Below are 114,369 nucleotides of genomic sequence, written 5' to 3'. Positions count from 1 at the left end.
TAGATCAATGGTCAGGCTCGATTGTTGTACGGTCATATATCCGTATGAGATATTTATATTATCACGGATTCACGGTGCCTTGTTAGTTGGTTGTAACTATAGCAATTAATGTCTAATTATAGACTAATTAGACTTCAAAAAAATTATATGGCAAAATACATGTAACGTGTAATTAGTTATTTTTAATCTATATTTAATGCTCTACATACATATCCAGATATTCAATGTGACAAGATAAAATTTTTGGGTGGAAACTGGAAACCAAACAAGGCCAATGAATAAATATGTCAACAGTTGTGATCGATCTCCTGAATCTGAAGCTCACCGGTCACCACTAGCATCAAGGCTAGACAAATCACAAGGTGCGGTGCACACGGATCCTGTGGTGTCAGGCTACCTGTTTTCGGTTGCCGACTCGACCTGTCTTTGATCGTGTAAGAGCAGGTATAATAATAGGTTTATAGCCAAGCTAATGATGATGTTGAGGAGAGAAGAGAGGAGAAAGATGATAGCTTAACTCTTATATAAACACCAAGCTGGACATGGATGCATAGGTAGTAGTGGGTCCAAATAGCAAGAGTTGTGAGAAGAAAGAGGAAAGAGAATATGTTTTAGAGACAAATATAAAACAACTTATTGTATAAGGCCTTGTTTAGTTTGAGAAAAATTTTGGATTTCGCTACTGTAGCACTTTCGTTTGTTTGTGGCAAATATTATCTAATCATAGACTAACTAGGATCAAAAGATTCGTCTCGCGATTTACAGGTAAACTGCGTAATTAGTTTTTATTTTCGTCTATATTTAATGCTTCATGCATGTGCCGCAAGATTCGATGTGACGGGGAATCTTGAAAAATTTTGGGAACTAAACAAGGCCTAACTTAGCTCTAATAATTTGGCTTATAGCCAAGCACTTAGCTCTATTATTAGCCTTGTTTAGTTCCGAAAACTTTTCGATTTTTGAAACTGTAGCACTTTCGTTTTTATTTGACTAATATTAGCATGGAGTAACTAGTCTTAAAAGATTCATCTTGTGATTTACAGGTAAACTGTGTAATTAGTTTTTATTTTTGTCTATATTTAATGCTCTATGCATGTGCCGTAAGATTCGATATGACGGGGAATCTTGAAAAGATTTTGGTACTAAGGTCTTGTTTAGATGCGAATTTTTTTTAGATTTCTCTACTGTAGCACTTTTGTTTGTTTGTGGTAAATATTGTCCAACCATAGACTAATTAGGGTCAAAAGATTTGTCTCGTAATTTACAGACAAACTGTGTTATTAGTTTTTGTTTTCATCTATATTTAATGCTTCATACATATGCTGCAAGATTTGATGTGACAGAAAATTTTAAAATTTTTTTGTTTTTTAGGGTGAACTAAACAAGCCATGGTTTCACAAAAGCGAAGCGTTGGTGCGGTGCATCTCTGCAACAGCTAAACGCCAGTCGGCATGCAGGGGGGCAGCGGACTGCGGCGCGACCCCACCGCGCATCCACTGGCCCGAAAAGCGGCGCCCGGAGCATGAGCATCCTCTCGCCGCCGTCCATTGCCATACGCTCCAAAACCCAAAATTTTACAAGATTCTCCATCACATCGAATTTTACGCCATATACATAGAACATTAAATATAAATAAAAAAGATAACTAATTGCACAGTTTATATGTAAGTTACGAGACGAATCTTTTAAACCTAGTTGCTCCATGACTGGATAATATTTGTCAAATAAAAACGAAATTGCTACATAAACAAAGCCAGAACGTTGTTTTTTCGCAGTGCGCCGTAAGAACGTGGAGGTACAGCAGTGCGCCAGAACGTTGTTTTTTTTTTCGCGCGGCGAGGGGTGATGCACTGATGCGTGATGCCGGGCGTGGGGGCGTGTCAGATAAAAGCATCGGTTACTGCCAACGTTAATGCGATGGACTTAATAAAAATCTAAAAGTTTATAAGATTTTCCATCACATCGAATCTTATGTCATTATTAAATATAGATAAAAAATAATTAATTATATAATTTACTTGTAAATCATAAGACGAATCTTGTAAACTTAGTTATTTTATGATTGGACAATGTTTGTCAAATACAAACGAAATTGCTGTAGTGTTAAAATCCAAAATGATTTTTAGATCTAAACACTAAGGGCAGCCGTAGCGGGTTAGAGCAGCTTTGGGCCTTGTTTAGTTCCTAAAAGATTTTGTAAAATTTTTCAAATTCTTCATCACATCGAATCTTGTGGCACATGCATCAAACATTAATTATAGATAAAAACAATAACTAATTATATAGTTTACGTGTAATTTGCTATACGAATCTTTCTTTTGAGTGCGCCAAACACTAATTGTAGCATTGGGGTACTCGTAGCTGCCTTGCCTTTCATTTCATCCGTCCAAATCTGGTCGTGGGAGAAGTGTCGTCCGTCCAAAGATCCACCTGCTGAGCTTGTGGTAGCCAACCTGTAATGTACGTATAACACGAATGTTGCTACTAGCACATGAGAAAACAAGGCTAGCAAAGGAGGAAAAACAACACATTCTCTCCTTCATCCTAAAATAAAAGATCTTATAACATTGAAAATCAATAACACAAAAAGGCACCAATAGTCCTATTAGCGAGAACCTATAACTATAGTTTTCCAAACGGGCCGCCCGACACGGCACGGGCACGGACACGACATGGCACGGCACGGCTAGGCACGGGCACGGCAGGCACGGCGGCACGCCTGCCGTGCCTGATAGTGCCAACGTGCCGTGGTGATGGCCCAGGCACGGCACTATCAAGCAGAAACCGTGCCGTGCCGTGCCAACAGGCCCGATGGCACGGCAGTGCCCGTGCCAGCTCAGGCACGGCCACATTTTTGATAAAATACTTCATTAGACTCTGAATTAAATCAACAAACAGATTATGGTATCTAAATTGCCAGAAAAGAACCAGAGAAAGAAAACCAAAGGAAACACACAAGCTAAGAAAATAGGAGCATGTGCAATGGCTGCCTCATTAAAACCTGCTAGGTAAAACTCACCCTTGTGAGAAACCCTAGTCAGAAAAAAGAGTACAGCCTAGCCCCATAAAAGTTCAATACTTCAATGTTCTTACTTGTCCAAATTCTCATATTACAAACCCTTCAAGCCAAAATAAAGATTAAACATGAAGACTATGACTAATGCTCTAATGCAGGCCCAAGTCTTCAAATGCTTCAAGCTCCCAGACTCTTCATGCTTCAAGCTTTAGGTCCCAGCTGCAAAAGAACAGAGTTAGAATAGGAATAGGTGAAGAGACATCAGTTAGCAACAAAAGAAGTTTGAGGTGTTATTTACCTTGGCGACCGGAGCACTAATCAAGATAGAGTTGTTCAAACTCTTCTTCAAGCTCCTTGTCCTCCACATTGTGTTGTAGCCGTGCCTCCGCCAACTCCCAATCCTTGATGCAGGTAAGCCACTCCACCGTCTCCGGCTTTAGCCTCCTCCGCCGCTCCTCGATGATCCTGCCAGTCATACTAAACGTAGATTCTGAAGATATGGTAGACACAGGAACAGTTAAAACATCTTTAGCCATGATGGACAGCACTGGATATGTCAGTTTGTGCTCATGCCACCATCTCAAGATGTCAAATGCATCATCCAACTGGCTCACAGTGTCACAGTCCAAGTATGAGACAAGTTTAGAAGAATTTGAAGCTGTAGTAGTTGCAGCATGCAGCAAAGCAGTAGCAGATATATCTCTAGACAGGTTAAGAGTAGAATGCAGTATTGAAGTACCTCCACCAGAAGAACCAGAATCATCATCATATATTTCATCCCAAGCAGATCTTTTCTTACCAGATAGGTTTTGAGGGACAGTCCTCCTCAACCTAACAGCACCAAACTTCTCTTCATACTTATTGTAAACATCAGTAAGCCTAGCTCTAGTGCCAACCTGGTAAGCACTGTAATCTGTACTGGTAAGGTTCCTCAACAACCTTAACACTTTTGCAAAACCCTTCATTTTAGCTCTAGGGTCCAAGATGAATGCAAAAGAATAGAGCAAAGGTATGTCCCTCCAATATTTATTATATTTGTCTACCATAGGTTGAACAACATCTCTTAGGTGAATGTCATTAGCATAACTGTTCAAGTGTTTAGCAATCTTAACCAAATAATGCAGCATAAGTGGAGATGTAGGATAGTAAACACCAGACAATGCAACAGTAGCATCATAGAACAGTTCAAGAAACTTAAGTATTTTTTCAGCAACAGACCAATGTTCTTCAGTTAAAAGCAATTCACCTTGCTCACTTCTAGGATAGTTTGCATGCATGAAAGTAGTGAAAGGTTCTTTGTGAGGAAACAAAGTCTTAAGCATTAGATATGTAGAGTTCCACCTTACATCCATGTCCAACTGAAACTTTCTAGGCCTATAACTAGCAGCAATGCAATAGTTCTTATATGCTGCTATTCTTTGGTTAGATGAGTTTAAAAATGATATTGCAGTTCTAAAGACTTCAATCAAAGGTTTAAGATATTCAAGTGCCTCCTTAACAATCAGGTTTATTATATGGCATGCACAACGCTGATGCAAGAACATAGTACTAACAGCAGATTCAGGATGTCTTGGATCCTCTGAAGGAACATCAAGATTAAGATAGGTAGACAAAATTGGTCTAAGCAAACGCATGGCAGACACATTAGATGAAGCATTGTCCAAAGTAACAGCAAACACCTTTTGAAGCACACCATACTCAGCAAGAACAGATGCAACTCTATCAGCAATGTTTTGTCCATTATGAGAACAGTCAATAAGCACAAGACCAAGAACCCTCTTTTCAAGTTGCCAATCAGGTTTATGTAATGAGCAACAACACTAAGGTAATCCTCCTTAGCTTTGCCAGACCATATATCAGAAGTAAGGCACACACAATTAATTGCATCAGAAGATAACACCTCAACAAGCTTACTTTTTCTATCAGAAAACATTTTGGCCAAGTCTCTAGTAGTGGTTTGTGTAGAGACAGCCTTGAATCTAGGATTGTGAGCATTAACAATGTATTCCTCAAATGCAGCAGATTCACCCAAGCTGATAGCAACATCTACCTTAGAAAGGAACCTACACAGTTCAGTACGAGCACGCAACGGACAGTACTCCCAATTACGCATAGAACCATCAGGATTAAAAGAGATGTGGGTCTGACTATACCCCCTTATTTTCTCTTTTCTCTTAGCACACTTATCCCTATGCCGACGGAGGTGGCCAGTGCCACTAGCAGATCTACCAGAGTACTGCTTCTTACAGTGGATGCAGATGGCGCCATACCTTATTTCCTTACCTTTGGGACCCATTTTGAAGAGCTTCTTGAAATCATTCCATACATCAGAGGTAGACGGACGGGATAGATGGTCGTCGTCGTCGCCGTCGCCGGCTTCGGCACCATTTCCTTCACCTTCAAGGTCGATGGGGTCCACTGCGTCAGCGCCTCTACCGGGTACAGCGTCAGGGCCGAAGAGCTCTTCAAGCTCTTCGTCGCCCATGTCGTCCTCATCGGAATCACCAGGGAGGTCGCGCTGCCTCTCCATCTCTTCGGCCATGGCAGTCACACTAGCCTCTGTCTCAGAGACAGAGGTAGACGGAGCCCCGGCCGGCAGCGTCCTGACGGATCCGCTGCCTCCTATCCTCAACCTTGAAACGGGTGGCGATGGCGACGGAGCAGCAGCTCCGAGCAGCAGCGGATCGGCAGATCTGCACAAACAAGGTGAACGAATCAAAACATGAGCAGCAGCAAAGGAAGAGAAGATAGTAGAGGAGTGGGGACTGGGGAAGCTTGCTGACCTGCTTCGTCGGAGCTCCGGCGAAGTATCTGCCGTTGCTGCTGCCGGAGGCTGAGATGTAGGCGTGGGCGCGACGGCGATCCGCCGTCGTGCACGCCCTTGCTGGTCGCCCTTCGCCACGGTTGACGCCTGACAGAGACGACGGGGGAGGGGAGGGGATTGGAGTCTTCGTGGCAGCCGAAAGCGCTTAGCGGCGGCCGGAAGCGGAGCAACGGAGAAAGAGGAATGGAACTAGGGTTAGGGTTTGGAGTGAGGAAGGAAGCCGGAAGCGGAACGGGCGAACGGGGTCACGGGTCACCGGTGGCGGACTGGAGTGGGGGCGTGGGCGTGGCACTGGGAGCGGGCGAGTGGCCGGGAGGTTTATATAACGCGGCGTCTCCAACCCTAATGCCAACGGCTGAGATCACTCGCGGCGGGGATCCGACGGCTGCTGCGTCTCCCACCCCGTGCCTGATGCGGGCCAGGCCGTTTAGCCGGGCTGTTGAAGGGTCGAGATGGCGGACTAGAGGGGGGGTGAATAGTCCTTTCTAAAACTTATCGCGTCGGCTAACCGAAACAAATGCGGAATTAAAACTATCGGTCTAGCCAAGACTACACCCCTCTATCTAAGTTCTCTAGCACCTTGAAAAGATCCTAAACAAGCAAGCAAGGTGCCACCTTAGCAAGAGCTCACCTAACCAAATCTAGAAGCAAGGTCACACAAACCTATGCAACTAGTACTTTGCAAACCGGGGGAGCTCCTACACAAACTAGTGAGGCAAAGCGCACAAAGCCTAAGCTCACTAGCAAGCTCAATAACAAGGCAACTAATGCCAAATTAGAGAGCGCAACTTACTTAGCTACACAAACTAAGCAATGTGACTAACAAGGTTACACAAACCAAATTAGTCACGCAAGGGAACTACTTCTAGCTACACAAGCAAGAAGGTAACTAGCAAGCTACACAAGCTAACTAATTACAAGAGCAACTACACAAGCACAAGTATATGAATGTAAGAACAAGCTTGTATTAGGGATTTTGCAAACCAACGGGAAGAACAATGTTGACACGATGATTTTCTCCCGAGGTTCACTTGGTTGCCACCAAGCTACGTCCCCGTTGAGACAAGCTCCAAGGTTGCCGCCGGTCCTCTTGCTAGTGGTGACCCGCAAGTCACACTCTCCCACGTGGAGTGCTTACCACAAGCTCTAGCACTTGACCCGGCCGGACCACTTGTCGCTCTTCACGTCTCGCTCAACTAGAGTTGCTCTTCGCGATCCCCGCGGGGTGAGCACCGTACCCCTCACAATCTCTTCTCCGGAGCACCGCACAATCTCCTTGCGTGCTTCGACGGAGTCACTAGCCACAAAGCCGTCTAGGAGGTGGCAACCTCCAAGAGTAACAAGCACCACCGGCTTGCAACACGAACACCTAGTGCCACTTGATGCAATCTCTCAATGCAACGCACTAGAATCACTCACTCGCTATTGATTCGCACTCTTGCAAGCACAAGTGAGTTAGAGGCTTTCCTAGCACTCCCCAAGCATGGACACTAAGTCCCAAGGGTGCTCAGCACCAGCCAAGGCCGGCCACCACTTCTATTTATAGCCCTAAGGGCTAAACTAGCCGTTGCCCCTTCACTGGGCAAAAGTCGTGAGCACCGGACTCACTATAGGTAGCACCGGACGCTGGAACAGTGCGTTCTGTGCTCCAAAAACAGCCACGTGTCACTAGCCGTTTGAACTTGACCGTTGCCGCCAACGGCTAGCACACGCACGCGCGTCTGGAACAGTAGCACCGGACGCTCTGTTGCTTCACACCGGACGGTCCGGTGCTCACCGGACTCACACGCAGAGAGCAACGCAAACTTGCAGCAACACTGGACTCTCAGCGTCCTGTGCCACCGGACGCTGGAACAGTGCGTCCTGTGCCACCGGACGCTGGAACAGTGCGTCCTGTGCCTGCAGTTCAACTTGTTAGGTTGCTAACTTCTAGCTCCGAACTCCAAATTCGATGATCTTGGACATTTTCGAAAGCTTAATTAGAGTACTATCCAATAAAAATGAATACTCAATCCAAATCAAAATGGATCAAAGCAGTATTCAAACTAAAAGCCATCCTAATGTCCGGAGAACACCGAAAGACTTCTCTCTCTTCTCCAAGTTGAACAAAATCAACTTCAACACCTTCTCCTTTGCAAATGTGCCAACACCACCAAGTGTACACCACCATGTGCAAGTGTGTTAGCATTTTCACAAATATTTTCCCAAAGGAGTTAGCCTCTCAACTTGCCACGCCACTCGATCCTAACACGTATGCAAAGTTAGATCGCTCAAGTGGCACTAGATGACCGATATGCAAACAAGTTTGCCCCTCTTGATAGTACGGCCATCTATCCTAAACCCGGTCATAAACTTCTCTACACACCTATGACCGGTGAAATGGAAAAGCCCTAGGTTATACCTTTGCCTTGCGCTTTCCATTCCATCTCCTCCAATATTGATGCAACACATGCACCAACCAATCACCAAATGATATGATCCACTTCATATCATCACGCGACCGTATTGGTTCATTGATCTTGACCTCACTTGCTCTTCACCGTTGTCTCGGTCCATCGGCGCCAAGTCTTGCTCAAGCTTCACCGTCACACGCGGTCCCTCGCTTCAAAGCCTCCGACTTGCCCTTCACTCTTGCAACCGGTCCATCAAGCCAAGCCTCATCTTGATCTTCTCCACCTTGGTCACATGACTCCATGTCATGTCTCATATGCAATGAGCTCCTCCATCATCACATCATCACCTGTGGACTAATCTCCTGTGTATCTCACATAAACACTATTAGTCCACCTAAGTTGTCACTCAATTACCAAAACCAAACAAGGACCTTTCAGCCGTGCCCGTGCTGGCCCATGGGCTGAAGTGGCGGCCCAGGCACGGGCATGAGTGCGGGCCGTGCCTGGCACGGGCACGCAGGCTGCCGGGCCGGGTCGTGCTTGGGCCGGGCTTTTCCGTGTCGTGCCTGGACCGGCCCAGCGTGCCTGGCCCGTTTGGAAAAGTTTACCTATAACTCCACCGACCATTTTATCCTCATCTATTCGGCTTGCCACTACATACAGTGCTTTGATAGTGACACATATAGCACTTTTACAGTGGATAACAGTATTCGCACAACACTTTCACTTAGGGTACGGGGGTAATTTAGCTTCATCACTAATCTCATATAGGGATCCTAAAGCGTCCAACTTTCTAGGACAGGAGTACTTTTTTAGATAAGGCCAGTCTCAATGGGGTTTCATTGGGGTTTCATGCACATTAAATATGCTGATGTGGCACTATATTAATGAAGAGAGAGATGATAAGAGTTTTATGGGAGTAGAGAGAGTTTCATCTCCGTGAAACTCATATGCACTGTTTCCAAAATATAAATGTGTTGGAAACTGTGTCATGAAACTCCCATTGAGGATGGCCTAATGGATACAAAATATCCAGCTTCGGGTGTACACAGCCCATTATTACAAAGATTTGAAGATAAGTAAAGAGAAAGCCATAGTCTCAAAGATCGACCAGGGACACTAATTCAAACAATACAAATTTTTTCATCCTTTATTGAATATCTCTAAAGCAATGATTTCTAATTTCTTGCTCATCGCGGAGAGCGCGTCCTTGGCTGTCTCATCACGCTGCAGCTGGGCTCAATAACATAACCAGTACGCTCCTCTGAAAATTACCTACATAATAGAGTTATATTTCATATGATTAAAAACAACGTCATTACGGCATCTCCAGATAGCCCAACATATGGCAGCAACCCCCACCAAAATCAAATTCCTAATCCGTTTGTTCTGATTAGTTAGCCAACTACCAAACATGTGACTGATTGATCTTGGTTGGGTTAGGTATATGTATGTAGAGCAGCAGAGGTCTTTTGCTTCAGAGGCTGGCTCCACCTAGACGGCACTCGGAACTAAGATTTAACAGTAAAATCAGTACTTTTATGTCGAATATCCGTTCATGAATTTTACTCATATAGAAGAATGACAATAATTGGAGTTCTTATTTTTAGCGACTTAACTAACTAGGCTTAAAAAATTCGTCTCGTAAATTAGTTATTTTTTTTTATCTATATTCAGTGCTCTATGCATATGCGACAAGATTCGATGTGACGAGAAATCTGAAAAAAATTTGTATTTTTTTTTTGAACTAAACAAGGAAGCGCAAGCGCTGCAAGTCGATCTGTAGACTGTAGTTAGTTACATCTGCACCACATCTTTGTTTGGGACCTGCACTGCTACAGGAGCTCTCTCTCGATGGAATGCCAACATATTCACATAAACAAACTGGTTTTGCTTGTTCTTTTGCCTACTAGTACGTGCCAATCTTTGGAAGACACACGTCCCGCCTCCCATCCCACTAAGTGCACATAAACTATATGGTTCCATATAACATAGGTTTTGTTTTGGGACATGCACAATATATATAGCAAAGCAATCTGAGGTCGTCAGTCAATTAGATTCCCTCCCTTGCCACAAACGTACTGTATGCGCTTGTGTAAGCAGACTCGAATCCAAACATGCACAGATGCCACAGAGCAGTCGTTTGGGGTACAGCTAGCTCCAAAGACGCATAGTTTAGCATGAACGCAGCAACAGACATCCCCTACCAACCGGTTGCGTGGGTATAATGTCATCTGATGAGTGTACGTTGACGCACTGCGAAAACTAGAAAGATTTTCATGGCCGGGTTGCTGATTACAGAAATATAATGCGAGGCGGTCGTCTGGTAGCGGCCGCGGCGGGAGCAGGTCGAGCGAGCCCATGTGCCGCCCCCGCCAATCGGCTTCGGCGGCGTGGCAGTGGCCGTGCGTGATCGGTTGCCCCGTCCCGTCGCCCAGGAATATTATTTGCGCTTTTTCCTCGGTCCATCGCTTTGCTTTCTCGCCGAGACGCCGACGCCGACGGTGCCGCCGGCGCCCGGCGGTGCGTGTGCGTTTTACTAGACTAGACTTAGATAGACAAACAGGGGTAGGGTGGTGGGTGCGGTGCGTTGAGGTGCATCATCGTCTCGTCTGGATAAGCAGGCAGGCAGGCGCGGCCGGAGAGCACGGGAAGGCGCCAAGGACGACGGCGACTTTTCTTGTGTTGCATTGCATGAGCCATGCATATTGTCGCTTCCAGGAACCGTTGCATCATCCGTTGCGCAAGCTGTATGTTGCTCTTCTGGGTTCCATTCCATTCATGCGTTGCCAAGAGGAAGGGTACGCGCGCTGTATTATGAAACTAGTCCATAAACTTGCTTCTATACACTGACTACAATTGTATGGGACGTAAGTATTAATAAGTTCGTGTTTCATACATGTGACTACCCAAAATTATTACCCATTTTCTCGGCGCATTCATTTTCATTGTTTATTAATTGTTACATGTAATTTGATATAATGAATTGTTGGGTACGCATTCAAGTTCGTTGTTCATTAATTGTTTATTAGTACATCGCACTACTGGAAACAGCAACGTTGCCGAGGGTTTTTTGTTTTGCCGAGGACCGGATTTCGAACACTCGGCAAAGGACATCTTTGCCGAGGGCCAACCCTCGGCAAAGAGTGACCTTCGGCAAAGGCTTCTTCGCCGAGGGCCGGGCCCTCGGCATAGAAACGCCCTCGGCTAAGGCCCATCTTTGCCGAGAGCCGGGCCCTCGGCAAAGAAGGGGCGCTCGGAGGTGTGGGCCCAGAGTAACGATGGCTCTGGACGTTAGGCTTTGCCGAGTGCCCGTAGTTAAGCCCTCGGCAAAGCTCTGCCGGAGGTCAGACTTTGCCGAGGGCCCGCCAGCCTGCCTTCGGCAACTCCCCTCTTTGCCGAGGGTCTGGAGTAGGCCCTCGACAAATTTTTTTTTTGTTTTTTTGGATCCATGTTTTTTTTCTTTCTGTGGCACACCTACACTATTTTTAAGTACATGCTAAAGTTTGGTTCATTTTGAAATAACGTTGGTATATTTTTTGGATTTTTTGAATTTGTTGAATTTTTCGACAAATTTCAAATTCAAACTACAGGTGCATTAAATAATAGTATTTAATTATTTCAATCTTGACATTCATGATTGTTAGTGCATTTCCAGGCCGTATGCAGAAAGCCACATGAAATATCGAACGTTTACCCCCCGAAACATGTGGACCAAGTTGCGTGAAATCTTTTTTTTTGAATATATAAAATGAAAACAAACTCAGAAAATCACGAAACTTGGCGACATAACATGTTATCACATGTGGATGCTATGATAAAAATTTCAAAAAATTCTGAGTCTGTGGTAACGTCTGGTGCACAAAACCCAAACATCTCACATGTGCTGCCGAAATTCTGTCTCGGATCGTAGCGGAGCATGGAAACTGACCTCATCTACGCATACGCGGGTGGGATTAGGACCTATCCTCACCTATTAGACAGTAGGAATACCGGCTAGGTGGTTACGTTACTTGGTGTCGTATTTGTCAAAGGATGGAGGACCGTCAGTGGATGTACACCGGGCGAAGAAGCCGAAATGATTACGACATGGATTGGGTGAAGAGGACAGATGCTTTCTTGAACCACGCATTTGGCGCGGTTGTAGCTAGAGGGCATTTGCTAGTTTGGTGTCCGTGCAGCCACTGTGACAACAAGAGGAGGGTGAACAAGGAGACCATGGGTAAACATTTGGTGTACCATGGTTATACGCCGGGCTACTACTGGTGGATCTACCATGGTGAAGACCGTATCAGAGAGGAGGTGGTGAGACCACGTCTTGAGCCGTTTAATGATGATGCTGGGGTAGCCGACATGCTAGACGACACTCACCAAGCTCAGTTCGCTGAAGGACGTGACAAGGAGGACATGGAGGCAAACGTAGAAGCCTTCTACAAAATGTTGGAGTCGGCGTCTAAACCCCTTCACGAGCATACAACTATTTCTCAGCTAGATGGCATTGGGCGTGTGATTGGGCTGAAGGCCGAGTTGAACCTGAGTCGAGAAGGCTTCGATAAGATGTTGACTGTGTTTGCCACCATGCTACCGAAGGATCATATTCTGCCCCCCAACTTGTACGAGTCAGAAAAACTACTTCGTGCGCTCAAGACGCCATATGATAAGATACATTGTTGTCCGAAAGGTTGCGTCCTATTTTGGAAAGAACACGAGAATGCAAAGTACTGTCCGAAGTGTGGAGCCTCAAGATACCTCGAGGCAGTATCCGGTGATGGCCAGAAGGTGCAGCTTACCATCCCCGCTAGAGTGTTACGTCACCTTCCTTTCATGGCGAGGATCCAACGACTTTTCATGACCGAGGAAACTGCGAAACAGATGACTTGGCATAAGAATGGCAAGCGGTACCATCCGGACAAGATGGTCCATCCATCCGATGCTGAAGCATGGCAATACTTTAATGATCGACATCCTGAGAAAGCAGCTGAGGCTCGGAATGTACGTGTGGCCTTTGCAACAGATGGATTCAATCCTTATGGAATGATGTCTTCCCCATACACATGTTGGCCTGTGTTCACTATCCCTCTCAACCTTCCCCCTGGCATTGCCTTCCAACGACAAAACGTTTTTCTGTCCTTGATAATTCCTGGACACCCAGGGAGCAACATGGGGGTCTTCATGGAGCCTCTGATTGACGAATTGATTGAAGCTTGGGAAGGGGTATGGACATACGACCGAGCTACAGGGTCAAGCTTCAAACTGTATGTTTGGTATCACTACTCTCTACATGATTTCCTGGCGTACGGGTTATTCTGCGCCTGGTGTGTTCACGGGAAGTTTCCGTGTCCCGTATGCATGGAAGCTGTGAGGTTTATTTGGTTGAAAAAGGGTGGCAAGTATTCGTCATTTGACCAGCATCGTCAGTTTCTTCCTGGTGGCCATCCATTCAGAAGGGACGTGAAGAACTTTAGAAAAGGTGTGGTAGTGACAGACCCTAAACCCCACATCAAGAGTGGTGCCGAGATTCGTGCTCAGATTGATGCTCTTGTGCCCGCCGAAGGAGGTGGTTTTGTGGGTTATGGTGTGCAACATATGTGGACTCATAAGTCCGGGTTGACCAGGCTGCCCTATTTTGATGACCTTCTTTTGCCGCATAACATTGATGTAATGCACACTGAAAAGAATATCGTCGAGGCCCTTTGGGGCACTCTTATGAACATAGAGAAATCGAAGGACAATGTTAAGGCTAGAGTGGACTTGTCGACGTTATGCGATAGAAATAAACAAGAGATGCAACCTCCTAGTGGTCAAAACAAGAAGTGGAAAAAGCCTAAGGTGGATTTCGTCTTGAAAATAGATGCGAGAAGGGAAGTGCTTGAATGGATCAAGAACTTGATGTTTCCAGATGGCTATGCCGCTAATCGGAGCAGAGGAGTGAACTTAACCACTTTGCGAGTCAACGGGATGAAGAGTCATGACTACCATGTATGGATTGAGCGGCTTCTCCCTGCAATGGTCCGTGGGTATGTCCCTGAGCATGTTTGGAAAGTGTTGGCTGAGTTGAGCTATTTCTTCCGCCTGTTGTGTGCTAAGGAGGTATCTCGAAACGTCGCTATAGAGTTAGAAAAACAGGCACCTGTGTTGGTCTGTAAGCTGGAGAAGATCTTCCCACCGGGCTTTTTCTTGTCGATGCAGCATTTGATCGTGCACCTTCCCACTGAAGTACGTTTGGGGGGGCCTGTGCAGTTTCGCTGGTGTTTTACAGTGGAGAGGGTACTGAAGACTCTTCGCAAGAAATGTACAAATAAAGCCAGAATTGAGGCTTCCGTTGCAGAGGCATACCTGAGGGAGGAGGTGGCAAACTTCACTACACAATACTACAAGCCCAATCTGCCGAGCAATCACAACCCACTTCCACGTTACAATGTCGACGAAAATGAATCGACTCTAAGTCTTTTCCATGGACAACTCGGTAGCGCAAGTGCATCCACCGTGAGATTCTGACAAATAACGAATGGCGCAGTATCATGCTATACTTGTTCAACAACCTTACTGAGGTGCAACCGTTTATCGGGGAATTTGTTCGTGAATCTTGGAATGAACTAAGAGATCCAACCCCGCAAGAACAAGACATCCTTCTATCCCGGGGCCCGGGAGCGGATAGGCCTGATTTCATTTCTTGGTTCAACGAAAGGCCCGGACCGACTCGTCCATGAGTGTCGAGTTGAAACAGGTTGCAAACGGCTACCAAGTTAGGGTGAAGTCATTTACCGGATATGATGTGAACGGTTATCGCTTCCACACAACAAGACACGAGAATATCCGGCCCAATCAGAAAACCACAAATAGTGGAGTTTGTACTCCCGGCACTGATGGCCTCGACTACCATGGAAGAGTTGAGGACATCTACCAACTTGAATTTGATGGTGACAAACCTCTGAAACCTGTCATGTTTAAATGCCACTGGTTTAATCCGCGCGAAACGAGACTCACCCCTAGTCTTGGGCTAGTCGAGGTGCGAGAAGATTCTGTATATCCGGGAAAGGATATCTACATTGTGGCTCAACAGGCCGTGCAGGTGTATTACACGAGATATGCGAATCAAGCTAAACAAGAGCTTCAGGGGTGGGCTATTGTGCACCAGGTTTCTCCACACGAAAACTCCCAGCCCCAAACGATGACGATTACAACTTTAACACAAACACATATGATGGAGAGCTCTATCAAGAAGATGGGCTATCGGGGACACTTCAGATACTCCTACCTCAGGCCCTCGAAATGGAAGAAGACAACGAAACGGTTGATGACGAGGATGATGGAGACGTGGTGCAAAATTCCAAGGACATACAAATGCTTGAGCGATTACTTGTCGCTGGTGATGAAGACGAAGACGATGACGTAGGACCCTCGGATAGTGTCGCTTATTTGGATAATATTGACAATGATGACGAGACCTATAATCCCAACCACGAGGACTATTCGTAATACATGTAATACTATGTCTTTTTTAAATTGTTGACATTTTTGTTTTGTTTATTTATTTTCAAGTCTCTAATATGCTTACTAATAAGTCTTGTTTCATTCTTTGTGTGTGCAGGTGTTTGATCAAAGATGGCGAGCAGGCGGCCACGACGTGACACACCCTCGGCCTACGCGAGACGCCCTTCCCTCACTGGCGAGGCAGAGTCGCCAGGGGCAGCCGCCGTAGGACGCCGCAGCAGGGGGAGGCCTTCCATGACGAGTACCAGCCAGGGGCGTAGGAGGCCGCGGAGTCCCACCCCAGACCCCGTGGCTCCGACGCTGGAGGAGGAGTACCAGGAGGACGAGGGCCATGACAAGGAGCACGGCGCGGCGCCCGAGGACGAGGGAGGCGCGGCGTCAGGTGTCTACCAGCGAGGTCCCGCGAAGCTCCCTCCATACCCACTACCTCAGAGTCGGGCACTGCTTCGCCCTGTACCGCCCAAGTAAGTAAATCTAAATGATATCACAACTACCTCATGTAATAGGTTTGGGGGTTTAGAGAGAAACTGACTATTTTTTTTCTAAATGGTGCAGGTCTTGGGATCTGGTGTCGGGTACTCCCGTGCGCGCTCCCCCGACCATCTAGGTACCCTGTGCCGGAAGTACTTCCCCGGCCTCGTGGAGTTGGCGTCGGGGGCCCGCGAGCCGGCCACCACCTGGGACAGGTACGCTTTAGGGGAGGACGACACGTACCGCAACCCCCAGGAGAGGATACTGGCCGAGTTTTGGGTAAGTTCCTTTCGCACAACAATAATTCATCCATTACATTAAAATCTATTTTTTTAAATAATGATTGGATGTATTATCTTTTGTGCAGAGGTACTTCAGGGTGGAGGACGAAGACGTGGCCCTAGCTGAGTCTGTGGCGCACGCCTCCTGTACGAAGTATGTCACCGACATGCACCACGAGGCGCGCGTCCAGGCAGTGATAGACTTCTACGCGTCGGCGCGTAGTATGACTATCACGAAGGCTCAGGCGCGGACGATGACGATGACCGAGGAGCGGTACCTGGAGGTAGATGAATAACATTCAGATTGTCTCTTTTTTGAATTTAATATATTCAATTATATCTTCATATCTATCAAACACTCATTGTCTTGTAGGTGATTCCCTGGTGGTGTCGGGCGCATGCCGATGCCTGGGCCGCGATCGTGGGTAGGTGGTTCACGCAGGACTACCTAGACAGGCACGAGTCTCAGCAGGCACTGCGTCTACAAAGACCAGCTGCCACTCACCACCAAGGCAGCAAGAGCCTCCCTGCCTTCAAAAAATCATATGTAAGTGATTTGTCTTCTATTTAGTTTCGCGTTTAATGTATGCTTGATTACTCACCCTCTGTCGCTTTTCTCGTAGGAGGCTACGCACCCGGACGAGGAGGTATCCATGTTCACGGCTTGGGCTGCGTCTCACCAGACTGCAGGCCAACGCACCTAGGACGCAGCTGCCCCTCGCGAGGCGTACTCCGACCCCAACGTGTACGATAAGGTCCAGGAGTACACGTCGGCGGTACGGGAGCGGCACGGGCCAGAGTACGACGTCCGCACCGAGCCACTAGATGCCGAGGCCGTCATGAGGCTCGGTGGCGGTAGGAAGCACGGCCGGGTCTGGATCGCAAACGCCGCCATCGACCCCAACACCACCCCCACTCTCAGCCAGCTCAGAGCACAGAGCACGAGCTCCAGCCAGCCCATCCGTGCACAGCCGACTCCGACAGTGAGCATGTTAGCTTCGCTCCAGGTAATTCTAGGTTCACTCATAGTAAATTAATATTCTCGCAACTGAATTACATTTGCATTACTGAAACATTGGAGTGTAATCTTGCAGGCCGACAACGCCCAGAAGACGGAGCAGATCACGGCCCTCACTGCTCGGCTGAGGCTAAGCGTCTCGCGCGAGAGGCCCAGGACCAGAGGATGGCTGAGATGATGAGGGTCCTGGCCGCTCTGGGGCAGCATACAGGTGTGGACGTTACAATGTCAGCTCCAGCGCCTCAGCTTCCGCCGCCGTTTACTTCTACTGTAAGTGTCAAAGTTAACTTCTTCTTTGTAACTGTAGTGCAGAAATAATTACTGCAATCTCACATAAACATCTAACTGTTTGTGCAGCCTCAGTCGACAGCGGGATCTAATAACCCGCCTCGTACGTCACCGGATCCTAGAGCCTTCGACACACCACCCTCGACGTAGAGGCAGGACGGTTGGGGAGGATGGTGAGTTCTCGCAGCCCTACGGTGCGTACGTGTCGGCGGTTTGGAACTTTGGTTCGATTTGGTGAACTTGTGGACTACTGGATGTACATACATGATGTTCGTGATATATATATATGTGATGTTCGTGAGATGTATGTGCTCGTTGTGGACTCTGTGTGTGTGATGGTATATATATATATATATATATTTGTCTATTGTCTGGATGCAAATAAATAAACAAAAAAATTAAAATTTCTCTGGTCTTTGCCGAGGGCCTTGACCATAGCCCTCGGCAAAGAATTTCTCAGAAAAAATAGAAAACAGGTCTTTGCCGAGGGCTATAGTCAAGGCCCTCGGCAAAGAATTCTCCAGAAAAAATAAAAAAAGATACTTTGCCGAGGGCCTGCATGGTAGCCCTCGGCAAAGAAATTACCCAAATAAAAATTTAAAAATTCTTTGCCGAGGACCAGCATGGGAACCCTCGGCAAAGAAATTACCCAAATAAAAATTTAAAAAATTCTTTGCCGAGGGTCCGACGTTGGGCCCTCGGCAAAGACGCCGTCAATTGCAGCCCGTGGCCTACCGGCAACTTTTGTTTGCCGAAGGCCGGCGTCAGCCCTCGGCAAAATTTTTACCGAGTGCCCGAGAAATGGCCCTCGGCAAAGATCCCTTTGCCGACGGAAAATTTCCAGAGGGCTCTTTGCCGAGGGCAGCCCTCGGCAAAGATCTTGTCTGCAGTAGTGTCGGTAAGTCATTGGCCACTTATGATTATTTATAGCTGCCTGCTTCAGAAGGAGAGGGTGAAGATATGCATAATCCTAATTAAGGTGTCTTCCGTTTTTCACGCAAACCTAGCCACCATCCTCGAGATTCACTGTGATCGCTACTAGACCCCATGGTCAAGCGCCGCCCCACACCTGTCCTCTTTGCCACGAGCTCAATCACATGTTACCGTTGATCTTCGAAGAACACCGGCCACCGCATCCTTCCTCCACTCGCCTCCTTCACGCCTAGACAACGGGCTCAAGGGATTGGTGGAGGAGGGAGAGAGAGAGGATTTGTGAAATTTGAATCTGCCCCCGTGTGCACGTGAGAAACACGTGATGTTAGTGTTAGGTTGATCTCTACCGGCCCAAGTCCAAAGACTGGGCCGGACCCTTGACCACGTCCTGATCGGGGACGTCCAGCCTTCTATGGGCTGGTGGGCCCCCGTCGCGCAGTGTATAAAGAGAGGGTGGGGGCTAGAGCACAAGACACGAGGTTCATCGCTACAGTGCCGTGAGTTCCCCACCCTAACCCCAGACCGATCGAGAGGGTACACTGATAGCGACAGGAAGTCCGCCGCCGCCACTGCCTCGACCCCGACGCGACCACCGTCTCGACTACGTGCTGCAGTGACAACCACGAAGGTATGGATCACTGTCCCATTCTCTTTTCCTCCCCGGATCTGTGCGATTCCAAGTTGTTTATCATAAATAGAAAGTAAATACCCACTGATTTACACCTAGAACGATCCAAAGAATCTTACAATGGTATCAGAGCAGAGGTTCCTTACATCTAGTTGTGTAGATCCAGTCGGGAAAGTAAATAATAAAGAATGAATGAAGACGAATTTCGATTCGGACAGAAACCCTAACCCTAGAAACCAAGAACTGGGGAAGGTAAGGTTGGGGCTACCCACCTGGGGTTTGGCCGTGCTGCCTCGCCTCCGGCCGTATCTATGGCCGCGACGCGGGACAGAGAGCACAGCCACACCGGCTCGGTCACCGACGCCTGAGATCCGCCCACAAAGGGCACCACTGCGGTGCCCTTCGACGGCGCCGCGCTCAACCAACCATGAGCGCGAGCTCCGGTGAAGGGGCCCACGGTGGCACCGGTCCTTCTCCTCTGGACAGGTCACCATGGACGGCTGCGAGCTCTCTGCTGTGCTGCTTGCTACGGCGCAAAGAAAGAAAGCGAGGGAGCAGAGAGAAAACAGAAAAAGGGATAGAGGCGGAGCGCGGCCAGACTTGGTCCGGCCACCTTGCCGCTGCCGGCGACAGGCCGTGCGCCCGCGGCACCACTCACGCTGCTACTGCGGTGCTGAGAGAAAGGAGGTGGAGAAAGAAAAGAAAAGGAGATAGGAAGGGAGGCCAGGCCATGGATCTGGTAGCGCCGGTCTTCTCTCAGGCCGCCATGGCCGGTGCCCTGTTCTGCCTCCCTCGGCGGCGCAGTGGACAGGAGAGAGAAAGGATGAGAAAGAATGAAGTTAGGGTTTCGGGGGAGGAGGCTGGCTGCCGGTTTTGTTTCCCCGAAACTAAAGCTCGGCCGTGAGATCAAGATGGACGGCCAAGATCGCCTGCCACCACACCGGGCTAGATTAGGCCCAGGCGGGTGGGGGATTTCCCGGCCCAGGCCCAGGTTGCGGCCTGGGCGCCGGGTGGCTTGCGCGTGAGGCTCGGCCGTGGGCCGTTTCTGGACGCTGGGCCGAAAGATTGTTCCGTCTGGGCCGAGAGAAAGAAAAAAAAGGTCGTCGTGCTCCTGCTGGGCTCGCTGGGCTGCCGCGCGAGCTACGCACAGCGTGGGCCGTGCGAAAGGCCGGGCCAAAATTGGCCGAATTGCACAGTGAACACAATTTTGTTTTTCTTTTTCCAGAAATAATTTTGATTCATTTTAAATGAATTTTAAAGTCCATTTTGATACTATCTTGTGTACTTTTTTGTCCAAAGATAACTTGTTGAGAGAATAGTAAAGTTTTTAAGGAGTTTCTGGAAAAAGGAGTTAAGAGTTGATTAAAGTTTCCGCTGCGTACTTACAGTTATTTATTTATTTTTCATTGTTGAATTCGAACTAAAGGGAGAGTTTAATTTTGAAAAAATAGATAAAATTACAGATTATTATAATATTGTCATTATTCTGACCAAAGTTGATTAATAGCAATATTATGATGATTATGGCTTTGTCATACATTAATTCTATTTCTGCCCAAAGGTGATGTAGAATTAGTATAAAAGAATTAATTGTATGTCAATAAATTATAATATTGTTATTTTCTGACCAAAGTTGATGATAATAATATTATAAGTTATGTTTAGAGTTTAAATTTCTGATGAATTTTGCATCAAAGTGACCAATTTGTCGGAGAATAGATAAAGATCTAGAAATGTCCCTGAAAATGGAAAATAGGATTTTCACGTTTCCGCTGTAAAGATGATTATGATATTGTCCTTTTCTGAACAAAGTTTTTAACAGTAATGACATAACATTGTTTATCAATTACATGCATCAATTTTATTTCTGCCCAAAGGTGATTTAGAATTGATGTAGAAGAATCATGACATTGCTTATCAGTTACATGCATTAATTCTATTTCTACCCAAAGGTGATTTAGAATTGATGTAGAATGATGATCTATTCTATTTCTGCCCAAAGGTGATTTAGAATATAAAAGGAAAGATTTAAAATTTTAATGTGCATGTCTTTAACCAGACCAATGTAGGGTTATTTTCATGCTCATTATTATTGATCATTTGTTGAACGTGTTTTCAGAAAAGGATCTCCATGCTTTCATTCTTGAAGGTAGCAAAGGAAAGAACTGGGTACTTGTGACTCAAAAGTGAAAAGTGCAAGTCTGCATGAAAGAAGGCCATTATATAAGGGACATTGTTCTCCTTAAAGAATGGCTTGAAAAGAAAGGAATTTAGGGACATTGGTCCAAGAAAGCAGATAGAGCAATAAAAGTTTAGTTTAACTTTTATGTACCCTCTATGTAAAAGAGTTTTGCCTTTAGTTTCACTGATGAAAGTTGTAAAACTTATATGCATGTTTAATTTTTGACCAAAGTTGGATTAAACATGTGTGTTAAAAGAGTTCTCGGATTTATTTCTGATTGAAAATGTTGAAAGCCAGTTATGGCATTTATGTCCCTTATAGGGAGTCATCTCGCAAGGCGGGAAAAGTTTTGGCATAGTACTCATCCTGCATGGCAGGAAAAAGAAAGTTGCATATGAACCAAAAGATAAGAGTGATGTGCAAGTATGACTTGCAAAAGTACTGAAGGACTATGTTGAAGTTCTTGAAATGAAATGAGGAAAGTATACTCCCAAAAAGATTTAAGAAATAACTCAGTTTTACATGACACAATCATGTGAATGAGTAAGCATTCAAAGTTTTCTCATTCTCAAGAGTAACAGATTGTTTCGAAATTATGGCAATAAAGTTCATGCCACATTTCGAGGGGGAGGATTGAAAGATACTCTTGAAAGATACTCCCCAATTCCCTAATGTATGGTATGCATTGAGGGTAAAAATGATAAAGGTGATCTATAAATGATGAACATGATTGTTGAGGGAGTACAACAATCATAATAACGATACCCCTAAGCAGACAAAGTACAAAGATGGTGCTTAAAGTGACCATATAAAGTTTCAACAGATTAAACCCAAATAAGAAAGCTTAAAACATTGAAATCTGGGGGAGCATGGTATGTATAGATCTAAAGACCTGAAGAGAAGTGGGACTACGTGCTCACTCCAATGATTCAAGATCGATAAATTGCTTAATACAATGTTGATGTTGTATGACTTATACAACACCCGTTGTTGGCTCTTCAAAGGTGTACAATGTAAACAAGGATCTTGTGATACAAGAGCCTATAGAATCAATTGCCTCTTGGCAATAAAAGAGCAACAACAGTCCCACATGAAAGAAGTGCCCGTTAGAAAAGTCAGTATTGACTATAAAGTATACGCTAGTAAAGAAACTCAAATAGAGAATGATCCCATCTCATTTGAATAAGTCATGAGAAGCACTCACTCATCCAAATAGCAAAAAGCTATGGAGGACGAGATGAAAGAAATAAGTACCAACAGTGTTTTGGGACTTAGAAGTTCCTAATGGAGCCAAAATAGTAGACTGTAATGGGTCTACAAGATAAAGCGTGACTCCAAAGGGAATATAGAAACATATAGCGTGACTTATGGCAAAAGAAATGAATAGGTTACAATGAGTATTAGTGACACACTACGATTCAGAGTTACCATAGATGAATGTAAAGATGGCATTCCTTGATGGGGATTTATACGAAAAGCATACATGGCACAAACTATTAGTTTTGTCATGGATGTAAAGAACATAAGAGATGCCACCTAAAGTAATCTATTTATGATTTAGAGCAAGGCTCTAGATAATAGTATTGAAAGTTAAAAAGTCAATGAGAAAAGTTTGGGTTTTAAAGATAATGAGAAGGACAATAGCAGTTATGCAAAGTCTAAGAATGGAAATTTTCCTGATCCCATCTGTGGACGACATCTTACTTACTAGTAGTAATGTTGGTCTAAAGTAAAGAAGAAGTTATTGTCCTCAAGTTTCAATAAGTATAATCTCGGTAAAGTGTCTTCCATTCTAGAAACTGGAACTTGCTGAGATAAAAGAAAGGGGTATTAAAGATGTTGCAATGCATGCTTGGAAAAGGTTCTAAAGAAATATAGCATGCATATATATATATATATATAAACGTATGCCTGATCCTATGGTCAAGGGTAAGAGTTTTGAAAAGTGTAAGAAAGAACAGATGGACGTCCAATGTGCTTCAGCTGTTGGAAGCTTTACAAGTGTATGGATAAAATCTTACCCTGACATAGTATTTATATCCGGGATGTTTTGGCAAAAGTCCAATCTAGACATAGATCACTGGAATGGAATTGAGAATGTCTTGCAATGACGCAAGGACTTATAGGCCTCATGGTGACTAAGAAAGAACAAGTACTCTCAAATAGTTGTGAGTACAAATGTTTAAATTTAGGCGAGATGTTTGGTGAAACCCACATAGTAGCTAACGCTCGAAATTGGAGTTTTATTGTGGAAAAGCTCCAAAGAAACAGTTATGGTGTCATCACGAATGCATACCTATAGTATAGTTCATTGTGAGGCTTAAAAGGCAGGCGAAATGGTTAAGGAAACCTATACCCGGAATCGATAATGGTTGTCAACAGCAATAACCATTTAAGTATTTCACTCCTATGACAACGGGTCAAGTGTGCTGCCAAACACATTGACGTAAAGTTACACGTTGTAATGGAGATAGTGTGGAATCATATTAAAAGTATTGAGCGAGTGCTCACGGATCCACTTACCAAAGGCTTACCACCCAGTGTGTTCATAGAACACATAGTCGACATGGGTTTATGGGAAAGCCTATGATTTCCGGACAACAAAGGGCCCAAAGTTAAAGTTACTGTTTCAGATCAGAGACATGCATTGTAGCTGTCAAGTCTATCGGCGAAGGACCGTGATGATGAAACATGCTCTATGCACTCATCTGTGATGGAACGAGTAAAAAGAAAAGTGTTAAAGTCAAAGTTTAAAAGTTAAAGTAAAAGTTGAGATCAAGGGGGAGAATGTTAGGTTGATCTCTACCGGCCCAAGTCCAAAGACTGGGCCGGACCCTTGACCACGTCCTGATCGGGGACGTCCATCCTTCTATGGGCTGGTGGGCCCCCGTCGCGCAGTGTATAAAGAGAGGGTGGGGGCTAGAGCACAAGACACGAGGTTCATCGCTACAGTGCCGTGAGTTCCCCACCCTAACCCCAGACCGATCGAGAGGGTACACTGATAGCGACAGGAAGTCCGCCGCCGCCACTGCCTCGACCCCGACGCGACCACCGTCTCGACTACGTGCTGCAGTGACAACCACGAAGGTATGGATCACTGTCCCATTCTCTTTTCCTCCCCGGATCTGTGCGATTCCAAGTTGTTTATCCTAAATAGAAAGTAAATACCCACTGATTTACACCTAGAACGATCCAAAGAATCTTACAGTTAGATGCCACCATGGACATGCCATGTTGGATCTAACCTCCTAAACCGGTATGGACTTATAGTGCACTACATAAAAAAAAATTAATTAAGGACCCCAAACTGCACTTTGAAAGGTAGTCGACCTAGATTCTTAGAAACGTGTCAAATATTTATTTATACTAATAGAGTTATAGTGGACTTGTGTTGTAATTAACAGTAGAGGGTTAGATAAGCTAGGTGTCGGCTCTTGTAACTCGGTCTCTCTATAAAAGGAGGAGGGGGGTGCACTTGTAACCCAACAAAGTCAGACAATGAGAAGCCACTCAGAGCGACAGGCTCGTGGGGCGTGCTAGTGGTTTTTGGCCGGCGCCTTGGGTGGCTGGTGTCGTGGTTAAGTTTCAAAGAGGAGGGCCAATAAGCATGCCTCGGGGACATAGGCTTCGGCCGAATCTCATTACCAATCATTGAGTCTCCTCTATGATGTGTGCGATCTTTCGTGAGCATCTCACCTAGGTAGATCCAAGCAACCACTTCCATGTTAAGCATCATTATCACAAAATAGATGACACAAAAGGTAAAAGTTAAGGGACTTGTGCTGCATTTTGCTCATTCAAAAAATAGGAATGCATGAAGTATAATATTGAAGAAGGACACACCCAATTACGCATGTGCATTTTCAACACGATACAATGGGAATATTGTTTCCATCAATCAGAGGATGTTATTGAACGCTAGCTTCCTTCGATCCGCTTGAGATCAGCTGGTTGGTTCCGTGTGGTGCAACCTGCTCATTCGGGTTAAGTCCTTGACTTTGCATATGGATGCTCATATTTTTCTAGATTTATTTTAAGATTTTAATGATGTTATGCTTTCAGTGGTAGATGATGTTCTCGTCGACAGCGAGACGTCTGTAGTGACTTCATGAATTTCAAGATCTGACAGCTCAGTCCTTCGAAGGTGCTCATAGGGGTAGGGTAGGGATGAGTGTACGTACGTGTTGTGAGCATCTATATTGTACTGTATAATTTAAAAAAAACAGCTAGCAACTTGTTTGGAACTTTTGATCAACTTTAGATCGTCGAGTTCTTAGAACTTTCGTCTATCACAAACAAGTCGTTAAAAGCTACGGAGTAAAAAGGGCCAGCTTGTGAGATTATTGTTACAATCCGAACAATCAGATTGTGTAAAAAGCTATATAGAGCTTTTGGAAGCCAAATCCACATGGTACGTATAACGTAGACAACCCACGGTACACGTCCAGGTCAGCGCACTCAGCAGTCACGGTAGCTTTTGCGTAGTGCGATATATAATACATATACATACTCTCGAGTTAGTAGCGTGCACATTTTTTCTTTCAAAGACAATAATGCGCGTGGACACTTGGCCACCGCTGACATATATCGATTCGGCTGATTTGCCGGGAGCCGGACACTCCCGGCTACTTTGCACTCGGCAAAGCCTTTGCCGGGAGCTGCACCCGGCAAAGAGCCTCCAGCAAAAATCCAGCCGGCAAAGAATTCTTTGCCGAGAGCTTTTTATCGGGCACCCGGCAAAGACTTTGCCGAGAGTAAACACGGTCACGGCGTCGGTTCCGTCGGTCCTTTCTTTACCGAGAGCTGTGTCAGAGACACCCGGCAAAAATTTTTAATTTTTTTTTACAGATTTTCTTTGCCGGGAGCTTACTGGTCAAGCTCTCGGCAAAGCTTTTTTTATTTTCTTTTTCAATAATTTCTTTGCCGGGAGTTTACTGGGCAGGCTCCCGGCAAAGCTTTTTTTATTTTTTTTTAATAATTTCTTTGCCAGGAGTCTTCTCCTTGGCTCCCGGTAAAGATTTTTTTATTTTTTTTCCAGATTTTCTTTGCCGGGTGCTCTAGCCCTGGCACCCGGCAAATCTGGGAACCTGAAGCTGGCCTATTTCCAGCTTTGCCGGGTGTCAGGGCTAGGGCACCCGGCAAAGCCTTTATTTTTTTTGGATTCTGTATTTACAAACATAATAAAACACATATTTATATCACCAACAGAACATATCACACATCCATTTCATCACAAACTCAATCCGGCATATATATCACATCACAAACACATGATCTCACATGCATACATGACATCGCAAACATAATAGTTCAAATATCCATCATCACAAGTCGATAGTCGTTCATAGTGCATCACATGTCCATAAAGTCGTGAGAAAGAGAAACAAACTAGAGGTGGGGCGAAATAGAGTGCCCGGTGAAGGAAAAGCGCCGTCGCCTGCTTGCGCCTGAGATGGGTTATTTGAACCCGCCGACAGAGACTACATAAAGGACAAGAGATTGCATGTGTGAGAGTGGTCAATTTAGTCTTCTATGTCATGAAAGAATATGAAAGAATATGATATCATATGCGGAGATGTCTGGATTTTAAACATCCGACGTCACAACTTGCTCCAAACTTTCTAATTTTTTTACCTCGGCCCCCACATGCAATAACAAGACACATCGACAAGTTTCATGATTTTCGGACTTTGTTTTAATTTTATATAATTTAAATACACTTTCCTCGCGAGTATAATCTCATGCTATGATAATATGATGCGCTAAAATTCATGCGACTTCCTAGATATGGCCTTGACATACCCTAAATATTATGAATCTCATTTTTCGAATAACCGAATTATATTATTTTATGTACCTGTAGTTCAAATTTACATTACTCGTAAAAATTCAACGAAATGAAAATAAATTAAGTAAATATATTTTATAAACTTAAAATTGTGCCAAATTTTCAAATAAGGAATTATTTACTCTATCAAGGCCCCACAAAAAAATTGGATAAAAAAAACAAAAAAAGACAAAAAAAATTTGCCGGGAGCTTAATTTGGCTCCCAGCAAAGAAGTCTTTGCGGGAGCCAGGTCGGAGACATCCGGCAAAGAGTTTTTATAATAAAAAATAAAAAAATCTTTGCCGGGTGTCTAACGGCGTGGCTCTCGGCAAAGGGTGACGACCGTTGGTCATCACCCCGCTGACCACCTTTGCCGACGGCTTAGATTTGCCGGATGTCGGCCTTCGGCAAACAAGGTTGTTTTGCCGACGGCTAGACTTTGCCGGGAGCTTGTTCCCCAGCAAAGGCTTATTTGCCGGGAGTAATACTTTGCCGGCTAGTGATATGTTTTATACTACGAAACTGTATATCAGACACCCTCCTAGTGATATGTTTTAAGTTATTTGGAACTGACTTATCTTGTTCTTGCTTGGTACAAAAAAAAAATCTTGTTCCTACTTAGTGTTCTAAATAATGAACACTCTCTTGAGAAAACAGAAGAAAGAGTTGCCATAAAAAATCTCGAGGTTACGTATACTTCACATGGAGGAGGATCGCCATGTCATGAAGCCGGGCTGTAGGGTTATTGAGACAACCACGATGGAGGTGTTTGCAAGATATGGCTGCAAATTTAGCAACATAATTGATCTTAAGTCTTCCTTTTTTTCCAAAATTTTGACCTTTTAATGACTCTAAACTTTGTGTTTGAGATTCCTTACATTTTGTTTTTCTTGCTTATAATAATGAATAGTTATATGCATTAGTCGATACATAAGCTGTGATATTAATATATTTCTTTTTTTCTTGGATTAGTCGATACAGAAGCTGTGATATTAATATAAAGTTTGTGTTTGAGGTTCTTTGGATTTTATTTTTCTCACTTATATTCCTTTTCCTAAAAAATAGTATTTAAAAATAATAGTAGTTTCATAATAATTTTCCAAAGTACTTATGATATTTTAAGTACTAAAATAGTTTTATGTTAATTTTGAAAAATAAAAAAGTAACTTCAAACTCCATTAGAAAACAAATTTGACAGATTTGAGTAGTCGAAATATATTTGGTACCCAATTTCATCGTTTCTGTGATTTAAAAATAGGACTACGGCGCAAGGTTAGAAAATGCACTTTACCTACTACTACTAATCACTCGTGACCGTCGCGCAGTAAGGTTTTCCAGGTCTCCATGGCCCCCAGCAAAGCGACTGCAACCAGAAGCCGATTTCTGACTCCAGCGTGCACCGCCCCCCAGCGGCCCGGCATTATATAAACCGCTCCACCGTGGTTGCTTGGCCTTCATCCACACACCACCACACCAACCTGCACAACCACTCCGATCCATTTGCGTCTCCCATGATGAGCAGGATGTCCTTCCTCAACCTCAAGGCCACGGCGGTTGCTACCGTCGTGGCCGTCGTGTCCGTCCTCGCGGCCACGGCGGAGGCAGCCGGCTCCTACTACATCCCGACGCCAGCCACCCCCGACTTCCTCTTGTCGCCCATCTTCCTGTGGGTCACAGCCAACGTCATCATCGTCTGGCTCGTCTCCTCCTCCCGCCGCCGTGGCAGGGCGACCAACGACACCGACACCGCCGCCGGCCCGTCGTCGTCGGACGGCGGCGAGGTCGTCGTTCCGGCCGCCGTGGACGGCAGCTTCGTCTACTCCTCGTCGGAGTACGAGGCTTCCTCCGACGCGCCGCCGGTGTCCGAGAGGCTGCAGGAGGCCCGGGAGGCGAGAGCGGCCAGGAGAAGCGACCGCCCCCGCGTGCGCAGGAAACCGGCGGAACCGGCCGGCCTGGACGCGCCGCGGACACCGTCGGCCACCGCCGTCGTGGCGGACGGACAACGTGATGATGAGCCGCCCCGCGACGAGAGACGTCGTGGCCAGGCCCAGGAGGAGAGGGCGCCTGCTGTATCCGTCGACGACGACGAAGACGACGTCTCGATGGACTCGCTGTGGGCGTCCATCGTGCAGCGCCGCGCGGCGCGTCCGGTGGTGGTGCAGAAGAGCGAGTCGTGGGGCAACGAGGAGCTGCCGAGGCTGCAGCGCGTGGCCGAGACGGCCGCGGCCCGCCGGCAGGGGGTACGCAAGTCCGTCTCGGCGGTCGCCAAGGCGGCAGCGACGGCGACGGCGGCGGCCCCGACGACGCAGCCACCGCCGGAACCGCAGACGGGGTGGCGCACCCGGGACGTGCTGGTGAGCATCTCGCCGGACGAGCTGCTCCGGCGCGCGGAGAGCTTCATCCGGCGGCAGCGCGAGCACCTGCGCCTGCAGCGGCAGGAGTCCGAGCAGCGCCAGCAGCTGCTGCTGCAGCGTCGTCGCGTCCCCGCGCCGCCGGCATCTCTCATCCGCGTCTAGACCCGCGCCGCCGCCGTGTGCCGGCCGGCGCCTAGCAGATCGACAGTCGACACCCACCCGTGCATGCTTCGTCAGCCGACGATCGATGCTCGTGCCCGTGCAAGGCGATGTGTACATATATAAGCCGCCTACGTGCGATCTAGAGGCCGCTGCCCCGGCACCAGCATCGATCGACAGAGAGGGCCGGCCAAGACGAGATGGAACAACAACACTATAGCTATCAATTTACGTTCACGTAGGTCGTCGGATCACACGCTGTCCATGCTTGTATATGTGTGCACACCAGGAGCACCATGGATCATGTGAACTATTTACATCTATCTTCTTCCCTTCATATTTAATGTAGATTATTACTTATTACTGTAATATATTAAGAGATCACTGCATGTGTGAGAAGGCATGTAGAATTGGGCCTTCTATTGTAAATTACGTATCCAGTACCCTCTAAATAGATGGAGAGGCGGTGTGCGTGTGTACACTGCACAAGAAAGAGTATGTTACTTTGTTCTTCCGTATATGCATGTATATATTGTTTTTTAATGATATATAATGGCATATATATGCATATACACATGTTGTTCTTTTTGTTATCATGTTTGCTAAGGCCATGGTTGGCTTAATTATCTTACTAATAGTTAGCTGGCTAATAGCTCATATCTAATATTATCTAGTTAACTACTGCTTCGTTCTAAATTATAAATCGCTTTGATCTTTTTTTGTACATCTAGTTTGCTATGTATTTAGATATATTAATATGCTAGATACATAGCAAAATGGATAAACTAAAAAAGTCAAAGCGACTTACAATTTGGAATGGAGAGATTATTAGCTAGAGTGTGTTTGGGTGCAGAGCTAATGAAAAATGCTACTAGGATAACGATTAGCTGCTATTATTATCTGATATGGTCCGACTAGTGAGGTAGTTATTATCTAAAGGTCCAGCTAATAATTAGCTATTTTATTAGCTGCACCTATTTGGATCCAAAAGAAAAACTATTAGCAGATACTCCGTCTCAAAAAACATGTAAATCTCGATTCCCTAAGAGTCAAAGATTCTTAACTTTGACTAAATACAAATCAAAACATATTGATGTTTATGACGTGTAATGAGTATAATTAGATTAGTTATTAAATATAGTTTCCTAATAAACCTGATTAGAGATTCAAATGTAAAAAACATGATTTATAAACCTGGTCAATTTAATGATTCTTTGATTCTTTGGAAACCGAGATTTACATGTTTTTTTGAGACGGAGAGAGTAGCTATTATGTATAATAGAGATCAAACATGACCTAAATTATAGCGGTTAATAGCATACTCAAAATCTACCATAATAAGATACTTATTCTCTAGCTAATAACTACTGCGTTAACCACTTCAACTTAGGTGTTGTTGAGTTCTTAAACAACACTGCAAACATAAAAGGGTATGAGATCCTAGGGGCAATGTGAGATTACAAGATAATCAGTCCTCCTTCATTGTTTGGTTCTAGATTTACTCCCTCTGTCTCAAAAAGACCGTTGTTGTTGACTTTCAGATATCTTGTTTGACCATCCGTCTTATTACAACTTTTTATATAAATATCGTCTATTTTGATATGACTTATTTGATCACTAGAGGTGCTTTAATAATAATTTATCTATTTTAAAATTTACATAAATTTTTTAAATAAGACGTGCGGTCATATGATTGGTCAAAGTAAAAAACATTGGTGTTTTTGATACGGAGGGAGTAATCATTACCACGACAGATAATGATTCCGCTGGATTTGCATGCATGGCCTCGTTCCTGATTTAACTACACGGGATCTGATTACATGCATCCAAGTGAATCAAACAAATTTAATGGATTCAGCCGTAGAAAGAAGAAATGGCTCGCTCAATGCTACAGTACTAGATAGACCAGAAGCATCGATCGTATATGCAAACTGGACTATATATGACAGCAACAGCAATTTATCTGGGTTTGCAGAGCAATCAACCAGCTGGATTTGCACGAAAAACAACCTTTTCCTTGAAGATGAGGCCATATATATATATATATATATATATATATATATATATATATTGCGTTTCTTTTACACGCGCGTGTAGTTACTCTCATCTATGTATCTCTAGATTTAAGGTGTATATGACCGGACGAAATGTATATAGACAAAGTATATGATCATACTAGACCATCTAGAGTGATATGTATGTTAAGTATGCATACATACATAGAGTATATGGTTATACTTATTGTATATAATATAGTAGTGGCATTTTAGTAATATATTTAAAATATAACTTTTTTTGAAAAATTTTCGCGTGGTAAGATCCTGAGTATCTTAATATGAGTATATAAACATACTCAAACTGATAAACAAGTATGAATACATACACAATGTAGTTTATGAAGATGAGAGTAACTACACGTACGTGTACAAAGGAATTTCCATATATATATATATATATATATATATATATATATATGCTGTCGGGTGTGGAAAGATGGAGCAGGATTAGATTGCAGGGTTTGGTGCTGATCATAATCGTAGGCTCTCGTAGGGGACACAGCAAGGGACACACGCACGAGTGACAAGATGCATGCCCTGTCCAAGCACCCCTTTAATCTGCACTGCTGGCTGGCTATCTATAGCTAGCTTGTGTCACAATAACTCACAACAGTGCTGCACCGTACCAGAGATTGTTCTGTGTGTGCTACGATCATTGAGCACGCCGCACTGCTGGCAACAACGAATATAATGCTTTCCGGAGGAGGCGACAAAAACTTGTGCTCTCGCTCCTTTTTTTGAAGCCTAGCGGGCTGCTTTAAACAGTAACAAGGCATGCATGGTCACGCACCATGCACGAGTCTCTCCTACAAAACTAAATTTGATTGTTGTGTCCTCTATCCTTTAATTGAATGCTTACATGTGTGTTGATCCATTGCACAAACTAAATTTGATTGTTGTCCTGTATCCTTTAATTGCTCTATGTATAAACTTTGATTGAGTCCAAAACTTGGTACATATACTGGACGCTACAGCTATATATATATATGGAAATTCCTTTGTACACGTACGTGTAGTTACTCTCATCTTCAATAAACTACATTGTGTATATATATATATATATATATATATATATATGTGCTATTCTACACCCTAGGTGTAGAATACTATTCTACACCAAACTATTGTACTGAACAAAATTCAGTATTGTTCAGTACTTGCGTTTCAATATTTCAGTGTCTTAGGTGTACTCATGAATGATACTGAACGTTGTTCAGTACTGCTCAGTATTTTTTCTTCTCAATTTTGACTTGCGGTGTAGAATAATATTCTACACCTAGGGTGTAGAATAGCGCTACCGAGAGAGAGAGAGAGAGAGAGAGAGAGAGAGCCTGGTTGGTGGAGCTCCTGTGGCCTTGTTCGTTTGGCTCATAAATTATAGTAGAAAATATTGTTTATTGATTTGTTGTGAAAGAAAAACACTGTTGAATGAGTGACAAATTCGGCTCAAATGAGCAGGCTAGCTGCATTGTGGAGCCGCCGCCAGAGCCTTCAAATCGCAGCTCCTCTGGCTCTCTCCCCTTCCCAGTGTATTTCGGCGGGAGCCGAAGCCCTTTGGTGAGCAGCTACACAGTAGAAAACAGGTACATAGTTGCACGTGCTCAGAACATACGTGTGTCACGATTGACACTGTTGCTTTTAGTATATGTATGATTTAAGTGTCACTTGCATGTGAACGCAACGTGAAAGACTGGTCAGATTGTCAAAGATGCAACCTCGGTTGCTCATTAACCAATTACTAATTACTGGAGAGGAGCAAACAGTTCCATTGTGGCTAGGACTACGTCAGATTCCTTCTGCCAAGAAACCGTGTAGTTTCTTTGGAAGTTAATTAGCAGAGATCATTAGCTGTCAGATACATTATTTATTTATAATTCCTACATCATATTGATATGGGTGATAACTATTGTATGAAAACTGTATAACTAAAACTGAAAAAACACTTCTTATAGTTATCGCAGCGGACTGATGCTATCGAACTAAGAGGGGGTAACTTAAGTGGAGCTCCATACTGAATTGCTTTGCAGCCAAGTAACAAGTAGTCAAGCAAGCTATTGTTACAAACGTAAGCACTCCAATTAATCGCTGAACCATGGGAGATTTGCCATTAGTTTAACCCAAGTGCTTTGTTCGCATGCAGTCAAAGGACCACAGCTGATGCATGTGGGTGTCTCTCCCAACCCAGCATAAAGGCCATTTTGTTTTCCAGTAAAAAACACAGTCACTCCTCTCCTTTTCCTCTAACAAAAAAGGGCCTAAATCTCTAGACTTGGATTATTGAGTGCTGCTAGTGGTAAAAAGGGAAGGGTGATGTGGAAGGGCAACCATTAGTTACGTTGTTGCTTTGTCACCTAGCCTTATCTCCTCTAGAAAACCATTGCCTCCCTTGACTTGGCCATGTTTTCTTAAAGTTGACTATCGATCGACTCCGTGCTGGCATAAAGCTTAGTATAACTCCTCTGATGTTAACACCTGTATAGGTAATAATACAGCATAATTTGTTCTTACCCTTTCAGTTCCGATTTTTTCCTTACACGTGGGTCACTAGTAACTCACTATGTGTGGTAATCACCTCACACATTGTTTGTGCTAATCCATTCAACTTAAATACTAGATTAGTCCACGTTGTCTATACTATGCGCTAGCGCCTACTCATTGTGCTTTTATTGGCATGTCCCTGCTTTCATCTTCAAGGTCCTTAGGCAGCCATGCACGAAATTAAACCCATTGTTTCTATTTTGCTACAGTTGTTTCATTGTTCTCGCCTATTGTGTTTACCATCGAATTCGAGTCAAGCATGTTCTATCCCCCTAAACTTGTCGCTCAATTTGAAAACCCCTAGAACTCGAGTACTAAACAACATACACACCTTAGCTTTCAAAACTGGCCAAATTACTCCCCCCCCCCCACCCACCCGAAAAAAAAAGGAAATTCAGAGTGATTTTGAATATGGTTTTGCTAATATGGCACATACATGATTCAAAAGAGTTTGGCACCAATTTAAGTTCAGATCCAACTCGAGGCTGATGCACCAACATGAACAATGATTTCTACTCTAAGATTTTGGCCTGTAATAGTGGCGTAATTCACACAGTTGATTAAAATCACACAAATGGTTCTTCATCTAATGACAAGGTATTAGGAGCCGCGACAGTTGGACATTTGGACCCCCATGCCAAACACATCCAAGAAATAAAACTGAGAAGCAACTGACAAGAGAGATACTGACTCAAAAGCGTTTGGCATATTTCTCTCTCAAGAAAGACATTGAAATGTATCTAATCTACAAATTCAGACATGGATTTTGGGCACGATCTTATGAAGGCGACATGTGAACTATGGCAGGCGTACTCGAACCAAATATGTCACTGACTTGGCACTGAGACAGCTCCACATGGATTATAATTATTGTAGATGGAGTAATGGGCCTAGGTCAGAAAATATGTAAGCCTACTCATATAGAATATAAGTCACATTTCCATTTTCCAAAATATATATAGAAGACACATAATTTTGAATTTTTTTTTACACATCCAATTAAATATGCATCTATTAAAAGGAGCCTTTTGATGGTTATTAATCACTGCGTGCTATGATCAGTTTTCACTTTTCAGACATGCTACCAAGAAAATGTGCATATACTGGAGAGTTACAAGTCATATATATCTTTTGAGTTTTGACACATCACTAGGCATATGCAGAAATTAGGAGGAAAAAACTGAATTAGGAGCTAGTGAAGTAACTAGGAGCTAATGAACATCTATATGCATTAGTCGATGCAGAAGCTGAAATATTAATATATTCATTCTAAAAAACTATTTCTAGCTTTACTGACTCCAGCTCCTTTGTGCACTGTAGCAAGAAAATCGGAGCTACCTGGACTCTGGAGTCATGCCAAAAAACAACCTAAGCTCATCACCAAAATAGTAAAACAACCTAAGCTCATCACATAGACTTGATGACATAGATTTGATGGATATTTTAGTTTTTTACATAGTTTTGACACAAATTAAAGTGGTTACTTTAGATTAACTTTGATAATGGCAAAAGTGGGCAATTTTGTTACAAATTTGTTGTGCTTACTTTATTTATTATTTTCATAATAGTAGATGTGGGGGTTATTATCCTATGGCTCTTATGGGTGATGATGATTAAAGACCAAATTAGTGGTTAGATGTTTCTTACTGTTAATGGGGGTAATTATCTCATTCGGCTGGCTGAAAGAAAGGCGGCTGCTAATGCTGTGCTGATTTTCTTATGAGAGAAAAATATTGTTCCATGGCTGAAAAGTAGTGCTGAAAAGACATATCTTTTTTTCCTAGCATGTTTTATAACAATTAACGTAGATCTTTGTTGGAGGCCTCCAATTAATAATATCAAGATGGCAATGGAATAGGTCAAAATCTAACCATATCTGCTAGTCACATGGTTTTGATTTTTGACGGTCACAAAGGATTAAATACGCATCAATAAGGGGTTCGTTTGATTATCAGTTGCCGCTCTATGACCAGTTATTATCTGGTCATGCAGATTAATCATGAGAAAAAAAATCAGTTAGACTGTCATGTCATATGTTTTTGACGCATCACCCGAATGACATTATTCAATCCAGGGTTACATGAAATGTTCATGTCACATTATTCGATCCAGGGTTACATGAAAAGTTCATGTCGGGTAATTCGGGTTTCCAAAATTGACACCCGAAAGTTGTCCTGAGAAACTAGTGGGAGAATCAGTCATGTTGTGGTGCGCAGAATTCGACACCCCTCAATCACCTGCGCGAGGTCAGCAGAAGGCACCATACCAAATGCATTGTGAAGTCACCGGAGGATCGTCACAAGAATGGCGTCGTTCATTGCTCAAACTAGAACATCTGCGTGAGTTAACTTGCGATTTGTCATTTAAGCGCGTTGGGTGGTGATTTGGTTTGCTTTTCAGTCTAAAATTGGATGAAATAACCAAGCGGTAGTATTAGGAGTAGATGTCAGAAATAGTTCGCTGGAACAAGATGTGGATTTAGTTATTGAAGAAGTAGCAACTGCAAACTGAATCTCTGATCTCTGGCCCATCCCTTCTGAATTTACTGAACACAACTGACACAAACAGAGAATCGACTGAAGCCCTTGCTCAGAATCAAATACTGAAGTAACAACGATCTTCAGAGAGAGAAAGAAAAATGGCAGGTACAGTGTTATCTACAGCAAACTACGTTGCAGCTGTTTATGATCTTACCAGAGTTGGCTGACCGATTGATAAGGCCAGTTGGCACACACACACAGGAGTCAGACCTGAAATTGCTTGGTATTTTCCTGCCTTGTCCTTTGGACTTTGTAGTCCTTGACTTGACCTGAAACTAGTATATTTGTGCTACGTTTCGGCACATTAACAACTTTGAATTGTATATTACTCCATTTATTTCATGCATTTATAGTACGAGTCAAGCAAGAAAGGAACTCTGGTTGAAACATGATGTTAACATATATGGTTATAACAATCTGAGTTATCTTGATGTCTGAACGTGCTTGACATATACTCCTATGCCAGATTGCTTGTACCAATTCTTACTCTGATCGGGACTATGCACAGCGCAGCAGTGACATGACAGCAAGATCGAACTGGCTGGCGTTGTCATAAGCATCCTACTGATGAAATAAACAAAAAAAAATGAAATAAACAAGGTACTATGTGCCTGTCAAATAATGACGCGCGCGTAAACATTGCAGAAATTGTCTGCTCAGCAACAAACAAACACGCATAAGCTAGCTGAATATATGATGAAGCCGGCGCGTATTTCGCAAGTTGTACTGACTGAAATCATTCGGTAGGCGCTCAGTTTTCTGAGCGAGCAATAAACTGAAGAATCAGGTGGCGACCTGTGAATGTGATTGCCGGCATCAAGCAACCAATCAACAGGATCATGACCTGAAAACGTTTCACATTTGTTTAGCGGCAATGGGGCAGGGCTTGCCTCCTTTCCTGGAAATCTTAAATCTGCTGCCTGAAAATGAGCTGTGTATTTTTATGCCAAATTGCCGATCGATGCTACTCCTTCCATCCCAAATTGTAAGTCATTCCAAGAATCTTGGAGACTCAAAACATCTCAAGTTTGACCAAATTTATATGATAGGATAATAACATTTATGATATCAACTAAGTATCATTAGGTTATCATTAATTATGTTTTCATAGTATATCTATTTGATGCCATAAAATTTTATAATTTTTTCGATAATTTTGGTCAAACTTGAGATACTTTGACTCCAATTAGAATGACTTACAATTTGGGATGGAGGGATAGATTTTTTGGGCAAGTTGGGAAACTAGATTTTTTTTATTTGTTCAGAACAAAGACGCTTCAGGCGATAGCACAGACTGAGTGCCAAATTAAGCTCCATGTCAATGGCGTTTTCAAGCTGGGTTTGTTTACTTGATGCAGAGGAGATTTCCTCATTCGTTGCCCAGCTTCCGGAGCCTGCCCCTCATGCCAAGTGATGTGGTATATGATTACCAGTGAAGATAGTATAGATATGATCGGATCTTTTGGAGTAACTCGGCATGCATAAATAAACGTAGCCATTCAGGAGGATGGGGGTGAGTGACATCAAAGGTGCGTCAACACCAATATAGGTACAACTCTGAACTTTATGACACTCTTGAATTCATAATGCTTTCATACAACATGTTACCGACATTGACATGTCCAAATTGAATGGTGGCTTCAGATTGTGACTAACACCAACACTACACTTACTTTCCATGCAACTAGCACTACATGGAAATTTATTTATCCTCAAGGAGATCAATCTAACAGCAAGTTCCCATGGTCTGGTCAACTTAATCTACTCAAGGAAAAACAATCTAGTGGGATACAGTACTCCGAGATCCATGATTTATATTAATGGAGTGCAATTAGGTACATACGCTTTTGTACACGTCTCCTGGAAAAGGTCAGAAAAGGCCGCAAGATGAAATGCAAATTAACCTAAGTTCGTCATCTGAGCGGTGTCATATACTGCCGATGAGTCGGTCAAATGATCTTCACGTCACTCATATTATCGTGTGAACGTCTGCAACTAAACCAACTTGAATCTGCATAGATAGACATTTTCCTTTGGTAAACTGCAGGGACTAGACGTGGAAGGCACAGCACAGGTTACCTGCACTGACCACTGAACTGCATGGCACATTGGCACTTGCACCGAGTTTGATTTGCTGATGCTAGAGTTGATTGGCCATGATTTAAATCTGCAACTTCTTGGTCTTTGCCTGCCATGTCTTTGGTCCTTAACTTGACTAGATATCAAATTAGTGCGACGTTCCGGCGTCTTAACGGATTCAAATTGTTAACCTATTTCATGCGTGGATCGATGCAGCCATACAGGTCAAGCAAGAAAAGCCATTCTGAGTGACCGAGAGTCAAGTATGGATAGATACCCTTATGATGTTTAATTTATATCTGGTAAAAATCTGAATATATGCTTTCATTTCCCAGCCTCTTCTAACCATTGTAAAAGATCTCTAATAAGTTACCGAAGTTTAAATTTCCATATTGGAAAAATAATTTTCCTTTTGTTTACATTATTTTTCTTGAGCTGTTTCTTAACAGCTTCTTGTTGACTAGAGACAATCTATCCAGAAAGAAGAAAGTACTAGAAGAGGTTTAGTATGCTTATTCTGCAGGGAACATTAGTTCCTATTATTTGGTCTTTGTGTTATACTCTGTTGTACCCACGTTTGTAATGATCTAAGGCTAAACACAGCACAGCATGGTGACGAAATGGCACTGGCGCTTTCCCAGTAGGCACTAGCCCTACCAAAATATCTTCTCCAAACATGAACAAAAAAAGAACATATGAATATATGATGAAGCCGGCGGCATGCATATATATATATATTTCTCAAATCATCGAGAAGCTAGATATTTACTTGGTGACCTCGACAAGTACAATAAACTAATCGAGAGCTAGAGTTAGTTGGTGACCAGGCGATGCAAATTGCCAGATTGGACGACGTGATTGAATGGGCAACCGATTAATCAAAAGCAACATGATCGACCTGAAACATAAGTTTAGCAGCAATGGGGCATGCCTGCCTCCCTTCCTGAAAATCTTCAATCTGACGCTTGAAAACGAGAGTAAGGGACGATTGCCGGAACTCTCTGGCCAAGCTGCGAAGTCACATGTTGTTTGATTTGTGATGTATACCAAAGTCGTTTCAGACGCTAGGCACCGCACTGCTACCGGAGCTTGATGTCGATGGCGTTTTTATGATTTATATACTTCTTGCATGGGAAACTTTTCTCATTAGCTGCCGAGATTGCGGTGCCGGAGTAGAATTATATATGTAGCTGATGTGATATAATCATCAGTGAAGATACACTGAAAGAGCATCTAGGCCCTTAGAGATTTCGGTGATTAATGACATTATTGGTTACTATGACTAACGTGTGTTTTGCAGAGGCAAAGTCATAGGTAAAGTCATGGTAAATAGGTACTCGATGGACAGGGACGTACATGCCAACTTAATAGTGGAAATCGTTTCGGTTTTCAAAGGACGGATGGACATCGTCAAGACTAGACTAGGTCTAAGTGCCATATGGTGAAGAAGGGCACTTAGAGTAGTTTAGGACTTTGTTTTCCTTTGACCGTACTATTAAGAGGGGCTTTGATCTAGTAGCTTGACTTAGGCAAGACTTTAGGTTTAGGTGTGGTGCACACTTGGTAAACCTAGCACTAGGCAGCTCAGAGATAGTCCTTAGATCGAGAGGAACCAACTTCGTTTTGGAGCGATCGCGCTTCGACGAAGTTTGGGTGTCCAAAGAGGCACCGGACGCTCTGTGAGTGCGTCCGGTGAGGTCCTTAGCTGTTGGAACAGTGTCGTGCTTAGGGTTAGGCACCGGACGCTAGCACCGGACGCACCGGGTAGCGTCCGGTCCCACACCCAGGGAGGTTGCAAGCCTTCCCTGAGCACCGGACGCTAGCACCGGACGCACCGGGTAGCGTCCGGTCCCATGCGCAGGGAGCATGTAATGTTTCCCCGAGCACCGGACGGTACACCGGACGCTGGAAGTTAGCGTCCGGTGACCTGTCAGAGAGAAGTACAGTTAGCCGTTATGAAGCACTGGACACTCGGTGCAGTGCGTCCGGTGCAACATAATGTGCGTCCGGTGACCCCGTTTTCGGTGGAAAACGGCTGGCCGACCTTTGGACTTCGTGGATAGTATTTATACTCCACCTCGTCCATGAGAGCTCTCTTGCCCATTTGAACATCAGAGAAACTTGTTGTGGAGCAAGAGAGTTGCAAGAGCCTAGAGAGGATTGAGATTTGAGTGATTTCTTGTGAGAATCCTTCTCTAGTGAGTTCCAAGAGTCAAGTGTGCATCCACCACTCTCTAGGGCCTTGTTTGGGTCAAGTGAGAGTTCTTTGCTTGTTACTCTTGGTGATCGCCATCACCTAGACGGTTCGGTGGTGATTGGAGGCACGAAGACCCCCCGAAGTTCTTGTGGGTGGCTCGTGTCAAGCTTGTGAGCGGTTTTGGGCGATTCACCGCGACGGAGTGTCGAAGAATCAGCCCGTAGAGAGCACTTGGTCCTTGCGCGGACCAAGGGGGAGCAAGACCCTTGCGCGGGTGCTCCAACGAGGACTAGTGGAGAGTGGCGACTCTCCGATACCTCGGCAAAACATCGCCGAGCACTTTCTTCCACTATTCCTTTACTTTCTAGCATCTACTTTGTGGTTTTACTTTCTTAGAATTGCCATGCTAGAATAGGATTGGAACTAGGTTGTAAAACTCTTTATCCGGTAGCTCTCTAAGTCACACTAGGCACAAGGGGTTGAATTGGAGTTTATAGGTTGCTTAAATTTTTAGAGAAGCCCAATTCACCCCCCCCTCTTGGGCATCTTGATCCTTTCAATTGGTATCGGAGCCTAGTGCTCATTATTTAGGCTTCACCGTCTAGAGAAAGATGTCTAACGGGGATAGACCGCCACCCATGTTCGATGGGGATGACTTCCCGTATTGGAAAATACGGATGGAGTCATACCTTGAGGCATGCGATGTAAAGTGCCTAAAAGCCGCGACCGAAGGGTTTGCCCCTCCGGAAAGAGCCACCGCTCTTACTCCACAAGAGCAAGAAAACGAGAAATGGAATGCGAAGGCCAAAAACCACATCTTTAGAGGCCTTTGCAAAGAGGTGTTCAACCGCGTTCGGAGCCACAAAACCGCCAATGAACTTTGGAAGGAACTTTGTGCGCTTCATGAGGGATCAAAGAGTGAACGCGAGGAACGCTATCACCTAGTGATGAACAAGCTTAATACATTTGAGATGCTTCCAAAAGAAAATGCTAATGAAATGTATTCTCGCTTGAATGTCATTGTAGAGGAGCTTAATGGACTTGGGCTTACTCAAATGAGTGTCGCGGATGTAGCAAGGAAGATACTATGTGTGCTTCCCATTGAGAAATATGGGCACATAGTGACGGTGCTTCATTAAGGCGATCTTTCCACCGCTACACCAACCGCCATATTGGGAAAGATCAATGCTCATGAGATGTACATGCACATGAACCCCCAAGATGGCTCCTCATCGGCCAAGAAAGAGAAGAAGGACTTGGCTCTCAAGGCTTCTCACAAGGGCAAGGCTAAGAAGATTGAAGTTGAGTCATCAACTTCAAGTGATGATGATGCATCTATTGCCCTCATGGTGAGAAGAACCACCAAGATGTTGAAGAAGCTCAACAAGAATGGAGTCAACTTTGACTCCAAGAAGAAGAAGTTCTTCACAAGTAGCAAGAGAAAGCCCATCTCCGAGATAGATTGCTACAATTGTGGTGAACTTGGTCATCTTGCTCACCAATGTCCAAAGCCCAAGAAGGACAAATACAAGAAGAAGAACAAAGAGCAAGATGACTCAAGTGATGATGACAAGAATGAGAAGAAGCAATACAAGAAGAAAGGTGGCAAGAAGAAGGAGCACTACAAGAAGAAGAATGGCAAGGCCTACATTGTTGGTGATTGGCTCACCGACATTGAGAGCTCAAGTGGTGACTCCTCCGGCAATAAAAGTGATGATGAGAAGGTTGCCGCCATTGCCATCGATGCTCCATCACCATCATCTTCACCACCATCTACATCCTCTACACACCTATGCCTCATGACTAAGGGTGACCGGAAGGTACAAAGTGAGGATGAGAGTAGTGAAAGTGATAGTGAATATGAATCACCTTCTTATGATGAACTTGTAAAATTGCTTAACAAGTACACAAAAGTCATAAGAAAAACTAGAAGTGAAAATGAAAAGCTTGAACTTGAAAATGACACACTTCTAGCAAAGCTTAAGTCTAGTGATGAGATTAGAGATCAAAATGAGATCATGACCACTAAGCTCAAGGAGCTCAAACTCTCTCTAAAAGAGCTCAAAGAAAAACATGATAAACTTGAGAGTGTTCATGATGAGCTTATCACTAGATATAGAGCAATGAAAGAAGAGCTAACAACTCTAAAAGCAAACTATGACAACCTTGAAATTGCTTATGAACTTGCAATTGATGAAACACATGTTGCTACTAACAATGTTGCTAAGCTTGATGTAGCTACATCTTGTGATGACTTACTTGTGGAGAGCACAAGCAAATATGTTGATTGCAAGGGCAAGAAAGTGGTAGTGGCCGAGAGCTATGAGGACATTATCAAGCTCAAGGATGAAATTGTCATGCTCAAGAAAGAGTTGCAAGAACAAGTCAAGCACAAGACCATTGTGATTGAGTCACTTGACCAAGACAAGAAGCTTGCATATGAGAACAAGTTGCTCAAGGAAGAAAATCAATATCTCAAGCTTGGTTTGATGAATGACAAGCAAGAAGAAGATGAAACATTCATCTTGGATGAGTTAGCTAGCAACAATGACCCAATCATCAAGAAGCTAACTCAAGAGAACAACAAGCTCAAGAAAGAGAAGGAACACTTAACCATGGGGTTAGCAAAGTTCACAAAGGGGAAGGACCTTCAAAGTGAACTTTTCATGAACACCGTCATGAAGATGGACAAGAGTGGGATTGGCTATAAGGCTCATCAAACAAAGCTTATCAAGTCTCTAGCCACTCATGATCAACCAAGCAAGCCAAAGCCAAAGAGATGCTTTGAGTGTGGTCAAGAAGGACACTTTGCTCATCAGTGTAAGGCACCACTACCACCACCCTTGCCCAAGCATGCAAGACCATTTGCTTTCAATGCTCACTACATTGTAAGAAAAGACAAGTGTGGCAAGGTCAAGGTTAGCTTCATGGGGCCGCCCAACAAGCAAAGGCCAAAGAAGATTTGGGTGCCAAAGCAACTAGTAGAGAAGGTCAAGGGCCTTAAGCAAATGTGGGTCCCTAAATCTCAAGCTTGATCTCTTGTGTGTAGGTGAACTACAAGACCGGTGGATCACATTGGGTAATTGATAGTGGTTGCACTCAACATATGACCGGAGATCCCCGGATGTTCACCTCTCTTGATGAAGATGTTGACAACCAAGAGAAGATCACATTTGGTGACAATTCAAAAGGGAAAGTCAAGGGACTAGGAAAGGTTGCTATATCAAATGACAACTCCATCACCAATGTGCTCTATGTGCAATCTTTGAGTTTCAACTTGCTCTCGGTTGGACAATTATGTGACCTTGGATTTGAATGCCTATTCAAGAAGAAGGAAGTAATTGTGACCAAGGAAGATGACAATGAAGTGATTTTCAAAGGCTTCCGGCACAACAACTTATATGTAGTTGATTTCTCATCCGATGAAGTTGATGTCAAGACTTGCTTATTCACCAAGACTTCACTTGGGTGGTTGTGGCATAGAAGGTTAGCACATGTTGGAATGGGGACACTCAAGAAGTTGATGAAGAAAGAATTGATTAGAGGCTTGAAGGATGTGACATTTGAAAAAGACAAGCTTTGTAGTGCATGTCAAGCGGGCAAACAAGTTGCAAGCACTCATCCAACCAAAGCCTATCTCTCTACTTCAAGAGTGCTTGAGCTACTTCACATGGATCTATTTGGACCAACCACATATGCTAGTCTTGGAGGCAACAAATATTGCTTGGTCATAGTTGATGATTTCTCCCGGTACACTTGGAGATTCTTCTTGCAAGACAAGGCCGAAGTTGCATCAATATTCAAGAAGTTTGCAAAGAATGCCCAAAATCAATTTGATGTGAAGATCAAGAAAATTAGAAGTGACAATGGCAAAGAGTTTGACAACACCAACATTGAAGAATATTGTGATGAAGTGGGAATCAAGCATGAGTTCTCCTCAACATACACACCACAACAAAATGGGGTTGTAGAAAGAAAGAACCGGACATTGATTACCTTGGGAAGAACAATGCTAGATGAGTACAATACTTCGGAAAAGATGTGGGCCGAGGCAATCAACACCGCATGCTATGCTTCAAACCGGCTCTTTCCTCACAAGTTCCTAGAGAAGACACCATATGAGTTGCTCAATGGGAAGAAGCCCGATGTCTCATTCTTTAGAGTGTTTGGATGCAAATGCTACATCTACAAGAAGAGCCAACACTTGGGAAAGTTCCAAAGAAGATGTGACATTGGCTACTTGGTTGGCTATTCATCAAAGTCCAAGGCATATAGAGTCTTTAACTATGCCACAAACATGGTTGAAGAAACATTTGATGTTGAATTTGATGAAACTAATGGCTCCCAAGGAGCAAGTGATAATCTTAATGATGTAGGTGGTGAACCATTGAGGGATGCTATGAAGAACATGCCGGTGGGGGATATCAAGCCAAAAGAAGATGATGATGATGTGCAAGTCATTGAGCCACCATCCACCTCACATGTACCACAAGATGAAGACAAGGATGTGAGAGATGCTCATGAAGACACCCAAGTCACTCATGAGCAAGCCGTGGCACAAGCATAAGATGTTGATGCTCCCCAACCAACCCCTCAAGTGGCACCAAGAAGGACATCACATCTCCTCCAAGATCACTCTCAAGATCTTATCATCGGGAGTCCATCACGTGGTGTAACTACTCGTTCTAGACATGCTTTATTTATTGAACATCACGCTTTTGTGTCTCTTGAAGATGAACCAAAGACTATAGAGGAAGCTCTTCGTGATGCGGATTGGATCATGGCCATGCAAGAGGAGTTGAACAACTTCTCTCACAACCAAATATGGACACTTGAAGAGCGACCCAAAGATGCAAGAGTGATTTGAACAAAGTGGGTCTTCTGGAACAAGAAGGATGATCAAGGCAAAGTGGTGCGCAACAAGGCAAGACTTGTGGCAAAAGGCTTTTCACAAGTGGAAGGTCTTGACTTCGGTGAAACCTTTGCACCGGTGGCAAGACTTGAGCAATCCGTATCCTACTTGCATATGCATCTAGTCATGATATCAAGTTATTTCAAATGGATGTGAAAAGTGCCTTTTTAAATGGTTATATTAATGAGCTTGTCTATGTTGAGCAACCCCCCGGTTTTGAAGACCCTAGGTACCCCAAGCATGTCTACCGGTTGTCCAAGGCTCTCTATGGTCTCAAGCAAGCTCCTAGAGCTTGGTATGAGAGGCTTAGGGACTTCCTCATTGAGAAGGGCTTCAAGATTGGGAAAGTTGATACAACACTCTGCACCAAGAAAATGAATGGGGAAATCTTCATTTGCCAAGTTTATGTTGATGATATTATTTTTGGCTCTACTAATGAAGATTTTTGCAAGGAATTTGGTGATTTGATGTCCAAAGAGTTTGAGATGTCCATGATTGGCGAGCTATCCTTCTTCCTAGGATTTCAAGTCAAGCAAATGAAAGAAGGGGTCTTCATCTCTCAAGAGAAGTACACTCAAGATCTTCTCAAGAGGTTCAAGATGATGGATTGCAAGCCAATCAAGACTCACATGGCATCAAACGGGCATCTCGACTTGGAGAGGGAGGTAACCCTATTGACAAGACTCTCTATCGCTCCATGATAGGAAGTCTACTCTACCTCACCGCATCTAGGCCCGATATCATGTTTAGTGTGTGTATGTGTGCTAGATATCAAGCAATGCCTATGGAATCTCACTTGATTGCGGTCAAGAGAATTCTTAGGTATCTAAAATACACACCTTGCCTAGGATTGTGGTATCCCAAAGGTGCAAGATTCCAACTTGTAGGCTATTCCGATTTGGATTATGCCGGGTGCCGGATTGATAGAAAAAGCACATCCGGAGGGTGCCACTTCCTAGGTAGATCACTTGTCTCTTGGATGTCAAAGAAACAAAATAGTGTTGCCTTGTCAACGGCCGAGGCGGAATACATTGCCGCCGGTGCTTGTTGTGCTCAAATACTCTATATGAAACAAACTTTGCTAGACTATGAAGTAGTACTAGACAAAGTACCTTTGTTGTGTGACAACAAAAGTGCCGTAAAACTTGCAAACAACCCGGTTCAACACACCCGCACAAAACATATTGACATCCGCCACCACTTCCTTAGGGATCACGTTGCTAAAGGTGACATATCTCTAGAGAATGTGGGAACGGAAAATCAATTGGCGGATATCTTCACAAAACCCCTAGATGAAGCTAGGTTTTGTATGTTGAGAAATGAACTTAATGTGCTTGACTTATCCAACTTCACTAAAAGATAAAAGTTGTGTGTTGAAACTTGTAAATAACTCTTGCTTTGCATATCATGCATACTAAAACTAAAAGCCAACTTGCATGTAGGGCTTGTCTAACATGGTTAAGATAACCCCCTTGTGTGTGTGAAAAAGCTTAACCTTGGATCAAACTTGACAAGCATTAGTTTACTTTCAAGTATTGCATTACAACTCATATCATATGCATGCTTGTTAGTTGACCGTTTCTTTTTGGTTATTCGTTGAGCATCCGTTGTGTTCGTCCATAGATAGGGGGAGCATTCAAAGCTCATAATGTTTCAAACCCCTAGCTTTATGGCCATACGATGCTCCTTGGTGATTTTCTCGAACTATTTTCATAAAAACTACTAAGCCTATCGCTAAATATTTGTGAAAATTTGAGGGTTTGAGAGAAGTCACTCATACATGTTCCATTTGGTGTTTATTTGTGTGTTTTTGAAAATGGAACTTGGTTGGGTCAAAGTCGGGCGTAGTGCTTCCTTGAAAAAGTGCTTAGAGGAGCACCGGACGCTGCACCGGACGCTGCCTCCGTGCGTCCGGTGCTGTGAGTGTGCCAGACTGCACTCACCGGACGCAGGAACAGTGTCCATGCAGCGTCCGGTGAGGTGCGTCCGGTGCTCACCAAGCGTGACCTGAAGCACCGGACGCTAAAGCCAGCGTCCGGTGTCCATCGTCCGGTGTGATGCAAATTTGCATCCTTCTCTGCGCATGAGTCCGGTGGTCACCGGACGCGTCCGGTGCCACATAAAGAGCGTCCGGTGACCCCGCGGCGGGCGGATAAAGCCCGCGCCCAGGGACTTCGCGCGGCGGTTCTCTCTTTCTTCTTTCCTTTGCCCGAGCCGCGTGTCTCCTCCCTCGTGCCCTAACTCCGTGGATCCGCCGCCGCCGTCGTCACCCTTGATTCCGGCGACCTCGTAGCCCTTCCCCGCGCCCAGATCCGCTTCCCCTCCAATCTTTCTCGCGGGGATCGAATCTTGCGAGGCTTCAAGCGTTTGGGGTGAGTCTTTTGATCCTTTCCCTTAAGGTGTTTGAGGTTTCGTCTCTTTGGATTAGAAAAAGGATTGATCTCGATCGACTCAACCGTGCAGCACTTTGAGGAATTGATTCGTGGTCTCCGGAGGTTTCTGATCGCGACATCTCATCCGGAACGCGTCTTGTCCTTGGATTGTAAGCCATTTGCGCTCTTTCTCTTCTCTAATCGTGCAATCTATAGGATTCTTGGTTCTCTTACCCCTAGTTGATATAATTTCTTATATATATCCTATCTTGTCTATTCTCTGCAACGCATTAATCTCCGTTGTCAGTTGGTTGTTTGTCAGACATTTGATCAGTCGTTAGTTCTTGCAATGGCACGTTGCAAGAATGTCAGCGGTCCGGCAGCCGGCACTGGAGGTTCCTCAGGTGGTGATGGTGGAGGTGATCCTCCCCATCGCCTTTCAGCGACAGAGAAAGGCAAAGGCAAGAAGCTAGCCACCAAGAAGCGCAAGGCCAGTGACAGAGATGCAGAGGTCGCAGAGGCAGTTGCAGCAGCGGCTGAGGTAGCAGAGAGAGGTGGTCGCTCTGGTGCTCTGAGGATCGGGGATGACCTCACGCCACAGTAGAGGCGTGCAGTTCTTCAGGCAGAGGCCCTACACGGATCCCCTCCAGGCACTATGACGATTGGAGGACAGAGGATTAGGCTCGTGGTTAGGGACCCAGCTCAGCAGGATCCAGAGACTGAGACAGAGACCCAGGCAGAGGGTCCAGCACAGGAGCAGGAGCAGGAGCAGACCCTCAGGAGGTCGACTCGCGCTCGTACCCAGGCCACTCCTCGGACTGGTACGCAGAGTCAGTCTACCTCCACTGCTCGTGCCACACCAGCCAGAGGCACTCCAGCTTCACGACAGAGGCCAGTCAGGATCCACAGGGATCTTACTCTTGTGTCAGCTAGAGAGATCCAGCAGCTGCGGTTTGTTCCGTTTCCTACATGGTTCCCAGCTGCTCGGGATCCCAGAGCCGGTGCCAGGTTCTACACAGTAGTCCAGGAGGACATCTACGAGGCACTGGTTCGCTCTCAGGCTTAGTTCAGGGAGCACAGAGTGATAGACTTAGAGATACTGGAGAACGTGGTTGGAGCAGACATTCGTCAGTATTTCACCTACCTCCACGGACTTCCAGAGTTACTAGCACTCCCCGGCACTTACTATGAGCAGTGGGTCAGAGAGTTCTACGCGTCAGTGTGGGTTTCTCCAGATCACACTTATATCCACTACGCACTGGCGGGGACAGACTGCAGAGTGACAGCTCAGAGGGCTAGAGAGGTGCTTAGACTGCGAGCCTCTCCCACCAGGATTCACCAGCTGTGCTACGGGAACGTGGATCCCCCTCGTCGTCCTCACGGTGGTGAGATACCACCGGTTGACTTCGTGGCTCCCTGTTTCCGTCCACCTTTTGGGGAGGGCTCCAGCAGGACAGTGGGGTATTTGACACGCCCAGCTAGGATCCTCGACTTTGTGTTGAGGAAGACTCTTCTCCCCAGGACAGGCTACAGAGACGGCTTCACTCGTATCCAGCAGTGGCTCGTCGCTCACCTCATCTCCCAGACGCAGTTTGATTTATGGGATCTAATCGTCTCAGAGATAGAGGACACCATCTCCGAGAGCTTCAGGGGACGGCGTCAGTTGCCATACGCACACTGGATTACCCTGCTGATTCTTCGTGCCAGGCCTCTACCCCTGCCAGCTCACTTGCAGAGGGAGTTGACAGAGTCAGACACAGTCTTCCCTCACTACGACCCCAGGCAAATGCTGCGAGCACACCACGACCTTGGTTTTTTGGTGCAACTAAACAAGGTCTAAAACTCACTCCAACAACGTGACCTTGGTTTTTTGGTGCAACTAAACAAGGCCTTGGTTTTTTGGTGCAACTAAACAAGGTCTAAAACTCACTCCAACAACGTGACCCAAACCTAAAAATGGTCGCTCATAGTGTTTTTGCCGGCCAAAACAACCTCCAACAGACTAGACAAATGAGCCACATATTTTGGGTTGGTGCCGACGCGCGACACAAATATGTGTCCTCTCTCTGTCCTTCTGTGTCTCCACCTAGGCGTCTGGCCCATCGGAAGGGGATGGCCGGAGCCCGGTCCACCGAGAGGAGCACCTCGGGAGTTGCGCCACGGCGAGGGGAGGAGAGGATGGTCGGAGCTCGTCCGTGTGAAGGGGCGCCACGCCTCGCTGGATCTCAAGCCGAGCTCACAGCTCGTTGGCCTCGCTCGCGACCATGCTCATGAGGCGACGAACGAAGGGGCCTGCGTCGGCGAGGGGAGGAGAGGATGGCCGGAGCTCGTCCATGCGAAGGGGTGTTGCGCTTCGCCGGATCTCGGGCCGTGCTCGCAGCTCGATGGCCTCGCCCGCGGCGGCACTCATGAGGCAAACAAAGGGGCTCGCGCCAGGGCTGCCGGAGCTCGTCCACACGAGGGGTGTCCCACTCGAGGTGCTTGCGCGGGGAGGGAGGCCAACGCTGGGCTCTGTTTTTGTGCGCTGGGTTGGTTATTGGAGACAGACTGTTTTGGGTGCCGCATTCTTTTGCTGTGGAGGACGCAAAATGTAGAATAGGTATGTTGTTTAGGTCACCAGTGTTGGAGTCAGTCTAACACATGGACACATACTCCTAGGCATCAGGACATGCGCGTTCGGAGCGCAACTATCACTATTAGGAATGAAAACGGATCGAATACGGACGGATATCACTGATATCATATTTGTTTTCATATTTCTGGTCGGATTCGGATTCGAAAACGGATAATGACAACCATGTCGGATAAGATATGATTAGATGTTGATATTATAAATATATGATTTAAGTATTCAGATACGGATATGATATAAGATATTGAATATTCAAAACCAAATATAGACAGATATGAACCTCTATAAATAAATTTCGTCTCGATCGAAAAATATCCATAGTACATACTACTGCATGCTACTAGTTTTGCATTTCAATGGCCCTGTTTAGATTGGAGATGAAAAATTTTTGGGTATCACATCGGATGTGTCGGAAGGATGTCGGAAGGGTTTTTTAGAAACTAATAAAAAAACAAATTACATAGCTCGTCTGGAAACTGCAAGATAAATCTATTAAGCATAATTAATCTGTCATTAGCACATGTTGATTACTGTAGCACTTAAGGCTAATCATGGACTAACTAGGCTTAAAAGATTCGTCTCGCGATTCTCAACCAAACTGTGTAATTAGTTTATTTTTTTCTTTACATTTAATGTTCCATGCATGTGTCCAAAGATTCGATGGGATGGATAAAAAAATTTTTGGTGGGCAACTAAACAGGGCCTAATGCCGAGTTGGGTTGGCTGGTTGTGAAGAGAGAGAGAGCAGCGGGTCCCAAGCAAGCTTATCCTGATTCCTGAAGCAACAACAGCTGTCCAAGAGCCCCGGATGTCCCAATTTTTTACAATTTGGCCCTTTTTTTGAAAAAAGTTCACAATTGGACCCCTGGAAAATTTAAATGCTGAAATGGACCCAGGGGGTCGGCGCCATGCATCATGGCGTCGAGGTATCACGTCTCGACGCCATGGATCACGGCGCCGAGGTCCTGGACGCGGGCAGCGTATATTCTGACGTGGCAGTGGCCAAAAAAAATAGGTCGGCGCCACGGATCTCGGCGCCGAGGTAGGATAAAAAGTCCCCAGCTGCCTCCTCGGACCTGCTCACGCCGCGCGCCGCACCCCGACTGCTGCCACCGCGCACCGCCGCCGCTGCCGGCACCGCGCGCCGCCACCGCGCACCGCCACCGCGCGCCCCGCCGCTTCCCCGACGGCCACCGCGAGCCCCCGGCGGCCACCGCGCGCCCCGCCGCTGCCCCCGCCCCGCGCGGCCCGGGCGCCGAGGCCGCTGCCCCCGGCCGCCACCGCCGGTGCCCCGGCCCTCCCGGCTGCTGCAGGTATTTTTTTTTTCTTTTCGTAGTACGATAATTGTTTAGATAATGTAGTTTGTTTTCTAAGTTGTATAATTTTTGAAATAATTCATGTAGCAATTTTCTATATTGGTATTATTTATATGAATATTGTTATATAATTTAGAGTTGTTTATTTAATTTAGAGTAGTTTATTTAATATTTTAGAATTTAGTTATGTAATTTAGTTAGATAAATCTAGTTTGTAATTTTAGTTATATAGTTAGTTACATACGTATTTTCTTAGATAGATATTTAGGTGTTTTATTTGTATTAGTTATATGCCTAGTAACATGGTTGTTTTGTATATCAATTAGATGGACAATTTAGTAACCTTAAATCATGGAGGAAGTGTGGAGAAAGATCAGTTTGGCAATGTTGATTTTGTTAGAATGCAAACGGTCCCTTTGATGTTTGATGAGCGGCCCTTGTTTTCTGAATTGATGGGTAGTGCTCGTGATGAGCTTAAATGTAATTCGAATGAAGAAGAAATCTTAGTTGAGGGGGTCATTCACCATGGTGGGTCAGGGACAATTTTTAGGCGGTTGGTCCCAATTGTATCCGAGGTTCAATGGGACAAATATGTCAAAACTGTCATGAAGAGTGACTTTAAATGTTTGGATTTGGTTGTGCGCAACTTGTCCAAGGAGCCAGGCCCTCTAGTGGATTCTCCTCTTAATTGGCAACCACCCATTGGTGGGTTCTCGCCGGAACCGGACAATCCGGCACTCTCAGCTTCTCTGATACCCATTCAGGACGTGGGTGTGGAAGATGTGGTTGTCGTTCCTGATGCTCAATCCGGTCCCAATGAGGCTGGAAGATTTGTCGGTGGTGTTGGTGTTGTCTGCCTAGAGACCCCTATGACCCAGACTATTCAATGTAAGTGGCGTAGTTGCATTATTCATTTTGTTAGCCTTCCTTCGTTCTATTTAGTTGTCTCAATTGTATCCATATTTGTGGTTTTGTTGTAGGTGACAATCCAAGTAATGATTCTTGTCATCCTGTGCCTCCATCATTTAATGTTGACGCAGCTTTTATAGCATCTAATAGTTTGGATGTCCATATTGAGGATGATGAGGAGCCCTATGGCAGAGCTAGAGCTGTTGATTCCGATGATGACCGCCTAGTTGCACCTTTAAGTGAACAAGAAATGGAGCTTATCAGACGTTTTTGTCCTGATCGTGATCCACTAGTTCACGAGTTTAGTGACCTCAGTCATTCTCAAAATGCTTATGCAGAGGGAAGAGATGATGAGCTGCTGGAGGCTCCTGAGCCTAGTGACAGTGTGCAAATTCAGAAGGGCATGATCTTTAAAGGTGCACCATTTATCCATAGTAATCGTATGTTTTTTTCAACAAACTTTATCTATCTTTCTGAAAACCCTAACAACAATGTTCTTTAAATTGTAGGTGGAGGCCAGAAACTCATAGTTTCCACCTACTTGTGGAGAGATGACTGTTACACTCCAGGACACTCAGAAGATCCTGGGTTTGAGTGTTAGAGGTCGTCCAGTTATCGGACACTGCAGGCCCGATGGTTGGAGGGTCAGAGTTGAGGCCTTCCTTGGAAGACCACTTCCTCCGGAGGCACCGACGCAGCGCACCACTGGGGTACCAATTGCTTGGCTTAGGCAAAGCTTTGGTAATTGTCCGGCACATGCGGACCAGGAGACAGTTGCCTACTACTGTAGAGCTTGGATCTTGCACCTTTTTGGGTGTGTTCTTTTCCCTGACGCGACAGGGGACACTGCATCGTGGATGTACCTCCCGTGCCTCACTGACTGGGATACCACAGGTACTTTTCTCTTACACAGTTATTATTAATTTGCTTACTTATGTTTACTTATGCGTTGATTAAATTGATTGCAACGGTTACAGGTACTTACAGCTGGGCTTCGGGAGTGCTAGCTTACCTATACCGTAGCCTTTGTGAGGCGTGTCGTCGGACCGCAAGTAGTTCTTCCGTTGGTGGTTGTGTTTACCTACTGCAGCTTTGGATGTGGGCTCGTCTTCCAGTTGGACGGCCCATAGTTGACGCTCCTCGGGAATGGTTTGCAGTGGGCAACCCTTGTCACCGTCCGACATTTACCCATCTTTGGGACCAGGCGAAAGTCGATTTCAGCAGGACTTCACGTGCGTACGTACAGTATGCCAATGAGCTCGACACGCTTAGGCCCTCCATGGTGAGTAAAATGCAGTAGTTCTTGTTTAATGTATGCTCGATAGTTTGTCTAACTTGCCATATACATGTCTTATGTTTGCAGGTGAATTGGGAGCCGTACACGGCGAATGATGCGCTGCATCTTGGAGTAAGCAGCATGTGTAGCGAGGATGAAGACTTGTACTTGATGATCTGCCCTCTGATTTGCTTCTATGCTGTTGAGTGGCACCTTCCAAATCGAGTAGCCCGCCAATTTGGCTTGTGCCAGCAATGGCCTGTCCCTCCATTTGATACTTCCGTGGAGCTGCACAAGTAAGTCATTTTGGTAATTTATTCCATGCAATTGATAGATATGTTGACTGCAATTTATTCAAAGTTCAATATTTATTCAATGTTCAATACCATAAATGTTGCTGAAAATTACATGATTGCTGAAATTTATTTGCTACTTGGTCCAATATAAATGCTTCAATGTCCCAAAGAACAAGTATTACGACCCTCATTTATCATATATCTAACAATATGAATTTTAATCTTTACATAATAGAGACTAGCACGTAGGCTTAGGCGTGCTGCAGCTCGGTGCGGTTGCGGTACTAGTGCTGCGATGAATGTGCATGTGCCACAGGAACGACAATGCAACACACCTGTTGTGCATGGTACATCTTCTTTGGGAGGTATAATTTTATTAAATTTGTTGTTTATTTGAACTGAGCAATTTTCATGGTATGAGATAATGAATTAAGTGCACACATAATTTGAACAATGTTTATAGGATCTGGAGGACAGAGCTCGTCTCGGCCAACTATGGACACTTTTCAAAGCGATGATGATGAGGACGAAGAGGGGGTGGCCGAGGAGCGTGACTATGACGAGCTTGGGTTATCTCAGCTTCCTGATGCTCCTTCTACTCAGCCTACGCAGGTTGCAAGAAGGCGACGTCGTTCGCCTTGTAGGTACACTCCAGGCACCGATGCTCTTGGCCACAAGGGTAAGGGTAAGACTAGGAGGCAGTGAGGATGACTTCTGTGCTAACACCATGGTAGCAGCTTAGAATTGATGGCATAACTTCTGTTATTTTGCATGTATCGACACTGTGAACTTTGTGGACTATTTGTACTATATGAGACTGTATGGTCTCTGTGGACTATCTGAACTATCATTCCTGATGGCGTATGTGCTTGTGTTGTGATATTTGGATGAATCAATGTTTGTATTGTACTGTGATGTCTATTTATAACTGTGGATGTACCAAAAACAGGGGAAACTCTTGCAAATTTTTTCCATGAATTATTCAATGTAGTGCACATATTCTGTGGTCCATTCCTATTGGTTTTCGCAGTGTAGGCTTTTCAGAAATAGTGAACCAATATGGCTTTTCATTGAATCATCACATCCGAAACAGTGAACGAATCTAGCCTTTTCAGATGACAATTCAAATAGACTTTTCAGTTTTCAACTAGCCTTTTCAGTAATCGAATCTAGGCTTTTCAGATGACAATCCAAATAGACTTTTCAGTTTTCAACTAGGCTTTTCAGTAATCGAATCTAGGCTTTTCAGGTGCATTTATTATATACTACAACGGCTACCAACTATTGGGTTCCTATATATATACGCAGTGGTGAGAGCGTTGCTACTCACTTGAGATTGTTCAGTTCAAGTAAAAATGTCTGGAGGGTCGTCTAGAGGGAAGGAAAAGGGAAAGGCGCCGATGAAGGGTAATCCCTTTCTTTGGGAGGGTCCTCTTGGTCCTAAATACTTTGAGGAAGCAATTTATGATAGGTTCCCCCTTGAGAGCAAACATGATTTTACTAAAGAGGCACCACTGAGGGCATATGATGACCGAAAAGAAGAGTGGCCAAAATGTATGCATGGTGAGGATTGTTTGGTGCAGATGTACACTGAGGGGATAGATGGAGGGCGTCGTTTCTTCAAATGTCCACGAGCATGGGTAAGTTATATTACTAATTCAACCTTCAATAAGATACTCTCTTGTGCTATGTGGCCACCACCAACAACGGGAGGATACTATGGAGAAGGGGCAACACAGTTTGCTATGTGGCCACACTACTAGGTAGAACTGAACTAATTCACAGGCCACATCCATATGTTTGTTGTTTGGTTTAATCACCTAAGGCATGTTAGGGTTAGTCGAAAGAACTATGTACCTTTGTGTGGTATATGTTCTCACATGCCATTCCCTGTGCTTGTTAATTGCTTGAATTACCTAAGGCATGTTAGGTTTAGTCTCGGACCTCTGCACCCTTGTTTGGTGCATGTTTTGACATGCCATTCAATGTGATGTGTGCTACTAGTTATGCAATATACTAGTTCGTTAACTTCTATTTCAACTAATTATCCTCATTTCATTGCCTATGCAATACTCAAATAAAAATATTGTCTACTAATAATGAAACCAAATTAAAATTGCTAAAGTGCATTACATAACAACAAATTGAAAAGTCCAACACAAAACAATATTGTCCATGAACCAAACAAAGAACAAGAAGGTAATGTAACTACTGAGTGCAACGAGGCCACTTTCCCTTCCTCTGGGCATCTGGATTCTCATCCATCGCTGCCTTCGCTCGGCGCACACGCTCAAGCTTCTTTTCCCTCTCCTCCCGAGCCGCAGCAACACGTCTTCTTTCCTCATCTTCCTTGTGCTCTCTCTTTTGAGCCTCCTCTCTACGTCTCTTCTCTAATATCTCTGCACGCTCTGCATCCCACTCCTTTAGGCCTTGTAGAAGCCGCTTGTCGGACTCCTTAATCTCAGTGTCGATCCACTGCTCAAAATCACACAATGGTGGAGGGGTCTGCAACAAATATATTTGTTCAAAAAATTAAATCATGCTTCATAGGACACAAATTAATAAGTGCACAATAGAAAAAATAACTTACAATAAAGTTACTGCGGCGTTGTTTTGGCGTAGGCTCCCAGGCAAAATTCGAACACATCCAATACCTCTGCCGATAGGTTTCCTCGTCTTCCGAAATTTCTACCTTGCAAGGATCACCACAAAAGCACATAGGTACTGGAACACCGCTAGGAAGCGGCTTGTGGATGTACGGACTCCCGGTCGTCCGGCCATAGCTACAGTTCAAATAATTCAATTCTAAGAAATCATAGCAAATAACGATTGAACCGAAAACTACAATTTACCAAATGATAAATAATAACGAATGAAATTTATCAAAACATGTCGAAAGGTTACCTTGGTTTGCTACTTTTTCCACGACGTGGCATTCTACGATTGCATAAGAAAAATATTAATCATCCATTCAAAAAACTATAAATGGTTTATCTAAGTCTACAACATACGTGTAATATAGGTCAAATCAATGTGTCAAAAACTAATATGTGAAAGAGTATACCTGGCTCTTCAAGATCTATGGAACAAATCAAACTTTTGATGGTCCAAATATTGAATCCAAATTCGTGCTCGGTTTTTGGAGAGAAAGAGCCGAGAGGGGAGATGAAAATATGAACTGCGTCCACGGGTAGCGAAGGGCGTCGGCCGGTTTGTAGTAGGGAGCTCGGCGCCGTGATCTGTGGCGCCGAGCTCGGCGCCGTGATCTGTGGCGCCGAGCTCCCTGCCACGTCAGAAGGCAGCCAGGGACCTCGACGCCATGATCCATGGCGTCGAGACGTGATACCTCGACGCCATGATTCATGGCGCCGACCCCTGGGTCCATTTCTGCATTTAAGTTTTCCAGGAGGCCAATTGTGAACTTTTTTCAAAAAAAGGGGGCCAAATTGTAAAAAATTGGGTCCGGATGTTTGTTTGCTGCAGTACAGCGGGCGTCGTTTTCCGTTTTCTGCTTTCCATCATTCCATGGGAGAAAGGAACAAGAGGCCCGCCATCCGTTTTGCATTTTCCGAAGTTAGGCCTCGTCGAGTTCTCAAAATTTTTCGAGATGTTTTGGTATATTAAATCTTTATAAATGCATACATAAAATATTAAATATAAATAAAAAAATAACTAATTGTGTAGTTTTTCTGTAATTTTCGAGACGAATCTTTTGAACATAGTTAGTCCATGACTGAACAATAATTATCAAATACAAACGAAATTACTACAGTAGTCGAACCCAAAACTTTTCACCAACTAAAACAAGGCCTTAGTAGCATTATTGTCCTAGAGGAAGTCCAGCTTCTGAGACCTTGTTTAGTTAAGAAGGTGAAAAGTTTTTGAGTAGTGTAGCACTTTTGTTTTTATTTAGCAATTATTGTCCAACCATGAACTAACTAGGCTCAAAAGATTTGTCTAGCAAATTACAAATAAACTGAGCAATTAGTTATTTTTATTTATATTTAATATTTCATGTATATGTCGTAAGATTCGATATGACTGAGAATCTTGAAAAGTTTTTAGGTTTTAGGGTGAACTAAACAAGGCCTCAAACTGAATGTTGCGATGCGGAGGAAGGTGTGTTGTGCTTTCAAGTCACCGCTACACAAATAATTTTGTAAGACGATGCCTTTTTATTAACAAATGCGGTCACAAAATTCAACCATCTCGGTTCATGCCTACGACTAATGGAGGTGGGTCGCAGGCTCCACCGTAGCGGATTGAGCTCCTGTGCGGCAGATTGAGCTCACCTGCAGAGGAACAAGCTCCCCTGCAACCCAGATCCAGGGCCAAGCCTGGTTTAGGCTATGGGCTTTTTTTGTTTTTTTTTAGTTTATTTTTATAGGCGGGCAAAGGAAGTAAGGAACTATCTTGGTTATAATCTCTATTAACCGATGTCTTTGATTGGAGACGGTTGCAATGTCCGCCTTCATTAACTGATTTTGCCCGTCTCAAAAGGATTGTGTAGTAGTGAGTTGAAAAAAAAAAGCTGATATACGACACCAAAACGGGAAATCAAAGGACATGTCATTACGGCCAGCGGCAAGCTAATGCTAATGCTAAGCACTACTGGAGTGACGAGTAGTGAGTGCACATTCCTAGCTTTGTGCCTAAATGAAATGGCATTGCGTGCACATGCATGCATGTCTGGCCTGGTGGGCTGGCGACGACTCGTACGCACTCCTACTGTTGCGCAATTCAATCGACAGCTCGATCGGCTTCTCATCAATCTCAGATGAGATGCCATGCATGGCCATGCAGGCCACCACACCGCCAAAGTGAGCACGGCCGGACCCGGCCGGCCGGACGGATCGCCACTTACTTTTTGGTCCAGTATCAATATGTATGCAAGATACTCCACACCTCACATGGCGGCGAAAGGGAAACATTGCACTGCATTTGCATTATTCTACAATCTGCACTACAATCTGCACTGCCATGAGTTAATTACTAGCTACTCCTCCCACTACAAAAAATCATCCCTTTTACCGAGTACCCGTAGTTTTGCCGAGTACCAAATCATGACCACTAAGCAAAGGAGAGCTTTGCCGAGTGCTCGTGATTTAGTACTCGGCAAAGCTACGGGCACTCGGCAAAGGGAGCGATTCATGTAGTGGGAGGAGTAGCTTTGCCGAGTGCCATGCCAAGCACTCGGCAAAGACTGCTTTGCCGAGTATCCAGGAGTTTCCAGCTTTGCCGAGTGTCATGGTAGCACTCAGCAAAGTGATCAAAGCTTTGCCGAGTGCTGGCTCTCGGTAAAGAATCTTTAAAAAAAATAAAAAATATATATTCTTTGTTGAGTGTTTGCCACATGTACTTGGCAAAGAATTTTTCAAAAAAAAAAATAATACACCTTTGTCCAGTGTCGGCCACGTCAGCACTCGGTAAAGGACGCCGTTAGGTTGACGGTGTTAGAACACGGCACTTAGCAAAGTTTTTGTCGAGCGTGAGCCACGTGGCTCTCAACGAAGCCCCTTGTGTCGAGGAATTCTTTGCCGGCAGCAAATGGGCTTTTGCCGAATGAGCTCGGCTCTCGGCAAAGGGGCCGAATTCAGTAGAGCCCAGTATATAGAAGTAACGGTGAAGTAGTATATACCCTACCGCACGACACCACGGGAAGTTCGATCGTTTTGTTCACAGCTCGCGGACACAGCAGCCACAGGGGACGACACGACTTCTTGCATTGTATCAAATGCAAATGTCCCCCGGTCGGTGCTCTCGCGATCGAGCCCCTTCGCAGCACGATAAGGCGGCGAATTGATATGACGCTGATGATGAAGCCTGGCGGCCGGCCGGATTCGTGCGCCGGATATGCATGGGGCCGTCACTCGATTGGTGACGGTACCGAGTGAGATCGAGGGATGGGGTCAGTGTGTCGCTGGTGCACGCACGTGTCCATGGCCAGAACGTCCATGGCCATGTTCGCCTGTGTGCCTGTACACACGGGTGATCCGATCAGCGGCCGGCACCATGGATTGCCGGTGTAACCAATCAATTTAGCAGTATGTCTATTGCATCATCCACCATGGATATGCATCATCACTACCAGAGACGAGCATTTTCCTGTCGGTTGCGATTTTTCTTGTTTAAACCGTCAGGAACTTAAAAAGATTCATGTCGGTTCCTAAAAACCGTCAGGATTGATTACGATTACTCCTTACGGTACTAGCCAGGTTCCTAAAAACCGCTAGGAGTTGGACTTGTGTAATATGTGAACACATAGTATAGGAGCTGTTATGTTGTCGAATTCCCAATGTCTGGAACTCGGAACTCGGGATGAAGTAATATGTACTGATCAAGCACAAACATTTGTATTTGGATGACATGTGAATGTGTAACATACTTTTTTGTTAGAAAATGTGTTAAAGCATAAACATGCAGATTTGTGAGCATCCATTAGCTAGAATTATTGGATTAATGGTTGTAAATTAAATTGTACTGCTGGTGCATCTGGTTTGGATTAATGGTTATAAATTAAATTATATTCTAGTGTATCTGGTTTCCTGTCGGCCCTAGCGACAGAAAATAATCATAGATTCCTGTCAGTTTTATTTTTCCTGACGGCCACACTATCAGGACTAAAGTATTGACCGGTCAAAGCAAAGCCGTCAGGAGCTGCCGTCAGGAATTGTTTCCTGACGGCTGACCGTCAGGAAAAGATGATCATTCCTGTCGAGTTGTTCCCGACGGCTTGTTTCTGATGGCAGCCCGATAGGAGTACCATTCCTGACGGTTTTCTGGTCTTTTCTGACGGTTTCTGGCCGTTAGGAAAAGCTCTGAGTCTGGTAGTGGATGTATATAGACAATTAAGAATAATTAATGTTTAAAAGAGTTCTGTAGAAGTACCTTACGAGATAATAGAGATTATAACTGAGACTAAGTATGCTCAACCATGTCATCATGCCGTATTTGTTTGTTCTCGTATTCCTGTGTTTGCCACTTTTATCCCTGTTCCGGCTATTTTCAGTGTGGTCCCGTTTCCATTGATCAAATGTAGTTTAACGGAAACAATTAGGGATCTTTATCGTCCATTTTCATCTCTAGGCGCATATACACTATGTAATGTAATGACTAGCAGCAGAGCCAAGAATTGATCATAAAGGTCGGACAGTGTTCGCATGAGCTTAATTATCAATCGAATCAGTCAACTATTTAGCAGTGTTTTTCTCTTACAACAAAACAGGCAACAGTACTTTCTGCCATGACTTATCAGCCAAACGAACAAAAACAGACTTGCATTTTGTAAGGCTAATAACGTGGAAGAAAGAGGACCAAAAGAGCTCGACTTGTGATCAATTCCTTGTGAGAGGATTTTTTGTGTACCCCTAAGGTACCTTGGCCCACCACTCGAGAGCTATCCATCTGCTTCCCTGGCTCCACCCATTCAATACTCTTCTCCATGAGGTTTTAATTTTATTTAATATAAACAATGCTAATCTTGTTTTTGGAGGGTTGGCTCCACAAGGATGTAGTATTATGTTATGTTTCCCCTTAATGTCTTGTTTGAATGTTTTTTGGATTCGCCTCAATCCACATATGTTGGTACGGATTTGGTTGTAAGTTTCACTTAAATCCATCCCAACACATATGATTTAATGCAAATTCGACTACATCATGTTTGGATTTAGTCGGATTCTCATCAATCCACATGTATTGAGGGTGCATTAGAGTGGAAGTAGAACTAAATTTCACCCCAACATATGTGGATTAAAATGAATCCGACAACATCTAAAAAAGGCCTAATGTGGATGTCAAAATAATAATAAGCTAACAAGATCTTTGGACATGCCCTCATAGGTGATGATCTTAGGTCATATTGCTTAGGTCACTATAATATTTTGAAGCTTAAATAAAAACTTAAACATAATTCGGTTGACTGAGCTCTAGCTAGTCGTCGGGGTTCAAACCCCGTTAACCCGGTGGTCCTATAATCTTGGGGTGCACTACTCTAGCTATGCACTCTTATAAGCAGGGGCGGATCCACGATTGGTCAAAGACTAGAGCCATTGCATTAAACATCAGTGCTAGTTATGCTTGGTTATAGAAATAATAATAATTTATCTACTGAAATTAAGAGATAGGACTAGGGCCATAGCCCAATGGCCCTAGTGTTGGGTCCGCCACTACTCATAAGCTCTACTAGAACAACTAGATCATATATGTTTAACTAGGTGCATACATAATTAGATTGTTTGTAATGGTGGTAATATCTTAATACATTTTAACATTACTCCGTGTTCATTTCATAACTTCAATAGCAAATCATAGCAGCAACATATAGATTGATCATTCCCGCTTCAAAATAGCGTAGAATAAGAACACATAATATGGAAACATAGAAGAAGCTAGCAGATGGTATGTTTGATTTAGCTAAACGGTGGAGGGCCATATATATGAGCTACCAAAACAAACAGATTAGATTATTCATATGAGGGATATTAGTCTAGAATTCCTCGATGGGCAGCAACAACCAAAAAAAATAAATAGAGGCCCCTTGCCGGCCGGAGGCCGCTAGTGAATGGTGACCTCATGAAAAAAAAAAGTGCACAGTATATAGACCTTTTAAAAATGGTTCCAGTTGTGCAGGGAAAAAAACCAAACAGAATATATAAACCTTTTAAAATGGTTCACGTCGTGCAGGGAAAATAAGGCAAACAAATCTATAAAGAAGCTCACGTCGTGCAGGAGAAAAAACTAAAATGGAAAGCTAACCTCGCGCAGGAAACTGGAGAGAGTAAAAATGTGCAGGGAAAAACAAAAAAAAATCTGTAAAAAGTGGAGATGCGGGGTATCGATCCCCGTACCTCTCGCATGCTAAGCGAGCGCTCTACCATCTGAGCTACATCCCCATTCTGCTAAGTGTTATCTTCTAATCCTATAAATGTTTTTACTGGTTACCCTTCGAAATGGCAAGATGGATGGGGTCAGTGAGTGGCGACCGCAGTACTGTTGGATGCAAGGCTCACGTCCACATCAGCGTCTCTTTCCAACGGCACAACACACCCAGGACACGATCGGATCGAATTCGACGCACGACGACACGAGAGAGTCTGGATCGACCCCCCCTGCATGCAGGCGCAGGCCCAGAGCAGAGGAGATTGACGCGGACGGATCAACGGATGCGCCGAAACGTACCCATCGAATAACCACCCCATCTATCATGCATGGAGGAGCTAGCGTCTGGAACAAGGACCGCGCGCACGAGAGCGCGGCGCCACAGCTGATGAAGGAAGAGAGTATGCATGCATGCAATGCAATGGCAGATGTATATATGTATCAAAGCAAAGCAAGCCGGCCGGCCTCGTCATGTCGATCGATCGATCGATCGATCCCCACATCTATCTTTCTATTGAGCCCATGCATGCAGGTAGGTGGCACAAGCTAGCTGCTAGCTAGGGCGTCTACTAGCACCTCGATCGCTTGTCCGGCTGGCCTCGTAAAGCCTTGCTCGTTTAGTTCCCAAAAAACATTCTCTATCACATCGAATCTTTAGACGTATGTATGAAGTATTAAATATAGACGAAAATAAAAACTAATTACACAGGAATTGACGAGACGAATAATTTTGAGGCTAGTTAGTCCATGATTAGACAATATTTATCAAATACAAACGAAATTGGTACTATTCCCATTTTGCAAAATATTTTGGAACTAAACAAGGCCTAAATGCATGCATGCATCACAAATTCACACCGCCCGGCTCTTCATGTGACTGTGCGAGAGCTTGTACGTGTACTTTAGCTTGTGCCCTTGTGCATCGAGCAGCTCTCCACCTCTCGTGCCCGGTGCCCCTAGCTAGCTCGATCCCCTGCGCGAAGGGCGCCGCGCCCTGCTGCTGCTGGTGGTGCCGCCTGCAGGCAGCAAAGCATCCGCCGATCATCAGGGAGCACTGCTCCGTTTAGGTCGCGCGGGCCCACAAGCCTTGGTACCAGCGGCCCAGCCCACCCGCCACGGATCAACAGAACAACCGGGCCCCGCGCCCCGGTCCGGACCAAGATCATCGCTGGGGGCCCATGTTTCCGGACGCGTGGGTGGGTCCCTGTGTCCCGTGTACTACGTGCCTCGCGTCTCGGCGGCAGTCTCGAGTGGGACCGGCACGCGCTCCTCCGCCCGTGTCATGGTGTGCTGCGTGGCGCGCCGGGTGAATGCGGATGGGGCACTGCGCACGGCCCGCCGGACACGCATCAATCATGCGTCCGCGCCGCGGGACGGCGGGAGTCCATACTGGATGTGGGCCCCTGCGCCTTTAACCCGGATACTACTGTAGTACGTGGCCACATGAACCCTCCTCGTTATAAAGCGCCACACACACGATAGATGATGCTAACTACGCAATCATTAACTCGATCGGGGGGATTTTTTTTTTCCCTGGTGCATCAATCATCTTTTCACCGCCAAAATGTAATAGTAACCGGTTAAATTAACTTCCTCTCTAGTAGCTTGCATCATTGTTTTTGAGAGAACAGCTTGCATCATCATTGTTCGTGAATCGTGCACCAGAAGCGTGTTTGTAATGAACGTACAAATCTGTACCCCCTGCGGGCATATCGATCTGGGACTGTGCTTTCGCCGCGTGGTATGTAAAAGCTTGCTGCAGAAATATAACCCTAGACAAAGATTGCAGAAAGCGGCCGGCCAGAAACGACTTGTGAGCGTCGGATGCAGCATGTTCCGTGTGATTGATCGATCTGGATCCAACACGACAGAGCTAGGACAGTGTCTTCGCATGGGAGGGCAAAAAAAAAAAAAAAAGGACACTTCAACACCTTCAAGCAAGCAGACAGAATAGTGTGGACGAGGGTTGCATCCTAATAATCCAATGTATGATTGATTGTTGATTGATCACAGCGACACCGGATAAAACGTTTCCACGCCCAGAAGAAGGTCATTGGTCCTTTTCTTTTCTTGAGAAACAAGGCAGCTTCCTTCACCCATTATTCCCTGACGTGGATTGGAACGGGTGCAAGAACCTACCTTACCTTACAGTGAAGAAGAAATATTCTTTAATTTTCTGCGGCATGCGCATAACAGCATAAGCACTACTGCCAATGACACATTTAGGTGCCATACATATATTCCTATGCACTTATATCATCTCACTGATCATCGTTTCCATGAATCAGCAATCAGTCCCAGCCCTTTCCCTCCCACTAATTATTAGCATAACCTCCCTGGGCGGTTTGCTTGGTTAGGACATCTTAAACAATCATTTTATTAGACTTTGATTAGAGAACTGTGGACCTAGAAACTAGATTTTTTTTGTTCATTAATTACGGTGCCAAGTAAACAAAATAGAGGTGTGCAAACTAAGGATAGCTCAGCTCTGGTTGGGTTCTCATCGACAATAAGATATTTGTAGTGACTTCGTCAATCTTGAGATCTGTCGGTTTAGTATTGATCCTTCAAATGTACTTAGAGAGGGTGTCTACATGACTTGATCGATAACTATAAAAACTATCTTACAATTTCTAGGTTGAAACTGCCATTGCAAATTGTATTTCTTTATGTTGGGTTGGAAAGATATATCATCCAAAAAATAGGTTCATAATAGTATTATATTTTCATGTAGTTTACAAAATATAATATATAATAGCAAAGCTAAAGGTTCCTAAAGTCGTGTTTTGGACAAAGTTTTTTTAAAAAAAAAGTGACCAAGGAACAATTCCATGCCTACCGTTATTCCAAAGGTGAGACCAAAAAGATGATACTATCGTTTATATATTAAAAAAGGATGTTATGATGGATAATGGATTGTTGTGAACAACAATATGGAATTTTTGGTTTTTGCAAAAACATGTTTTGTCTATATGCAAATTTGCTGGAGTAACTGAACAAAGTATTGTTGCCCCTACCACTTCTCTCTCAGCTTATTCTCCTCTCGCCAACAATAAGTATCCCCCTCTGCTAAAAAATAGGATGTTTTAAGATTGTTAAGACAAATTTGTGCTAAATATGCATGTATCCCTATTATTATTGAAGGTCATCCATACTAATTAAGGAATAAGCCACTAATGAAAGGAATGCATGAAGGCATACAAACTGCAATCTCAAGTTGATATGGGGTCCAACCTAGTTCCAGTAACTAAAACATTAAGTTTTTTTAGACAAAATTTGAATCATAAAGCATAAAGTTTTCTCCGAGAATTTTAGGAAAAGTCTATCATGTGGTATCATATTTTTTTATAGATTCCCTCCATATAAAAACATAAATAAATTTGAAGATATTAGGACAAAATTAAGCTATAATGAAAAGGTCAGACATTCTTTCCTTAAATAACCGTCCTGATTGGTGCAACAAGCTGCCAGGTCAGCTTCTTATTGGCCAGCTCCCTATTGGGATTACTGGACTTAATTTCTTATATCCGAGACAAAATTAAGGCCTATTTAGATCCCAACAGAGCTATACGTTGGGTTATAATAATCTAGATTATGGATTCTAATAATAATCTAGAATGTTGGATCCCCTAATTGTTGGGAGTAAAGATTTTTGTGAAAAAAAACATTACCCAACAACTTTTACTGGTTATGCAAATATAATCATCCTCTATTCCAGATTTCTTGCTAGCGAAAGATAGATAACAAGAACGGCTCTCTAGAGTAAGCTCAAGATATATAAAAGCTGTTGGAGAGTGAAAGATATAGAAGACAATTTTTATGTAAATAACTCTCCAAATGATAAAGTGTGAGTTTTAGAAAGATACTTAGAGATGCTTTGACTATTGTTGTTAGAGTATGAGACCAAGAACGCCCTTTGCAAGCTGCTGCTTCTTTATTAATGGAGGATAAGGTGAAGATGAAAGTTGATTTGTTTAGGCCCCATAATCTCTAATTAGCTAGTGTTAGGTGGATTACATGATTATTGTACACTTCTTCTATATTTTAGGTGCCTAAATTTTAAGATAATTTCAAGCAATACTCTTGTACTACCGATTAGTATGAGTAAATTGTCACTTTTATGATTTGTTATTTGTCCTTGTGTCATAATATATCATTTTTTTTATCCTTGTCTGACTTTAGAAATAATTGTAAATTGTTAAATTGTGTTCGTGTCAACACACATAAGATTTTGTCAGATTTATGGTTTTATCTAACAGGCTTTTTATTCTCGAAGCCAAAAATTACAGTGCAAGGGACTAAAACTACAATTTTAATATAAAATATATGTAATATTTGTTGCTTGAAAAAAAACAAAATTTAGGCACCTAAAAAATAGTAAATCTCATTATTGTAATATGGCGTTTTGGTTATAGTATTTTTTTTACCCCACAATCTAGTAGCATGTTTGAATCACCGTTAAATTATTTTAGCTGCCACTGATGTACTGTAGTACTCACGGAGTACTTTTCCTTTTTAAGAAAAAAATATCTGCCACTTTGTCAGGTCCCCATGATGATGAACTGGACTTCTGGAAGCCTACTTAATTGTGGATTTGTGATCCCACGTTATCAACAGGGGCTCGAAACTCTATATTATTGCAAACTATCAACAAAAATAGAGTAATTCTAAACAAATTAAAAGCCCTTCATCATAGGGAGCTCGTGAGAAAAGTTGATGACCTCACAGCTCACGTGCTCAACAAACGTACCACCGAACATTATAGATCGGGCCTCCGGCGCATGCACAAGGCTGATTAATTACTCTAGATTGTGTCTGTGACTTGTGCTGTGGCCTGGCCACTAGAGAAAAGCGCACGCTACTGCACTAGTAGGAGGAGTATTAAACTCTGCCCACACGGTACCGATCGAGAAAGGTTGGGGTCGACATGACAAATATTCGCCATTTGGTAGGTGCCGGAAGGTTAATTAAACTATCGAGGTGCGAGGTGCTTTTGAGGAGTAGTATACAACATTTCTTTTCAGATCGATAACGATCTGACCAAACCACACCGTGTGTGTGATCCTTAATAGTAGTATATATGTATATAGTAACAAGATGACTAATTAATGCCATATATAATTGTGAACGACGTACCGGCCGTGCGTTCCAACCCACCTCCTAAACAAGTCTCTATTCTAAATCTAGAGACTTGATTAAAAAAATCAACTCCAACTCACCTTCTACTTGGGCTCCCATTTTCCATGTCCTCCTAAATTATAGTTTCAACCCCTCACATCTAGAACTCCCTATCCTACTTGTTTAGGAGGTGGGTTGAAGTTAGGTCTTAATTTAAGCTCCTACTTTTTTTATCATAGCATGTAAATAAAAATTAAGAGCTTAATTTAAGGACTTGGGTTGGATTAGCGTTTGTTTATTTAGGGTCTCTATAATTTGGAACCGACGACAACTATATAAGTGGTATGCTTGAAATGGAACAAGATCTTTTTGGATGACTGTGATTTCTGCACACAATGGTCCTGATGAACCATGTACACATATGGCCCAACAACTGCGATCTGAGTCACTTGGGATCATGTGGGCTCGGTAGCCAGTACATGAGTTTTCCTTCACGTGCTACTGTTTTTTTAATTACAGTCTTAATGGAATTCCTAAGAGTTTTATGAGTATTAAAAAAATTACTCCTTTTATTCCAAATTATAAGATATGTTATCCTTTTTAATATATACACATAGTGTATATCTAAGTGTATAGCAACATCTATCTATCTAAAGAACCCAAAATATCTTATAATTTAGAATGAAGGGAGTGCTAACTTAACAAACTTGCTAATGTGACATGGTACTAATAAAGAGAGATAACCAAAGTTTGATAGAAGTAAAATGAGTTTCATGGGATGAAATTTAGTTCATATCATTTCTAACACATTAGAGTCTTGAAAATTGAGGCATGAAACCTTTAGTGACACTGGGCATATGCGTGTTGCATACTTTCTTAGCATCCTGTCCTGCGTACGATAGACACATTTCATTACACCAAACTTTATTATAAGTGTGACTTTGACTTTGCTTGCCATATTTTTGTTCTGTAGTAACCATAGTTTGTCTAAGGTTAACCATAACAAAAATTAGACACGAACTAAACACAGGCGATAGGATAGTCAGTTGAACGAGAATGTACAACACCGCACATGAATCTTTGCTGGAAGTCATTTATCACTCCCTAGCTCCATCCCAAATTATAAGACTTTGACTTTTTTACTCTAAATGTGACCACTAGTCTTATTTAAAAAAATTGTGCAAATATAATTAAATTTAAGTTATTCTTAAAACTTTTATTAATAAACCAAGCCGCAATAAAAAAAGTGATATTTTACACAAACTTTCGAATAAGATGAGTGGTCAAAATTTATTTTAAAAAGTCAAATTTCTTATAATTTGAAATGGATTGAGTAGCGAACACCCATAGACCCAGTCAATTTTTTTATTTCTTTCTGAGACCGTGCTGTCCTTTGCCTTTGCTCCCACACATGACACATCCAAGTTTCTGAGCACATGAACATCGTGCATGCACATTATGGTTATGGTGGAGATCGATAAGAAGCAATCCCAAGTGAGAAGCTATCTTCCAATTATGACAGTGGAGAGTGGACCATTTGGAAACCTCAACCAATAATCCTAACTGCACAAGCCAACCTACAGGTGTGAATCGAAGTGTGCAACTTCCTCATAACGCAACACACCTATTTTCAATTATTCATGCATCCTCGCCATGACAAGCTGGCCATTTACTTATTTTTAGGGAACACCTAACGTTCTTCGGCATCTGGACATTAAACGCTGTAGGGTCTTCATTGTGCCCTGGTAAATAGCTGTATCGTTTTTTTTGCAGGTGTCGGCTAATTCAACCATGATAACTCCCTACCGAATTCGGCACGTGTGTCGTCCAACTGATGAACTGATTAGTGATTACACATTGTTTATAGAAAGGTGTACATGCATTTTTCCCTGTATGATAAGAAATAAAAAGGGGAAAGCCAGAGTGTTCCTTAACCTCTCAATGTTTTATTTTTGGTGCCTAATATTTGTGTCTAGATTCAGGCTCAGTGGCACCATAGCCATGTTTGAGACTTTCGATCATTTAACAGGTAATTTTTATTAACACCTACTCCCTTCCGGACCATTTTGTAAAGCGTCATGGCCCTTACTCCAGATATCAAGGCACGATCCTCCTCTTTTGCGGCGCACGCATAGTGAGAGTTTTCTGGCGTTGTTTCCAAGGCTGCCATATCATGTGGAATAAAATAAAATGAAATTTGAATGAAACACCTACTTTCGATGGAGAGTTTCATTTCATAGTTTCATAGACGTTTAATTCCAAGACTCATAGAGAGTTGGTAATCGTGATAAGAGAGTTTCATCTAGATAAAACTCATTTTTCTCTCTCTTCTTAAACACACCGCCATATAATCAAACTTCCTATTAACTTCTTGTGACCCGCCGTACAAAGCAATTGGTGCATGCAGAATAATCAAGGGAAGTGGCGTATAAAAAACAAGCTTGGTGCATGCAAAATGCTTTGTACGTCTTCAGTCACATAACCTTGGCCTTGTTTAGATCCAAAAATTTTATAGATTCGGGGACCGTAGTATTTTCGTTTGTATTTGATAATTGAGAGAATTGGTTGTGGGACATGCAGAATGGTGGTCATTTGACAGCGGACACTAGGAAAAATTAGATTGCTCAAAGACACTATGTTTCTTGTCAAATTTGTTGGCGGACACTACGTCTAATCAAACATTATTACAAAATAAATATAAAATCATATAAGTGTTAGAAAATTATACTATAACTTTTTTTACACTCTACATGATGAGAACTATAGTGTAAAAATATTCGTCTCATAAATTATAGGCAAACTGTGCGATTAGTTATTTTTTTTATCTATATTCAATGCTCCATACATGTGTCATAAGATTTAATGTGATGGGAAATCTTAGAAAGTTTTTGGATTTTGAGTGTAACTAAACAAGGCCTTAGAATGCTCAGCATAAAAGCTCATCAGTAATCCTAGCCCAACTAAAAAACATGGGAACGCCTTAGGAAGCTGCATAGAGGGAGTATAAGGCTATAAGTGATTGTGATTCCTCCATCCATAGTGTTAAACAAAATTGACCAAGAACTTATTAACTTCAAATAGAGGGATTAGCGAAATTTTAACCACACATGTCTCAAAGTTGTAATAAATTAAGGCTACAAAAAGAAATTCAAGCTGTAAAACAATCCATAACGTACACACGGATGCTTCGGTTAAATGGGTCCAATGAAACAAAAATAAAAAAAAATAATAATCAACAAACGGGACAGCTGAAATCAGCACAGGATTGAGCTAATAATAAGTGATTAATTAACAAACCAGTGGAAAGCATCTCCACATCAAACACGAAACCGCCCTCCGAATGAAACCAGAACAAGACCGACCATTTTGGACGGCACGGCCGGAGCTGATTACCGCTTACATCATCACTAGTACAATCGCCGCTTTTTTTTTTCGTTTTTTTTGAGAAGTAATCGTCCAAATTTGAATGGCCCGCAGCCTCTGCAAGCAACCAGCAGGCCACCGGCCACCGCCGTGCCCGTGCTGCTGTCAAGTGGCACACGGGGACCGGACGAGTGGACTCCTCCTCCCGTCCCGAGCCGCACATCGCGACCAGCCGGCTCTCCAGTCCCAATCCCAAATCCCAACCGAAGGACAAAAAAAAAAGAGAGAGAGAAAAATGGGCGAGGAAAACAAGGGAGCGACGACCTGTGCTGTGCCTTCCCGTCGCTCCTCCGATGGACATCCAGCGGCTGCGATTCAAAACAGGCGCGAGACGTTGGACGCCTACCCAGTCAGAGACGGATCGAGGTCCGTATTTGTATATTGCCTTGTTTCCTGACCGCCGCTCCTGCATTATTCCGCCACGTAGCAGTAGCACGTACTATACGCTAGCGAAGCAGGCCTCCGAAATCCTGGAGAGATCCAACTGGTATCGGCGTGGGTTTCGGAGCAAGGGAGTTTACACTCTTGCCCTTGATGCCAGTTGCTGCTGCTCAAAAAGCATGGGGCTGGCACGTCATTTCGCTGGGGCCGTTAACCGTCTCACGTGCTTTGGTTAGCACAACAGTAGTACTACCGGTCCGATTTGTGTTGGCCCACGTGTCATTGCAACAACAGTACGTTCGTAAAGTTGTGCCACGGACTGTAAATTATAATATTGCTCTGCCTGATGGTGTTCGACTGTTCGTAATGACGGATAAGCCCTTTAGCTGCTGTGGTAATTGCGGAGGCGATTTTCAGTACCTGATGGGTGTGGTTAAGCAACCATCGTAGTACTTGGTGCCTCTTCTCTTAGTCAGGACCAACCTACGACCCATGGCATGTGACTATGTGAGAGCTAAATATAAGTCCTAAGTAACATTTATTGTTTGGGGAGTTAGAGCTTGCTACTCTTTATTATTATTATTATTATCATCATACCTAATGTTGCCAACAGTACTCATCCCAAAATTGCATAGGTTATTAAGTGAGCAATCGTGTTGATTTCAGACACAATAGCTGCCTTGGCATTATTCCATCGACGAAAATTACGAGTCTATGTCCACATGGAAATGAGAACGTATAATACAGAAATGCAAAGCGTTATATCCTGTGGAGGAACTTTTTCGTTGTGAATCAACTAACATGAACTCTACTCTCTCCGTTCCTAAACAAGTGCACACCTCGCTTTTCTAGGGAGCCAAATACTTTCAAGTTTGATTAAGTGCATATATAAATAACTAATCATATTTATGATGTGTAACAAATATCATTGAATTAACATTAGAACATACTTTTATGGAGTGAACTTATTTAGAGAGACAAACAATATTATTCTCTATACGTGCCTGGTTAAATTAAAAAAGGCTTAGCTCATTGGAAAGCAAGATGATACACTTACTTTGAGACAGAGTGGTACTTACTACTTAGTGACGCCAAAGGTCCACCAAATGACAGTATCTTGCAAATTCTGCAGACTGCGAGGGCTATCCTGCATTTTCCAGTGCAGTTACGGCACACGGGCGGGCGCGCGCTCTTGGCGTAGCCGTTAGCGCCGTTAACTTGGAGCCCGGCAGCCGTTAGCCACCAGTGTCCCTGACTCGTGCTGCTCCCACTCGCTTTTTTCTGGATCTGACGGAGCCGCCGAATTACGTGCGCCATGTGGCCGATTCAAAACCTTCCCGATGCGAAGCAGCCTCCACCGCTCCACCCCCATTTAAATTTAAACAATTTTCTTTTAATAAAAACCACCTCCACGAAATTCGCAGGCCACCTTAATTCCCATTATTATTATTATTTTTTTATTCTCTTCTCCCGACCCAGCCCGCTGCGGACTGGGTGCTGCCTGCTTCCTTCCTTCCTTCCTCTCTCCTTTCTCTCCTCCAGCGACAGAGACAGGGAGGGAAGCAGAGGAGGCGTAGCAGCTGCGGCGGAGGCGGGCAGCCGCGGCCCGCGCGATTCGCGTCCGGGAGGGGGGGTCGGACTCGCGGCGCCTCTCTCTCCATTCCTGCGGTTGGCGGCCAGCGAGATCGGCTGTTATTTTTTTTCCCTGGCAGTTTTTGGGAGGTTGTTTTGCTGGGTGTGAGCGTGGATTGGCGACGGGCGGAAGGGGTTTGGGCGTGGATTTGAGACCGTCGGGGCGGAGATCCCGCGGGGACCGTCCTGCGGTTTCGTCGGCGGTCCGTGAGTTGGATTCCGGGCGCTGCGCTGCGCCTGCGCCGCCCGCCCGGCCGGCCGGCGAGACGATGGCGTCGGTGGAGGTGCGGTCGGTACGGAAGTCCGCGGCCCTGCGTGCGCGCGGCGGGCCCAGCAAGCTGCAGCCGGCGCGGTCCATGCCGCTCGACTACAGGTACTCGGCCGCCGGGGCCGCCTCGTCGCCGAACGGTGGCGGGCGCGGGCCGGCTGCGAACGGCGTCGGGCGTCGTGCGGCTGCGGCGGAGTCAGAGAAGGAAGAGGATTTGGTGCGGTTGGAGCGGGACGACGCGGACTCGCCGTACAGCTCCAAGGCGGTGACGGCAGAGGAGGAGGAGGAGGAAGTGGGGGAGAGAGGTGGAGGAGGAGACGAGGTGGATTCGGTGGCCGCGGCGACGCCAAGGAGATTGTCGCCGAGGGCAGCGGCGAGCCCCACGGAAGGCGACGCCAGGTGGAGTGACACCAGCTCGTACGGAGCTAAGAAGGTGGGCTGTCTCCCTTACATTTCTGATGCTTTTGAAATGTGGGGAGTGTTGGGGTTGGGAATTCAGAACATTGGGAAATTGTTTTGGTGAAACAATGGCAGATGCGATGCTGATCTGGTACTTTGATAGAGGGATATGTGAAACCAAGCGCTGCTATAAGCTATGCTAATCACCATTTGTTGCTTTGGCACGTTCAAAGGTGTGAATTTGTGCCCTTTAGGTTGTTTTTGCATGGCAAGTAAGATAATGCAGGTATCCTGAGTGTTTTACTTTTTTCGTTTCTATAGTTCCATCCATCTAGGTTATTAATGAATGGGGAAGTGATCTTTCTTCTATGATGGGAGCAAGGATATTTACCATTTTACTGCAAAACATGTTTTTCGTTCCATCTTGAAGGATTTAGACAAACTTTAGTGTTTCCTACTAGATTTTACTCTTCTAGTTAGAAGCATTTCAATAACTGTAGCATGTCAAAACCTACAGAAGCATCAGATTAGTTATTCAGATTTTATTTTTTGGAACACAGTTAACCAAATTTCCCATCTCAGGTCATGCCTGTTGGTATTCTACATGACACATTGCACCTAGTTACTATGCTTTCATGCCAACTGACTTTTTTTTGGAAGTGTGCAATGCCACACATAGTATCTAGTTGCTAGACCTCTGTCTCACATAGTATCTAGTTGCTAGACCTCTGTCTTTTCAAGCAACTTGCATTTGGACACCTCTCCTCACTTGGATTACAGCGAGAATTTATATTCTACCCTATATGTGTTGCAGAAGCATAGAGTTTTCTGTCAGCTTCCGAACGGTGATTGGGCATTATGCACAGTACTTACAACCTCTGGTGATGAGTCCGTTCTAAAGGTTTCTGAAGGAAAAGTAAGTTGCAGATTTCTTTCTGAGAGAGTCCGTTCTATAATCACTGGAAGGCTGGAAGCATCATCATTTGACCCCCCTCTTTTCCCTTCTCAAGGTACTGCGATTGAAAACAGACAGTCTTCAACCTGCAAATCCTGAAATTCTTGATGGAGTGGATGATCTTATGCAGCTAAGTTATCTAAGTGAAGCATCAGTACTATACAATCTGCAGTACAGATACTCCCAGGACATGATTTATGTAAGCACTGATATGATTTTTTTTCTTTTTATTGAGTTCAATTAATGGCTTTATTATTGATATTTATCGTGCTGTAGACTAAAGCAGGTCCAGTTTTGGTGGCTGTCAATCCTTTCAAGAAAGTTTCATTGTATGGTAATGAGTACATTGATGCATATAGAAATAAATCAATGGACAGTCCACATGTTTATGCAATAGCAGATGCAGCACTTCGTGAAATGAAAAGAGGTCAGTCCACAAATGTTGATGCAACAATCTTGGTTGTCTAGCTAAATTTGTGCCTAACTAAGTGCTCTATTCCTTTTCAGATGAAGTCAACCAATCTATAATTATAAGGTGGGTAATTTTTTTAATGAGATATTCTTAGTGTAATATACCCTGTACTTTGATGATAAATGATGGTAAATAGAGTCAAGCCTCAGAATGTTTTCTTTTTCAAGATGGCACTGTTTCATTTATACTAGTTTTCCCATCAGCTGAACTGAAGAAATAGTAACCTGTCCATCCAAGTGTATTTTACCTGTGTTGTGCATTAATTAAGTTCAGATCCTAAGGATCCTGTTGAGAGGATTAAAAGATGCGTTGTTTTTTTGGTTTACTAGAATCATGATGTGACTGGTCTTCAAACTGATGGGATAGGCATTGGCTCATGTACCCTTTCCATTATGTGGTTCACTTGACTCAAGAATTTTTTTTGGATACATCACTTGTCTTGAATATGAATATATATACATTTCATGTGGTAGAAATATTTTACTTGAGGGCCCAAGTTAAAGTTTGTTTTCTATGTTAGTTTGCTCAGTTCATTTGAGATATTGATTGCTTAATATTCTAGTAGCAGTGCAGTACCCTTATTGATTATGTGAAGAGGTGATGCCATTTTTATTCTTTTGATACAGTGGTGAGAGTGGAGCAGGAAAAACAGAAACCGCAAAAATTGCTATGCAGTATCTAGCTTCTCTTGGAGGTGGAAGTGGTATTGAATATGAAATTCTTCAGACCAATCCAATACTCGAGGCTTTTGGCAATGCAAAGACATTGAGAAATGATAACTCAAGTCGTTTTGTAAGTTTTATTTTTTTTCTTGTGTGTTCAGTATACTACACCTTCGAATGAAGACCAATCCTTATTCTCGATTGCAGGGAAAGCTTATCGAAATTCATTTCAGTACCACTGGAAGAATATGTGGTGCCATGATTCAAACATGTATGCAGATCTATCAAGTCCCCTTATGTATCATTAATATTTGCTGGTTTCATATTAAATTTCTAACTATGGTTGCTTAATTTTTCTGATTATCTTGTTGCATGAACAGTTTTGCTTGAGAAGGTAACTTCTAATCTTATGTTTGTCCTTTGAAAAATAGACTGCTATATCATTTCACAGCTATTAGCCTAATATGCCTTCTTTCACCATGGCAGTCCAGAGTTGTACAATGTGCAGTTGGTGAGCGATCCTACCATATATTTTATCAGCTGTGTGCTGGTGCACCTGTGTCTCTAAGAGGTAAATAATCTATTGATTATGGTGTCATCTGATTATATCCTTCAAGCAATTCTGACGTTCTATTTTAGAAATCGCTATTATTTGTTTTTCTCATTTTCCAGCAGCGATTGTTCCTTCATAATTCTTAATGGAAAATCCACGTTCCTCACTTTTCCTCTGCATAACCATGATTGGATCATATAAATTTCTTTATGTTTTTTATACAGAGAAGTTGAATTTGAAAAAGGTGGATGAGTACAAATATCTTAAACAGAGCTGTTGCTATTCAATTGCGGGTGTGGATGATGCCCAAATGTTTCGAACTGTGACGGTACACTGTTTCTACCTCATTCTACAAAACAAGCTCTTTTCGTGTGTGTGTTTTCTGTCCTTTGCTCCTGTCATGTTTGCTGATTTCTTCTATTTTAGGAAGCTATGAACATCGTTCATATCAGCAAAGAGGACCAAGAGAATGTTTTTGCAATGGTCTCTGCTGTTCTATGGCTGGGGGATGTCTCATTTACAGTAATTGACAATGAAAGTCATGTTGAAATCATTGTAGATGAAGGTAAAATTTCGTCTGATCTTCACTCAATAACTTAGTGTTCTTCTAACGGTCTGAATGTTTCTTCATCCCCTCATTGTACTAATTTTGTTGTCTGTCATTTCCTAGTTTTCATTTCAGCAAATTTACTTTAGTTTCTGTTTGTTGCACATCATTTTGAATAACACCTTTCATTTGATTCTGTTCTACCTTGTTTTATTTGTGGTTTCAGAATCCTGAAGTTTGAAATTGCTCCTTTACAAAAATTCTAATAAGATGTTTTACAATTGAAATACTGTTTTTTACTATTGTGGAATTTTCTGATTTATGATGCCCTGCTTTCCATTGGAACTTCAAGATTTTGGGAAACATCTAGTGTACAAAACTAAATTTTGCACTATAGTCTTGAGCTATGAGGTCCTGTATTAAAAGCTATCCTGATTTTTTTGCTACGGTCAAGACTGAGCAATAGCTCAGTTTGTAGATGCTCCATTTCAGAGGCTGCCCACCCAAGGTTGAACCTTGGTGTTTCTAGGTTGTGTGAATACATTCCTAAAGAGTTTTTACCCACCACATCAAACTAGTTCCTTATCAATAAACCTTCTGAGATTATTTACTACTAGGGAAAAAAAATCATGATAACCGCAAATTTGGCGTTGCGAATGTAGTCCATATGTTTGACAGGTTGAGCCTCAACACAGAACTGTTGATATATGATTAGAGTTTATTTTTGTCAGGATGAGATTTGCTGCAACAGAGTGCATGTGCATAAAACTTGTTTCAAGGAGTCTGCCAAATGATGTTTTGGAAAACTGAACACAAATTAGCAATTGGTATCACAACAAGGCACTGCTATGGATTTTTTTTTTTAAAAATGTCCTATTCTATTGCAGCTTCAAGAACGGTTGCAGAACTTCTTGGCTGCAGTATTGAAGATCTCAATCTAGCTTTGTCAAAGCGCCACATGAAAGTCAATAATGAAAACATTGTCCAGAAACTTACCCTTGCTCAGGTTTGTTGCTTATAAACTTATGGTAAACTATCAACCATAGTTATAGGAAGTACTATAATTTGTATATCTGATGCATCTACCCTTTTTAATATTTCAGGCAACTGACACAAGAGATGCTCTGGCCAAATCAGTCTATGCCAGTTTGTTTGAGTGGCTTGTAGAACAAATTAATAAGTCTCTCTCAGTAGGCAAGCGTCGAACTGGGAGATCAATCAGTATTCTTGATATCTATGGCTTTGAGTCATTTGATGTAATGTACCTTTCTTTTTTACCTAAAGTCGTCATATATTAAATTGCATATAGTTTACTCGTGACATTATTTCATTTGCAGAAGAACAGTTTTGAACAGTTCTGCATTAATTATGCTAATGAAAGGTTGCAACAACATTTCAATCGTCATTTGTTTAAGCTTGAGCAAGAGGTAAGTTATTTTTCATGTTTCATACGTGCAGAATCTGTTTTCTCAAGTTGCACTTCTTTTAATCAATTGGTTAGCATTAAAAGGTGTGAATTTTAGAACGATGGTTCATTTATTATGTCATGAGCTTTTTTTTATTCTTAAAGCAGCTTTGTTTCTTTGTTACATCCATCCCATGCTTAATTATGTAATTTTGAACAGTATTTTATCACAAGCTTATTATTGTGCTTCTTTTGGGTGTTCTAGGCAGAAATGTGGAATGTGCTTCTAGAATCTTCTAGTGTTATCTAAGTGGAAAATGGTGTACATGAAATGCTACTTATTCATGCTATTTTTTAATACTGTCAAACACTCTAAGAATCAATTTGTTTCTATGAACAGGAATATGTGGAGGATGGCATTGACTGGGCAAAGGTTGACTTTGAGGATAATCAAGACTGTTTGAGTCTCTTTGAGAAAGTATGAGCCACTACATTCTGTTCACTGATGTCACTTGCTAACGACAATATGGGCCCACAAATACTGCTTTAAGATAAAAAAAACTTTTCCTATTTTATTTCACAATAAGCAAAGATAAGTGCGCCTGCTAGGATGCCTAGTCCATTATTGATGAGGAAAAAAAAGAAAAAAAATTGTTGACCTTGTATGCTTTCTTTTGGCTGAAAAGTATGGTATATTAGAAGATACGAAGTAAAGATTTGTTTATCTAAAATAATACTTGTCAAAGTGAAATTTTCTTGGAAGAATGTGTCCAAATGGCTGGGTGGGTTTGTGCGAGGTTTCTTGACCTCTTGTACTATTTTCCTTCTGAATGAAATGACATACGGCTCTCTACTTTGTTGGAGAGAAATACAATGTGTCAAATGGCTGAAAGCTAAGTCTATGATTTTGGAATACTCCACCCTGCAGTCTGCAGATATTATTGTTAGATATAAGTTGGTTCTATGGAGCTTTGCCAAAACTTTGGTGGATTTATGGACCTGGACAATATTGCAAAGTAAAAGGAGTTACTGGCTTCTCAAACCATGATGGTAAAGCAAGGTTATGGCTTAGAGACAACATACATAGACCTGATAAATGTTACAAGTAAAATGACTGATATATCAAACCAAGAGATAAGGCAAGAATATGGCTTAGAACCATATTCTTATTAAATCAATTAGACTTGGACAATTCATACTTTTTTTTTTCTTATTGTTTTTCATAATTTCATTTACAGGATCTGAAAACCTTGTAAAGTATCCTAATTTCTCTTGCTTTGTATATCTTGCAAACTTGACCTGCAGCCATCTAGTAATATATATATTCTTGCTGTCTAACATTCTTACTTAATACAGAAACCACTGGGGTTATTGTCTCTGCTGGACGAGGAATCTACTTTCCCCAATGCCACAGATCTTACTTTTGCAAACAAGCTTAAGCAACATCTTGACTCGAACTCTTGCTTCAGAGGAGAAAGAGGCAAGGCATTTGCTGTCCGTCACTATGCAGGAGAGGTTGGATATTGCTATACATTCACTGTTACTTTTCACAGTGAGCAGTAGTTTGCTTTCTTTCATCTTTGTTTTACCATTTATCATCATTGGTTCTTATTCTTGATAATCAGGTGGCTTATGATACTTCGGGTTTTCTGGAGAAGAATAGAGATTTATTGCACATGGACTCGATTCAGCTCCTTGCCAAATGCAAGACTTCTCTGCCAAAAATGTTTGCATCTAAGATGCTAGTTCAATCAGATAATTCTATGTCTGTTCCATATAGATCTAGTGCTGCTGATTCTCAAAAACTAAGTGTTGCCATGAAGTTCAAGGTGTATATTTTGCACTCCCAGAAAGAGCCACTCTGCTAGATCTTGATTGAATCAGAACAGTTTAATTGACAATATGTGCAATTTTTGCAGGGTCAACTGTTCCAACTTATGCAAAGACTGGAAAGTACAACACCACACTTTATTCGCTGCATTAAACCAAATAATTTACAACTCCCTGCAATTTACGAACAAGGACTTGTGCTTCAACAACTTAAATGCTGTGGGGTTCTTGAGGTTGTCCGGATTTCAAGATCTGGATATCCAACAAGAATGACTCACCAGAAGTTTGCTCGGCGGTAAGTTGATACTCTGAACAACTGCAATAAATTTCTGCCAACTTGTTTTAATACGAAAGTTAATACTTAATTTAATCAGGTATGGCTTTCTTCTTCTTGAGGATGTTGCATCCCAAGATCCACTCAGTGTTTCAGTTGCAATTCTTCATCAGTTCAACATTTTACCTGAGATGTATCAAGTTGGCTACACAAAGTTGTTTTTCCGAACTGGCCAGGTTAGTTGTTCTATTTATTCAATTTGCTGGTACTGGCCACATTAGAAACTAAAGCTATTGCTTTCATTACATGTTTATAGACCATTCATTGTCCTGGATTTTTTATCTTTATATGTATGCGCTACCTTTTTATTTGCTAAGCATTTGGTGAAAATAATCTTGTGTTACTGTGTCCTTTGATATTGGGCTGAAGATTGGCAAACTTGAAGATACTCGGAATCGTACTCTGCACGGTATTTTAAGGGTTCAAAGCTGTTTCAGGGGGCATCAAGCCCGTCATCATGCGAGAGAACGAATAAGAGGAGTTTTGGCTCTTCAATCATGTAAATTCTCCTTGATTCCTATCTTGACATATTTTACTTTTTATTGTTGAATTATTCTTCTTTAAGTTTACCATATGGAATGGACCCCACCCTTCTTAACTTGCAGTCATTCGTGGTGAGAATGCACGGCAAATTTATTCCTCTTTGTCGAGGAAACATAGAGCAGCAGTTATTTTGCAGAGAAATGTGAGATGTTGGCTCGCAAGAAGGTATTTCATAAAACTCCGGAAGGCCTCGGTAATAATACAGTCTGGTACGAAGATTCTTGATCCTCCTTTTATAGAAGTTCATTGGAGGGAAGCGATTATCTGACACACTGTTTCCATGTCTTCCTATTATAGGTATTCGTGGCAGTCTTGTTCGAAGATGTAATGGAAATATTGATCTAATAAACGTGCTAAGAGAGTTTGAATCAAAACAGGTACAATAAGTGTGTGTGTGTGTGTGCCCTATGTTGTGCCACCGGCGGTTATATGCATGACATCCTCCTTGGAATGTGTTGCTTCATTCTTAAATAATTGAAACTGACCTGAGTTTTACATTATTAATATTCTTTCAGGAGGCAGAGGGTGACCAAATTTTGATCAAGGCATCAGTCCTGGCTGAGTTACAGAGGCGGATACTAAAAGCCGAGGCCACAGTTCGTGAAAAGGATGAAGAGAATGAGATGCTTCATCAGCGGCTTCAGCAATATGAAAACCGCTGGTTAGAGTACGAGCAGAAAATGAAAGCTATGGAGGAAATGTGGCAGAAGCAAATGCGTTCATTGCAATCGAGCCTTTCCGTAGCAAAGAAGAGTCTTGCTCTAGATGAGACGCCTAGGATGTCAGACTCATCAGTGGATCAGAGCTGGGAAAGCAATGGGAATCATGTCAGTAGTGGGTCTCAGCTGGTGCCACGCACTGGTGGGCGTGAAATGAACGCTGGCCTGAGCGTCATTGGCCGCCTAAACGAAGAATTCGAACAACGGAGCCAGGTATTTGCTGATGACGCCAAGTTCCTGGTTGAGGTCAAGTCTGGGCAGGCGGATGCCAGCCTAAACCCAGACATGGAGCTCCGGAGGTTGAAGCAGAATTTTGACTCGTGGAAGAAGGATTTCAGTGGCCGCATAAGGGAGACAAAGGTGATCCTGAACAAGCTCGGGAATGGCAACGAGTCATCGCCCAACTCTGTGAAGCGGAAATGGTGGGGCAGACTGAACACCTCCAAGTTTTCGTGAGTTTATTATGATTGATTGGCAATTTGTAGGTGTACCGGTATTTTACACGCCGGTGTGGTTCTAGCTTCCTAGAGTATCTATTCTACGGGTGTTGTGAAAGTCCAGTGTGTTGGACTGGATTTGTGTTCCGTGGAGGGCGAGTTGTATAGTTCTTCCACAAGGGCTTCCTTTGAGGGGTCAAGGACCACTGAATCGTGATGTAATTACTTGCTGATGAAGTAGTTGTCGGAGGCGGAAGATTGTGAGATTGCTCACTATTCCACTATCCTCATGCTTTACTTTCAGCCTGTTGTAGATTAATAGATTTAAATGTGGCATGGTGTAACATATGTAATCTTCTCATCATCTGATGCCTGTGTAAATTAGATACTTGTTGCATTTCGAAATGTAAGGTCGCGGTAACTTTTTTTTTAAAAAAAAAAGTCTACATAATCTCTCCAACTATGGGGCTGTTTAGTTGGTGAAAATTTTTGGTTGACTACTGTAGCACTTTCATTTGTATTTAACAACTATTGTCCAATTATAGACTAACTAGGATCAAAAAATTCATCTCGCAAATTACATGTGAATTATGCAATTAGTTTTTTTTTGTCTATATTTAATGCTCCATGCATGTACCAAAAGATTTGATATGACAGAAAAGCCTAAAAACTTTGCAAAATTTTTGGGAATTAAACAACCCTTGTATAGGGTGGACTATTTCACCCCTAAACTATAAAACCGGATATTCTATCCTGAACTTTACAAAACCTGCCCTAAGCAACTTTACAAAACCTGCTAAATAACCCTCTAAGCAGTGTTGGACGGTAGTTTGGCTAGAGCTGAGTGATTTTGTTTTTTTATTCTAGCTATTGTTTTGAAAAATCATACAATTAGTTATTTATTTATTTATATTTAATGCTCTATGCATGTGCCACAGGATTCAATGTGACGGAAAAGTCTAAAAACTTTGCAAAATTTTTGGGAACTAAACAACCCTTATGTAGGATGGACTATTTTACCCCATAAACTATAAAATCGGATATTCTACCCTCAAACTTTATAAAACCTGCCAAATAACCCCTTAAGCAGTGTTGGATGGTAGTTTGGCTAGAGCAAAGTGATTTTGTTTTTTTTTTCTTTTTTTTTATTTCAGTTATTTTTTTTGAAAAATCATAATAAATCACAAAAAATCATAAAATAGAAAAATCTAATTTTGCTAGACTTTCACATGAGTAGATACATACAGTGGATATATAATATGGTATGCTTTAGTATAAATTTTGCTATAATTTTAAGTCTATGATTTTTTTAATTAATTGAAATAATTTATAACTGCAGCTTCTATGGTCCAATTGTAGTTAAATTTTTATGGCATACTAACTATTGTATGCTTGAACCATAGTACTAGTTTCATACTCATTGGATCATGTATAACTTAGTCATAGATTTATTTAGGTTTATACTTGTTAAATATATACTTTATTTATAACTAAGTTATACATGATCCAATAAGTATGAAACTAGTACTATAGTTCAAGCATATAATAACTAGGCCACCATAGAAATTTCACCATAATTATACCGTAGGAGCTATAGTTCTAAATTATTCTAATTAATTATAAAAAACCATAGATCTAAAACTACAACAAAAACTTTGTACTAAAGAATACTATATTATATGTTCTTGTGTAGATCTACTCATGGAGAGTCAAATAAAATCGTATTTTTCCTTTTTATGATTGTTCTATGGTTTGTTATGATTTTTCAAAGATTTAGCCAAAATAAATAAAAAAGAAAAAAACAAAGCCGCTTCATCATAGCAAAACTATCGTCCAAAACCACTTTTTTGGGGGGGGGGGATTATTTGACCAGTTTTGAAAAGTTCAAGAGTAGAATATCTGATTTTATAATTCAGAGGGGAGTGTGAAGTAGTCTAACCTGCGTAGTTTAGGAGGTTACGCAAACTTTTTCCTTTTTTCATATTGTTCATAGCAAGATCATAATAAAGTATCATAACATTCTTACCTGTTGGTACACAAGGGTGCTAGCGTTCATTTTCCAATGTTAAGTGACATTGTATAATAATTACTACTTCCATTCGGCCCGGAACATGGATTTCTTTTTTAACTGTTATAAACCATCCTAAGTTTGATCTTTGATCAAGTTTTTAAGAAAGAACAATAAAATCTGCAATATCAAATAAATTTCATTAGATATATTATCAAATGTATTTTTTGTTGATTTAGCTCAACGAGGTTCTACAAATTCGATTAAACTTAAAATGATTTGGCTTATGACAATAGAAGATCACTTTTTATTTAAGATAGATTTATAGAGTACTAAAAAGGAGCAACTTCTGATAACCATTTAACAGAAAGCGCCAACTTTGGCCTTTAGTAGCAAGGAGCTATAACTTTTAAAAAATACCTGTTGTGGAGCCCGCCTGTCCTTCAAATAACAAGTACACCTTTCATTCCAAATTTTAAAACGTTTGAACTTTTCTAAATACATCATTTTTGCTATGTATTTAGACATAGTATATATCTAAATACATAACAAACATTATATATCTCAAAAGTCAAACTGTCTTATAATTTGGTACGTGGGAGTAATCCATATCATAAGTGGGTGCTCAATTGTTTTTAATTAAAAATGGAATCTTCTTGTTTCATGAGGCCAAATTTGGTGTAAACTTGTTAACGGATATTAGAAACTGCAATTCCTTTTTTTATATTTCACAAATAGTTGTAGGTTTAGAAAATGGACTCGTGATATAATGATTACCCTCTCTGCCGTTTCAAAATAAGACACATCTCGCTTATAGAGAAGTCATTCTTTTAAGTTTGATGAATTATATAAAAAATATATCAATATATGTATCTTTAAATAAGTTTATTATAAAAGTATATTTCACAAATAATCTAATGATACTTATTATACATAAAAATATTAATATTTTTATATATTTAGTGAAATTTAGAAAAGTTTGATTTCTCAATAAGCAAGATCTGTATTACAAGAAAATATGTACACTGAACACATAATGATTCCATAGCTTGAATGTACGAATTCTTTAAAAGTACATTTTTTTCTAACGAGACAAAATTTCGAAGAAACAAGCTTGTACACGGAAGAAACCCTTAGTCCATTGTTCCTCACTCTTTTCTTTCTCAGTCCACCATCCCACAAGGCCTTGTTTGTTCTCTCTTGCTAAATTTTAGCCAACTAAAATTATTTTAGCTAATCTTTGGTGACATAGGACCAAACTATTTTAGCTTATTTTTAGTCAATGTGTTGGAACTTTAGCTACTAAAATGATTAAAGTTTAGCTGACTAAAATTTAGCAAGGGGAACAAAACAGGCCCTTATATTCTCCTTTTGAGTTTCAAGTTGCAAATCTAATTTTTGGTCCAATCATCCTCTTAAATTACCCACTCTCCCACTTTTCTTGTTTTACTAGCTAGCTAAACCCTCTTCTTCCATCTTTTGTCCGGTTGTCTAAAACTTCCAACGGATGCTAGACCAGCTCTGGTGGAGCGCTCCCAGCAGCACCCTTGCGTATCGGTTCCATCCCTCTAGGACAAATTAGTTTTTTCTTACATATGTGTGTATCGGGTGCGTGTGTCTTTTATCACAACAACCGTTTTACATAGAGGCCCTTAAAAGAAGACCAAATTACAACTAAGTCCTGCTTGAGGATAGCAACAACTCCAATGACGATGGTGAAGGCGGAACCGTCAACGAGGGGTTGCAGGGGCGTCAAAGACACATGCACCCGGGTGGATGACTTCGCAAAGCACGGGTTGAAGATGGGACGGAAGAGCTTGCGTTGAATAAGCACGCCGGCAACCGAAAAGGTTCGGTTGAAGACTTCGCCGGCGATTGAAGAAGCTCAGGCTCGGATCCCAAGTGAAGACGGAGTAGTCGTACCACCACCACCAGAGGAGCAGCCATGCATAAGCAGGGAGCATCAGAACCAGTGGCTGTTGTGGAGAGACGGACGTGAGTGACGGAGGTAGTGGAGTGAAGGGCTGCAGAACTCATTGGTGGAGGTGGAATCGGGAGACATGGTGGGGAGATCTGCAGAGAGGAAAGGGGAGAATCGATTTTATTCTATTACCACTAACCTTGGTTGTGTCGGCGACGGAGACGACCATGGTGTCCATGGCAGCCATAACGACAACGACGAATCCAGGACAGAAAAACCACAATGGGAAGACTTAAAAAAACTGTAGGTACTAAATACAAACTAGTGGACTGGGGCCCTCACCCAGCCCTCTCCAGCGAGCTCGTCGGAGACGAGAGGGAGGGAGCCGATGGGGCTCCGCTCGTTGTGCTCTAGGAAGAGGAAGTCCGCAGGGACAAATTGGTTGGCCAAAGGTAAAAAAAACCTTGCCTGCCTTACATATCAAAAGGTTAGGTTTATGACACTGATCCGCTCACAAGGTAGGCCCTGTGTGAGGATGAGGTGTGGGGTTTGAAGTTTTCTTCTATCTTAAGCGCAATGCACACAGGCGTATGTTGTTTTTGTAGTCTAAGTTTTGTTTTGTTTTTCTGTCTGGAGTTGCAAAACCAATCTAGCTAGATAAATATGGGTTTGTGTCTCATGACTTGACTCGAGTGTCAAAAGCATGTGGGTTATATTCAACTTTCACAATCTCACAATAGATACACATAGTAGCCATAAGATGCATTCAATTCTCCTCGCAAAAAAAAAGATGCATTCAATTCTTAGGCCTTGTTTAGTTCATCCAAAAACCAAAAACTTTTCAAGATTCTCCGTCACATTTAATCTTGCGGCACATGCATGGAACATTAAATATAGATGAAAATAAAAACTAATTGCACAATTTGTCTGTGAATTGCGAGACAAATCTTTTAAGACTAGTTACTCAATAATTAGACAATGTTTATCAAATAAAAACGAAAGTGCTACAATGTCAAAATCCAAAAACTTTTCAATCTAAACAATATACTCCCTCCATCTATAAAAGAAAATATAATTATGAGAAGCTTGTCGATCAAACTTTTTCAACTTTAACTAAGTTTATAGTAAATAATATTAATATTTATGTTTTCAAATAAATTCATTATTAAAATATACTCTATAACAAATCTAATGATACTTATTTTATAACATAAATATTAGGATTTCTTATGTAAATTCAGTTAAAATTTAAATGATTTGACTTTAAAAAAATGAGAATGAACGGAGGGTGTATATTGGGTTCTGGCCTAAAACGCTGTGTCAAAGTAAAGTACACGCGGGGTCTCTGACTGCCATTTCAGTTTCCAGTCAAAGTATAAAATAGTGGGCTATTGAAAATAGCGGTAATTTTTTTTTCAGAAGCTATGCAGCTATAGCGGGGCTATAGCGGCGCTATGACAGATAGCATTTTTTATACAAAAATACATGAAAAATACGAGTTATTGATGACAAAGACATGGTAAATATGAATTTGATGTATAAAAATATATTTTCATAAGTCTAGGTAACATTATAAAATACCAATATGATATTATAACATGGTTCATGAAAGCTTCATTGTCCAAAATACTAAATTAGTAGTAAATAATAAATGATAATCTAGTCTAAGATGGAGTTTTGAGAGTCAAACTGAAAATATTTACCATAGCAGTTCACACGTAATAGTGGTGAAATTTATTGTAACAAATGCAACTTAGCGGCGCTGTAGCGCGTAATAACGGTAAAAGTTGTGATAGTGGAAAAAATACAAATAGCCTAGCGGCAAAGCAGCTTATTTTTTTTCTTTGTTTCCAGCCCACGCATGGGAAAGCTCCGGGGCCAGAACACAGGCCCGCCGGCCGCCGCCGCCTCCCTCCGCTTCGCCGCGCTCCTCCAGTCGTGCGGCCGCACCGGTGACATCCGCCGCGGCCGCGCCCTCCATGCGCGCCTCTTGCTCACCGGCGCAGCTGCCACGTCCACCTTCCTCGCCAACCACCTCATCACCATGTACTCCTACTGCGCCGACGCGGCCTCCGCCGTCCGCGTGTTCGGCGTCCTGCCCCGCCCCAACCCCGTCTCCTGGACGACGCTCGTCTCGGGTCTCGTCCAGAACTCCATGCACCACGACGCGCTCGCCGCCTTCGCCGCCATGCGCCGCGCGCATGTCGCCCCCACGCAGTTCGCGCTCTCCAGCGCTGCACGCGCCGCGGCCGCACTCTCCGCCCCGCGCCCCGGCACGCAGCTGCACTGCATCGGTACCAGGTTTGGCTTTGACACTGAGCTCTTCGTCGCGAGCAACCTTGCCGACATGTACTCCAAGTGCGGGCTCCTTGATGAGGCGTGCAGGGTATTCGACCAAATGCCGCACAGGGATGCCGTCACCTGGACTACCATGATCGACGGCTATGCAAAGAATGGGAGCCTCAAGGCCGCTATTCTGGCTTTCCGGGATATGAAATGTGAGGGACTCGTTGGAGCTGACCAGCATGTCTTCTGCAGTGCGTTGAGTGCATCAGGAGGGCTCAAGGATGGATGGTTTGGTCGAAGCCTGCATTGTTGTATAATTAAGGCTGGGTTTGAACTGGAGACTGTTGTGAGGAATGCGCTGCTGGATATGTATGCTAAGTCTGGGGATTTGGAGAGTGCCTCTCGTGTGGTGAAGATTGATCCTGGAGGTTGGAATGTTGTGTCAGGCACCTCATTGATTGACGGTTACATTGAGGTTGATCGTATTGAGGAGGCTCTTGAGACGTATACTGAGTTGGGGAGGCAAGGTGTCGAGCCCAATGAATTCACTTTCGCGAGCATGATTAAGGGCTGTGCCATGCAAGATCTGCTCGAACAAGGTGCTCAGCTGCATGCTCAAGTGATCAAGACAAGTTTGATCAGTGACTCATTTGTTGGTTCCACCCTTGTGTATATGTATGGAAAATGTGGCCTCATAAGTTTGTCCCTTCAGTTATTTAATGAGATTGGATACCACAGTGAGGTCGCCTGGAATGCGGTTATAAATGTATATGCACAGCACGGTCATGGTTGGGGGGCAATCCAAGCTTTTGATAGGATGACCGCAAGTGGTATCAGGCCAAATCACATTACATTTGTCTGCCTCCTGACAGCATGCAGTCATGCTGGATTAGTGGACGAAGGACTGGAATATTTTTACTCTATGAAGGATGCACATGGTATTGAGCCTAAAGAGGAGCATTATTCATGTATCATTGATATGTATGGTCGAGCTGGGAGACTAGATGAAGCAGAAAAATTCATAAGTGAGATGCCTGTCAAACCCAATGCGTATGGTTGGTGCTCCTTGCTTGGAGCATGCCGGATGCGAGGAAACAAGGAGCTGGGAGAGATTGCTGCGCAGAATCTTATGAAGCTTGATCCAGATAACACCGGTATTCACGTATCCCTTTCTGGGATATACGCATCATTGGGCCAATGGGAGGATGCAAAGTCAGTTAGGAAGTTGATGAAGGATAGCAGTATTAAAAACCTGCCTGGTTTTAGCTAGGTCGATGCTAACAAGAAAACACATGTGTTTGGATCTGAGGTTTGGTAACACCCACAACAGGAGCAGATATACAAAAAGCTTGGGGAACTCTCCAGAAGGATAAAGGAGGAAGGTTATGTCCCAGACACAATCTTCTTGCCACTTAACCTTGAAGATAGAAAAAAAAGGAGAGGCTTCTGCACTATCACAGTGAGAGGATTGCCGGTTCTTTTGCTTTGATAAGCATGCCAGCTACAAAACCAATCATCGTGAAGAAGAATTTGCAGATCTGTGTAGGCTGCCATTCTGCATTGAAGTTCATTTCTAAGGCAGAAAAGCAGGGATATTATCATTAGAGATAATTCTAAGATTCCACCATTTTGTGAAAGTGAGGTATTCCTGTGGAGATTACTGGTGATTAACTCTTATTCATCACTTCTTTCTTCCATTGGCATAGAAAGGATACAGGTGGCATTCTTACATTGCTGCCAGCTGATCATTTCACAATGCTTATACTTGATGTCACATTGCAACTGCATGTGAACGTATGGTTACCAGGTATAACCATTTTGATGCTGCAGACAAATATACAGTTACCAGATATAACAATATCAAGGACAAAAAATGGAAAATGAGACCAAGTGGGGTGAAGAATTAAGACCTGAGCCTTGAGAATTGATATGCAAACTTACAAAAACTGAGTCGAGTAAGCTTCAGAGGCCTGATGGAATTGAATCCTAGTGTTTCTCTCGCTTATTCTATAACATAACACTACTAATTGATATTTGAACATTGTTAGTGCTCATTTAACTAACATATTTGGCCTAACACTCCAGTAAGACTAGCTATGGGAGGTTACTGGAAAATGAGACCAAGTGGAACTGAATTATTTAGTACATTTTGCCAAAAAAGTTCCTCTTTTTGAATTTTTTATGAAAAGTCCATTTTGTATGACCATACGAGAACATGTACTTGAAGTGAGCCACCAGGGTCAATCAGCTCTAGCTTGGCCCTGTTGGAAATCACTCCCTTTCCATTCTTCCGTGTTTATCACAAGCACACACCATGAAATCACTTCCTCTGTCTTCAGTGTTTATCACAAATACTAGGGAATCAGTTCCTGTCTTCGCCTCGCCAGTGTTTATCACAAACACAAGGGAATCACTCCCTCTGTCTTCATTATTGATCACAAACACTAGGAAATCACCTCTCCATCTTCAGTGTTTATCACAAACACTAGGGAATGACTCCCTCTGTCTTCAGTGTTTATCACAAACATTAGAAATCACTCCCTCTATATTCAGTTTTTATCACAAACACACTAGAAAAATCTCTCTCTCTCTCTCTCTCTCTGGAATGCAGTTCTCTCTCTCTCTCTTGAACGCAGCTCTCTCAGTCAACACCGTTTTCTCATATATATAAAATATAGCTGATATACCTGCCCATGCTATCCTCCAATTTACTGCTGTCATAACTCCTATGGCTATGATTGCCTATCATTCTCCTTAACTACTAGCTGAAAATCTGCTAGTACTAAAAACTGCACCTAGACACAATGAACTTGGACACATGCATGGACACACAGGATTATAGCTAACAGGCCCTTGGCTGGAACTGTCGCACGCTTTACTTAAGGTGAGACCTTTAGTTCCACATATTGCCTGTCCAGTTATACTTTTCAAATGCAAGTTTCTGTTAAGAGCTGAGTCTCTCTAAGATAAATCTCCCAGTCTAAGATAACCTGTTGGTTAGTAAAAAAGGTATCAGCGAGATCTGATTGATTAGTTTGTTCAGTATGATCAGTCAATGCATTTGAGAATACTGAATATTCAAGGACATAGTTAAAAAACTTTGCTTCACAATCAATGTGATTGATCAATTCTATCTCTTCAATGTACATATACCATATCAACATGGTATCTAATAATGTTTCACGTTACAAAACTATGTGCATCATCTCAGCTCCGGAATTACATGCTGAAGATATTTGAATGACTTCTCATAGCTGACAAAGCCCATGAACCAAAAATCAAAGCCATCAACAGTAACTACATCAATATACTTCTCGTCTGGATTGTATAAATTTTCCCGCACTGAAGCACTCTTTATCCTCTTTGTGGGGATCAACACCTGCAGAAGGTACATATTTTATTAGCTTTAACTCAAGTATGTCGGATATCTTTAGGTCATATTTTCTATCTGATAAACTTCATGTACACATATTGAGAAAGAGATTTTGCTTCAATTACCTTGTATGGCACCTTTGTACTGCCTCCTTTGGGAGACATGAAATTCAAAGGCCTATCACTATGGAAAGCAATCTTCTTAGTTGAGATGAAAAGCATTCCAGCTATTGGACCAGCTGTGGTTGAAAGATAGCACTGGAAAGCCTTCAGTAGTTTCTCATCTTTCTCAACAGAAAAGTATTCTCTGAAGACTTTATCAATACCGCCAGCTTGGAGAACCTTTGCACCGAAGCTTAGTTTCCCTTTTATAGTTTCTGAAATTTTTGGTCCCAGAGTTACTGCAAAGGAAAAAGATTTATCAGTGATGAAATTTTTTACTTTATCAACAAAACACAACTTTGTTTGTGAAAAAGGACAATGGTTGGATTCTTACAGTGTTCTTTGAACCCTTGCATGTAGTTATCTGTTTTATCGCTCAGTTTGTTCATCCGATAAATGAAGGAACTCTTCTTATCTGTATCATTCAAAGGATATCAAGTCAGTATTGGCACAGAAAGTAATTTTTTTGTTTGCAAAGGAAGAACTGGGGTACCAAGTTGCGAGGTTCTTACTTTTTTTATGAACCATGGTGGAACAGGAAGGTTTTCCTTGTCTTTCCTCATCGGCGTATGCAAACGAAGTCAATGGAATTCCAATGACGTGCTTCTGGGTGAAACTCTCCATTGCTTGGAGCCTTGGAGGTCTATCTACAAATCTGCTCTGATGCTAGGAGACTTCTCTTTGCCTGTGAGAACTGAGAAGTTGATGCCTGCTAGTGCTCAGAGTCTGAGCCATATGGGGGCATTTATAAGGTGAAGCCACCAAAAAGGCAACTTTATTCCAGGGAACAATGTGGTGTAACCGAATCAGCACTTGATGCTGCATACTCATCATCGCCTCATCAGGAACAAAAGCAAGGCCTGCTTTCTTGACAAAGGAATGGGCATGAGCAGTACAGCTGGAGCTTTCAACCCAGCCAATGAGGAGGTGCCAATGCCTTCCTTCCCTACTACACTTTCTATTGCTAATTGCTTAGCACAAGGTGCTGACGATGCAGTTGGTGACAAGCTTATAGTTGCTTTTGTACATTGTAAGGTTCTGATGAGTGAAAAATATAGGTTTTGCTAATAATATAATGAGCTCTAAGTAGTCTATGACACGCAGTGCATAACCGATTATTTTTCCCATTTCAGGAAATAGGTTCATGGAGAGTGGAGAGGAAAGTAAAACAAACACGTGGTTGGTTCAAACCTGAAACCAAACTACCGGTATACATTTGGTTCCGGTACATGTTTCCCCTTCATGCATACTTGTGAAGGTTTTGGAATCTCGAATAATCTACAAAAATATGCACATTTATATGACAAGATGAATGGCAACTGTGTGTTAGAGATGTGGGTTTGATAATCTGCCACTTAGTGTGGAGCAGAAGAATAACAGAAACTAAAAGATCCTTTCTGCTGTGTACTCATCGACACATATTTGTGTAATTACGTTCAGAATCTAACCATACTTACGGACACCGTGGGGAAGGAAACACACAGATGCTTTAATGTTTTCAGTACTGCTAATGTGGTAATTTGACCTTTTGAGTTCAGTATGGCCTTGTTCATGTATGATATGTGAACTTGACTATTTGGCATCAACAATGCCATGCTTGCCTCATCACCTCACGAGTTTGTTTTCTTTAAATCTCAAAGCTGTTTGCAGTAATTTACTATTCCTTAATACTAAACTGCTGACCAATTCCAAGCAAAAGAAATCTGTTCTGCTGAGCCTTTCGGCTCAAGATCCTCCTTTTAGCTGTGACTCAGACATTAGTGTGCCTTTTCACTTGCACCTGTGGGACACAACATTGTGAATCTTAAACAAACTTATAAAAGGTATTTCCCTGTCAGGTTCATGGTTTAGGAACATGGTGGCCCAGGTAATGGGCTCGGACTTGTGAATGATGTGTAACGGGACTCATCTGATGTGTCGACTAGTCGATTTCTGCAAATATGGACCGAAGAATATAATAATCTTGCTTTGTTCCAGGTCTCCATTCCATTTTCAGGTTTTGACCTGACATACATTGAACCTACACACAACCCCGTCAGAGAGGTGATATTGCTCGATAAAGCCACTGGTTGGTGATTGGTTTATAGTTGTGTTATATTAGAGATATTGTATTTTCCCTTTGTCACTTTTGATTTGATCTGACGTAGTGACATGTGGCCATGTGGGCTGAGGAAAGTCCATTGACCATTGTACATGAATATTGGCGAAGACCCAGTCAAGTTACCTGGCTCTGCACTCTATTCATCCATGTGTCAAATGAACTGTGACGCAATAAGCAATACATATAGATAAACAGTAAGCATTTGTCGATAAATGATGACAGTATAGGATTGTTGTCTGCTGTGGTTGCCTGAAACCCAATCCAGCGTGGGGAAGGGGTACAATCCCCTGAATGATCATTTTATTTAATTATGTCGTTTTATCTTCTAAACCTTATTTATTTATATGATTCAAGAACATCACTGAAAAAATTGCTTTCCATTCAATGTGATTGATCAATTCTCTCTGTTCAATGTACAATGGTATGCGGTGAAGTCCAGACCCAAAGGTAGTTTTATTCAAGGGAACAATGTGGTGTAACTTAATCAGCAGTTTGGGCTGCATACTCACCATCGCCTCATCAGGAATTAAAGCAAGTCATGCTTTCTTGACTAAAGGAATGAGCACGAGCAGAATACTTGGAGCTTTCAACCCAGCTTATGAGGAGGTACTGACTCCCATTGCATTTTGCATTGCTTACCACAAATGTTGATGACATGCTAATAGCTTCACTTCATAAGGTGCTGACGGGTGTGCACGTAGGCTTTGGCGCGCTACTTCTGATGTTGAATTCTAATAGTTTATGACACGTGGTGCATAACTGATTCTTTTTCAAATTTAGGAAATGGGATCATGGAGAAAGGTGTCAAAACCAAACTACCAATACATGTTTCGTTCTTGCACATCTCTTCCTTTCACATATTGAATCACTCTTTTTGTGTAGAATATTGTTAGGGATCTTGAGTCTTGACCAATCTAGAAATATGTGCCATGTCAGGTTTACATAACAGGATCGATGGCATTTTGGCTGCTCCATGCTTTCTTCATTAGCTCCATAGTTCCTTTCATCTAAAAGTTCTTTTCAGTAATTTACTTTTACCTCATACCTTAATACCCCACTGCTGATTAAAGTGATCAAAAGAATAATATTGTTCTGAGCCTTTCAGCTTAAGGTCTTCTTTTCAGTTGTGGCTCCACATTGTTTGTGTGCCTTTTCACTTTTACCTGTGGGCCACAGCCTTGTGTTTTAGAATCGTTTAGAGTCTTAGAAAAATGTTTCCCTGTCTCCCTGCCAGATCCATGGTTCAGAAACGCAGTGGTCCAGGTGATGGACTCGGACTTGTGAATGATGTGGAATGAGACTAATCAGATGTGTAAAACTACTAGCATTCTGTGCTAATCTGGACTTAATTCAGGATACCATAATTACAGAGTTCAGACCCTTGCACAAGTATTTGAGGCTGGTACTCTTTTTTTTTTAAACGCAATGGCCGGAGCTCTGCCTTTCAATTAAGTAGGAGAGCAAAAGAGTTTATGTACAAGCAAAAAAGGAAAAAGAAAGAAAAGTATGGGTTCGAAGCCACAGTTGCAGACAAACAAAGAGCAACACCCTGAGAAAGCTAGGCTTGATTGAAAGCTCTCTTTCTTTGTTCGATGTCGTCCTTGATTCTTGCAGCCACCTGCACCACCGTCTCTGAGGTGTTATTGAATATTCTCCTGTTTCGTTCCTTCCAGATGTTCCAAAAGGTGTAAATCACCATCCCATTGAGTCGTCTTCGTTCTGAAATTGGTACCTTTCTTGTTGTGTCTTCCCACCATGCTTTGATATGTATAGGATTGGCTTGAAACTGTGCCCGCAGTTCAGGGAGGTTCTCCCACGAGATGATCTGATCCCAAACTGCCTTTGCAAAAGGGCAACACAAGCATAGGTGCAGGCCAGTTTCTAAAGAACCATTGCAAAGTACACAATGTTCTTGATGTGGCCATCCTCTTTTCTGTAGGTTATCAGCCGTTAGAATTTTGTCTTGCACTAGAATCCAAGCAAAGATCTTGCATTTGTTCTCCACTTTGGCTCTCCAAATTAGCTCACTTCGAAATAAACCAAAGGAGCCTTTAAATTGGATTTGATACGCTGAACGGGTGGAATAAACCCCCTCCGGTGTCCATCTCCAGGCGATCGAATCTCTAATGCCCTGTTGGAGGTGCACACCCTGAATCCTAATCCAAAGGGATACAAATTCTTCAATGTGGACAGCCGAGGTGATTCTTCTCCTTAGCGAGCGTATCCAATTGTTATTCCGTAGCTCATCTTGTACTGTTCTGTTCTTTCTTGGAGCAAGTTGAAACAAGTTTGGGGCCATATACCTAGGAGCCTCTCCGTCAAGCCAATTGTGGTGCCAGAAGCGGGCCTTTGCACCATCACCCAACGTTATTGTGACTGATGAGTTGAAAAGGAGGCGGTCATCGTCATTGCACGAGAGCTCAGATCCGAGCCACGGTTTTGAATCTTCCACCCATTCTTGCCATAGCCAACGAAGGCGTAGAGCTCTCCCAAATCTCTCTAGGTCCGACACCCCTAAGCCCCCGAGCTCCTTAGGTCTGGTACATGTTGGCCAATTAACCAGGCAATGACCTCCGTTAGCATTCTCCTCCCTCTTCCACAAGAACGATCTCCTAATTTTGTCAATTTTCCTCCTTGCCCATGCAGCCAAAGGAAAAACGGTGAGGTGGTAGGTTGGCATGGAAGACAGGACAGAAGTGACTAACGTGAGGCGCCCTGCTTTGTTTAACCATTTCCCTTTCCATTTCGGTAGCCGTTGTCCAATGCGCTCAATGAGGGGCATAACATGGACTTTCTGAAGCGATCTAGTGTGAAGCTGCAGTCCCAAATATTTGCAAGGGAAGACACCTCTGCTACCAGTGAAGGGTGATAAGACTTGGTCTAGATCCACATTTTCACATCTGATTGGGTGTACAGAGCTCTTTTGCAAATTTATGTGGAGTCCAGAGAAGTTACCAAAAGCTTCAAGGATTGTTTTCACAGCTACTACGTCCTCTTTGATCGGGTTGATGAATATGGCCGCATCATCGGCATACATGGATGTTCTCCATTTTGCTGCTGCGTGTGGTAAGGGGCTGAGGATCCCTTGCTGAGTTGCTAGATCGAGCAGCCGCTGGAGTGGGTCCATAGCCAAAATGAAGAGCATTGGAGAAAGTGGATCTCCCTGACGAACGCCTCTAGCATAGGTGAAGGTGTGGCCTTGTCTTCCGTTAAGTAGTGCAGACGATGAAGCTGTACGAAAAAGGATGGAAATCCATTCACGCCAGCGGGGTCCAAAGCCCAAAGCTTGTAAGATCTCCAACAAATATCCCCAATTTACAATGTCAAAAGCTTTATGGATATCCAACTTCATGAACAAGGCTGGCGTCTTTTGCTTATGTAGCTTGCGTACTGCGCCCTGGACATAAAGAAAGTTATCCTGAATGCTTCTTTTCTTTATGAAAGCGCTTTGACAATTGGAGACTAGGGAATTCAGGCGAAGGGCAAGTCTGTTAGCCAGCAATTTGGAGAAAATTTTGGCAATACTGTGAATGAGGCTGATGGGTGCTGGTACTCTTGATGGTGTGTCCCCAGTCCCCACCAGGTAGAGAAGTGTCGTGTCATTGCTGAAGGTGTTACAGCAGCCAGGTCTAAACTCAGCAGGATTAGAGACCGAATTTGCCGAGTGAAAACGAAATCAGAATGTGATTGATTGTCTTAGTCTTTGTGTTCTATTCATCCATATGTCAAATGAATTTGCAACGCGATGAGCAATATGTATCAATGATTAATAATCATTTGTCTACTATGGATGATGATATCGAATACGAGTTCGCTGTGGTTGCTTGAAATTCTATCCTCCAAGTGAAAGGGTTACAATTTTTTCCCCTTGAACAATCGCTGTGATTGATGAAAGCATTTGATTCTGTAGTTTGGTCTTGCACATAGTCATAAAGTTTCTGGGTCGATGGGGTCAAGGTAAGGAGTCGTGGTACGAGTACGATACTTGCAAGAGATTTTTACATTTCGGGTCGAAAATGAACCTGTGAACCCGGGTCGGGGTCGACGAACCCATATCGAGAGTCGAAGGTGATGAACCCGTTTTATGTGACTATGGTCTTGCAAACTTTGGGGTGTTTAGTTTGAGGCGTTAAAGTTTAACATACACTATAACATTTTCGTTTTTATTTAGCAATTAGTATTCAATCATAGACTAACTAGGCTTAAAAGATTCATCTCGCAAATTACTCTCTAGCTATGTTTTTAGTTTTGTAAATAGTATATATTTAATACTTCATGCATGTGTCTAAATATTCGATGTGACAGAAGTTAAACTTTACCGGAGGAAACCAAACGGGGCCTTTGTTACATAACAATTATTTATATAAACAATATGTTCAGTACGGTCTCCCCTGGTGATCTCTACAAAAATGAACTGTGTGATGTGTGGGCGGTTTGTTGGTCGCGTCTAGTCTTCTTCGGGAGTGATGCTTGCAAACCTGGCCCTTTGGGGGCTTGTATGAGTCTCTTTGATTCTTTTTTTTCTTCATATTATAATATAATGATGCGCAGCTCCCTCATGTGTCAAAGAAAAAAAAAGAACATTGTGGGAAAATATGCTTTTGGTTCAATGTGAGATCAATTTTATCTGTGTAATGTACATGTACATATACATATACCACATCAACATGGTATGCGGTTTGTTTCAGACTACAGATCTACGTATATCATCTAAACCTTGAAATTACATGTTGAAGATATCTGAATGATTTCTCATAGCTAATAAAACCCATAAACCAAAAATCAAATCCATCAACAGTAACTAAATCAATATACTTCTCATCAGGATTGTACAAATTTTCTCTCACGGAAGCGCTCTTTATTCTTTTTGCGGGGATCAACACCTGCAGAAGGTACAAAATTCATTAGCTTTAACTTCTTGTGTGAATGCAAATATCTTTGAACCGCATTTTCTATCTCAAACAGTTGAGGTGTTATACTATATATGTTGGAGATTTAAGATTTTACTTCAATTACCTTGTAGGGCACCCTGGTCCTTTCCCCTTTGGGACATGCTAAACTCAGGGGCCTATCACTATGGAAAGCAATCTTCTCATTTGAGATAAAAAGCATTCCTGCTATTGGACCAGCTGTGGTTGAAAGATAACACTGGAAAGCCTTCAATAATTTCTCATCCTTCTCCACTACAAAGTATTGCCTGAAGATTTTCTCAATGCTGCCAGCTTGTAGAACCTTTGCACCGAAGCTTAGTTTCCCTTTGATAGTTTCAGAAATTTTTGGCCCCAGAGTTACTGCAAAGAAAAAGAATATTTAACAGTGATGAGAACTTTTACTAATGAACATAACACAACTTTTATCTGCAGAAAAGAAGACAATGGTTGAATTCTTACAGTGTTGTTTGAACCCTTGCATGTAGCTATCTGTTTTCAGGTTCAGCTTGTTCATCCGGTAAATGAAGGAAGTCTTCTTGTCTGTATCATGGGTAGGGAAGGGCGCCAAATCAGTCTTGACTTACAAAGTTGTTGCAAAGGGAGAACTCAAGAAGCAGGTGGTGAGATTCTTACTCTTCTTATGAATCAAGGCAGAACAGGAAGGTTTTCCTTCCTCACTGGCATATGCATACGAGGCCAAAGGAATTCCAATGACATGCTTCTGGTTCTGGGCAAAACTCTCCATTGCTTAGAGCTGCTCTATCTGCAATCCTGCTTGGAATTGGATGCTGGGGGTCTCAATGCCTGGCTCTGAGAAATTGATGCCTACTGGTGCTCAGAGTCCGAGCCATATGTGGGCTTTTATAAGGTGGGTCGAAGCTGCCTAAAAAAAGGTAACTTTACTCCGGGGAACAAACAATGTGGTCAAGAGTTTATGGTATACTCACCATCGCCTCATCATCGCCACGTAACCGAATCAGCACTTTATGCTGCATACTCACCATCGCCTCATCAGGTTGACTAAAGGAACGGGCACGAGCAGAACACTTGGTCCTTCCAGCCCAGCTAAAATGAGGAGGTAGCGATGTTTTCCTTTTCCACCGCACTTTCTATTGCTTACCATAAACTCTTGATGACATGCTTACATGTAATAGTTAGCTTATTGGAGTCACGTGTTTTATGGAAGAACGTAAGGAATCTCGATCAGTCTAGAAAACGTGCACATGGCAACTTTATACATGGCAATTGACAAAGACCAATGGCCACATGTCTGCTACTCTGATGAAGATGTGGATTTGATGAATCTGATGCTGACTAATCACTAATGGAACAGAAGAATAGCGTAAATAAAAATGGCATGTTTTCAGCCGCGTAATAACAATCACGTGTTCCTGTTATCCTCGGGGATGGCAAATCTTGTTCATTTTGGTCAGATGTCTGGTACGGCGACGAAGCCCTGACTGATGTTTACCCTGCATTATTCAGTCACTGCACCAAGAAGCATGCCACTGTAAGCGAAATGGTGGAAACGGGTCTGCAGCATGTGCCGGTGCCCAGGTTATCTCAAAGGGCCACTTCAGAGATGCAGCCAGTTCAGGATACAATTTCCAACACCGTGCTGTGGACAAACGACAATCCATATTCAGCAAGGGGGACGCTGGGCTAGACAGTGGTGCCCTATACCGCGTTGGTATGCTGGCAAATTTGGAAGGCACGGAATACGGCAGTCTTCAGAAACGAATCCCTCTCGATTCATCAGGTGCTTGCTTCCTGCAAGGCAGCGGCCGAGCAATGGCGATACAGACTAGCAAGAAGGAAAAAGCACATTGCTGACTCCTGGTGTCAAATTTTCGAGATGGCAAGGCAGGGCCAAGGCTAACCGCTCATGCTACTCTCTCTTCACTACTTCATCCTGTTTCATCTTCTTCTTACCCTGATCACCCTCTATGTGATCGTGTAACTGTAATCGTTTGGCAATATTTTTTAGGACCGTTTGGGGCCAATAATAAATTTGATCAGGTGGGGAGCACCTCCCCCGGTTGACCGTCAAAAAAAAAAGTCCAAGTGTCGAACCATATGCTGCTACTGACACTGGGGGAAGCAAATGCACAAAAGCTTTCGTATCTTCAGTTCTCCTACCTCGCTAGTTATACCTTTTCATTTCTTTATAGCCTTGTTCATCCATGACATGAGAAGCTGACTATCTGGCATTTTGGCCGCTTCGTCATAACGGAAATAACGCCATGGTTGTCTTGTTAGCTCACGAGTTTCTTATATTTATGTAAACTCGAAGTTTTTTTCAGTATAAACTGCTGACAAAAGAGTGCTCTGGTGATCATTCAGCTTATTAAGGTCTCCTTTTCAGTTGTGGCTCCACATTGGTTGTGCGCCTTTTCATCACTCTATATATACCTGTGGGCCACAGCCTTTATGTTTAGAATTGTTCGTAACATAGAGAAAGCATTTCCTTGCCAGATTCATGGTTCAAGAACATGGTGTGCCCCAGGTGATGGGCTCGGACATGTGCATGATGCACCATGAGACTAGCCTGATGTGTAAAACCGCTCGCTTTCCGCTAATCTGGAATTGGTTATAATAAAGGTTCCATAATGTTTGCTTTGTTCAACGTCCGCCACATTTTCAGTGACAGGTGTTGACCTGACATACGCGGAACCTATGCAAAACCCCGTCAGAAAGGCGATCTTGCTCACAAATGCCAGTGATCTAGCTGTCTTGGAGATCCCAGGTTTGGTTTAATACGGGCACTTGGTGTATAATAAGATTATGCTAGATATATTGTACCTGCACTTTGCCACTTTTGGTCTGACAAGTGGCAAAGTCTGAATACAGGTTCTGCATTTCTGCAAATGAATTATGGTAGGAGCCTGGGAGGAGCCACGTTGCAGAAGTATAGTCATTCCCCGATGCGCCACTTGGCAGTCTCACACTAAATATGTTAGCAATCATGGAAACCTACGGCAGTGAAAAATAGAAATTTGTTTTAATTTAGTAGTGACGAATAAGTGAACAAGCAATATCCCTATCCGCAAAATGTACGATGACCCGTATATTTTTCATAATCTACCTAAAGTCCTCCCAATATGAGATATAGCCGCTGAGCCCCACGGTATGGCTTAGATCTGTATGGCCATTGGGCCCACCTTACATGTCCAACCTTGGTTGTGAGTCTCTAAGTGGCTCTACAAACAAGCTCCCACTGGGGGTTTGGATGTAAGCCATCGCTTTGAAAGGTCCAAATGGCTAGAGGGGGGAGTGAATAGCCTATTTAAATTTTCTACAAACTTCATTAGTCAAGTGAGTTAGTAAAACAAATGGCGAAGCAATTCTAGCACTAGCTCAACTAAGCTATGCAAGCCATCTATACAAATTAGTACAAGGCTAAACACTAAACCACAACATCAAGAGAAGGCTACACAATAGCTCTACTCTAAATAAAAACTAAGCTACACAAGCTAAACAACTAGCAAGGTAAGTAAGTAAAAGAGTGGAGAGTGATTGTTATACCGACGTTGTAGAGAAGAGGTACATCCAATCAATCACAAACACAATCACAATAGAGAATCCTCGGCACAAGATAACACACGATTTTTTACTGAGGTTCACTTGCTTCCCGGCAAGCTAGTCCTCGTTGTGGCGATACACCCACTTGAAGGATCACGAGCTAATTGGCAATTCAAAGCCAAACCCTCAGCGGGTGTCGCACATCCACTCCAAGATGGGGAACCTCCAAGCCACGAGCGATCTACTAGAGTAGTCAGTTGCGATCTCCTACGGGGAAGGCTCAAGAACCCCTCATAAATTACTTGGTGAGGCTTAAAACAATCTCCAATCATGAGCTCAACACCTCCGCTGATCCATGCCGTCTAGAGTGTCGGGAAACACCCAAGAGTAACAAGAAATCCACAGCGAACTCAAGGATCAAGTGCCACTAGATGCAACTCACTAAGCAATGCACTTGAATCTCACTCAATCTCACTAGTATTAGCAATCAAGCAAGGAGGTGAGTGGAGGGAGGGTTCTCTAGCTCAAAGTATGTCTCAAGTGTTCAAAGGTGCAAGAGAGAGACTCCCAAGGCTGGCCACCATCTATTTAAAGAGGCCAACCTAACAACTAGCCGTTACGGCTAAAATCGGGGGCGTCGGACACGCCAACGCTAGGCGTCGGACGCACGAACCCAGCGTCCGACGCTCACAGAGCAACCACGTGTCACTAGTCATTTGAACTCGACCGTTGCCGCCAATGGCTAACTCGCACGCGTGCCTAACACAGTAGCGTCGAACGTGTCGGACGCTAGGTGTCGGACGCGCCACCTCACGCCAGACACTACTTAAAGAGCTTCGCATTCGCGCAGGGCCGTCGGACGCGTCCGACGGAGGGGCATCAGACGCACCCCCAGCGTCCGACACGTTCATGGGTGAAACCCTCGCTCGCGTCCCTGCTGACGTCACCACTCACCGCACGCTGGAATAGTGTTCGGCCCGCGTCCGACGCTCACCCGTCAGACGCTTCGACGCACAGTTCAATAGCGCTACTTAGCCACAACACACCGAACATTGGGCCAACGTCCGATGCCTCCACGGCCAGCGTCCTGTGAGTGTTTTTCCAGTAAAAAACACTCCCATAACTTCTCCAAATTTTCCATCGACGCAATAGAAAATATACGTTCTATTTTCTCAAAAGCGCTGAATCTCGCCTTGCAAGCTCGACCGGAGAGAGAGGAACTCAAACCCCTCTCTACCCTTAAACTCCATCTTCTTTGTAAAATGTGCTAACACCACCAAGTGTTCACCACCATTGTGCATGTGTGTTAGCATTACACAAACATTTTTATCAAAGGAGTTAGGTTAGCACATAACTAGATCCTAATGCATGTGTTGCTATGCCTAACTCAAATCACTTAAACACAAAACATTAGCAATTTGGTGTCATTAATTACCAAAACCAAACTTAGGCTTTCAGCCTTCTCAAGGGGCCAAGGAGCAATATCAAGGCTTATAACGGTCCAACAAGAGGGCGGTTGAGATCCCCTTGAATCCGGATTGCCTTCCCCTCGAAGGGTCGAAGGAGTGATTGTGATGGGACATTAGTCTCGAGAGGATGCATCTAAGATCCTTTAGTGGGCTCTAATGTGGCTTGACTTCTCCAGTTCTCCCAAAAGGTTCATCAAGCTAGCCGACGTGTCACAAGCGCTGGACATGCCGGCCCATGCCTACACATGAAGGACGAGATGGCTATAGGTCTTGAAAATACAACACCGTGGATAGGGTTCGAGCATCCCTGGGCCTGTGGTGCTAATAAAATGCCATGATCCAACGACACACGTAGGTCTAGAGCCCATAACCTTCGTGACTTCGCTCCAATAATAGAGATGATGGCTCCCTACCATCTCGAATGGATAAGGACAAAAGGATGATGATGCACGTTGGACTCCAACAGATGCCACCCCTTCTTTTCTTATTTCTTCTCCCTTTTTCTCTCCATAAGCTATACTAGAGGATACCTCGTGCATTGTTGTGGAGATTACAAAGAGATTGAAAGAACATGAAGTGGAGACGATGTGGATATCTCACGATTAAGAGGTTGAAAGTTAGTGAGATAACATGCCTATAAGTGGGAGATGATGTGGATAATTAATGAGGGATGATGTAGATGACTTGCATGTTGAGATAGACTTCTAGTGAGATTAGCTATATACTCCCTCTGTATAACAAAAAACAACATCCTAGCCCCTATACGCAAGATTGTAAAGAACGACGCTCTGTCCCCAACAACGCTAATCTGGACACTAATGCCCCTGCCCCTTCGATGCATGCATCGCACATTGATGACGGGATCAATCCACGCCACAGCCAATCCTCCTCGATTCCTATCTGCGTCGTGGCCGCTCGCCTATCACCCTCGTTGCTCTCCATTCGCATTTTATTAAGCCATCATCGCAACTCACCTCGCTCACTCGCCATGTATCGACTCGCGATTTATTAAGCCATCGTACTTTCTCGTATGGAACACACGTGAAGTAGCATTTAATAGGAGCAAACAAGAAAAACTCTACCCTAATTAATCACTTCTTGGTATGCTAAATGCTGTCCTAAACGTCATTTTTTCCTATATGAAGGGAGTAAGAGATATAGATAAGAGAGGACTTGTGTTCTCTCTTAGGCATCAAGACACAGAACCCTAAGACATTTATTGCACACCCTCATTTGTAGCCGCTATAGTAAATGGTAAAGCGTTCGTGCTCAAGAACACGGACAAACGCCATACAAGTGGATATAGGGCACATTGCTTGAACTAGTATAGATTCTGAGTCTTTGAGCGCCAACCATCTAAAGGTATACACATGGCTACAAATTCACTAGTTGGTGCTACAATACAAAACATTGACAATAGGTATATAAATATTTTCGTGAAAACATGACGTTCCTGCCACCTTTTACATTCACGTAATCCCATCCATTTGTATTCAATCTTTTTACAATAATTGTCTAATGTAACATCCAATTGAGAAACAATTTTCACCATTTTGTACATAATTTGATACCATTGCAATTTTTTTGAAATACTTAAAATTAGAAAAATACACTTTTATGGATGGATTTGCATATTTCTATGAAGCATTTTCAAGTATAGAAACCCACGAGCACTAGCATAAAATGTTGAATGTTCTAATATTTGAAGTTTAAAACCACTATATCGTCGCAACACACGGAGGCATAGAGACCAATGCGTACATTCATAAATACCTATAGACATAGAAACCACCATGTGCAAAGGTAAATATCTTCATCAAATTCCATAGAAAACATTCACATAAAAAAGTATGCAACTCAATTTAATCTAACAATTTGCCAAACCGACACATGGGATGGTGGCTTGGTGGGTGGGTTGAACCATGTGGCAGGTTGGATTGGATTGCATGCTTTTTCATGTGGAGGTTTTTATGCATGCCAATAAAAAAATTATGATTGTCCATGTTTAAAATTCAAATTATTGAGTTACAGAAAAAAATGTTGTGAGAGAGAAAGATTGAAGGATATAGATGTTTAGGATTTCCCTTATATGAGAAAAATAGAAAATAAGACTAAGTTTAGGAGAATTTTAGAGATGTGCTGACTATTTAACGGGGAGAGAGTCTTTCTTTTGCATTTTTTTGAATCAAATGTAAACTTAAAAGTCGGTGAGGCAAAAGCACATGCACCTATGATAATCCGAGCATCAACTAGGAATCATGGACTTCTCACTCAAGCCCATAACTGTCCCTTCCAGTTTTCTAGAGCAAAGGCAAGATCCAGTCCCACTCTTGCAGCCTCCTAGATGACACCATTCACTTCTACCTACTGCCCTACTCCTCACGGATCTATAAAGGATTTCTAGGACTATGTTTCCACGAGATCTCTCGTGACCTTCCCTACATGCGACTATGATGGCACTATGGATATTTGCAAAAAGTTGCGGGCAATGCTCATGTGGCCACTACTAGATCCCCATTGCCACATTAGTTACAATGGCTACTCCTCATGTCTGCACACTTGACAACTGCTAGTTCTGCTGCACCAGTGTTGATGCATGCGTGATCGATCACAAGCTCATGACCACACACAACGTACACTACTTCGAATCATATAATAGCGCCTGACTCTTTCTCGTCGATGATCAAATCCATAGCCACACCCTCATCAACATTCGTGTCCCTCGCCTAGAGTAGAAGGTCTCCCACCTCCTCGACATGTGTTGGCCCCTTTCCTGCATCATCGCCAGTCTCCACCCTCTCGAGCCCTCCCGATGACTAGAATTGCATTAGCACTAGCATCGTTATGTAGTGGTAGCTCGTTGCATCTAGCACCAGGTGGCCTTCTAGCATATGAGGGATTCTGTTTGCTACAACATTGGATGCAGATAACATAGCTAGACCTCACTTGAGTGGAGGATGTCTTGTCCCATGATGAAGGCTTCTATTTCCTCACCCAGGGAGGTCACCTTCGCGTGTGCATAGTGGATTTCAACCATGGTGGAGACCCTGAAACTATATCTGACTCAATATGCTTATTCTAGAGAGGAGAGTGGCACAGACAACTGGTGATAGGTCAATACCTAGTGAAATCTAGAGGCGTGCTCCACATGGGTCAATACCTAATGAACTCTAGAGGCGTGCTCCACATGGTCGTCGGATATGGTACTCACTTTGCTGGTTGGTTGCAACTAAGTTCAATGCACATAGACTGAGTTGAAGACACTAGATGTTTGGATAGATGTCCACGATCATTTGAGATGGCCAAGTACATTGAGATGAGACTTGAGGAGGGGTGTACTTTACTAATGATGAGAGCTTCTATGATCCTATGATGTTGTTTCGTGGTGTTGATCAATGTTTTTAAGGAGGAGTAACATGAATGAGGGTACTAGAAGGCGACACACACTATGGAGTGGCGTCATCATTGATGGAAATAGCAAAAAAAGGCACATAAAAAGATATGAACTCTGTAGGAGCATAAGATGAGACTTTGTAGAGGAGCTATAAAAGAAAGGACAATCCTCAACAAAGTGATATCACAAGAGATATGTATGCGACGAGAAGAAAGATCATAGCAATCTAGGACTATATTGATGTAAAAGCGGCCCGATCTTCCGATAGGATAATATCTTCGATTAGTGGAGAACTCGATATTCATGATCTAGGCTTCAAACCAAGTCTGATTTGGACCCCCTAGTTATCAACCACACACAACTTGATTGACCTCATCGAGAAGGCTTTCTTGTAAGCAAATCGATAATACAAGCAAGAAGAAGATGAACATAATCTAAAATTAGAAGTACGAATGAAGTATATGAGTTTGATAAGAGGTTCAAGTCTGATTCAAAAAGACTAGTCAACACAGGCGAATACACATCAAGAGCGGGCCCTGGCTCACAACCGTCGATCCTGGCGATACAAATGCAACAAACAATGTTTGTTTCACAAGAAAAACTAGAATGCAACAAAACCCCAAACCCTAACGAGACGGACGATGACTATTTATAGTCATAAGCACTCTCTAATGGGCTCTAACACGATACACGGTCCAATGAACCAAAAGACAGTGTCGTAGCACCTAACATATTTTAGACAATAATTTATTTTGACAATCTTACTGACTTATGACGAATTTGGATATGAAACCAAAGCCATTGGTTAGCTTATCAAATTACCTTTCTATACACATGTGAGTACACATTGTACTCTCCCCGTCTTAAAATAAATACACTATGGTATTTATGCCGATCAATCTTTTTAAAATTTGACTGAATTTGTAGAAAATATTAACTATATTTGTATCTTTGTATAAGTTATAAAAATAGATTCAATGATACTAATTATATATTATAAATATTAATATTTTCTTTTATATATTTAGTCAAAGATGACATATTATTCTTTTATTAGGATAGAGAGCACATATGCGTATAGCCCATAGCCCATCCGACGAATGCCTTCTGCCTTGCCGGTTGGCCCAAACAAAACTTCAGTGCCTTCTCCACTGAGAACCCCGAGACCCGGCCAGTCCCCTCGCTGCCGACGCCACACAAACACCTTTTCCCCCTCATGTTCACCGCCGGTGCGGACGGCAACGGCCACCTGCCGCGTCCGCGCAGGTCGCGGCGCGGCGGAGTAGGCCACGCAGGCGTCATGGGGTCTCCACAGGGACAGGTGGCTCTGGGGGCTCATCCGCACCCGGCCGCCCCGCCGTGCACCGACTACGACGTGGCCTACTTCAAGGCCTACTCACACATTGGCGTCCACGAGGAGATGCTCAAGGTTTTTACACCACATTCTTCTCACATTTCTAGCTTCTCCCTGGGGGATGATTGGGCGGATGTGTTCCCTGATGCGTCGGCGGGGTTAGGGTTCTGTGCCAATTTGTGGATCGGATTCGTGGGATCGTCGTCGTCGAACTACGGGCGTCATCTGGGATTCCTTGTTGTTGTTGTTGTTGGGAGTTTTGTAGCGCTAGCTTACAAGACTACAGAGTTGACTGCTGTTTAGTCTCGGATATATCCTGAAGATCATGCTATAACTTGGTCACTGCGCCTGAGAAATTTTGCTACAGTTTTATGGGACCATGTATGTAAGTTGTTTTCTTCTCGCGAGCTGCAGATAGGCCATTTTTATCCTTGCGGGCAGGGTTTTATTGGTAGACCAGGGACCTTAGCTAGCATCTCTGACACAGAGTGCCACACATTTTCTGCTATATGCGTATCTGCCATAGACAGCCTAATGTGAGAAATGTTTCCTTGTTTTATGAACCGATAGCGCTACATGTATTCCTCTTTGTGGTTTATATTCAAGTGAATGTCATCATTTTGCTAATTCAGTACTGATTTTTAGGTTGCTGATTGCAGGATCATGTGAGAACTAGTACTTACAGAAATGCCATAATGCATCACAAAGATCTTATTTCAGGCAAGGTAATACTCGTTTAGCAATGTATAGTATTGGGTAGATGTTTTCCTGTATGTGATATAGCTTTCTGTTCTGCTCAGTTAACTCTTTTGGTCTATGAAAATGATAACTTCAGGTAGTTTTGGATGTGGGTTGCGGCACTGGTGTCCTTTCGATATTTTGTGCTTTTGCTGGTGCCACTCGTGTAAGTTTTTAGTTATTAGTTGCACACTTATGCATTTCTGATGATCTTATCAATGTAGGAAAACTGATGTTCTTTTAATCCCTCACTCTATAGATGCTACTATATTCCTCATATTTTATGCTGTTGCTCATGCACTATCCATCCACATAAACCTCATCTACCGAAGAACCACTACCTTTAGGAATTGATACTTACTAGGCAAACATTAATCAATATGCTGAATCCATATTCGGTTATTTCGTTCTTTACTGTATATTTGAAAAACACGTGCTAACTAAGAGCTTGGGATTATATATTTTCTTGACATACAATGGCACTCTCTGTCATGCACATGATGATAGGTGGGATGGACCAACATCAGTGTGAGAATCCAGTGGATAAACAATATTGTCTCTAAATCATTATTACCATTTAAGGGCCAGAACAGTTGATGCTCTCCAATGCAACTGTTTTAAGAAACTAAACATCCTCTGTACACTCACTTTGCAATATAACAATCAAATTATGAACATTCCAATAATTTCACTGTACTTTGGATTAACCTATTATAGTTAGTAACTAGATAATAACCCGCGCGTTGCTGCGGGAGACGCTGGAATTATATTTATTATACATGAGGTGAAGTGTAAACTTTGCTGCAATGAAGTTTACAAAGCTTAAAAAATGTATAATGTGACACCATAATTTATCTTTTAGAATACCATATATGGCAGCGCCATGTCTTAAAGATGTGTCCCTTATGTATATTTGGTAATAAATAAACTTTGTATAAATACAAAAACATATGAAAAAGAATCTAAATAGCATCGTCTATACTGCACTGATGATCCAGACTTCCAGAGACAACCAATGATGACCAGAGATTGGAGTTCAGTATCGGGATGCGGCAGGCCAATGGATCAATGTGGATTGTGGAGGACTTTTGTAAAACAACTGCACAAAGAGGCCCGGTACTCCATCGGTCATTCAGTCTCCCGTAAAATCTTCTCAAAAAAAAAAAAATCAGTCTCCCGTAAAAAAAGAAAAGGATGCTGTACTTTAAAAAAAGTCGGCCACAGCCTCAGGCACGAACGCGCGGATCCAGAGCCATGGAGCCACCTCGCGATGGCGAAGAGGAGGTGGCGGTGTGTGGCCTTGATCTCTCACGCGTTAGCAGCTAGTGCCAACGGCTCGGCATCCTTCTCCAGTCCCCCCGCGCCAGCGCACCCTCATCTCCCCACCTTGGTCACAGCAGCGGCCCTCCCAGCATCGCCGGCTTCCTCTGAGTCCCCTGCCGCATGCGCCACCCCATGGGTGGCGGTGGTCTTGTCATTTTATATAGGGAAAGATTGGATTGTTGGGATTTCATATCCAAATCTGGAGAGGTAGTGGGGAGCGCAGGAGGTGGAGCGCAAGGGACACACTAATGACGTGTGGATGTGAAGGGATGGACTCTTCGGTCTTTGACAGTGGATGCTTCGGTTGCGATTGGGATGGGAAGGAGACTGCTATGATTTAATTGTTGATGTCGTGGCTGCACCAAATTGCATAAAAATCTGCTAATGGGGTTCTCCTTTTTAGTTATAGTAGATAGTTGGATACTTGACTTGAGAAATTGTGCATTCAGTTGGCTAAAGCTGTGTGAATGCACTAATCATTTTATCTGTACCAGGATATATCTTGTGCTTGATATTACCAAATACTAGAAGCATCCATGTTTATTCTTTTATGATTTAAAAGCATATTTATCTTTGTTGCAGAGGCATTTGACTTTTTTTTGTTCTTTTTAAATGCATGAAGTATGTAGTGTGGTGCTACTAGTTCTTTTTGCATGGGTGCTGTAATTTGTTATTCAGTTATGTACTACATGTGATGCAATATTTACTGATATAGATGAATAATTTTATTTGTTTTTATTCTTTATTATTCATCTCCTTGAATGAGTTTATTATGTTCTCAGGTTTATGCAGTTGATGCAAGTGATATTGCATTGCAGGTAAACTCTTCTCACTCCCTATTTTCCCTTTCAGTTGGGTTGCCAATCTACAATCATGTTTTGCTGAGCCATAGTAGTTTTTTTGCTGCACAGATGTATTAACTTACGTTGTCAAATTGGAGAATAAACCTTGAATTGAAAAGGTCCATCCTCCCAGCCCTCCTTTATGCTTACTTAGGAACTTGCAAGAACTAAAAAGTAATTATGCTTAGGGCAACAGGTTTTTTGTGTAGCTTGGTTGTCCCAGTAGGAAAGAGTGCCTCCTGTCAATGATAGTGAAATACAACATGGATAGCATGCCTTATATGATCAAATAGTTCTGTTCTTAAAATGCTTTTTCCATTTTTTCTGTATACTATCTGTAGTATTACTTCTGTATCTTATTGTTAGCTTCTATAAGTTCTACTAATGTTGATGCTGAACATTCTTTTTAAACTAAACAATTTTAGGCTATGGAGATTGTAAGAGAGAATGAGCTATCTGACAAAGTTGTGGTTTTGCACGGCCGAATTGAGGTACACATCTCTGTCAATTTTTTGCCATTTTGTCACTGTTTGCATATACCTAAAATCTTTATTGTATTTTTGTGAGTTTTTTCCCATACTTACCAGTTATAGCCAGTAATCATCATCTTTCAAATTCTATATTGTTGTGGGTTTTATCAGTTATCACCATCCTTAAAATTCTATTTGGAGGCCTTCACTGTGCTATGCAACATGATTGTCTTTGATTCAAATGCAGGATGTCAATATCGAAGAAAAAGTTGATGTCATCATATCTGAATGGATGGGATACATGCTTCTGTATGAGGTATATATCAGTATCCCTATAGTTTGGACAGTTGGGCTAATTTTATGCTCACTTCACATAAGTGCTGCTCTTGAAATTTCATATTTAGTCCTCTTGGTGCAGAGTATGCTGGGAAGCATAATTTTTGCTAGGGATAAATGGCTTAAGCCAGGAGGTCTTATTCTTCCATCGCATGCATCGGTAGGACTTTGATAAAAGCATTATATAACAGTTAACTAGCTGAGGTGGATTTGTGGAGTTTTGAGGCTGAGATGCAAGTAGTATTGTTGCAGCTTTACATGGCACCTGTCACAAATTCTCAGAGATACCATGATAGTATTTACTTCTGGCGAGATGTATATGGCATAAAAAGTGAGTTTAATTCTCCCATTCTCAGCTGGCTTAGTTATTTGTTTGTCATATGCATAACTCTGGCTGTAGTATTTCTCTGAGAGTAACCCCTTTTCTCTCCCTTTACTTCAGTGTCCTCTATGATGCCTCTTGCAAAACAATGTGCGTTTATGGAGCCATCAGTTGAGACAATTAGTGGAGAGAATGTCTTGACATGGCCAACAGTGGTGAGTCCCAATTATTTGTTCTGCCAGAAGCACATTTTCCTATCAGCTTGACATG

At 42.9% G+C, this 114,369-nt stretch overlaps 6 protein-coding genes, 1 long non-coding RNA gene and 1 other non-coding gene across 8 annotated transcripts in view; 4 read left to right on the top strand and 4 right to left on the bottom strand.

Annotated features, from left to right (window-relative positions):
- Window positions 55,229-55,971, top strand: LOC110432058. Its single transcript, XR_002449543.1, has 2 exons — window positions 55,229-55,358; window positions 55,457-55,971. It is a non-coding gene; the product is annotated as an uncharacterized LOC110432058 (long non-coding RNA).
- LOC110431265 lies at window positions 57,202-58,051 on the bottom strand. Its single transcript, XM_021450204.1, has 3 exons — window positions 57,898-58,051; window positions 57,584-57,776; window positions 57,202-57,498 (listed from the first exon to the last, which is right to left on the bottom strand). Exons 1-3 carry the CDS (start codon window positions 57,927-57,929, stop codon window positions 57,202-57,204), a joined length of 522 nt encoding a protein of 173 aa, XP_021305879.1. The 5' UTR covers window positions 57,930-58,051.
- TRNAA-AGC lies at window positions 63,812-63,884 on the bottom strand. The gene has a single exon. It is a non-coding gene; the product is annotated as a tRNA-Ala (tRNA).
- Window positions 74,273-83,978, top strand: LOC8067384 (myosin-1). Its single transcript, XM_002467001.2, has 23 exons — window positions 74,273-75,125; window positions 75,906-76,007; window positions 76,102-76,245; window positions 76,323-76,473; window positions 76,554-76,581; window positions 77,145-77,310; window positions 77,388-77,451; window positions 77,561-77,574; window positions 77,667-77,751; window positions 77,958-78,061; window positions 78,160-78,298; window positions 79,168-79,286; window positions 79,384-79,536; window positions 79,618-79,707; window positions 80,086-80,163; window positions 81,042-81,200; window positions 81,311-81,514; window positions 81,605-81,810; window positions 81,890-82,025; window positions 82,219-82,348; window positions 82,455-82,601; window positions 82,690-82,769; window positions 82,908-83,978. The coding sequence occupies exons 1-23, from the start codon at window positions 74,694-74,696 to the stop codon at window positions 83,565-83,567; spliced, it is 3,591 nt and encodes a 1,196-aa protein (XP_002467046.1). The 5' UTR covers window positions 74,273-74,693; the 3' UTR covers window positions 83,568-83,978.
- LOC8067123 (pentatricopeptide repeat-containing protein At4g14850) lies at window positions 89,342-91,545 on the top strand. The gene has a single exon (XM_002467000.2). It carries the CDS (start codon window positions 89,522-89,524, stop codon window positions 91,031-91,033), a length of 1,512 nt encoding a protein of 503 aa, XP_002467045.2. The 5' UTR covers window positions 89,342-89,521; the 3' UTR covers window positions 91,034-91,545.
- On the bottom strand, window positions 92,839-94,030 carry LOC8067122 (GEM-like protein 7). Its single transcript, XM_002464412.2, has 4 exons — window positions 93,810-94,030; window positions 93,632-93,712; window positions 93,262-93,536; window positions 92,839-93,142 (listed from the first exon to the last, which is right to left on the bottom strand). Exons 1-4 carry the CDS (start codon window positions 93,919-93,921, stop codon window positions 92,966-92,968), a joined length of 645 nt encoding a protein of 214 aa, XP_002464457.1. The 5' UTR covers window positions 93,922-94,030; the 3' UTR covers window positions 92,839-92,965.
- Window positions 99,998-101,180, bottom strand: LOC8067383 (putative GEM-like protein 8). The gene is made up of 4 exons (XM_002464411.2): window positions 100,963-101,180; window positions 100,789-100,869; window positions 100,415-100,689; window positions 99,998-100,281 (listed from the first exon to the last, which is right to left on the bottom strand). The coding sequence occupies exons 1-4, from the start codon at window positions 101,072-101,074 to the stop codon at window positions 100,105-100,107; spliced, it is 645 nt and encodes a 214-aa protein (XP_002464456.1). The 5' UTR covers window positions 101,075-101,180; the 3' UTR covers window positions 99,998-100,104.
- LOC8067382 (probable protein arginine N-methyltransferase 6.2) overlaps window positions 109,835-114,369 on the top strand; it is a 7,426-nt gene continuing 2,891 nt past the window's right edge. The window contains exons 1-9 of the mRNA XM_021451867.1: window positions 109,835-110,143; window positions 110,728-110,793; window positions 110,904-110,972; window positions 112,912-112,947; window positions 113,397-113,462; window positions 113,689-113,757; window positions 113,860-113,937; window positions 114,030-114,108; window positions 114,220-114,314. Of these exons, the coding sequence (XP_021307542.1) occupies window positions 109,931-110,143; window positions 110,728-110,793; window positions 110,904-110,972; window positions 112,912-112,947; window positions 113,397-113,462; window positions 113,689-113,757; window positions 113,860-113,937; window positions 114,030-114,108; window positions 114,220-114,314 (771 nt within the window). The 5' untranslated portion in view covers window positions 109,835-109,930. The remainder of the gene's footprint in view (window positions 110,144-110,727; window positions 110,794-110,903; window positions 110,973-112,911; window positions 112,948-113,396; window positions 113,463-113,688; window positions 113,758-113,859; window positions 113,938-114,029; window positions 114,109-114,219; window positions 114,315-114,369) is intronic.

Source organism: Sorghum bicolor, chromosome 1 (assembly GCF_000003195.3).
Source record: "Sorghum bicolor cultivar BTx623 chromosome 1, Sorghum_bicolor_NCBIv3, whole genome shotgun sequence".
Taxonomy (NCBI): Eukaryota; Viridiplantae; Streptophyta; class Magnoliopsida; order Poales; family Poaceae; genus Sorghum; species Sorghum bicolor.
Note: the sequence above shows the minus strand (reverse complement) of the source record. Positions and strands in the feature narration are given on the sequence as shown.

Excerpts from the sequence above, each read along its gene's own strand:
- LOC8067384 (XM_002467001.2), top strand. The coding sequence starts at position 74,694 with ATGGCGTCGGTGGAGGTGCGGTCGGTACGGAAGTCCGCGGCCCTGCGT. Across the intron at positions 77,311-77,387 it reads ATGATAACTCAAGTCGTTTT|GGAAAGCTTATCGAAATTCA; the intron begins GTAAGTTTTATT and ends TCTCGATTGCAG. Across the intron at positions 81,811-81,889 it reads CACCAGAAGTTTGCTCGGCG|GTATGGCTTTCTTCTTCTTG; the intron begins GTAAGTTGATAC and ends TAATTTAATCAG.
- LOC8067123 (XM_002467000.2), top strand. The coding sequence starts at position 89,522 with ATGTACTCCTACTGCGCCGACGCGGCCTCCGCCGTCCGCGTGTTCGGC.
- LOC8067383 (XM_002464411.2), bottom strand. The coding sequence starts at position 101,074 with ATGGAGAGTTTTGCCCAGAACCAGAAGCATGTCATTGGAATTCCTTTG. Across the intron at positions 100,870-100,962 it reads TGCCTTGATTCATAAGAAGA|ACAAGAAGACTTCCTTCATT; the intron begins GTAAGAATCTCA and ends CCCATGATACAG. Across the intron at positions 100,690-100,788 it reads GCAAGGGTTCAAACAACACT|TAACTCTGGGGCCAAAAATT; the intron begins GTAAGAATTCAA and ends TTTTCTTTGCAG.
- LOC8067122 (XM_002464412.2), bottom strand. The coding sequence starts at position 93,921 with ATGGAGAGTTTCACCCAGAAGCACGTCATTGGAATTCCATTGACTTCG. Across the intron at positions 93,713-93,809 it reads CACCATGGTTCATAAAAAAA|ATAAGAAGAGTTCCTTCATT; the intron begins GTAAGAACCTCG and ends TGAATGATACAG. Across the intron at positions 93,537-93,631 it reads GCAAGGGTTCAAAGAACACT|TAACTCTGGGACCAAAAATT; the intron begins GTAAGAATCCAA and ends TTTCCTTTGCAG.
- LOC110431265 (XM_021450204.1), bottom strand. The coding sequence starts at position 57,929 with ATGCCACGTCGTGGAAAAAGTAGCAAACCAAG. Across the intron at positions 57,777-57,897 it reads GGAAAAAGTAGCAAACCAAG|CTATGGCCGGACGACCGGGA; the intron begins GTAACCTTTCGA and ends TTTGAACTGTAG. Across the intron at positions 57,499-57,583 it reads AACGCCGCAGTAACTTTATT|ACCCCTCCACCATTGTGTGA; the intron begins GTAAGTTATTTT and ends TATTTGTTGCAG.